Here is a 113,819-nt window from a genome sequence, read left to right on the forward strand (position 1 = left end):
TATGTTACTGCATAACAAATACATCTTAATAAATTCAATATAATTGAAAAATTGCCTTTTCAGTTGATTAGATTCATTAGTCACAGAGTGATATACTTCCAGGGTTTATTTCTCTTCTCCTGACCAAACTGCTGTAACTCAGTCAGGACTTTTAGCACTGCCCCAATTTTCTACAGGACTGACAGATCTATCTAAAACAGTAAATGAGTTTCAATTCAGATATTTTCAGGCCAACAGACTTCTGCCTTACTTGAAGGGAATGTTCTTGCATCTTTCCCATTTTGAAGAGTTGCTAGAAAATGGACCTCCATGTCATATTTGATTCTTAGCTTAAAACGGCAAACCATAATAGTGTTTCAGTTACAGTTATTTTAAAGGAATAGTTATGGGTAACAATAATTGTAGCATTCATAGTGGCAAAAAAGCACGAATGATCAAATAGAATGAAGAATTATATCAAAGTCAAAGGTTGTGTTTTTCAATATAAGATTATTTTACTGTAATAAAAAACATCTCAGGGGTATCAGTGTGAATTATACTGTATAGCCTATGCTGTCAGATCAAGCAATAAAACAGGATCCCTGAGGGCTGCTAACTCTGGTTGATCACAGAACCTCTAAACCTTTGAAATCTGTTTTTCACAGGCTGCTCATTCAGCTCGTGGAGTGAAAGGTGAACCCTGTGTTTTTCATGTTTACCACAAGAGCAGAAAATCCCTGTTCTTTGGCAACCACCAGATTATTGCAATCAAAGCTGTAAAATGCTCAGAATTACTAAAAGAAGTAAGTATATTGTGAGAAGCTGCAGACACTTTTTAAAATAACAAAAATTAGCTCAAGTTGAAAGGTTAAGGACTATTTACTCAGAGCATTAACTGAGCAACTGGAGTGCAGCAACCCCAACAATATTCATTCATGTGGAAACAGGACACTCCAAATATTCAGTTCTTTATTCATGAATGTATAGATATTCTTGTCTAATATTTTACTACTTAAAAGTACAAGTCAGTGACTCTGTGTTCCTGCTTTTTAAAATTCAAACCTTGAAATGTGACTTCTAAACATCTACATTGTTTTTGTGAAAGTAAAAAGTTACACATTACATCCAACCAAGTTGTCTCTAACAATTTAGAAAATCTAGAAAATGATGTTTTTCTCTATTTTCTATGCTAAATTGCTCAAGCTCAGTCACACTGGACACAGAGTACAGGTGAACAGAAATATTTACGACTTGTCGCAGATTCTCAGTTGGTTTTAGTTTAGGCCCTCGGCTTATGTTCAGTCCCTGTATTTTAGCAGAGAGTGTTATTTCTGTTATCGAACATATGAAGACGATTTGGAAGATTTTGATATATGGTTTGTTTGATTAGTCACAGCAGACGTGTTTATCATTGTCACGTCCGGCACTTTGCCGCCATCTAGTGCTTACAAATAGTCACTGTTAAGAAAAACTAAAGAGAATTTAATTTAAAGCTTAAAAACAATCTCATCCATCCATCCATCTATCTTTCTCCCATTTTATTTTATTTCCCCATGCTTGCACTAGATTTTTGGACAAGTCAACTCTCTTGAGCTCCGTGCCTTTGAAGCAACAGCTCTGTTCTTCTGTTCCTTTTCCATGTAGGTTTAAACATTTCGTGCCGGCAAATCATTGACAACTTTAAATGTAGTTTTTTTCACATGATGTCTTTAGCTCTTTAAAAAAACAAAGAAACAATCAAACAAACAAAGGCAAATTATTTTGTTTCTTATTCGGCAAAAAAGATGGAGCTTAATCTGATCTGCTTGAAAATTGATGACAAATTGATGAATCTTTGTTTGAGTTGTGAAAGAAGATCTTTGGTGATTTTTGTCCATGATTTTTTTTCTGAGGTGTGTCAGTTTATTGCTCAGATCCATCATGAAAGCTGGGGTGGAGACCTAAGAAGAGTATGAGCAATTTGAAAATTATTTTATTATCATGCAATAATTTTGCTTAATCAAACATATTTTTTACTTTGATGTCTGATGAGGATATAAAGACCCCACAGTTGTCAATTTGTGGCCCCTTAGCTGGTTCCTGGTCCTAACTTTGGGAACCAATGATCCATCTGTTATTCCATCTATATGTTACCTTATTGAAAGAAAGGCAAAGCATCAACCACTAGGTGGCACCAGATGCTGTGAAATGATCAAGAAGATGCAGGTTCTTTGCTCTGATGGTGACACATCTGCAGCAAAAACTTTAATAACGCTGCTGTAATATACGGTATCTAAATGTTGAATGTTGTTTACGGTTAATTACTGGGCTCAGATCTCTTTGTGGATGATGTGTGCATCTCATTTTCACATTCAAACACATTGCAGTAGACTGCTGAAAGTAAACAACTCTTACAAGGGATGAAGTGTTTGGGACTCCACTATACAGACCTATAGGTTATCCAATCATCAGTAAAGGACTGCACAAGTATAGCTTTTACGGAAGGCATGCAAGGAGAAAACCTTTAGTCTCTAAATAAAACTTGACTAACGTTTTCCAGAGAGAAAGCAGAGAAACACAATGATGTCTGGAGTAATGTTCTTTGGACAGATGAGTCTAAAATTAAATTATTATTAGACACCATAACATAGGACATGTTCAAAGACTGGTAGATAACTACAAGAAGCATCTCACTCAAGTTATTTCAGCCTAAGGATATAAAACTAGCCATTAGGGGAAAGGGTGTCCTAACTTTTTCCTTAGCTAGAAACCACATTCTTGTTTGTATCTTTTGATTAAAGTGTAAAACAAGGTTAATTAATCTTTTGTTTTTCGCCTGCAATTGAATCATTGTCTTTTTACACATTATTACATAAACATTTCTTTTGAAAGGACTGAATATTTAATGTACATCCATTTAGGGATTGTAGATGTCACTATATACATTAAAAAAGATAAAACTTAGAAGATTCTGTATAATGATAAATAAATGAAACTAAAAGCTCTCTGAATATATTTACTGTTTTGCCTTCACTGCACGTGTCTCTTCTGAGTAGCTGTAACTTTAACAGCTGATCCATTAAAGTACTCTACTCACCTGAATCATCTTCACCATTCGGTCACCTAGCCTTTAAGCTCCCCTTTCAACCTTGGGTTCTCCATCTGACACCTTGTTTTCCACAAGAAACACTCTGGACTAAAGTTGGCTTCTCTTTTGATTCTTTAATCTTGTCTCTTGGATCACCAACATTGGTGCCTACACTGGAATTATCTAAAATCCTGATAACTCCAAATAATCATTCTGTCTTTCTCCTGATGAGGTTACATTTTTATTTGCCTTAAAATCAGTCCATAAAGGACCTTTAACAGGCTACAACATCATGAGAAGTTGCCTCGGGCATTGTTTAGGTCCACCACAAGGCTGCAGAAAAACAGTACAGATAAAACTGATGTCCTCATCAGAAAGCAGCTGTGGGTGAGAACATGAAAAAACTCAGTTTGGATCAGGATGGATCATTTTTGAAGGATAAAATGCACCATATGCATGCTTTTATTTTGTTGATCTCTAACTGTGAATGTCTCCAGAATTTATATTATTTCAACTCTGCATTTGTTGGACTTAAGAGAGGGTTGAACTGTTATTGTGACAAAGACTTTACCCACATTTTAGTAGATTATTGCCCCTAAGTGATGTCTTTTCACTGAAGATCCGGTTAAATTGTTTTTTTTCCTTTGATCTGAAGGGAATCTACTCAACATTTCAGTGACAAAATGTTCAGTACCCCCACTGCCTACTTTTAGCACCTAGATATCTACAGCTTATTTTAAATGCATCACCTCTTACAGCCAAGCCTTGGTAGGTTAACGTTCTCCGACGAGGCCTTCACAGAACAGCTGTATCTATACTGAGATTAAGTTACACATAGGCAAACTCCATTTTCTATTTAGACGACTTATGATTTGCATTTGCACTGGATTTTATCTATGGGTGTCAGAGTAAAGGGAGCTGAACATAAACGCATGAAAACGCTGAAAGCTGTGTATCCTAAGTTTGCAGTTGCTTGAACTTGATAAGAGGTCACGTCTACAGAGTCATTGCTAAACAAATATGACCAATTTTGTGTTTTAAATAAACGTCTGGTCCATTTTCACTTCCTCTTTATGAGTCAGATTCTGGATCTCATCTCCATATTGTAGTCGCATTTCAGACCCCCTCCAGTTTGCCTGCAAGGGAGCAAACCCAAATAGCCAATTACTGCCCTGAGAGAAGAGCCAGGGAAGTCCACAGGGGTTGAAGCTGATGTAAAATTAAGCAGGGCAGTAGGGCTGAGTGTTTGGCGATATTTCTGGAGAGGAGAGGAGGAGAAGTGGAGGCGGTAGCTATGGTGGGGTGGGGGGGTTAGGGTTCCTCCGGTGGCGTGCATGAGTCACCATCCCCACGGCATCTGACATCACAGCGGTCTTATCAAAAGAGGAAAAGCAGCTTGCCTCAAATGTCCTTCACTGCTGATGGATTGGAGGAGGATGCTAAACAAATTATGCATCAGCTCTCCAAGCAGACTGGCAGCACGTAGACAAAGCAGAGCAGTGTTTCTGCTGATACAACGAGCCAGGTGAGTGTGTCTGTGTGTGTATGTCAGTGTATAATGGCAGGGTGACAGACAGTCAGAGTAATTGCAGATGCAGGGAGATGGACGGCTTTGGAGGCCGGTCGACGTCATACCCTGACCATGCTTCAGGCCACCCAATCATCTTCCTTTCTGTCTGTGTGTGTGTGTGTGTGTGTGTGTGTGCGTGTGTGTGTGTGTGTGTGTGTGTGTGTGTGTGTGTGTGTGTGTGTGTGTGTGCAATGCACTCAGTCAGTCTGTCGCTAAGAGGAGACCCAGCAGGCACGTAGGTCCAAACCATTTTCAAATCTGCAGAAAACAACATCAAAAACAAACAGAAAAGAGAAACAAAATAAATCTGGATGGAAAACTTGCAGAGGGAGACCTGTGAGCAACGCAGTCAGACAGAAAGGGGGTTTTCTAAAGAAGCTGCAGGACAGGAAGGAGAAACATGTTTGAGTAGATTACCGAACTGAGGCTTGGATATAAATAGAGACATTGTGATAAAATGTGCAAAAGTAGGTGTTTTCAGTAATCTGAGCCTTAATTTGTGTTTTGTACGTAAGAAGAAGTTCAACAGCTGCTCCGTGCAACGCATTTGAACTTCCAGAAATACATTTCCTGTTCAAGCAGCGGAGCCTGAGAGGACAGGTGGATTCTGTCTAAGACAAGCTGTTGTTATATTTATGAGGGAAGGCTTTTGACTATTTCAGGCATACATATACCACAGAAACAAGATGTTTCCATCTCTATTAGGAGCATTTGAGCCCAGTTGAAGTTTATTTGCTCCTAATAAACACATAATTAAGTGTCTGCTACAGCAGACAGGTAACCAAACGCACAGTCTATACAAAAGCATTAACATACAAACAAGTAGCAAACAGGGGCATGTAAATAAATAAAAAGAAAATACAGGACAATTACAATAAACAGGATATTCGAATACCGTATTTGTATGTATACATACAGTATACATTAAATCTAATTAAATGTTTTTGTTTTTTTAGGTCAGTTAGAATCACCAAAATTATTTTTGTTTTCTGAATGCCAGAATATTGAAAAAGGGAACTTTTTTAGAGTATGTTTTGCCTTTCTTTAATTTCAGAAGATTACATATATTCCCTGAGTCTTGCGTTTTAACCAGTGGGATTGGGGTCGAGTATAGTTTGCTGGAATCTAGGTCCATTCCTTCTGACACTTCAGTTCTTCCCACACATTGTGTAGGGGACTGAGATCAAGACTTTCTGGTTGTCACTCCATTGACTTTGTTGCTATTAAAGCCAGTTTGTAGCTAATTTGGTGGTATGATTAGGGTCACCATCCATTTGTAAGACCTATTTGTGCCAGTCTTTAACTTCCTGTCTGATGTTTCCACATAATGTTCTTTCCTAACAATGTTATTTATGCTGTGAAGGTCACAAGATCAACGTGGAACAAAACGCCCCCACATGATGCTGCCACCCCCGTATTTGTTCTCAGGTGTTGAAACCTTCCCCCTTTTCCCTCCAAATATAACAATTGTTTTTATGGCCAAATACTTCAATTTCAATTTAATCACACAACAGGACATGTCTTAAAATATGTAAGACTTTGTCCCTGAGTGAATTTATGAACTCTAGTCTGGCTTTTATTGTTACTGTCGGAGTTATGACTTCTTTCACTTTGCGTGGCCTTTTAGCTGATGTTGCTGGAGGACTGGTTTCACTGTGGAAAACAAAACTCTGACCAGTTTCAGCCAGCATCTTCACACGGTCTTTTGCTTTGGTTCTGGGGCTGTTTTGCACATTACATACCAAAACACATTCATCTCTTGGATGCAGAACCCATCTCCTTCCTGAACGGTTTGATGGCTGGACAGTTCCTTCATGTCTCAAGCAGTGCGTTTGAGATGTGCCTGAAAATCTACAGGTGTGCCTTCAACAGACTGAAATGGTGTCTTTCTATGCAGATATCTGGTTTAATTGCATACAAACAGACTCTTAGTGACACAGTGATAGAATAGAATAGAATAGAATAGAATAGAAATATCCTTTATTGTCCCACGCTGGGGAAATGCACGTGCACCAGCAGTAAAGTGAAAGCAAATGGAAGCATGCAGATACACACAAAGGCAAAAAAAAAAAAATGTTATAGCATAAGTAAAAAATGCTGTAATTATTAAAAATAGCCTGTTCAGATGAAATTACTTGTTTTCATTTTAAAGTATGCAACAACAGTGCTCTCTAGCCAGGAAGATTTCACCCCTCATTTTTCTACAGATAATGACACTGGTCAACGTTATTCATAAAACTCATAAAAATCTACTAATCATTAATACCTGAAAGTAGTATTTCCTTCACTCAGATTTATACACACACCCCCAATAATATCTGGTTAAATCTCAGTTGCACCTCAGCCACATCTTTTTGCTAACGTTTAATAAGCATCTAGCATGATTCTCTCTGGATATCTGACTGCTCTTCTTGGCAACACTGGAAGTGCTAGCTTAAATTGACTGGTTTCATTGCACATGCAGACCTGACTTTTAAAGATAAACCATAAAGGCTTGAGGTCTGGATGTGCATTTCATACATTGTCTTGCTGGAAGTTCCAGTCATTTTAAAGTTTCAAACATCTAGCTGCTGGTTTAAGGTGAAGATGGAAAATGTTGACTGGATCTGCTTACTTCAATTTTTCATCCACTTTTTAAACTTAGGAGCCTCACCTTTACTTCTTTCAGACCTACTTCTTGGTTTTGTGGCCAAATAGCTCAATGTCTGTCACCTCTGACCTTTGGACTGGCATTTGGATCTTCCATGTGGATAGCTGCAAAGTTCAGTGAAGTGGTGGGCTCCGACTTACTTTGTTCCTGAACAAACAAAAGCAATTCCCTTTTGTCTAAGAGGGACAATTTAGGTTGGTGTTTCGAAACTTGGCCAAAACTGCATATTTCGAGCACAACAAATATCCTGAACACACATTAAAACTGATTTAGGAAGTTTTACATTAAGCTTCCCCGGATGGCTGTCCTGAAGCGTAGAAATCAACACTATTGAAAATTTGTGGACAATGTTTGAAAGCAATTCTATACTAGAAAACTAACTCATTTAGATAATTTGTTTCTAATTCTGTCAAAAGGAATGGTCAAATATCCAGCCAGAAATATGCAGGAAGCTTGTTGATGTCTAAAAAAGGGTGTGGCTGGGATGCAACCTGGTAACTAACATTAGACCTAATATAAATAGCACTGTGCGTACATATTTCAGCCTGTATGTACACAATAAATTCATACTTGTCCATACAGTTTTGTTTTCACAAATCACTGAAGTGATATATAATAAAATTCTAAAATACAGGAACAACCCATGGCTGCATACAAACTTTAAAATATGACAAGTTTAAGTTTTGGATAAAAAGTCCTATTATGGGTTTTAGAAAACCAGCTAAATATTTTTAACCCAACCAGAGGACAGAAGCAGAAAGTGTTGGACTGAGTGTTTTCTGACATGTTGCTCAGACAGAGGTAGGCATCTTGTGCAGTCTAGACTTTGACTAATACTGAAAAGGAGTAAGTTTCGACTGAATAAGTTGATGTCGGCTTTGGTTGAACGTGATTGGATCATCAGTGAGATTCTGGTCCACCTTACATCTGCTAAATCAATACACTCTTCCTTCTTTCAAAAGTACCTAATTTTAATAGTAGAGTCTGTTTGGCATTCATTAAAAAAAAACTAAAAAACATAAAAATAAATTGTCTAGAATCAGCAAAAACAGAAGGTATGTTCACTTAGGAGAGTCTAGGAGTTAAAATCTTCAATGCTCCTTAACGTCTAGCTTGTAGATAATTCGAATTTCTCTTTTATTAAAAACTGTCCACTCACATCGACATCTTTTCCATTCAGACATTGAACACTTAATTAGACCACTGAGACAGAAAAGAATGATTAAAACAAACGAGTACAGAGGTGTCTGGTGCATTGAAAATGGTTCTAACTTGTTTAGAAATCTAAAGTTTCTCAGGACTTATCCAATGTCCTTTGAAAATCCAGCAGTAGTTTTGGGAATGGTCAATGGCAGACCAGTAAAAATGAGTAAAAAAAAGGCAAACCAACTCCATCTTTTGTTTTATTTATTTATTTGTTTGTTTGATTATTTCGTTTACAATTTAAAACGAACATTTACTCTTCCTCAACCTGATTCAGCTGTAGTTGATCCAAAACATTAGAAACACTCCAAAGAAGCATTACTGGAATAAAATGATCACCACCTTTTTTAAGCAGACATCACAGTTATGGGCCTGAAAGGTTTCCTGCTCTTTTCAGCTGCAAGGAGGACAGCTTAGAGCCTTGTTTTCTTTTTCCACTCAGACCCACGCATGTGCCGGATGTGATCTGGTGTTTATTAACAAATTGAACTGTCTTTTACCTCGAAGCCTCCTGACAGACCTCCATGTTTCCTGTGTTGTTCAGCTTCACTGATGGTTTCATAGATATGCAACTGAACGCAAGTTACTCATTTGACAAGTACACCAACTTACTGTTAATGTTTTGTTACAGATAAAAAGTATTTTTTTAAGATTTTATGTGACAGACCAACACAGAGTATAAATACAAGGTGGAACAACAATTATACATGGTTTAGTTTACAGATAACAATTTGAAAAAATTACAGCATTTGTGTTCAGCCTCCTGTAATTCAAACACACCAAAATAATATCCAGTTCATACCTTTGCCTTCAGAAACCCCCTAACTGGTAAATAAAGTCTGCCTGTGTCTACTTTCAACTTAGTGAAGGCTTCAGAGGTTAGTTAGAGAACATCATTGAACAAACAACATCATGAAGGCTAAGGAGAAAGCTGTGGAGACGTTTAAAGCAGTTAGATTATAAAACAAAATCCCAAGCTTTAAACTTCTCACTGAGCACCATTTAACCCATCAGCTGAAAATAAAAACTGTTTAACACAACTGCAAACCTACTAAGACATGGCAGTTTACCTGAACTGACAGGCTGTGCAGAAAGGCTGATGCTGATGCTGGAGGAGCTGCAGAGTTATACAGCTCAGGTGGGAAAATCTTTTGAGAGGACAGCTATTGATCGTGGACTCCCCTAAGATGGCTTTTATGGAAGTGTGGCAAGAAGAAGAAAGCCATAAGAAGTCCTGTTCCCAGGAGCCATGTAAGGAACATGGGGAAGATGCTCTGATCAGAAGGGAGTAAACTTGAAATATTTTCCCACAATGCAAAACAGTATGTCTGAAAAAAAAAAAAATTTCACGTCTTCCTGAACGCATCGTCCCCACTAGGAAACATGGAGGGGGCAGCATTGTGCTGTGGGGATGCTGTTCTTCTGCAATAGCAGAGGAGCAAATCAGAGTTGATAAAGATACATGGAGGTAAATACGGGTCAATTCTGGAGAGAAAAGGTTAGAGGCTGCAAGAGATCACACGATGCAGCAGGGAAACGACCTGAAGCAAACAGCCAGAGCTACATCAGAATGGTTTAGATCAAGACATATTCAACTTTAGGTTACATTTTCCAGATTTGTACTTGGGTACATTTGGAAAAAAATCCATCTTTTCCTCCCACCACTGTTTTACACACTGTTTCATGTGGGTCTAAAACACTAATAAAACCCACTGAAGACTGGGTTGTGACAGGATTAAACGAGAGCAAAGTTCAACTGGTAATAATACTTTTAAAAGGCACTGTAAGCCTGAGGATAGTTGCTTTTAGTACGACATTAGGTTCAGTTATAAAAACACAACATTTAAAAGATGCAGTTTTATATGTTTTTTGTTTTCAATCACGCTAGCCGCTGGGTAGAGCCAGCTGCATCTTCTTGGTAGTTTAATGCCAGGCTTTCAGTGCACAAAAATATATGAAAGCAAAGAGCAGGATGAGATGGGAACAATGTTGTGACTAATAACCAGTGGTTGATGGTTTCCTTGTTGTGACACACTTAGCTGGACGAGTGCCCTCCCTGTGTGGGCGAACCTCCCCCTGTTCTAAACTCCCCTCTGTCCTTCCAGTTTTTTCGCCGATGAATGTTGCAAAGTAGCACTTTGCCGAGTGAAGCGTCATTTTCACCGTCCTGCTGACAAACACTACCAAACACTCTTTGGCTGACTTGGTCATGGAGTCGCAGACAGGCTGCCCTAACTGGACACTCGAGGTTAGGTGGGAGTGTTTATGTAAGGGGTGGCATTTTACTTTGAATCATCATCTCTTCTTTCCTCCATCACCTGACCCGTTTTCCTCCTCCTCTCCGTTGTGTGGCGTGACATGCCTGCATCTGTAGCCTCTGGAGAGGTGACAGCTCTGGGAGGATGGTGGCTGGGATCCATCAACCTTGTGTGTGCAACCTCCCATCCAGAGACGCCTCGCTGGAAAACAGAAACACAATGAACCCTCCTGCTGTGGCTTCAATAAAATAAACCAAATTAATTTGCACCCAAACAGGGACAGATGATGGAGGAAAACTGCCTTTTCACTGTTTTTTTTTAATAAAATAACTTTCATGGGGATCAAGGAGATGAGCAGCAGTAAATTTGGGTATTAATGAGTATACTCACTAGTGAGTATTGTTGCTTTTATTAAAGCACTCTCCAGAAATATTTGCACCCACTGTAAGGCTCCCAATTACTTTCACTGTAAGAGTTTTAAAATAAATGATTTTTATGGAGAAATTGTTTTAACTACCAGTTGTTTTAAATGTTTTAATTATTGCTGTTGGTGTATATATGGGCAAGTTTAGGCAAATGGCTATTTTCATGTAGCCATTTTCTGACCTATGAAGATCAACACACGTCTGCCATGTTAAATCACATTCTTTTGTCTTTACCGTTTTGAAGAGTGGCTAAAAGAAACAGGTCCTGGTGTCATGCTATAGTCGAGGAGAAACAGAAAATTGTGGGTGCTAATTAACAGTTTCTACAATATTTGCCAAAGCTCAGAAATCAACAAGATTTCTTTAGGTTTTATTGTTCACTGTGAGACTATGATACTCCAATAAATTTCACATTAAAATTCCATTAACTTATTTAAAGGCATTTACAGCTTTTTGCCCAGGATCCAAAAATCAAGACCACAGAACATAGATTAAATTTTTAGTTTTTTTCCCTATCTGATGACCTCCTGCTTTTGTCACATCTGCAGAAATTTGTTTCTGATCCTTTTAATGAATTTGTTTATACTCAAGCATCTTAAGCACCTATCCATTCAACTTTAGCAGTGATTCCAGTGTTCATGAGTGGGTTTTGTGAAAGGGCGCAGCATGTAGAGAGTACCGAACCAGTTGGAGCAGCGTCCCTGATGTCTCAGAGGGTAATCATCCGCCCCAGTGTCTTTTGAGTCAGACTTTTAGGGCTCGGTAGGTGAAATGTGTAACCGCAAGCTTATTTGGACGGTGAGCAAGCGTTGTCTCACAGAAGTTATCTCATCCAATGAAACAGCCAGGGCCTAGATATTTTAGTTTAAAGCTTTATGGTAACCGATTATTAAAAAATATAGATTTAGGAACTGATTTGCAGGTGTATCCTGCTGCCCATGTAGTTTTGTTAATACTTGCAAGGGGTCATCATTTTAAAAACCCATGTGGAAACAATTTTAATAGATTTTGTGGATACTAAATTTTGGCCACAGGCACTACTTCTACATTATAGAAACAAGAATTGTTGATCATTCGTTAGAGTTTCTGAATGTTTGGTTGAATTTATATCTTATAAATCAAGACTAATATTGTGAACAGTAAAATGATCATTTGACTAATCTGAGTAGTTGACAGGACTGCTGTCTAACACCTGGTAATCCACAGGCTGATCCATTGTTGGTTTTGTGTGAGAGCAGATTTAGGAAGGCAGCTTTGTGTTTGTCAAGCGCTGAGTAAGTGCAGGGTGGTCTGATTACAACAGAAACGTGTTGGGGCGGGACCTCATCATGGAAAGTGTCAGAAGCCCAACATCCGCGGGCGTCCTACACCGCAGGCGGTGGAAGGTATTTAGGTTACACCTGGTGAGCAGACCTAAATGTGCCACACATTTGCATCACAGACTGGAAATGTCCGTGAGGCAGACAACCTGTCTACTTTTAAGGCTAGGCTTAAAACTTTCCTTTTTGATAAAGCAAATAGTTAGAGTAGCTTAGTTTATCCTGAGCTATCTTCCTTATTTTTTACCTCCATCTTCTTCCCTCCCTGTTGGATGGAGTAAGAGGTAGTCAGGTTTAGCCTAAACCGGCTCAGTTATGGTTGAGGTGCAAACACACCCTCCATTTCTGCTACCTGTATGACCCTTTCTCTTTTCCAATGGTTATAATCAGTCTGACAGAGAGAGGTATCCCAATCCTTGTGGTTTTTAGTACAACAATGACCATCAGTGCGACCCTATGTGGGGTGCCTTGTGACAACATTGTTGTAAATAAGCGTCGTTTAACTAAATAATCTGAACTGAAACTATCAGTGTAGTTATGCTGCTATAGGCTTAGGCTGCTGGAGGACATAATGACCACTTTCACCCTCTTCGCTAGCTTCTCACACCACTCTCCAATTTTGCATTATTTGCTGTTATTTCAGCTTTTAACTTTGTTCTCTCTCTTTTCTCTTCCTAGAAGCTACACCTGGCCTGGCTCTGTGTCTACCTGTGACACCTTTCTGGAGAGGGGAATCGTCCGAGCTTCTGCTGGCAACAACTTAATGCTCACCCTCTACAGATGATCCACTTGGCCCTGTCTTTCAGTGAAAAAAACTGCTTGCCGCAACATGCCAATTTTTACAGTCAGAACATCGATTATCGGCAGTAGTAACTTAGTCCGTGTTCCCTTGCACAGCAAATCACAGAAACATTAAGCAGGGTGTAACCTCTGTTGAAAAAAAAGAAGAAAACTAAAGTTATTGGCAGCAAAAACTGCAAATAGTACTAAAGATTTTGTTTTGATTTAATGACCTAAGTGACAGGAAACGTACAGAACTAACAGTGGGTAAACAACTCTGGTTCTGCAGCATCTTCATCTGGGGCGACGTAAGGGCAGCTGTCACGGAGGCCAGATGGAGGCTATTTCTCGGGAACAGAAACAAAGCAGGAGGTGTCTCACCAAGCTGGTCTCGTCTCCTGGTTGAGAAAGTGACTCATGACTGCAGACAGCTGGCTGGCACAGCTCCTCAGAAACCTGCCAGCTGATCCCATCAGGGCCCGCAGCCCCGCCTTGGTCGAGACTCCAGCTGTCTTCTCGCCTCTCCTGTAGCCACCGTCAAGCGAGGAAGGTGGCCTATCAAAGTTGGGACCCAGCTCAGCAGGAGAGCTCCAGGACAAAAGCTTTGTCTATTTGTAAAAACGTCTCCAATAAAGGAATCTCCACCAACCTACAGTGGAGTGCATTAAAAACCTAAATGTGTTTATGAGTCATTATTATCTGTTGTACAAGCTCCTAATAAGCCTAGATCGCAGCGAGGTTAATGCAACTTTTTATTTGTTCTACAGATCAGTCCATACAATTCTTTTTGGCTTAAAATGGCTTAAAATGTTCTGTTCTTCTTTACGTGTTCTGGAGAAAAAGGTGGAACAATTCTAACCTCTTTTGTGTATATTTGTTTAACAATTATCTGATCACTTTTTTAATATGATCAGTATTTGTTTGTTTCAACAAACTTTGAAGTATGAATTACTGATTTTTCAGAGCATGATAAAAGGCACCTACATATCAATCAGCCGGTCCAAGAAGAAGCGCTTTCTTTAATGACTGTGGCTGGTTGCGAAGGCCAATAACTTGTTCCAGTTGTAACAGTTTAAAATGTTTTGCAAGAACATTGCGCCACAATGACAAAGACGTTTCCATTCCCTGTCTGTGCTGTAAATGTGCGTTTCTTTCAAACCCAATTACTTTAATGATCCAAGCTCAAGCTGAGATAACAGAAATAAAATTAGGGGGTCATCTTTTCTTAGAGAAGATCCCTCCAGTGGTAATCACCCTACACAAGACAGGCACTCAACCTAGCCGTTATTATCCCTCAGGAGGTATACCCATTTTTTTGTTCACTATAAATGTTCACCATTTTGACAGGTCGTTTTATTCAGCTACGTTTCCATTATAAGCTTGCATTTTTTCCAAGCAACTTTTAGCTGAAATTGTGGCTAGTCTGGATAATTACAAATGCAAATAAACTCAACGTGAAGCAGGACAAACTCTTCTACAGTGAAGCAAAATAGTGAATTTCCCAAGTACCCAATGCTAATTAATGTTAAAGATTGCCTTTTAGAAATCAAACTTCAAACAATACATCTGATTCCCACTCCTCTTGTTTCCTCTTTTAAAGACTGACTTATGAGATAGATGACTTGAAAATTTGTTTATATATTGAGGGGAAAAGTCACAGACTTTAGGACTAGGTAGTAGCGTTGAGCACTAGCCACTTGGACTGGGCAACAAACCCCCAGAACTAGCACAGAGCACGAGCTACAACACGCTAGAAATAGCACTGAGTACTAAGCTAATCCCATCCTTCTGTTTTAACTCATTGCAATGGTTTCCCAAGTTTAAATGCAATACAGTTCTTTACCATAAATTATTGCAATGAGGAATCAATGGGAACCATCATTAGGATCAATCAATCAATTAATTAAACAATCATTCATTTGTTTCACCAATGAGCTGTCATTGATATACAGCCTCTCTTCTTCAGAGAAATTCTGGTCAAGATGGCGTCATAAATATGATCTAAAGTAGTTTTAAGTAAAAAAAAAAAAAACATAATCAGAAACATTAGAAGAGAAACAAAGCAATAACAGAAGGAAGTAGAAAATAAAAATTACATAAATATAAATATTTAAAACCATTTAAACTAAAATCCAGCAAAACACAAGGTTTCCTAAAATATAAAAAGAAGGGAATGTCACAAGGCTGAAGATATTTTAAGGCTTTTTCCAATGATGTTGAGCAATGAAGAAAAAGGCAGTTTTTTTTTAGCCGATTCTGTTTTCATTCTGAGGACATTTAATCAAATTTTTTGAATAGGTCTTTGTATCACAAATACTATTATAGTATGACCAAATCTTTAAAATATAGGTGGTTACAGTATCCAACAGACCCAAACACACAGCTTGGGCAGACTGACTGAAGTGGGGCAGCCATACAATCGGCGCCACTGGGCCCTCTGACCACCATCAGCAGGCAAGGCGGGTGAAATGTTGTGCCCAAGAACACAACGACTGAGACTGATGGGGTTCCAACTGGCAATCCACCTGTTATAGGATGAACGCCTACCACCTGAGCCACAGTCACCCATATAAAATGTTTTAAAAAGAAAGGATCCGAGTGAGATTGACATACACACAACGACAACTTTCCAATCGCACTGTTTGCAATTCCAACAGAATTGGTAGATAAGGTTACGTGGGAGGTAAAACGAGCTCCTTGAATAAAATTTACTGTATGAAGTTCATGCCTACTTGTGTAACAAAGGAAAATAATGAGACTGCAGAAATTCACCAGGTGTGGAAGTAGATTCCAGTTTTTACTCCTGGTGGATAAAGTATCTGTCCTCATCAGGTTTTATCACTACCTTTAATCAATATTTTTTTAAATATCAGCACAGTAGCTAATTGTGTGATGATAGAGATGAGGCTCGTGTGATGATAATGACTAACTCTCAGTTTTTTCTGCCCCTAATCTTCTAGGACTGGCTATAATACCAGAGCACAAGTGGTATCATTTCTACGTCAGAGGCAGCAGTAGCAGCAACACCCCTGCACCACAATTTACATTCGGGGAAGAAAACTCTGTGAATGAAATTCATGCTGAGGGAATCGTCTTCCAAAGATGTTTGCAAATTTGCACTGAATATATTAATGCAGTATATGGGATATTCAGAACTTCACAGAACTGTGGGTATGTCAAATTGTAAAGAAACATATATGTGTGTGTGTGTGTGTGTGTGTGTGTGTGTGTGTGTGTGTGCGTGTGTGTGTGTGTGTGTGTGTGTGTGTTATTGCTACTTCAAATGTGATGTCTTTCTTACATTTTCTGGGCCAGAACCATTCAGACATTTCTTTGTTGCTCCCTCCTTGCTTGTCTCTAATCATCCTGAAGCCATGCCTTCCTCCCTCAGACAACAACAACAACATGAGTAAAGCTGCCACCAGTCCAATTAGATGTGAGTCTGTGACAGATCTGGTTCGCTTGACAATCAGCGTCATTCACATCTTACCATATCACTCACTAATGAGAGCTCTCCAGGGTGACTGCCTCCATGATGGTTAAACTGTCACGTTTTTTATCCCACCCCTTCATGTCCTGATCTTCGCAGCTCATCTCTCGGCTGGCCTGATCCTTGTGATTCTCTGTGCCTTCCTGACTGTGGGCAACAGGAAATGAGGAGGGGTGAATCACACTGGGCACGTGCTCCTGCCATAGCCACATATCTTAATAAAGCCTTTGTGGCAAGGCTTAATGTATTTTCTAAGAAGTCCCTGCTACTTCATGTAAGGTGGAGAGCAGTGAAGAGTAACTTCTTCTCTTCAGTTCCCTTTGTGTCTCGTCTTTTGATATTAAATCAACTTGCGCACCATTTCAGAAATTGAATATGAGATAAACACTGAGTATAGAAAATTATTATATAATTTAGTTTAGCCTCCACATTTATTACCACTTCTGATGAAGATGTGTAAAAAGTCTAAAAGTCTAAAAGGTAACAGTTTAATTCAGTTTAGCATCAAATCTAAACATGTAATTTACAACACGAGCAGATCCAATTTATACACAGAGGTACAGAGAAATTCAATCCAATCATATAGACAGATTCAGATTTAATTGCATATATTTCATTTAAATTAATGCATCCCACATCCATTCTTAAAAGTAAAGTGCAGTTTATTATCGAACTAGTTCAGGCCCCTCTAAGAATTCCAGTAAAATAAATGTAACTGTACCATTTTTATGTTTTCTTGCTCAATTTTAAGCTCTTTAGAGCATGTAACTACCTTTAATTCATAATCATGACTTTCAGTTTCCATGTGATGTAAGCACGATGTGACAGAAGCCAATTTCTTTTAGCCATTCCTAAAAACAAAACTGAAAGACAAGAGAACATGCCATACATTAGTCGGTCTTGATAGGTCAGGAAATAGCCCTAGGAAAGTAGTTACTCACCTTAACTCGCACATATCTACAGTCAGGGCAATGTTTTTAAAGTTTAAAACAGCTGGAACTGTAAAAAACAATTATGTATGTATAAGTATGGTGGAGGACCTATGGTGCTGTGGTCCCATTTCTCTTCCAAAGTCCCCAGGGACCTTGTTGGAGTGCACCACAAATGCGGCTAAATGTCACTCGCAACTCTGTCCCTCCCTACTTAATATTGTGAGAGTAACATGAAGGATTATGTATGTCTGTTTGGGGAGCTGTAGCATGCTTGTCTGCTTGACATAGATTTTTGGGGCATCTCTGAGCGATAACCAGGCTAGATGCTGGAAGCGGAGGGTGCTGCTGAGAAAAATAGCTGGGAGAAACCTTTAATGTAAAAATGTAAAAAGGTAATGCCAGAGCATAGCTCTCCTATAGCATTGCATCTTTCTGTGCCATTGTAAAAGAAAGCACATACGCAATAGGATCAATACAAACATGGCTCAGAAGAAATGCAAAAATATGAAGACATGTAAAAGCACTGTGTGAACAGGAAATGCATGTTGAAAAGCTGTTAGCTTGATACCATCATGATTCTTCCTCCCTGATTCTCTGAACTAACTTCACCCTGGCTGCTCATAGGTAAAGCAAACAACCCCTAAATACGATGTATCCTTTCAACTCAATTTAAACCTGATTTTTTTTTTTATCTGGTTATTTTGGCTTTTCAAAAGTGAAGCTTAAAACAGCTTGGATCGTTCTGTTGAGCTGGCTCACACCTCTGTTGCCTCTGATTTGGTTTTCAAGCTGTTGCCAGATCAAATTTAATTACAGTGCATTGCAAAGGTATTCACACCCCTTTCATCTTTTAGATTTTGTCTGGTTACAACCTCAAACTTTAATGAATTTTGTTGGGATTTTATGTAATACACAAACACAAAGTAAGGTATGATTGCGAAGTGGAAAGATTGATTTTCAAAATGCTTGACAAAGAGAAATCAGAAACGTCTGGTGAGCACTTGCATTCAGCCCCTCTGACATACTACTTTGTAAGAATATTCTTTCACCAGTTTTACCCATCTAGAGACTGGAAATATTGCCCATTTGTCTTTGCAATATAGCTCAAACTCAGTCAGATTGGACAGAGAGCCTTGATAAACTCAACTGGATTTGCTCTGGACTTTGATTAGGCCTTTTCAACACATTTACATGATTTGGTCTAAACTATTCGACTGTAGCTGTGGCTTTATATTTTGGGTTGTTGTCCTGCAGGTATGTGAACTTCCTCTCCAGTCTTAAAGTTGTGGGGTTGTATTGAGCTCCATCATCCCACAAACTCTGAACGCCTTCTTGTCCCTGCTGAACAAAAAGATCTCCCTGGAATGGTGCTACTATAACCATGTTTCGTTAATAGATATTAGGCCAAAAACTCACATTTTGGGTTTGTCTGGACAGAGCACTTTACTCTTAATGCTTACTGTGTCCCCTTCAGGCAAACAGGAAACCAAACTTCTTGTGGCTTTTTCATTGCAACTCTTCCATGAAGGCCAGATTGTTTGAGTCCATGTCGGTGTAACAACCTGAAAACGGGATCCGAAATTTTAGCTGGACACAACACATGAAAGTTTAAAAGTTTACTGAGATCTGTAGACATAATTTGGCAGGAAGCCACCAGCGGCGAGACTGGTAACCTCTAAAGGCAGACAGATTAGGTTAGTGGCTGAGCAGAAAACTGTGGACAAGGTGAAGCTCAAAAAAGCCACTAACCTTTTCAGAATCTGTGAAAGAGTAAGAATGCTGATTTTTGGCTCCTCAGGACTGTGGGCTGGTGAAAGCGGGACAGCGGGATGACGTCACATAGGATCTGAGAGACTGTGAATGAGACTCCTTAACGTAACCCAGTAGGTTAGTGGAATCCAGTGGTCAAAAACAGGGTCGAAGCCGGGGAAGTGGTACCAGGCGACAGGATGAGGGGACTTGGCTTGAATTGGTAGACGAGGCACAGAAATGGGGTCAGACAAGGAAAGGCAGATACAGGCAGGAAGATCCAGGGGTTAGGCAGGAAGCGGCAGTCTGGAGGCAGGAAAAAGGTCGATGTCCAGAGATCAGAAGCCAGGGAGATATCCAACAAGGGCAGGGCAGAACAGGAAAATCCAGGAGGCAGAACCTAGATCGAAATCAGGCAGGCAGGGAAGGTACGCTGGACATTTACTCACACAAGGCTTGTGATAATGTGTTTGTCAGCCAGCACACAGCATATAAGGCCAGGACAACGGGTGGAGTGAGTGAGGCATGATTAGGGTGCTGGCAGGGGAGAAGCAGGTGAAAACAATGTTCTGGATTGCTTCTGCACACAGAAGATCAGAGGCAGACAGGGGCGGTGCAGACAAACAGACCCTAATCATAACAGTCTGATGTCAACATACTTCTTCAACCGGAGGTGTGGCTCTCTACAGCTTCTCCAGTTACCACAGGCCTCTTGGCTGTTTTTTCAATTTGTGCTCTGCTTGCCAGACCTGTTAAGTGTGGTTGCCTGACCTTTCTGCTGTGTTCCTTGGTCTTCATGAATTCATTTTGTTCACTAATGTTTGTTTATCCACAAAATTTATACTGAGATTAGATTATACACAAGGGGACCCTGCTAATTAGGTAACATCTGAAGCCAAGTGGTTGCTCAGGATTTCAACATGATGTATAGTTTGTCTCCCACTTTACAGTTATTTGCTGCTCTGTGTTGGTCTATCACAGAACATGCCAATGGGTTTTGTTTGTCTCTACTTTAGTTTTACATTGCTGAAAGGATTTGAGTTGGTGAGTTGTGTCAACCAAGGCAGGTTCTGATCTTGATGGGATAGTTTGACTAGGTCTCATCCTGTTAAATCAAATCAATTTGAGATTGAGGCCACTCAGCCCTTACCAGCATGCCTCCTTCATGTCCTGCATGAGAAGATCAAACAGAAAAAAGGAAAAGATGCAACCACAACTTTGTGCTACTGCATGAGTTTGCACGTACATGTGGACATGAGAGAGGTTTGACAAAAGAGTGAGTCTCAAAGTTAATTATATATATAAAAAGGCTCTCCTTTGTGTGTGCTGCTTATCTCTTCTCCTCGGCTTCATTTTATCTCTGTGTTAATACCCACAGGCATCTGTTTCCATCTGTCTCCCTGTTTCTTTGTTGTATGCTTTCATGCCCGGAGGATTGTGTCTCTGTCCTGATTGCTCTATGCCTGTAGACTTGCCCGTGTTTCCATGTGTGCTGACTTGTGAATGAAGTAAGATGTGACCTTGAAACAAATCAACTGTGCTACACAATCAAGTGGCATGACAGCAAGTATACAATGCAGATACATGAAAAAGTGACATATCTTAGTTAACTTTGGATTTTCTGAAACAGCAGCAGGCATAGAGAATAACAGCTCCCCGCCCTCCAGAGTAGTCTCTTTAAACAGATACAAACAAAGAGCTCATTCTCTGACGTTGACATTCAGCTCTGACATGGTTTGAGGCAATCCATCGCAGACAAAAATACACCTAGAATGAAAATAAAACAGGCAGAGCTCTGATAACTTGCTGCACTTGTCACAAACAAACCAATTGTCTGCAGGCAGGAGTACCATAATGATGTCAGCGGTGACTTTTCATCAAGCAAAGTGGGACAAATAAGGAAGGCTTGCTGGCTGCTGCTGAATGGTGAGTTGCTGCAGGGCTGCATCAGCTGTTCTGCATGTGTTCATCATGCTCACTTAAAACCACCAAGACCTGAGACACCCTGTGATCGTGAGAACAGTCGTGATTAAATCTCGCATCAGCAGTAAAATTCAGGAAACTGCGCTACCTCTTACCACCAGAATTCAATTAATCTTGGTTGAGTTTGGGATAATTAAAGTCTTGAATCTTTAACAAATTCATCCATATAAAAAACCGGCACAGGTTTATAAGGATCAGTTTTGTGTCTTTTGGAAATCCCATCAGTGGGACTCTTGGTAGTCAGATAAAGTGATAAAAAAGCTCTGTATGCTCAGAGGATTTCAAACCTCTGCTCTAATATATATTTTTGCCTTCAGTTTTCAGAAAAGTATCAACACTACTTTTAAATTTATAAATGTATTACAGTAACTAACGGGAACAATAAAAACAGGGGATCTCCCTGCCCCTGAGGAGGTGGCGGGTCCAGGGTTTTTCCAGATCAGGGCCTTGTTAGTGCCACAGTAGCATAAAGGTTGCCTAATAAATGTATAGTTTAAATGAGATCTCCAAAATCTATTGTAAAACATTAGCAGTCTGTAAAATGGTGAGCGCACTGCAAGTTGGGTATTCTTTATATTTGAGGTATGTTTAAAGTGCCTTAGGGTATCAACTCGGGTAGAGCCTACAGTCAGCAGCTTTAAGACATGAGGTTCATAACTTCTCAACTGTTGTCACGATCTAAAGGACTTATAACACATTATCTTAAGGTGTTATTTTGGTAGATTTTTGTGTTTACTTATATTCTGTTTAGTGATTATTTTACTCATCCATGGGTGTTCCTGAGCTGATCTTGTTCAGTTGTTTTCCCCTGTGTTCCTTTCCAGTGCGTACATCACAGGTGTTAAACTCCAGTTTAACACTCCAATTTTAGATGCGTCTCTGCTTCAGCACACCTGAAACAAATGATTGAGTCATTAGCAGGATTCTGTATAACCTGATGATGTGCTGAAGAGGCACTTTAGCCTTTTGGTTCAGGTATGTTAAACCAGGGACGCCTCTAAACGTTGCAGGACACCGGCCTTTGGGGACAGAGTTTGCAGTCCCTGAAAGCAGGGACAAAGTCTCTGTGTCCTCTCCAGCTATTCTCCCTCAGCTCACACTTCTTTTACAGCTGCAGTTGATTCAGTTAATTAGACTCACCTGTTCATTGTTCCACTAATCACCGCTCCAAGTATTTAGGCTCTACTCTATGATGCAGTTGATTCAGTTGCTTTTGGAAATCGTACCCTTGAAAGTGAAGAAATTATAAATAATTTCTTTTAATTTAATGTGAACATGCTTCTTCACTTTTTTACAGAACATATTTAATTTTGTGGCACCACACTTTTTTTATGTGCGATCCAAAGTGGCCCCCTGACCCCAACTTTAGGAACAACATCCTGTTGCCACAGTTTTATGGTAATAAAACAGTAATAAAACAGTTTTCCAAATATTTGGTGATGTTCTACAGTGAATGAGACAAGACAAAGTAATTAGCTTTCATTTAAAATCTTTCAGGCACTGAGAGCATGACTATAAAACAAGTCAGAGTTGCATGTATTCAGTGCGTATGACGGTTTTATCGTCAAAGAAGGACCGAAAATAGCACGGCCTCTGTTTTAGTTGTAAACCTGACTTAGATGGACACCATATGGTTGCATACACTGCTAACTCTGTATCCTCAAACACTGAACTTTGCAACACCTAAACAAAGATTTCCCCTTAGTGTTTTTTTCACATATAACTATCTATCTTATCTGAATTATAGAACAAATTGAATCAAAATATGCATTTTCATTTAATTATATTGTTAAATTTGTGCAAAAATGCAATCTCCAGATTGCTTTGAAGGTTTTTGTGTCTGGTTGTCAATTTTAGGACATGTTTCCTCTGCAGATGTTTCTGCAATGTTTTGTATGATAAGCATGAGGACGTCAGCTGGCCTGCTAGTTTGTGAGCTATCATGGAGAGGCCATCGAGCTTTCTCAAGTGCCAATTTGGACATACGTCATACAAAAACCTTTTGAAGTCTTGCTCAGTTTTTACATTGATGGAGAGGTGGAAAATGCGCCCACATAACCTAAAAAAAAAGCATGTTCTGTTTAAATCAGATACATCTCTGCAGAGTGGTCTCAACCACAGGTAGAGATGGCAGTATGATTAGTGGTGTATGATTCACCCTCTCCTACTAAAGAGCACTGTGTACATATATCTAAGTGTAACCTCTTTTTCCAGCTCACACCACGAACTTAACACAGCCTTATGTAATCACACACCTCCATACGTAAGCAAGCCGCTCAAAATAACACCCCGCCCTTCATCTCCCATTGAGGGACCTTCCTTAAAGGCCGCCTGGGGGCTCGTGGGAGGCTGAAAACCTGTGGCGGTGATGAACAAAGCTTCTACAAGGTGAAGCCCAGGATAACACAATTGTCTCCCCTGCAGGAGAAAAATGTATCCAGCCTTGAGTCATCCAGATCAGAGGGAGAAGACCTATCTCTCAGGGAGTTGGGTCAGAGTTTTGCTGTTGCTAAAGAAAGAACTAAACGGGAATGTCATCAGGTGTGGGTTTGTAACTGACACGCAATGAGTGTCTACTTTGTTCAAATGGTATTGCATGGAAACATTCAGAACTACGACTTATTGCCAACATCATGACATCTGGGAAAGGCTGGGAGGTGAACCTCCTCTTTAGTCTGAAGTGTAATGTAGCCTCTAATGTCCCTTTTTCACTGGCTCTATTTAGCACGGCTCCACTCCACTCGGCCCGCTTTGTGAGCGTTTCTATTACTGTTGCTTTCATACTGGAACCGACTGGGGCTGAGTAGGGCCTACATGTGAAGATAACAGACTGCTGTTCTCTGATTGGCCATGAGACTATATCAGCTTTCTGAATTACATGCAGGCAGCGCTATATTTAATACCATGAATCAACTGATCACGCATATAATCAGACGCACAAAACACACTGCAAACTAGTGGAGGAGGGAGCAGGCAGAAAGCAGCGGCCCGTAATCAGACTGCCTACATCGGATCAAACAGGAAGAAGACTCGGAGCATGATTATCCAACTTAAAACTAAGACAAAAACTTCCTCATGATGCCCAAAATTGTAACTTATTCAGGCAAACTCTGGAGCATTAGTCCATGAAGGCCAGTTTTGTGTAGTAGGTGATACAAAGTTCTCTTGTCAACAGATTCTCCCACCTGAGCTGTGGATCTCTGCAACTCCTCCAGAGTTACCTTGGGTCCTCTTGTCTGCTTCTGTGATTTATGCTGTCCTTGTCTAGCCTATCATTTTAGGTGGACAGCCATGTAGCAGTAGGTTGTGCCATACTCTTTCCATTTTCAGATGAAGGATTAAATAGTCCTGTATGAGAAGTTTGAAGCTTAGGATGCTGTGTTCTAAACCAACCCTGTTTTAAACTTCTCGACAACCTTCTCCCTAAGCTTGGGAGAAATTTGTGCTGTGTTTCTTGGACTTCCTAAGGCTGTTTGTTCACTAATGACCTCTGAGGGCTTCACAGAACAACTGCATTTACACTGAGAATTAGATCACAGTGAGGTGGTTGCTGTTGCTGTAGGTAACTTTTGAAAGAGATTAGTTGTACGACACTTTTTAGATTTTTATTTCTAAAACAGCTTGAAAACAATCATATGGGCAGTATATACAGCCATATTTAAGATAGGATATAATAAGATAAATATTTTCTGTCGCTTTTGCAAGGTACCACTAAACTGAAAGGTGCTGTTGACTCAGTATTAGACATGAGAAAGATTAAATTACAATAAAATAAAAATAAAACAGCATGTTTTAGGCCATATTGACTTTAGGGTAATTCTGTATCTCCTGCTAGTTGAAAAGGTAATGACCTGGTTGCAGTGAGTCCTGTGAAACGTCCTTTGCTTTGTTTCAGCATCACGAAGGTGTAGATTTGTTCCAGGGTGGGGATGGTCCGGCCAATAAATTAACAAATTAGAATATTATTGAAAACTTCACTTATTTCAGAAACTCAATTCACTACAGATTACTTACACACAGACATATGTTTTTATGATGGTTTTCCGCTTAAAGCTACTGAAAACAAGACATTTAAGATTAGAATAATACATCAGACCAATAAAAAACATTTCTTAATACAGACATTTGGATTAAATAAAAAAGTATGTTCATTACGTGCTTAAAGGTTATTATTTTCAAGAGGTACTTTTAACCAGACAACGAGCCTCATTGGAACACGTATTCTCATTTACTGAATATGTCTGTATGATGTGCCAGAGTTGTGACACTCATGCTGCAGCAATTTAATTTGGCAGTGAAATTGCCTTTGCCAATGAATCGCAACACAGAAAATTAACAATATTAAAGTATTAAGGACTATTAAGTAAACACGTCTGTGTTTTGATTCCTTTTGCTTAGTCTGGTGGAGTATGATCCCAGTACAAACAGGTGTGGACAGAAAAAAAACTCGCCCATAAGGCCCTGGTACTTCAATGAAGTGAGGAATGTGATTTTTATTATTTCCAACTCTTTCAAAAATGGATATTCTTAAAAGGTCATCTAAATTTTGCAATTCTGAAGCTTTTTGATAAAGTGAATCTGAATCTGGTTTCCAAGAAAATGTTTTCCTTCCACTGGCATATTTGTTATAAAGGTTTGGTGTGAAAATGTCACACATGTTGGGGACCTGTTACCTTGAAAATGGTAATAACCCTCCTCAGAACATGACACTGAAAACCAAGGATTAAACCTAGAAAAGAAAGCCACTCACTGTGCCTCAATGTAAAGGTCTTATTCTTTCTGCGTAAATGCTGAATGTGTCCAAGTTAACGCGAAGCCACTCTTACGCTGATGTGAAAAATAAATCCATGCATTTGACCGAGGGATTTACAAACCCAGGTACCTGCATTTATCATTAGCTTTTTGTATTACAGAAGACCAGCACTGCAGGATAATGAAATAAAGGTTAAAACTGCATAGAGGAATTCGCTGATGACTATATAACTGCATAATTTTCAGCACGGGCAGTTAAAAACTATAAAATTCGTAAGCGTAGTGGTGCACTGACAAGTTGTGCCAGCAATAATGTTTAGTGTGGAAGTTGTCACTGTTGGAAGACTTTTAATTAGAAGATCTGACGCGATTCTACTTGGAACCTGTGTTACTATAACATTTATTTACCCTGGGAGTTTGTTTGTGAGCATTTCCACTGTAGAACAGGGCCTGAGTGGTAACTGTACCGAGGTCTGGGTCAACGGCTGAGAGTCGGAGTGGTCATTCGGCAAGCGGCGGGGGTGACACCTGAGACAGGTTGCTAGTCCATCACAGGGCAACTCAGAGAAACACAGGACAAACAACCATGCACAATTTAGGTCTATTTGTCATAGTGTTACGTATGGCTCTGACCCACATGCAGAATCACGCTCAAGGGAAACGGGTAAAAATTTGAAAAAAGGTTTATTTAAGGAGAATGGATCAGTATGGTGTGCAGGAACAACTGTAAGGAAAAACCACAGGTAAGTGGCACAGTAAACGAAACCGGAACTTAAATGTGAAATGTCTCTTACTAGGAGGGAGTAGGCAATCCTTAGCGCTCGGGAGATCAGTTCCGCAATCTCCCAAGACACAGATCCGATGGTCCAGGCAGGGGGCACAATAGGTTCAGGTAGCTTCTCAGAGTCATCTGGTGCGAACTGCCGGGAAAGAGCATCAGGCTTGGAGTTTATACTCCCAGGTCTGAAAGAGATAATTAGATTAAACCGAGAAAAATAAAAAGACCAACAGGCTTGTCTTGGGTTGTCTTTTAGCTGTCTGTAAATAAGCCAAGTTCTTGTGGTCGGTCCAGACTAAAATAGGGTGAATGGGACTCTCTAACCACTGTCTCCACTCCTCTAAGGCTAGCTTAATAACAAGGAGTTCCCTGTCACCCACATCATAATTCCGTTCGGCTTGCTGGCTCTGTTCTGGGGACTCCTCTGGATTCTGGAGATCATTGTGGAAAGACGGATTCTTCATAAAATGAAGAATATTATGGAGAACCCTGAGCATCCTCTTCATGAGACTGTCCTACAACAACAGAGTGTCTTCAGTCAGAGGCTTCTTCAGATCTGCTGTAAGACGGAGCGCTACAGGAGATCCTTCCTGGCCACAGCCATCAGCATCTACAACGGCTCTTTGAAGAAACCTTCATAATATGAGCTGCAACAACATTTAATTTCCCTTTGGGATTAATAAAGTATTTTTGAATTTAATTGAATTGAATTGGCTCAGCGAAAAATACCCATAAGGGTGCAGTTTGTCGTCGTCAGAGGAACGTTGTGAGAGTACTGCTCCCACCCCAGTGTTGGAGGCATCGACCTCCAAAATGAACTGTCTGGAGGGATCTGGATGTCTTAAGATGGGTGCCTGGGCGAAATTCTCCTGAAGAACACGGAAGGCTTGATCCGCAGTGGAGTTCCAAAGGAAGTGCTCTTTAGTGAAAGTTAGTGCAGTTAAAGGTGCTGCTGTCTGGCTGTAGTTCCGGATGAAGCGGCAGTAGAAATTGGCAAAGCTGAGAAACCTCTGTAATTGTTTCCGTGAGTCCGGAACAGGCCACTCCAGCACAGCCTTAACCTTCTCTGGGTCTGCACGGAGCTGTCCACCCTCTAGAATAAAACCTAAGAAAGTTACAGAGGTCTGGTGAAATTCACATTTCTCTGCTTTCACGTATAGTTTGTTCTCTAAAAGTCTTTGTAACACCTGATGAACGTGATGCTGGTGAGTCTTCAGGTCCTTAGAATAAATCAAAATATTGTCTAGGTAGACAAACACAGAAATGTTCAAAAAATCCCTGAGGACGTCATTAACAAGTGCTTGGAAGACAGCAGGGGCATTGCAGAGGTCGAAGAGCATGACTAAGTATTCAAAATGTCCGAGTGGGGTCTTAAAAGCTGTCTTCCACTCATCCCCCTGGCGGATCCTAACTAGGTGGTAGGCATTCCTAAGGTCAAGTTTAGTGAAAACTGTGGCCTCGCGGACCGGTTCAAAAGCTGAAGAAAGTAAAGGAAGGGGATACTTGTTCTTAACCGTAATGTTATTAAGCCCCCTATAATCAATACAGGGCCTTAAAGAACCATCCTTCTTGTTGACGAAAAAGAAACCTGCACCTAGGAGGGATGAAGAAGGGCGCCAGGTAGCCAGGGACTCATTAATATATTTCTCCATAGTCTGCTGCTCGAGTGTAGAAATGGGATACATCCGGCTGGTGGGCAGGGAAACTCCTGGAAGTAAGTCAATGGCGCAATCATAGGGTCGGTGTGTAGGTAACGATAGCGCCTTAGCTTTGTTGAACACTTGTTTAAGATCATGGTATATCCAAGGTACCTGGGTAAGATCCGGAAAATCACTCTCCTCAACATCTGAGTCAAGGGGAACGGGAACGACTGCAGACTGAAGGCAGGTAGTGTGGCAACTGGTGGACCAGGACTCAACTCTGCCCTTAACCCAATCAAGGTGAGGATTGTGTTTACTAAGCCAAGGGAAACCCAGCACCATAGCGTGCGTAGCCACAGGAAAAACGTAGAAGTAAATTAATTCTCGATGATTGCCAGATAACAAGAGGGCTATAGGTTTAGTTTGGTGAGTAATATGAGACAATTCCTGACCGTTGAGGGCTGTCACAAGACGTGGGGCTGTTAAAGCCACAGTCTCAATCCCAGCTGCTTTAACTAGATCCAAGTCTATAAGATTCTGTTCACTTCCTGAATCAACCAGTGCAGAGAGATTGTGGACCTGTTTGTTAAGTAGTAACGTGGCTGGCAAACAAAATCTGAGGGATTCGGGTGAAACAGTCTGGTCCGCCGGTATGTCCCTATCTACCAACGGACCTGATCTTTTGGCCGAGGAGGACAAGTAGGACAATCGGCTACAAGATGCTCTATGGAGCCACATTAAAAACATTGCCTAGCCTGCCAGCGCCTCTTCCTTTCCTTGCTAGTGAGGCACGCCCTACCCACCTGCATGGGTTCAGTTTCTCTTGACAGTTCTTGGGAAGGGGGCTTGGGGTTAACAGTAGGCAAAAGCGTTCGCAGGATCCTAACATAACTGCATTAATTTCTGGGCTTCCTCCTCTCCCTTAACCGGCTATCTATTCTAATGGCTTTAGCAATGGAATCCTCCAATAACTCTGGCTCATCCACTAAAACAAGCTCATCCTTTAGAGTCTCATCTAGGTCATGAAAAAATACAGATTTAAGGGCCCGGCTGTCCCAGCCAGATTCTGCTGCAAGGATACGAAAATCTATAGCAAATTCTGTTAGCGGTCTACCCCGCTGCTTAATAGTCCATAACTTACAGCCTGAAGCCACATAATCAATACAGAAAGAAAAATGTCTCCTAAACTCCAATCACCGAGATGGAAAACGCCTGTCTCCACCACTGCTGAGCACTAGCGCCTACTAGGAGTCAAAAAACACAGACAAACACATACAACAGAAACTCCAGCCCTGACACTATTAACCTAACAGTCATGATTTTGGACTGTGGAGTAAGCTGGAGAACCAGAAGAGAACCCATGCATGGGAAGAACATGCATACACCATGCAGAAAGATCCAAAGTCAGCATTTGAACCCAGGACCTTCTTGCTGCAAGGCAAGAGTGCTACTGCTTCACTGTGCAACCAACATGACAACTCCATTAACTGCAAAAAAGTAAGATACATTTAACAAATAAGTTAACCATCGCTTATGACAGGAAGAATAAAAAAATATTTTGACTGCTGCTATTTATTATCAGACTCTGGTAAGTTAATATCAGCAGCCCAAAATGTCACAAAAACTGTGATTGCTACATCTCTATTCAAAAAAGTTACAGATGCAGAATGAGTTACGGTCCAATACAGCTGCAGGTTGCAATATTTGTGGAATTGGATTTGTGTAGAGATCTCACAAAGTGGTCTCTTGTATACTAATTACAGGTGTGAAGTGATGCACTTAGAGTTGTAATCTGATCATCACTGATGTCTGTAAATGTTAGGTATGAACAGGTCTACTGTCTAAAGTATAAAGAACTGAGTAAATTTCAGCCAAGCCATCCAAAAAATAATGAAACGGTTTGTCATTTATGAAAGAAACCCTTCTAAGATGGCATGAAATAACTGCTTACAAACAGAGTGATGTACAATGAACCGGTGCTTTTGTTAGTCTCCATGATGACAGCATATTATGGTAATCACAAGTGAACTTACTGAGAGACTGTCAGGTTTAAAAGAATATTTTGTATTACTAAAACAGCAGCCTGGGGCTTCAAAGCAATTCCTGAAAACAACTAATGAGGAAAAAGTGTTGACTTTCGGCAACATGATCATTTTGCAGAAACAGCTTATGCTGACACAGGGGTCAGCGACGTGACACATGGCAAATCATGTTTACAAAAACCTCAAATGGAAATGACTTACCAACAACGTATGTGCATGACCAATTTAAGAGGTGTGACCAGTTTTTTAATGCGCACAACTCTGCTGATGCATCAGGATAGCTGCAAGCTTGATTTAATCCATGTCACATGGCCTATCCATCAAACCTGAGAGGCTTAAACTAAAACAATAAATGTCATCTGACTGAAACTCATAGAATATATAATCCAGTTTGAACTATTTTGTTTTTATTTACACATATAATTATGTAATAAGAATAAAAGGTGTGACCAGACTGTGGTGTTATGTGTCTGAGCTAATAATCTGACAAAAAGTGGAATGATAAAGTGATGGTAAAAACATCACAATTACATCTGTGCAAGTAGTGACAGAGCTGAGTCACAAATCTCAGTTTCACCTCCGGCAGCAGTCCTTCATTCCTGCCTGACTGGCATGAAAGTAAATGCCTTGAGTGAAACTAAGCTAATAGTTTAGTTGCTAGGGTAACGTTAGCTGCTTTTAATTTTCTTCTGGATCAGAAAATGTCACGTCAAAAAATGTTGAGAAATTTTTAACATTTGCATTTTATGGAAATTTAAGTCCAGATTAATATCACTATGTTCCCACACCTTATATAAATGTTGCTTTAAGTAACTTCAAACTTAATGACACAACACAGTTAAGTTAAAGTCTGAAACAAACTAATCTTTGTATGGCATTATGAATTCAACTGAACAAAAAACCCTCTGGTTCTTAACAGCGGTTAAATTTCTAAACAACAACTGAGGTACTACACAGGCCCGTTGTTTAAATTATAAATATATTATATATATATATATATATATATATATATTATGTATAACTGTTCGATCTCATGCTTCATACAGAAGAAAATTATTGTTCATCGAATTGAAAGCTTGTCAGGGATGGTTAAAATGAGCCAAAACACGTTGACTAAAAAATATGTCACATTTTAAATGTTTTTGAATTGTTTAATGGTACCAAAATTTCTCAAATAACAATAAAAGACATCCATAGGCATCCAGTGATTAGACAGGTGGATCAGTAAACCTAGTTGCCTTTGTTTGCTTCTGTTTACTTTGGTTTTAGGTTCTGTGTTTTTGTTGATACTTATGTCTACTCATGTTTTATTTAGTGGTTACTTTACATATTAATGTGCTTCCCTGTGTTTATCCTGCTCAATTTTCCCATGTGCTTCACTGTAATGTTTACATGTGTCAGCCATTCCCCTTCACTGCCTTATTTCATTCCCTACGGCTGAAGCACATTCAGTTTATTACACTCACCTGTTATGTGCTCCAGTAATCATTGTCTCTTGTTCTTCTGTTGTTTGCCTTTGCTCCCAGTTGTAGATCTCTTTCATCACTCACTTATGGAAGTTCTTTTGTTTTTTTTAGTACTTTGTCAAAACTACCCTTTACATAAATCTGCCTGCCTCCTACCTGCGGTTGGGTCCTTCACCTTACCAAATGTGACAGGGAGAGAATGATATCAACAGTAATACAGAATATGGTAGGGCACATGGCATGTTATTTTCTGATGGCACAATCATGAAACTTTACTAATGCAGAAATAAAGAATGAGCTTATATATCTTGACGGAAACATCACTTGATATCACAACCTGTGGGTCAAGCCATCTGACGGACCTGTACAATTATTCAGTGATTGGAACAATAGACATATGGGTAATTTGAGGTTTTATTGCTCACCCACCAAATCAACTTCCAGTTTTGTCTTTGGTCTTTGGTATATTGTAGCAGAATCTGTCTTAATTTATTTGATTGTTAGTATGCCAAAAGAAACACGTGAAGTCATTCTAATCATAAAACTCCTGGGAACAACAGAAACTCTCTGAAGTTTGAAGGTATTCCTTTTGTATGAAATGACACCTTTCTCTTATGGTGAAATATGTGGTTAATTGATACCTTATGCATACTGTGGTTGTGAGATTCAAAACAGAACTGAGAAATGTATTTTAGCTTGAGAAAACCAGGTGCTTCCAGGTGTTTTCCACTGTGTGTTTCACTTTTAGCTTACGTTTCCTCAGCTATAACCTCTTGCTAAAATAGAAAGCACATGATTACACATATTTTAAGATTTCATCTTAGTATGTGGAGCTCACACCTGTGTTCAGCTGCAGCATGGCCACATCCTGTGTTATTGTCGGCCTCTCTTTAGTGCATATTCATTTTCTGACTGCAGTAAACGCAACATAAACAGTTTAACTCTTTCCCTGCTAAGATCCGAACCCAAAAAGCCAGCCTTAAAGTCAAGGGATTGCTAGTATATTTTGTGGTGAAGTAATGGTCAGTTGTAGTTCATTTACATATAGTAGACAGATCAGTGAATTTATACAAATGAGAGTAAATCCTCAGGGTGGGGAAACACAGAACCCCCAGTTTCAACAGATTTTAGCTATTTAAAACAACTCAAACAGAAATTATCTATATCCATGCGATACAACGCTATATTACCAGATATTAAACTCAGCTGAACAATGTCTGCTTCACTACATAAAGTTTCATTAGTTGATGCTGCCGACTGAATCTATCGACTTGATCAGCTTTGTCTCGTCAGCACTACACTAAGTCTACCAAGAGTGGACTTTGGGATTTTTGAGTCAGGCTATGCTGTGCAGAGGCATGAAGGGTTATACAATCCTTTGCTCATATTCCTCAAACTTTGTCTGGTTTTGCTACGTTATAACTTCAAACTGCTACGTTATAACTTCAAACTTTCATGAGAATTTCATGTGTTGGACCAACGCATTGCTGTGAAGTGAAAGGAAATGTTATGTAGTCTTAAAAAGTTTTTACAAGTAAAAATCTGAATTTGTGTTCATCCCTCCTAACTTTATAGAGCCACTTTTGCTGCTACTGAAGCTGCCATATTCTCTATTGGATTCAGGTCAGGACTTTGACTGGGCCACTGTAACACATTATTACGCTTTGAACTAAACCATCAAGTTGTAGCAGTGATAGTATGTTTAGGGTCGTTGTCCTGCTGAAAGGTGAACCTCTCCCCCAGGTGTCATTGTGTTGCTGCGTCCAACAAGTTTTCTTTCAGTGCTCTTTATTTAGTTAAAAACCTTCCCCCTTTCTGCTGCCTGTCTTTGTCTGCATGCTGTTTGTTCACTTATGTTCTCAAACAAACCTCTGAGGCCTTTACAAAATAGTTGTTTTGTACTGAGATTATGTTTCAGTTTATCATGTCAAATTAAAGAAGGCTGAACACACATGCAAGGCATGAATTCCCAACTATCATTTTTAAAAACCATGTATCATTTTTCTTACTCGTACTCGTCGTCTTCCTCTTTATCCGGGACCGGGTCGCAGGGGCAGCAGACTCAGTAGAGACGCCCAGACTTCCCTCTCCCCAGACACCTCCTCCAGCTGCTCCGGGGGGAGCCCAAGGCCCAGGCCAGCTGAGATACATAGTTCCTCCAGCGTGTCCTGGGCCTCCTCTCGGTGGGACGTGTCTGGAACACCTCCTGAGGAAGGTGTCCAGGAGGCATCCGGTATAGATGCCCGAGCCACCTCAACTGGCTCCTCTCGATGTGGAGGAACATCGGCTCTACTCCGAGTTTCTCGCCCTATCTCTAAGGGAGTGCCAAGCCGCCCTACAGAGGAAGCTCATTTCAGCCGCTTGTATCCGGAATCTCGTTTTTTCGGTCATGACCCAAAGTTCATGGCCATAGGTGAGGGTAGGAACGTAGACCAACCGGTAAACCGAGAGCTTCGCTTTTCGGCTCAGGTCTCTCTTCACCACAGCGGACTGGCACAGTGCCCCCATTACAGCGGCAGGAACTCCCCTCCAACCTGAAGAGGGCAAGCCACCCTTTTCCGGTTGAGAACCATGGCCTCGGACTTAAAGAAGCTGATCTTCAACCCAGCCGCTTCATACTCGGCTGCGAACCGCCCCAGTGCATGCTGTAGGTCTTGGCTAGAGGTCGCATCATTTTTCTTCTATTTCCCAATTATATATTATATTGTGCTGGTCTATCGTTACATAAAACCTTTATGAAATTCAATGAACAAATTCAGTGGTTATGAGAAATTTAGCTCTAGTTGCTGGGATGCTATTCCAGTGGACTGACATAGAGTTTATTCACCTGATCCAGCTGCCAGCTTCAACCAACACAATGTAACACAAATACTTTCACTTGAGCTGCTTTTAACTAACAAAATCAGCCAAAATGGGTTGGTTTATCTAACTAAATGTTAGTCCTCTAAGCATTGCTTCACTTCTAGAAACTCACCACAACATTATGTCCTTCTACAACAGGTAAGGTGGACTGATACTGATACTAACTTCGTAGAACCACCTTTCAAAACATCTGAGCTATCCCTTTAAACGCTCATCAGCATCTCCACAGATGGGTCCCCATGTCAGCTTTGTCATGATTACCCATTGACACCAGAGTCCCTGGTATCATGATTCTCAGTGATCACGCATAGTATAACAGCCAGGTGGGCTGCTTGCACACTCAGCATGCTGCACCTCCCGCCTGGTGGCTCCACATGATGCGAGCTGAGCCTTTGGCTCGGGGCTGTAACCTGCTGGGAGGAAGCAGAAGCCAGAGAAATGGAGGAACAGATTGGGGAAGATTACTCACTGTTTTCTGACTTTGAGGCAGGCCTGTTTGTGCGGGATGTTGGTGGATAAACAGGGGCAGAGGTTGCTGGGCCCAGAAACTGCTGTTTTCTTCCATCCAGGATCCAGACAACTTGAGTGAGAGTGTTCATCAAGAGATAAAACATGTAAATGAAAAGAAACATTGGGATTGTCATCTTGTGTACCCTTGTATTGTAAAGTACTGTTCCCATGTTCAGAGATACCGTGGTTATGACAACCATGTATACAAATCTCTGTTGCTTTCTATGCTGTCGAACTGCAGAAGAAGAACAGTCTAATTCCTATTGGACTGCTTTAGATTTTTCCGACATTAAGTCAGGCAATAATTGTCCAGGCATGGACAAGTACAACAAGTTCCGGAAACTTTACGCATGTAAAACAAAACTGTGGATTCAGCAGTAACTGAGTAGAGATTAAAAAGGTTATCCAAACATTCCTCTCGACAGTGTTTAGCATGCAGAAGGGAACAGTTTCCTGTTTGCCAATGTACTCTTCCTGTCCTCACTTCAAGTGACGCTCAGCTTCCTCTAAAACAGGAAACTTGCTTGTTTTTTGGTTTTTTTTTCTGGAGTTGTTTAACATTTTTTGGCTGGGAGGGGGGACATATTTTACACTGCCTTGCACGAATATAAAACACCATAAAAATTTTTTGCACTTTCACATCATAAGCGCAAACTTTAATTGCATTTCATTAAGACTAAACTTTGTGGTATTTTATTGTGAAATCGAGAGAAAATATGTTGTTTTTTAAAAAGTCCAATAAAATACATCAAACTTTGGTGTTGGAACAAGACAAATTGTTAAATACTTCATAGAGTATGAACATGTATGTCATTCTCTGGCATAGCTGCTCATTGTGAACAGTCGTCATTAACATGTTCCCTTTCAGCAGTGAAACCCAACATGCACTTCCAGTCTTTCAGTTAACGTGATCAGTCAGCAGTGTCTGAGCTGCAATCAGACTGTAAATCTAATCACTGTTTGTATCAACATGTTGGTCTCAGAGGCTTTCATTGGGATAGGTGATTTTCCTTGTTCTTATCACGGAGAAATCTCTGGTGACACTGAAAACAAACACCTGTCAGGGAGTTCACTTTTGTGAACGAGGCTGCTGAAAGAGCAGAACATCCCTCCACTGCTCACTCTGAGTTTCTCTGTAACTGCACCCACTTTTAGTTATTCTGTGGACAGTCACCATGAGGAATAATCTGGAGGGAAAGGAGTTTCCAGGGAAAGATTTTGCAACATTGAAAGAGTAAGCTAAAAGGTTCCTCTGAAAAGAATGGACAGTTTCTGAGCTGTTTAACCTAACCACGTTTAAGCAGGGTTCCCATTTGTTTCCTTGAGGAAGGAGTTGCATCTAAGGCTTATGTCATAAAGCAAATAAAACTGATTTATAAATGAGGAGTTTTGTTAGGCTTTCTCTCTTCATATAGAATTAATTCCCTTTGATGTGTGTGCAGGTTTGCTGACTTTTACGCATAAAGCAAAGGGATTAAAGATTAAACTCCTGAGACAATGCACAATAGTGGTCAGAAGAGCAAGGTGGGACAAACCTTTTGCAATATTTCCTGGCAAAACCAAGAACCTTCTTTTTGTTTTCACAAATAAAGTAAAAGTTTTTTCAAGTTTATGAATTGCAGTTTTAATTGTCTATGGTGGTCCTAAAGCAAAAAAGTATTGAAAATGGTGTTTTCAATAATAAATAACTAAATACTTCAACAACTATATCCAACTGAGAAACACTGTAGAAATGATGTTCACAAATGTTCTCTGTCTAACCTGACTGAGTTTGAGCTGTTTTGTATAAAAGAAAGGTTAAAAATGTCATTCTCTATATGTTCAAAGCTGAGACTTACAGCTGTAATTGCACTGAAAAGTGGTTCTATTGCGTCAGGGAGGCTGGATCAATTTGATTTTTATTTGTAAGAATTTTAAAACCATGTCACATTTTTCTTTCACTTTACAAATTAGCTCTGCTTTTTGTTGATCTGTTACACAAATGTCCAATAAAATAAGAAGAATTTTGTGGTTGTAGGGGGACAAAATGTGAAGTCCAAGGGGTGTGTACTTCTTGCTTTTTGGTTCCCTGAGAAAAAGATAATTGGTGTTTTCAAAAATACAAATAGATTGGCACGTAGAGGGATTTTGTTCATGTGGGGAAAATCAAACTGGTGTAACAGGAAGAAGTCAGGGTGATAGGAAAAGTGGTTTATTGTTTATTTTTGAATTCATTCACAGTGGAAAGAGCAGAGAGTCTGCAAATGGCCAACATGGTAAAATCTAGGGAAACTGAAAGTCAAGAAGAGAAGCTTCATTCTTTTATTTTTATTTTGTTTCCCTTAAGTTTTGGAAACTGAACCAGTTTTATAAAACAAAAGAAAATAATTCTGCCCTGTCATCCCTTTTGGCTGCAGTTATTAAAGATAAAACCTTCTGATTACAATACAGTTGTGCAAATATGGATTGTGTGGTTTCAGTACTTCACCAGCTGACTTCCTGTCCATCATTTTGGAGGACATATAGAATGGAGCAACAGTATTATAATGTTGTCAGAGGGAAAGCACAAAGGTTTTGTTTTTTTTATGCATAATGCAAATATTCAGTTCTACCGAAAGCTTTGAGGATAGCTTTTATTATTTTCTGACAGTGTCACAAACCAGGGTAAGAAAACCAAGGAATTATCTGTCAAGAACATCCCGGGAGGATTTATGTGATTCCCACACAGCACTATTTATTCTTGGATCATCTTCAATCAGGTTAGTCCATGTTGCTGTTTGATTTCCTAGAGGACCAGTTGTTTTTTAATGTTTTTAGGACATTATAAGGACATGGAAGATCAAACTATCATGTGGATTAGCCCAGTGATAATATATGATGGACATACGGCGGGTGTCTAAGGATTTGTAGTTAATATCTAATATTAAGATTAACCTGAGCTCACCTGATGCAGGTACATGTTTACAAAGTCTTAATTGCTTGAAAAAAATTGCCATAAGCACATAGATTTGCTGAAGGCATCTTTTTCTCACATCTTGTTGTGAACCCTTCTCTAAATAAATACTCATTATTAATAAGGTCAGTGTTAGGGCTGAAGGGTGTCAGATAAACGTTCAGTATGTCACAATATTGATTTGACTTGCAATAATAAACATAAGTATAAAGTCTTAATGTCTTACAACTTTGGGCTTATAGCAGCTACAAGGAAGAAATCATCACTTTTGACTGACGTCTGATGTTCTGGCATTTAAACAACTTTGTCATAGTTTCTTAATGACTTTGGCCACCTTACCACCCCTTTACCCCCTAAAACCATTATGCTCCTCTAAACAAGAGTCACTGAATCTATTACAGGCATAGAGAGCCTGAATGCACAGTACTCGATTAGCTAGCATTAACAGCAGTCCAGGTGGCTGTTCGCGATGTGCATATGGTGTAAAGCGATATTGCGAGAATGATAAATTTGCGACATATTGTGTAGCCTTAGCCTGTGGTCTAAATAAAAAACAAAAGTTTTTTTTGTTCAGGACATGTTTATTTGTAGAAAACAGAAATCTTAAATTTCATTTGTGAACTTTTTACTTTTCATTTTCATATAGCAATTATTTACCCAGGTAAGATAATTGGTAGCTAGTTATTATTTACAACCTTATACCATGGAAGAGGCAGTTCTACGTTGTAGTCTTTGAAAAGCCATCAGTGCACTATGTTGCCTACATTACCCTGTTTGTCAGATGACAGTAAATACATCAAGGTAACTAAATTTTGCAAATAGCACTGATCCTTAAGAATCTGATGCATTTCATCCTGCCAATAAGTTATATAAGTACTGGCAGGTTTCTCACAACCGCATGGATGGCTTATTTAAATGTAGGAAAAGGTAGGTAGCTATTTGCTAGATAGCACAGTTTGATATGCAAATTTTCCTTTGTTTTCAGCATTTATCTGGTGCTTAGACAGTATAATCCTTCAGTAAATCAGACTGAGAATAGTGTCAAGGTGTGAGACCAATCTGGCTAATGTGTACTGAGAAGTCATGACGACTGCATAATCAGGGGTCAGGATGTTCCTTTTTTGAAAGAAACTGTATTCCATTTAATGGACAGCATAACACCTTCTGATCAGTTTACACTTTAACCTAGACCTTAACTTAGAATCCTTGAAAAGCCCTCTCTAGACCATGGTGTTGTTGATATTTTCCCTAAAAAACATCCAAGGTTCCTGATATGTGTTTAGTACACACAAGAACAAGACTATTTGACTGAAAATGACAAATACGCAGTAAATATGCAGAGCTTTACCACAATAAACCTTTGGCCCTTGTGTGAGGCAGACATGGAAAGAAGTTGATGGAGCTCATTTACTACCATCTTTCTCATTAACTAAGCTGGATGTTCTCCAGTTAATTCATAGGGACCTCAAAGCGTTCTGAAGCCAGAAGAGAAAGAAAAGTTAACTCCAGTGAGGTCTAAATCTGCCACGGGATCTGCTTCCAGTGGGATGTGACCAAAACACCTCCAAATAGAGGCACCCAGAAGACATTTTGATATGATGAGGAACACCTACATTGCTGCAGATGAAGCCTCAATCCATCTATATCTTCAGCTCCATCATATCATCAATCCTTAACAACACACCAAGATATTTGGGCCCCTTAGCTTGAGGCAGAGGCTGAACACCCAGCCTGGAGGGAGGTGTCCACCTTTTTCTAGATGACAGTGCAGTGATAACTGGGCCTTTAACTAGGACAATGCTGCTGTTCACACCACGCGCCTAACAAAGCACTTCTTCCATGAGTAGAACATCCTTCTTTTGAACAGTTCTGTAAGATCAATTGATCTAAATCAGGTTTAAAGAAATGGACATCAGATCCAGACCGTTAATCTTTGTTAATCTTCCCATAAGTCCACTGGAGACACATCAATCATGTCTAAACAAATCTTTGAACTAATCACCAAGAACAAGGGAAGCTACTGAGTCATTTTTTAAAATAATATTTGTTCTGTTTTGTTTTCTTTATTTTTCTGGCCTGAGGATCTTAAACGTATGAGCGTATTTGGATTTTAAAAGCAGTTCTCTAAAATTTGCCTATTTTCTTTCTTTTCTAGGTTCTCATTCTTCTTCTTAAAGTTTGAAACTCCACTTAAAAAGGATCCAGCTTTTTCTCCAGGCTTAAGAATTTGATCAGGACTTTTATTCTTAAGGACATGCTAAAATACTGCCAGCTTTTTTTTAATCGCTGTGTTACCTCAACACTGATCCAAATCAGTTGGCCTTTCTTTAAAACTAGCTAAATCTTGTTTAAAGTAACTGCCTCTCATATCATCCTTGCTCCTAATTTAAATACTTAATGACAGTTACACAGGTAGGAGAACTAGAACAAAACAATATTTTAATTTCTGATAGTAGTGGAAAAATCAGTCTTGGTAAGCCGAGGTTTTGCAAAGAACAGAAATTGCAGATCAGCCACAAATCTCTGATTGGTGCATCTCTGCCTCGCACTGAAGATGATCCTCTAGTTGGACCATTCTTTTCTCTCCTGTACATGCCACTGCAGCATCACCCATACTTTATTCTGCTGCTACTTTCAACCAGATAAATAAACGTTAGAGCACACAAATTGGCTAAAAGAAGCCTCACCATAAACTCACAAGTCATAACCACTGAGGTCAGGAGAATCATTACTGTTCTGACAACGGAGGCTGCTAATAAGAGTATGAATGCAGGTGGGTGGTGACAATTGGTGACTCACCGGGTGATGCCTGACACCCGCAGCCAGATGAGTTGGATGTAAGCAGCATGAAAGCTCACTGTGTGTTTGCACTGAGAGAGGAAGTTTAAAAGTGCTGCCTGCTTGGGAGCTAGAAGATTTAGCAAATTAATTTCAGTAGTGTGACGTCAGGTGGCCCAAAGAAGGGGGAGCGCACAGCAGGTGAGGTTGACTTCAGGAGAATAATAGGCAGTAAGGGTGGTGGGGCACAGGTGGAGGCTCACTAGGGAGAAATGGCGGCTATTTGAGTTGACATTTATCAGGTTTGCAGTGAGGGGAAAGGGTGAAACCGAGTGCAGGTTGGGAGGATGAGTCAAAAGCAAAGGTAAATGCCATCAAATGGGATAAAATAAGCATTTAAAGCATCAGCTGTCACTGAGAACATGTGTTGGCAGGGTGGGGGTGGTCACTCTTCTGACTCATTCATTATGTTCATCCTGCTTCTGTATGTGGAGGCTCGTTTGTGCAATTACCGCCTTCACAAATTAGTCAACCTGAGAGTTGCATTAATTCCTTTAGGTGTGCAAGTGGGAATTTGTCAATACCTTTACTCCCTGCTTTAACTTTTTCTCTTGCAAAATACATCTGCATGTGGATATTCTGCAAGATGGATTCTGGAACATTTTGGGACAAAAGCAGATGATGTGACATTATTATAAAGGCACTGTGTTTTTCCACAAGGTAAATATGCCATGTGCCATTAATTAGATGGATGGATGGATGGATGGATGGATGGATGGATGGATGGATGGATGGATGGATGGATGGATGGATGGATGGATGGATGGATGGATGGATGGATGGATGGATTCAGTTAATTAAGTCTTAAACTTTAGTGTCATGTACATGTAATATTATTAGCCCTTAAAAATACAAACACTGTTTCTTTTATTCCTAATGAGTTGTAATAAAGTAACTAAAATGTAATCTATTAATAAATACATACACAAATTTAATGAATGCAATTTGTTTCACATTCTGCTCATCAACTTTGAGTGTAAACTCTTTAACAACAAAAGAGTTTTTTTTTTATTCAAATTGAAACACCATAAACAAAAAGCATTGTAATAAACTGGTATTTTACTGTGTTATGTATATTAGCAGTGTGCCAGGATTGGACACATAACTGTTACATAGGAATTTCAAACCAGTACCAGAAATGTAACTTGAATTATTTTATTCCCGATTTATTTGGTTATGACAAATCCACTGAATTCCATTTACATAATAAATGAACAAACTGTACATTACAACATACATTACTCATTATTACTGAACCGATTGTAGAACATTTCGTATGTCTGGGTCATTTAACAAGACTGTTTGTTAGCATTATGCAAACTGCAATTCTGCAAACATTAAGCAGAGAACAGAAATGACAAGCTTTCCATGAGTTTCATGGATCAATCCCAATTAAATAATATTGCCAGAAAATTATCTGTTGTCATCTAGAAGGAAACTGGACAGGTCATCCTCGGTTAATGTTCGAGGCTGGATGTTGTGCAGTGGATGTTGGATGCTGTTGTTCTTTCTCACATTGCAGAAGTGTGGTGTCGACCTTTATTTGGGTTGAGACATTGAGGCCTCAGGGTGTCATCAATTTGCTTTACCCACTTTTTACTCTGTGCATTGCACTGGATTATCCATTGAGCTGCCAGCTGGTGCCACAACAATCAAAATTATAGTCCATCTTTTTATAACCCTGTCAACAGTGCAAAAGTATTATTACTACATCAACTTTTTCAGATTTTGTCACTTTACAACCGCAAACTTTAATGTAGCTTACTGGGATTTTATGTCATACCAATACAAAGCAACACATGGAAGAAAATGATACATAGTTAAATATTTTTTTTTTTTTTACAAATAAATTTTGAATCCTTTTACAACAAAGTGTTTCAGGGAATTTTTGTACCAGCTATCCATTCACTTTTGCAAAACAACTCAGTCACATTGGATAGGCAGATTCTGAGAACAGCAAAGTTAGTTTCTTGCAACATAATTTTTCCAGCATTTAGTTGCACTAAATCTAAGAAACCTGTGAGTTACAAACAGTAAGTCCTAATGGCTTTTCCAAAATTAACATTTGATGGATGTCACTGCACATTCCCTTTTACATGGCAAATAGCTGAATAATCAGACCTGTCAGACTAGTCAGTATTCGTTAGTGAATTTGATTGTCAGCAGATCACAAACAATAGTTTTCCACCTAACTTCCTGCCTTGTTTTTTAGGAATTCCTCTCAGAGGGGAAATTGCCCCATTAACATCTCTCTCTCTCCCCCGCCCGGCTCCTCTCCCGGGAGACGTCTGCTCGTCTCGTCCCCTTTCATCAAGCCCAGAGTCATTTGATGACAACAGACTTTAACTGCGTCACTGATTGAATTCAGGTAAAGGCTCATTTCCAGGGCATTGATCGCTTCTCTAATGAACCAGCACCAAGGAGCCTTTTTCTATCAGGTCTCCAAACTTACCATTTATAGCGGCACAACTCAAGACAAACAAAGAAACGAGATAAACTGACTCAGAGCATAACTACTCCCATTCAGAGAAAGGGAGGAGGCGTACAGCGAAAGGCTCCATTAATGGCGACAGTAGATAAACCAGCCATTAGCTTGCGACAGTGACTTGACTTTTAGGAGACAGGAAATTACCTTTTGATCTTTTCTTTTGCAGTTTTTATGAGCTGCATTGATTTTTACTGCACAAGGGTAAACACGAGATGAATGAGTGGCTGGCAGAGCAGAAAGACAAATCATCACAACAGGCTGGCCACGGTTGCTTATGGAGTTACACTTAGATGCTGTTTGTAAACTAAATGAGTCACAATCATGCACCTTAATATACTTCTCATAAGACTTTTATGTGATGCCATAATAATGTGTGTCCGAGGAAAGGGGACGAAGGAAGACATAGACGGATAAGAAGGAGGGGAATTAACATGGACAGGATATTACAGGGAAAATGGAAGCAATGTTCCCAGTGATAATTAAAATAAAATTGTGCTTTTGCTGGGGCGTCAGCAAAGTTGGCCCCTTTTCACTGTTCGTTTTGCAAGGAGATTGTTATAATTTTCTTTTCATGATGTTGGTTCATCTTTGTTTATTTTCAATCAGAGGATTTCTCAGAGAGCATGCCCAGACTGTGCGTGGACAGCTTGGGTGTCAAGATAATAGTAAGACTTTTGGAACTGCGAGTTGTGACACTTGAGTGTGACGCATTTTAATGCTGAATTTAATGCTGGCAGCAAATGAGGCTGCAGATGGTTGTAAAAAAATAAAACATGTATGCCTCTTCTCTTTACTTTTTTGACAACACAGCAAAATCTTGGCAAGTTGGTAAGGCTTACCACAAACATTTCTGTAAAACCGTGAGTTGAGACCTTCAGTTAAGAATTGAGATGTACAGCAGCATGAAGAAATGTTTGTTCCCTTACAAAGTTCAATGTTTAACTTTTTGTCATGCTTAAATGTTCAGATCATCAAACAAGTTTGGCAACTCCCTATCAGACAATGAATAAAAAGACAATATGATTTTTAAGGGAAAAAAGCTGTTCAAACGAACATCACCCTATAAAAATGACTGTCTCCTAAACTACAAAACAAATTCCTGTTTTTTCACCTTTGGCAGCAACAACTGCAATCACGTAATCTTTTACATCAATTTGGAGAAATGTTGGCCTATTCTTCCTTTTAAACAAAAATTAGAGATTTTAGTTTAAAAGGCTTTCTTAGGGTTGTGACAAACCATCTCAATCAGATTTGAGTGCAGAATTTGACTAGGCTACTACAAAACCTCCATTTTTTTAAGGCATTCAGTTGATTTGCTGGTGTGCTTTGGATACTTTATTTGCTGTATAAACTAAGCTTGATCATAAGGGGAAAAAAACTAATTACCAGCCGTTCTCCTTTAGCAATTTCTGTAAGAGAGCAGAATTCATGGTTCGATTAATTGACTCTTAGTTTCATGGTCTTTTTCTGAAATAGTGTTAGTTTTTCACCAGATGTAACTGGATGCAAATCTTCCAAAAGGTTCCGCTTTTGTCTCATAAGTTCACAGAATACTATTGTAAAATCTTGGCGATCATCGATATGTCTTTGGGGATAGTGAATTGGACCTTTATGTTGTTCTTGGTTAGCTTTGGTTCTGGCCTTGGACCTCTCCCATGGATGCCATTCTCGCCCAGTCTCTGTCCGGGATTTTGGCATAGCTCTCAGGGAGTTTGTCATATAACAACATTCTCCCACCAATTACATCTGTCCTCCCTGTGTAGAAAGTAAATTGGATGTGTGAGGGTTTTCCCTAAAGATCTTTTGGGCCTTTTCTGTGTGAGTATGCAGTACCGGGCTTCATTTGAAGTTTAGCCTTTCACACATTGGTTTCTTTTCCTCATCCTCTTTTTCCTCTATGACACAAGTTTGAGTCATTCTACTATCTCAGTAACTGTATTGAACTGTCGTTCTGAGGAAAAGGTTGTCACAGCTCAGGGAAATGGCCGCGTGCCTTTGGGACAAACTTGGGGTTCATTGTCTTCCCTAAAGGCCTGTTAGTATGAGGAAGGGCCATGGGCCGAAAGATAAGCTTTGATAATAGGAATTCCTGCTCAAATGAGTCAACAGGGAGCCAAAGTCCTATTTAGGATGAACATTAAAAAACTGTTGTGAATGAAGAGGAGTCCGGGTCTTTTCACGTGGAAGCATTTGCCATACGCTAACGTTAGCTTGTTTGCCCTTTGTTTAAATGCGTGCTTAATTTTACATTGACTGTGAGCAGAACTTTTTAGTGTATATTTATTGTTTATATTTTACATGTTAAGTATGACTGGAAAGTCCTCCCAAAATGTGCTTTTGATACATGCAGGTTTTTGCTTTTGTGAAAAACAGGCACAGTTATATAGGCTAATGCTAGCTCCAGCTGATGCTGCTACCCTCAGAGATGTCCCACATGATGGCATAAACATTTCATTTAACATCACTGCATAGTCTCAAAATAAACCATGATTAATTTTCAACCTATTAATAAAGTTCAACCTAGGCTACCCATTTGATGTAACAAAATAGAGGTAAAAATGGGCAGCACTGGCTTCTTTGGGTAAAATAATGTTTAAAGATTCAAAAATAAGATTAAAAGAAAAACAACCCCTTACTGGAAAGATGGTAAAAGAGATAGTTATATTGAAATGCTTTTATTTCATTTCAGTTCACTTCAGTTCAGTTCTTTATAGTTTGCAGACCTAAAGCTGCTCCACCCACTATTCCTCTGATGCATTAACCTGTGCTTTAATGTAATTTCTGGTTCTTTGCTCACATCTGACAGAAAACGGATAGAATTAGAAAAGGAATTCCTTTACTCCTCTCAAAAGGAGAAAGGTCTTTGTTACAGCAGGTCTGGTCTCAGGTCCAGGACGGAAACCGATATTCTTTTCCTAGGCAATACTATCCATCTCATTCTGTGGGATTTCAAGGCAGATCCCAGGCCAGAAGGGTTAAATAGTCACTTTGTGGAGTTTTAAATCGCCCAATGGTCTCTTCCCTTTGGGACGTGCCTGGATAACCTCCTAAGGGATTCGTCTAGGAGGCATACTGATCAGATGCCCAAAGCACCTCGACTGACTTCTTTTGCCACAGAGGTGCTCCTTTTGCCACCACTCCCAGCTACAAGTGATGGATGGTAACCTGAGTGGATGGTTTTCATTTTTAAAGCTTTTGGCTAAAACCTTATCAGTTTTTGTTTTATGCAGCGTATACTGAAAATTGAAAGGGATTCCACAGCACTGTGACTGTGTCAGACTTTAAAAAAACACCACACTTAAATAATTTTTCTTTTTCTTTTTATAACCCTTGAGTCATTGTTTGCATCTTTCCATGCTGTTCTATTCATTGTTAAAGATTTTAAATATGAGCATTTAAAGGGTTTTTTGAGTAAACTACAACTGGCATGGCAACAGCTGTGTACAAAATAACAATACATAGTCACATTCTTCCACACCTACCTCTCTCATCCATGTCTTTATGGACCTTGCTTTGTGCAGCGGTGTGCACTTTTGTTGGTACAGGAAGGAGCTATCCCAAAACTGTTTCTTAAAGTTCAGGGCACAAAAGTGTCCAGAATTTCTTGGTATGCTGAGCATTAAAAGACCAAGTCCAACTCCTCAAAAAGAGTCTCACGCCATAATTCCCTCTGTGCCAGACTTTACGCTGGAAAAAAAATGTAGTCAGGCAAGTGCTGTTCTCCAGGAAACTGACAAATGCAGACTTGTCCATTGGATTGCCATCCAAGGAGGCATGATTCATCCCTCCATGGAGCACTTCTCCACTGATCTAGAGGCATGCATGCGCCACTGCATTTAACACTTTGCATTGCAGTCGATGATGTAAATCTTTGAAGACGCTCTCTATGCACTTTTCTTGACCTAATCCTAAGGCCTCATAATGTTTTCAGGCCTGTAGCTATTGACTTTGCACAAAATTGGTGACCTCTGCACACTATGAGTCTCAGCCTCTGCTAAACTGCCCTGTGACTTTATCGGGTTTACCACTTAGTTGAGTTGTGGTCATTCCCAATCAGTTCCACTTTGTTTTTATATCACTAACAGATGACTGGAATAAGCTGTTGCCAGCAAATATTCTGCCTGGACTATCACGGTATCATGCTGGAAATCACTGAGCTCCTAATAGCATCCCTTTATTTCAAACATGTTAGTAGAAGCCGTCTGCATGCTCAAAAGCTGAATTTTATACATCTGTGGTCATGGAAGTGGTTGGAACAACAGAAATCAATTAACTGGATGGGTGACCTTTCAAACTGGTGTTGTTAACACTTAACCCTACATCCCTGCATTGGATCTATTTCGAAACAATATTAACCTTCTCACCAACATTAAAATTCGACCAGACTACTCATTTAATGTTACAAAATATTGATAATAAGGAGCAGCAGCTACTTCTACGGTAACAATGACCTTGCTCATTCCATGCCTGAATCAACAAGACCTTCCTGCATTGCTAAAGAGTTATTATGCAAGTTTTAGCCTTTTTGTTTTATTTTAAGAGAACATGAGCAGATGCTGTTTTAAATCCATGCCACATAAACCTTGCAGTAACAAAATCATGAATATCTGGAGATGGTTATTTGTTCTGTAGCATGTGGCCAGTAGACATTTGGGAATTTTGTTCTTTCCTCTTACATGGTTTTTCCACTTATAGTACTACACCTTACTACCCCACCCACAGACAAGTCTTATCAAGAAGCAGTAGTTTCTTGTAATCAGTGCAGCGGGTTCATCTCGATAAAGCAGATCTCTGTGTCTCTGTCAGTTCTGTGGGAGGGATGAGGAAGAGTCTGAAAAAAGAGGGCAAAAACCTTTGTTCACTCAATCACAAGAAAAAAAAATCATACATCTTTGTATGCAAAGTATGCAGCCACTGCGAGAATGGAAAATAAACAATGTCACCCTCACCTCCCTCTGTCACCAACTGAGGGAAGGTGGATGGAGGCAGACATTGTGTGAGTCATCACCCTGGCCCCCTCCTCATATCCTAAGAGAGACTGTTAAAGAGGGATATAGAAAGAGGAAATGTCAGAGCTCATCTGACTGTCGGTGTACCTGTGAATCCCTCAGACAGCTTCACTGAACATTAGTGCAAACTAGAACAATATGAAATATCTGACTTAACACATATAAAATATGTCTCTCTGAATGCATTGTCAATGAAAAGTGATTTTTTTTTTTTTTACCAGCAATTGTTTCATTGACATAAAGATCAATCCTGAATTGGCTTTGACACTGAGCTAACTAGGATAACAAGTTTTCCATTTTTATTTAGCCTTTTTCTCAGGTGCTGAAAGGGAATTCATACTTAAACTGACCTTCATACCTGGAGATACACAAACATTTAGGAGGAAATGTGTGGCTATGTTCTGTGCAGATTTTGTTTTTCATAAAATCACACATTATTTTGCTGTGCACATTAGGAAAGTGTGTAAAGTTTTTGGAATCTGGATTTTTCACCATTTACAATGATGCTTGGAGCTGCACCATCATGCAGTTCTTAGCAATGTTTCCTTCTTTCTTGGAAGGAACACAATTTCTACTTCAGTACAATTTCTGAATACTCTACCTACCTTGAGTCACTTCACTAGACACAGAACAAGCACATTTTAACCACCAGACACAGACACACACCTGTGCAATTTATGTTACAGTGGCACTTCCTTTACGTCATTGTTCTAATGTAATTTTCTACTGATCCTGCTGTGCCATTTGGAGGTCAACTGAATATACAGTTAATGGTATATATTGTCACGGAAACTCATTTGCACTCCTTTAACATATGTATTTTACCTACTGTAAGTATTGGCTTCAGACGTGACTTATGAAAAACGCTCTACAAAATTAAATAAAATCTGAAGGTTTGTGTTGGGAAACATTTTTTTGGAAATATTATTTTCTTCTTCCCAAATTAATTTTTTTAAGATATTCCTTATTTTCACTCATTTTGACTTAATGATATTCTTGAGTGGTCGTGTGTTTCAAAGAGTACACATATTGTAGTTGCACAACATGTTTCGGTTTGAATCAAGTGTAATGAATTAGGATGAGAGTTATTGCGAGGAAAATTGAAGGACAAGACCCGGAATGCCAGACATTCGGGGAAATAAAGAAGCAAAGAGCCTCCAGAGTAAAACTGACCAGGATGAGTGCGCACACATTTCTAATGGAGGAAAAGTGAGGCACAGTTCTTGTTTGCAGATTTAAGAAAAAAAAACACAATCACAACACTACCTTAAACTGGCTTTGTTTTTTTCCTACTTGCACCAAGATGTTTTTTTAGCAACATACATAATCAGTTTTATCATCCTCTTCCTTATTTAAAAATGGATATAGGAAAAAAAAATTAAATACTTTTGGTTACTTGTCTTATCTCCTAAATATAAAGCATCTAAATTACCCACAATCCAACCTTGCTACCCTGGTGGTGACTCATGTAGCCTCGAGTTATCAGCCTCAAGCAGAGTGGAAGAGCAGATCCTGGATGTCTGTTCACTGCACACACAGAGATTTTGGTCACAGCCTAAACGTAATACTGTGTAATTTTCCTTTAAGCCAGTGTAGATGCAGACCCACTGCTGTCACCGCTGTCATTGTTATGACAGTAATGTTTATCCCTCACTTTCTATGACGTAGGCACTCCCCAGCCGACACCCGGTCCTACTACCTTGATATCTCTGACATCTTTCCATTCGCCGCCTCGGTGTTTCCGTCAGCTGGGTATACCAGTGTATGTATGTGTGTTTGTGTGATTAAAGTGAAGATACACAATCTCTAAGGTCCCAGTGAGTTTAATTCCAGGATTAAACTCACTGGGATTTGGCTTTACGTCCCCCACACAGGTGATGAGATGAGAGTTGAAGGGTGAGACTGTGGATGTTTGAATAACTTATACATTTTTCATTTGAAAAAGTACCTCTAATGAGGAAGGCGCAACTGAAAAGGCTTTTATGTCAAAATCTACCTTTCTTTTAGTTGCATTTTACGGTGCTTGTACCAGTTATTCTTACCACTGGATCTTCTTCATAATTTGTCTCTTTCCAACAAAAATCTTCCATTGATTTTGTTATAATTTCATATGACAAAGTAGTGCATAAAACTGAAGTGGAAAGGACAATAATACACAGGTGTTTAAATTTTTTACAACTACAGATCTGAAAAGTGTGGCATGCATGCTATATGATTAGGGTCGTCCTACTGGAAGGTGAACCTCTGCCTGGAGTGTTTTGTTGCAGCCTCTCAAAGATTTTCTTCTATGATTGCCCTGTATTTAACTCCATGAACCCATTAAGTCTGACAGGCTTCCCTGTCACTGTTGAAGAAAAGCATCTCCACAGCCTGATGCTGCCATCTCCATGTTGAACTATGGGGATGGTGTTTCCAGGGTGATGTTCATAGGTTTGTTTGCTGCTTCTCTGATTCTTAGCTTGGGTGGATGTCCCTTTTCAGATTTGTTTTGTTAAAAAAATGAAGAAAAAAAAAAGCATATATCATGCCATTTCTACTTCAGAATTATGCACTATCTGTGTTGGTCTATCACATAAAATCCTAGTAAAATACATTGATGTGTGAGGTTTTAACTTGTCAAAATGTTAAAAAGTTTAACAATAGGAAATGCTTTTACAGTGCACTGCAGCTTCTCTTTTCAGTCTGCATTCATTCATCTGCTGTATTTTTCCCAGACCAGTGCGTCTCTGCAGCTCTGAGGTCTGTAGGGTTTAATTAATCTCATTGACAGAAACAGTTCACTGCAGGCTTCTGCTGCATGTGAAAAAACAAAAAGATCAGATCAGAATGATTTTACTGCAAACTGTGTGTTTACTGTTTTATCCTGTCCTGAACCAGTCACTTTTCTCTTTTTTTCCCCTAAGGCAAACTTCAACATGATAATTAATATCTCCATATAATTTCCTTCATTGCTTTTCTTCAGTGAATTTTGCTTCACAGGGACATAGTCAATTGCTGGAATGTGTTTTCGCTTACAAGATTAAATGCCTCCTTGAACAACAAAGGCCTCCATTTAGCAAGAACCAGGAAATTGTCTGTATAAGCTGCAGACTGCACCATGCCAGTAAAGATCCAGGAAGTTGTACCAAAAATATTTTTAAATGACTTTCACTTATTCTTCACCACAACACCTCTCAGAAATAGTTCTAGAAATATATGATTTCTTATATTTTTATAGTATATGACCAAGACCATTTGGGAATTTGTGAATTCTGAAAGGTAAAAACACCTGAAATCCTGACCCCACCATTTGGTGTACAACCATAAGCAGGTTGGGTTTTGTTCCAGCTTTGATCAGTTGGCTCCCACAAAGCCATGAGCTAAGAGTGGTGTTTACTCCTTCTCCTCTGGATAACCACCAACTTTTAGATCTATCTTTGTTTTTATTTATCTTCTAACTTCCTCAGTCTCTTCTGTGCCCAGTTGTATTTAGTGGAAGTGCAGACAGTTAACAATATAATGACATGCACACTCTGGATGTGTTTATAGATGCTAAAAGGACAAGTGAGAGAAAGGTTTGGCAGAGCTATTGTTATATAGGAGGATGTGTTAGACTAACACAGAGGAGGCATATGAGGAACTGTTTTTCATGTTCCTGTAATCATGATGTTACTTTGATTAAATTGTACTCATGATGCATTTGTACTTAGATAATTCTCACTAGACTCGACTAATAAAGGTTGGTAAAATAAAAGGTGTTTCTAGTGTTAGGTATACTGCAGAAAAAGATTTCCCTAAAATAAAAGATAAATACTGAATTTTAGTGTGATGGCAATTAAAAGTTTAGTTGAAAAGTATTTATGTAGTTTTAAAGACAAACGCTAATACTGTGCAGTAGTGACAGTTAAAAAACATCCACACGTGGTCTGATTTATTTAAGCTAAAGTCAAAATTTCTGAGTTCTAAGCCAAGAAAAACCAATGAAAGACTTCCCCAGAGTTGAAATTTCAGCCTGGAAAGCAAAATGTTTATCTTCACCTATGGTCTCAAAATCAAACATGGCAGCCTTTTCACATAAAACAGTGGTTTATACTGTACATCACTAGGCATCTCATTAAATTAGTCTCTCACACACACTTACAAACCCACAAATGCAACAAAATATTTAACTTCTTGGCACATGGTTAGAAAATGGAGGAGGCATTTTTTCTCTCTCTTTTTGCAGCATGCACTGTGTCGTGAAAAAAATATTTGCTCCCTTACAGATGGCAGTTTTGGTCCACTCTTTTTTCCAGAATTGTTTAGCATCATACCATAGCAGCTCAGTTTGATTTAATCCCAGACTTTGACTAGGCCACTCCAAAATCTTCTTTTTTTTACCAGAAGTGGGCTTGCTGGTGGGCTTCGGAACAATGTCTTGCTGCATAACCCAATTGTGTTTGAGTTTAAAGTCACAAACTGATGGCTGGACATAAATTTAATTCAATCTAATCTAAGTAACATTTATTTTATAGAAATTGTTAGGGGTTCCAAAAAAGTGTACAATATGTGATTGTGAGTGAGTGAGTGAGTGAGTGAGTGAGTGAGAGTGATTGTAATTATTCACAGGACTTCAGTTTGATTGTTAACTAGGTTTGGAAATTTTAATTTCTTGTGTTAAATGCATCCAAGCGATTTGGCTCCCGTAGAATAATGCAGTCTGCTTACCTTGATCACCATCTGTCATGGCGGCGTTCACAGATCTGCATGCAGACTCGAGTTATTTTTGGAGATGTGATAAATTGTGGGCTCTAATATAAACCTCCTCTTCAGTTACCGGGTCACGCTATGATTCACGATGCAGCACAATGCGAAATGTGATTCTGCTTTACCTCGACGTACTGCATCCTGATCACCGGAACCTCAGCCTGCTTTGTGGGACATCTGGATGCAGTGTGACAACATGGATGAAAAAAAATGCATAAAGAGCAAGAGAGTTACATTTTCTTTCTGTCTCATTAGTCACATAGAGGCATGGAAATACGTTGGATGTTGCTGTCAATACCCAGAGCTCCCTTGCTTCTGCAGCATAAACACACCATGCATAATTTGTCACCACCTGTGCCCTCTGCTATTTTTACTATCACCTTACAGCCCAGGAGAGAGTTTTCCTCTTAATGCCAACAGAGAAAAATTGTGAATTACTTTTTTTTTCTGCCAAATTGCCTCTGTGTCTCTCCTCTATCAGTTCCCTGTCTTGCCCAATAGTTTGGTTGTCATGACATGATGATGAGCAGTGGGTGGAAACGATGAGTCAAACCTTTCGAAGCCTATGTGTGTGTGTGTGTGCTCAGCATGTGTCATAGAAGCTATCATATTATGACTTGAACAGAGGAATACCAAACATTCCTGAACGTTAGTGAATTTGGCAGCCATGGGCTCACTGGATGTGATCCGACTTGACTCCGTGCTTACTCACAGTCAATAAATCTTGCTGTTGATCGAGAGCATGTGAAAACATGTCATCGGCATTGCTGAGAAACCAGTTAGAGTGTTTGTTTCTTCACTAGTGACAGCGTGGATACAACATGCAGGTAATTAAGAGAGAGCAGTTAGTATTTAAGCTCACCATCATTTGTTTAGTTGAAATTATTTCTTTATAAATGTGCTTAGAGTCATTTATAACAAAAATTTGTTTTGAAAAATAGACCTCTTTAGCATAGGTTTTAAAAACTGTGCTATTAGGTAAAATCAGAAACATCCACATACAAATGTTAAATAGAAAAACTGTGAGAATCATAACGTTTTAACCTTTTTTAGGCCCTTAATGGGCTCTGAAAAGTTCATTACTTTTACAAAGCACTGTGCAAGGACCTAGACTGGTACTTTAACTTCTCTGGAAAATCCAACTGGGTCACCCACTCTACACAGACTGTTTGGATCCAAAAAGCAGGTCTAATGCTGTTTCCACAATTTCTAGGTCTTGAACCAGGCCCAGTCTACACTACTCGAGATATTTTAAACTATACCTTTTCCCTACATTTGTGAAAATGTTTGCGAATACACAGAATTTTGATATCCTGTTAAGAAGGCTTTAGTTCAGTTGACCACACAAAAAAAACATAGAACATGCTCCTTCTACTACATTATTTTGCACTATTTGTGTTGGTCTATCACATAAAATCCATTTTAATGTTTCAAATTGACAAAATGTTATAAAACTGAATACCATTTCCTCTTAGTCAGTAACCCTTTCAGAACAGACTTTATGTTTATTGGAAACACAGTCAGAACAAAGTGAAATGGATGTGGAAAACCCCATAAAAACATCTCTTCTGTTGTTGAGTTTTCTAACACAGCGGAGCCGCTGCGCCAATGTTTCTAATAAAGTCTCTTCACACAACAACCCAGGTTTTTAAAATGTCCACTTTTAATAATCTTTTTTTTTCTTACCAAAAACTGAGTTTTCATGGAAGTGAGAGGTGCAAGTGTATATATGCATATTTACATTCTTTTGTAGTTTTAATCTTGTTTTACTTTTATTGACAATACATGTTTTTTTTTTTTATATTGAGATAATATGTTGTGTGAAACGCTGCATCACTGGTGTGTATCATATTTGTGTTGGTGGGAATTTGTTTTTGTTCTTGAGCTTTCTTGTGCGGTCATAATGTGTTTTCTGAGGTGCTAAAAACATGTCACCGTTTCATTTTCTGTTGTGGTTTTCACAATATTGTCAGATCTCTCATATGTTTGTGGAGTTTAGGAATTCATATTTTTGCATTTTCAACCACGTACACTTTAGAAGTGGCTTCCAAAGTAAATCTCAATTGTATTTCTCAAAATCCTTGAGTTTAAATACAACTTGGTCTGCCATGACCTTTCCCTTTGATATAATGTAATGAATAAGTCATAAAAGGACAACAAAATATAAATATTTAAAATTACTAAACTACTCACAAAATACTATAAATAATAAATTATTGAGAAGACCACAAGATCATGATGAGCTGGAAATTTGTGTTTGAAGTGAAAAACTGCTGTATAATCCTCTGAAGACAATTTTACACAACCTTTTTATAGAAAAAGCAGTTTTCACGTCAACCAATAGTTAATGATTTATTTTCAACCACATGTTAGATACTTTTACGCATTAGATTTTTTTTTTTTTTGCAGCTAAAATAGGAATTATCATTTTTCCAGCACTCTCCCCTGAACCAATGCAAATCAGACCCTTTATTTACATGTTTTGGGTGACTTATTAATTCTATGAACCAGAATACTGCTCCGGTTTTAATTTTGAGCTGTTATTTGTAGTTTCTGCTCTACCTTGAGTGATTCTGGTGTCTAGGTGAAATTCAAATCTGTTGTACTCAGTGGTCTGCCGAGGTGAGTAATGTGGGTCTGTTTGGGAAACGGCATCATCCTCTGCAGCCTCGGTTCTCCAGCCAGGAAGCACCTGTGGAGCTGAGAGAGGAGGAAGGCTCAGCCGGGCCCTGTATCCCAGCAAAGGCGTCCTATTGTGTATGGATTCTTTTTATAAGTCACATGGAAGAATAAGGGGGCTTTCTCAACAGGAAGTGGCTCTACGAACTAATATACCGTGCAAATGCAGTCTGTCAGAAGGCTTTTACTGGGGAAAAAAAGGAGCCACAGAAGCATGAAAATGGAATCTGTAAAAAATTTATGTGTACAGGAAAGGAATAGCTTTTTTGATATTAGATAAAATTTGTGTTTAACAACAATAGTGATAAAACAAATTTTGAATAAATTATTTTTCCTGGAGCATGCAAGAACCAATAAAGTAGTAAAATCATTAGACTTAAGGTAAGCTGATTTGGAGTCTTTAAAGTCTAGAATTTAACCGAAACCAGAAGGTTCAGTGTGTTTATTTTGGATTTTCTGTGAAAGACTACCACAAGGTTGCACATACAGTATTTACAGTAAGTAAAGGAAAATTTGAACATTATTGAACTAACAGCACCATGAAGACCAAGGAACAGAGAGGTCACAGATAATGTTGTGGAGATATATAGAGCTGTGTTAGGTTATCAAACAATATCTCTTTGAACATCTCACATATATGCATTATCCAAAAAATAGAAAGAGTATGGCACAATGGAGGGGACACAACAAGCATGTGGATGAAGGTGCTTTGGTCAGATCACACTTTTTACCCTACGTGCAAAATGCTACATTAATTCTCTTGAACAAACATTTCTTAGTGTAAAACAAGGTGGTGGCAGCATCATGCTGTGGGGACACTTTTTTTCAGCAGGGACAGAGGAGTTGACCAGAGTGGATGGAAAGAATGCCCACTTCTTGGATAAAAAAAAAAAAAAGATTTTCCTTCCACCTTACAATAATGTATTACTTTGTGTGGGTCTTTTACATAAAATCCAAATAAAATACATGGAAGTTTGTTTTTCTAACATAGAAACATGTGGACAAGTTGAAGTGGCATGAATACGTCTGCAAACCATTGTACGTTTGCAAAACAAAATCTAAACTGCAGCAGCATTCTGTGAGGAGGCTGAATTTTGTAATAAGTCATTTTTTCCACTCTTAATTTTTGTTTCATCAAGGTTGTAAAATGATGGTGACAGCACAATGGTTCCCGTGCTTTAGAAGGTTGACTAAACTGCAAACATCAAAAGAATAGAAACAGATCTGTTATGCTAGTGGCCCAGTGACTGCAGCCCACATGTTACACACTTGAGTACTGCTGCAGACCCAGCCGAGTCCTTAAGGTGATCTGCAGGGCTTTGCCTGCCTGCTTCCCAAATGCATTAGCTGTACTATAGAGCAGTTAAAAGGCTGAAGCAATCCTGTCAGAGTGACACTGTGTGCATGGCCCCCCACCATTCATGTGTCAGATGACAGAAAAGGTGGTTATTATGTGAAGAAATGAAATAAAGGTTCCCTGTATGAGAAACATCTTGTAGATCTGGGTGCACTGTTATTGTTTACATCTGACAATGACAAGGCTTGTCCAATGAAACAAGGGCTCAGAAATGGATGGTGGCTTTCCCAGTGGATCAGTGATGTCACAAGCCCAGATTAGACCAGGCCGTGTGGCATGCTGCCTGCTGTCACCTCTAATCCTCCATCACTACACAGCCACCTTTCCATCCATCCGTCCATTTGTCCATCCATCCATCCATCCGTCCGTTCATCCATCCATCCATCCATCCATCCGTCCGTTCGTCCATCCATCCATCCATCCGTCCGTCCGTCCCTCCATCCATCCATCCATCCATCCATCCATCCAGTGTTCGGTCTTCTCACTTTTTTTAATGGAAAGCTTGTTTACCTAGGCTCAGTGCCAAAAGCACAGTCTTTCCTGTCTCCACAATTTAGTCATGATGTTTGATCTGGTTTTTTTTCCAGTATCTGTCCATCTGAATCGGTACAAAGAGCCGTATTTTCTGTGACTCCAGTTTTTCTCTCCTATTTCTCCCTTTTCCTGTTTTTTTGCGCTTGTTACTATTCATGTGCATTTATGCCCCTGGCAGATGATGTAACAGCTATTTGTTGAGTTCAATGCCCACAGAGTTTTTCAGAGGAATTATATGGGTTGTTCTTGTATGAATTATTAGGTCTGTTGTGAGCACTGGAAGGAAAAATTTGTAGTTTATGATAATATCTTGCTGGATCAAACTATCTAAACTGACAAACCTTGCAAATTATTTTGCAAGTTAACATAGGGTTAAAATATGTAATATGTAAAATGTCATTTTTTGTCCTATTATGAGACATGTAGTTTTAGGTTGGGTCTGCAAGAACAAACACCAAATTTATGAACCTGGGAAAAAAACTTTAAGCACAAAAAACTGTAAAAATGTAAATTAAAGTAAAGTAAAGAAACAGAATATTTACATGCACTCTAAAAAAGACATAAAAAATGTTTCTCTCTGTCTTACATTAAACCAGACTAAATCTTTTCTGTTTCAGGCCAATTAGGATTACTAAAAATATTTAATTTGCTAAGAGCCAGAAAGTAAATGAGAGTAAGGTTTCTGATTCAGAGATTTACATACGTCCTTTAGAATCTGATAGAGTTTAGAGACACATTATAGGCATTTCCTCCACCAGATTATCTCAGTAGTCTGCAGGAATTTTGGTCCATTCCTCCTGACGGAACTGGAGTAGCCTAACTAGAGTTGGGTTTGTAGGCTCCATTGCTCAATGTTTTAGTCATTTCCACATATATGCAGTATGCTTCAGTTTGTTGTCCATTTGTGCCCAAGCTTTAACTTCTTGGCTGATGTGTAAAGATGTTACTTAAATATTTTTTTAGGGATCTGCCATTTTGGGTTTTTTGTTAGTTTACTTCTTCTTTGTTAGGTGTTTTTCTCTGCACCAGTCACCCGTGCAGCAAAATATCCCCACAACATGATATTGCCACCCCCGTACTTCACAGTTGGGATGATGTTTTGAGGCTTACAAGCTTCCCTCTTTTTAGTTCAACTGTAATGATGGTAATTATGGCCAACACGTCAGTTTTACTTTCAGTAGACCTTTTGTACTTGGGTTAATTTGCGCACGTGGAGGTTGTGGCTCATTAGAAAAAGCAGTTGTCTTGCAATTGGAAAGTTGTGCTTGATTCCAGCTTCCTCCCCTGCCACACTTGGATTTACCCTTATGTTGCTCCAAGTTGCCTATTGATCTGGTATCCAAGGATGAACCACGCTTGTGGAGGTCCATAATTCTCTTCCTGAGGTCTCAATTGTTTCCTTTCAATTTTTCCATGATATCATAGAAAGAAGTAGCATGTTTGAGGTGTTACCTTAAACACGCTACGTTTTATGTGCGTTCCGTGTATTCAAATGTTGTGAACTAACCAATCAAAGGCTCACAAAGCAGTATCATCATCATCTGGGATTTTCCATATCTCTGAAGACTTAAAGAAAGTAAGATTTAAAGAAAGTAATAAAAAACGTTTTAACAATTCTTTGTCTCATTATTCTCACATATGGCAAACAGAAATTATTTTAGTAATCCTACCTGGCGTAAAACAGGAAATGTTTAGTCTTTTTTAATTTTAGACTAAGGAAAAAACTTGTATTTATATTTAACTGTATAATATATACTCCTCTCACCGGCTGATTGCAGGGACACACTCCAGCGATTGCCATATCCCCCTGAACAGGATTTAAAGGATTTTTTAAAGTATTATAAGTTCAGATCATATGCTGTTGATGTAATGTCTACAGTCTTTGTAGGCATTCATACTAAGACCCAAATGCTAACTAAACCCAAACACAGTCCTGAGCCGTGTGTCAGGATTGATTTCTTGTCATGTGCAGGCGGGCTGAGTGACGTTTAAACCCATTAATTAATTTGGGGGATTAAGCTTACAGGCTGAGGGGTGGTGGAGAGATGTCATGCTGGTTCAATGGGCTATACATGGGCCTGAACGGAAGTTAGAGGTTGCTTTTGTCAGCTACTTCGCCTGATCTCTTCCTAATTCTCAACTACATTCTTGACTAGCCCACATGGAGGATTATGCATAAACCCTGAACAGAAATATAAACTCCTGAGAATTTGCAGGACCAAAGTAGTTGCTACATTAGAACATTATTTCTCAGACAATGAGTGTGTTGTTTGTAGGCTGTATTTCTGCATTTTGAGGGGATTCCTGTTTTGTGATGTTTTGGCCTATTGCTGTTGTTTTAGGGTTAACATGTAAATCACTCGTTCTTGTTGCCTCATATTTATTGTACAGTGAGTCAAATCTGATCTAATGTCCAATTAAATTAAAAATTAAATAAAATATGAGTATATGCAATTCAACACTTCAATCTGTTTACAGTTGAGCCAAATACATAAAGTTTTAAATTTATTAAAAATTAATGGTGACTCTGATCGCCACAACTAACTTAACTGTGTTCCAATTGTAAGTCTGAGACAAATGAGATTTGCAGCTGCGCTCTATTTGCACTCAGAGGCTGGAATGTCCAAGTTCAGAGTAGTTCAAATTACCTGAAATCCCCACTGAATTTGGTATGCGACCTGGAAAGTCACAGCTTTCTCACTAAATATGCAAAATACATTGTTAGCCAAATCAAATGCAGATTACCCCTTCTAGGGTAAATGGAAAACACCATGCTTGTTGTCATGCTAAGTGACCAAGCCAACATTGTCATTTTTTTATTTTATTTATTCAAAAAGGAAGTAGCATGTTTATAATCAGAAGTCCTAAGGGTGATAGTCATTTCCTCTTCTTCATTTCCTACTTTTGCTGTTCTGGTTGTTTTACACAGTACCTTTATTGGTTGTGAAAAATTGTGAGTGTGATATAATTTCTTCTGAAGATATATATGATAAAAGGTCAATATAAATGAAATGTAATTAAATTAAACTATACATTGAACTGAATACAACTATCTACAAACATGACCACAATCGAAAAGGACATTATATAAAAATTGTTATAAAGTGGACACCCAGCGCACACCCTAAAACTAATATGTTGCCAGCTGAAAACTCTGCGGATCCTACATCTTGACTTGGTAATTTTAGCCCACTCTATCCTGCAAAAGTTCTTCAGAAACATTGCATTTTAAAGACATGACTTGTTGACAGCTCTTGTCAGGTTAACCCGCCATACTCTCTGTTCTAGGTACTGGCTCGGCCATACCAAAACGTTCATTTTCTTCTGGTGAAACCATTCTTTTGCTGATTTGGTTGTATGCTTGGACTAACTGTGATGCTGAAAAATTAACTCCCTCTTCATCTTCATACTCCAAGCAAATACTGTATCTGAAGGTTTTGGGTGAAAACTTACCAGTATTTGGAATTGATCATGCTCCCATTAATCTCGATCCAAACCCTAGTTCCATTGGAAGAAAAGAAATCCCAGATCACGATGCTGCCACTACCATGTTTCACTGCGGATGTTCTTTTGGTGATAATGCAGTGTTGATTTTATGACAAACATATGTTTTGAAAATGTTGGCAAAAAATTTGTGCTTGGTTTTATTCGACCATAGGACATTCTCCCAATGATTTCAGAATATTTTACACTGGCCTGGATGTTTTGCTTCTTTTTTCAGCGCCAATTCTTAGTCAGGACTTAAAAGACTACAAGAGATTTTTGTCACATGTAAAACATGACTAGCCCTTCTCAGAAATCCCTGCAGCTTTATCAGTGTTGCTAATCACTTTCAGTCTAGTGTTTTTATTTATTTTAGAGACACATCAAATTTATGCAATCCCAATATTATTCCATATTATCTCCAGTTACTAATGACTGTTTTTACGGTGCCGTCGTAAAAATATATTGCTGTGGATTTTTTTTGTACTCTTCTCCTGACTTAAACGTTTGTATAATGAGAAATGTTGATCCTTTGTAACCTCTCCATAAATAGTGGCTTTAGCTAAAGGATGCAAATGAGAAAATATAAGAAAAATTATATTAGGACAGTTAAACCTTATTCAGCTACATATGATTCACTCTAACTGATGTTAGGTTTTTTGGAGCAAAAACTGAATAAAGCTTTTGCACACTTTGTCACCAGTTTCTCATTTTAAAGATTTGTTTGTACAGGATGTGAGTCACATTAAGGGTAGAAAGAGTTTTTGAAAGGATTTATCACAATCACGTGTTTTACATCACCAAACTAGAAACAGTAGTGTGCATGCTTTTTAGATCCGAGGTACACACTAGAAAAGCATTACATTTATTAGCTTATTGACATGCTGTGTTTTTTGACAGCTCAATGGTGTGTTTTGAAAACATTAATTATATGGCAACATATGCTCGTTGAGTCATTGAAAGTATTCTTGCAGAAACCCACTGTGATGGCTTTATTTTTGTAATAGCTGAGACGTTAGCAGGCTCTCAGGCAGGCGATGATTTCTTTAGAAGTCGTGGTGAGCTTCAAACATGAAGTAGGAGCTGCAGATGAAAAGGCTGTCGGGGCTTCTTGCGAAGGGAGTGATTAATGGCTGGATCAGTGGTAGTTTCTGTACGGGGTTTCTTATTTACCAGGGCCGCGGGCGGAGTCACAGTGAAGTCATGGACGGGGGCGGGTTTTTTCCTGCGAAAATACCAGCGTCGATGTCCATATATGGTTCGCGACGTCACGCACCGGAGGTCCCATTCACATAAAACCGATTGGCCGGAATCCCCTTGGAGGAAATGTAGGCACAGACTCGCACGGGGCTCGTTGCTCGCCCGCTTTCAAATCCAGCTCAGTTCTTAGGCAATAACAACAACAACTCACCAGAATGAAGGTCTCCAGCATCGACTGCCGGCGTCTAAAAAAGATCATCAGGAAGGAATGCGGCAGCTGCCTTATCGTGGACTGTCGACCCTATTTCTCATTTACGAACTCCAGTATTAAAGGGTCCGTCAACGTCAATCTCAACTCTCTGGTGGTGCGGAGGTGCCGAGGAGGACCGGTCCCTCTGCAGTTTGTCATCCCGGACGAGAGAGCTCTGTTTCGGCTCAGGGAAGGAAGCATATCTGCGATCGTGGCTCTCGATGACCGGACGTCCCACTGGCAGAAACTGAAAAAGGACAGTGTAGCACAGATAGTAATAAACACCCTGTCGCATTTAGCGAGCGGGGCAAGCATTTGCTTCCTGAAAGGTAAGAATTTTTATAATTATAATTGTTATTATTGTTATTATTATTATTATTATTATACTAAAATAATAGGTAAACATTGACCAGATTGTTTTTGGCTGAGTTTTGTTTCTTAAAAATTGTTTAATGTATATAATAATTTCAAAAGCAATACCATGACATCCTTTTCACATTATGTAGTTTTATTTCATGCTCAATGATACAGTAACGAGAAAAGCTGGATATGAACAAAATGTATTATACAATATATGAGTTTGAATATATTTTAGTTGGATGCGTGTAGTCTGAAGAAATAAAAACGTGACACACCCATAAAAGGCTTTTTCACAGTGGTTGACCAAAATGTTGGCAACATCACCATCACTTTATCGAATCGATTTTGACTAACTGTCCTCCTCATACTATCCCGGGTCCTGAGAAGCTATTTTTCTCCCACGATTTGGAGAAATGAATGTCCTGCGTGCGTCAGTAGAGCGGATGAGTCAATGCTGGAGAGAAGCAGCTAAATCGGTGTTTCAGCGACTTTCGTTGATGTCGAACTAAGTTCCGTCTCTTCACTGGGACCGGATCTTCATTATAGTAGGGTTCATCTGAGATCGTGACAATGTATTGGGAAACGCATTCATCTCCGTCTATCAGGATACTGGCCTAAACGGATTACCGGTCCCCCTAGTGCGGGCTCCTGTAATTAATTACGTGTGTATAATCAGGTTATAAACGCTCAAATCCGGCGCTAAAACTGTTTCGTAAGCACTGCCATTTCACAAGACATGTGTGTGAATGTGTTAATAGGTTAGAGGTAATGTTATTATTCTGAGCTTCTTCTAAAAATGTGTAACCGTGACATGTATTTTTTCTGTCTATCTCTCAGGAGGATACGAAAACTTCCACTCTCAATACCCTGAACTTTGCACTGAGGTGAAAACCACTGACCATAGCGGAACTGAAACCGAGAAAAGAGTCAGCAGCCACAGCGAGAAGCTTTCTCACCGCAAACCAGATTATGATCAGGTATGGAAACACCCCTCCTCTCCTACACAGCTGCAATGCTTCAACACTGCAACTGTCAGGTTTTGTAAAGTGCGTGCACCCAAACCACGCTGGTATTGTGAGGTGTATATTTGACATCAAAGCCACACCATGATATTCTCTTACCTTCCCTGCTCCCCAGTTCTTTTTATATTTTCCAAAAAAGAAGAACAACCTCTCAGTGAGGCTTTTATCTGTGGCCTTTGATCTATCATGTCTACCATAAATAGAAAGTCTGAGAAAGCTTCAGATCTGAATGATCTGTTGTGTCTCTGACTGAATTGTAAGTCACTGCACCTAATGGGTCCTCCTTTCTCCAGTGCACTTGGTCTTCAAATAAACATACAGTTCTTCTGGCAGGGGCGCATAGGTGCTGTGACTTGGACAATAAGTGCATTTTCCCAGGGTTCAGGGTGGGTAAAAGCGAATGAATCAAGGCTGGCAGCTAACTGTTTTGTCTTCTCTGAGAGAGAGCTGTCTGTTCTTGCCCTTTTACACTTGACTTATTTTTCTGCTTTCTCTGCACTCCAGGGTAAACCTGTAGAGATCCTGCCTTTCCTCTACCTCGGCAGTGCCTACCATGCTTCTAGACAGGACTATCTCAGCGACCTTCACATCACAGCCTTGCTCAACGTGTCGCGCCGGGACATGCATCCGACCAAAGGCCGCTACGACTACAAGTGGATCCCGGTGGAGGATAGCCCCATGGCTGACATAAGCTCACACTTCCAGGAGGCTATAGAGTTTATAGGTGAGTAAGGAGCGCTGGATATTATGGTACACCGAAATTGGGACTTGAATGGTTTAATCCCTCAAGCCTGCAAGAATACTAAATGAAGCTGTTACATGGGTTTAATCCCATAATATTCAAGTTTTAAAAATACCCAAGCTGGGATACAAAAAGACTCCTATACAGAGACATGGCTATTTTTGAATAGCATCTTCACATAAGTCATCCTTTACCTCAGCCTGCTGCCATTCACAAATAGAAAGCTCTGAGAAACCTAATGGTAATCAGTTTATCATCATCACAAGCCTTCAATCCCTCACAAACATAACCCAGCCAGGCCACTGTCAGTCAGGATTTCCTCTCTTCCCTTATTCCCTTCCGATCTCCTTTCCTCCCCCTCCTTCTTAATGCAATGACAGCTCTCCAATGCCGTCATCTGCTCTGCAGCCAAATCACTCTGGTGCCGGGTGCGGTCAGTCAGTGTGAAAACTAGGTGAGCTGTAGCAAAGAGGTCAGAGTTTGGAGCCTGAAAGAGAACATAACGCTGCTATTTATGATAATTGGGTGGAGGTTAAATACTAGGTGACTAATGCACACTAAGAGACGTGTGTTTGTCTGTAGGAGATGAAAATTACTGATGGGCCTGAGGCCAGCAAAATGTGTTACAGAGGAAGGTAATGGGGCTGCTGTATAATGGCAACAGCAAAGATAACACACAATACGTTATTTATAGCCTGGCATAACCACAGACGGAGCATCCACAAGCAGTTAGCCGGACCTGTATTAGGTGGCAGCCATTGTCGCTAATATGCATTGTTTGGGGACGCAGTTTCTGTGTAAGCCTTGTCGTTACATGAGGCAGCAAAAGTGTTCTCGTGAGCAGGTTTAGCCTACATTCAAACACAGCTTCCAAAATTCATCAATCATTAGACATCCAGGCTGCACAAATAATCACAGCTGCTGGTCCTAAATTAAAATCAATCAGCAAATCAGAGGATGATAATGAATATTGCTGACCTCCTGAAGTATGTCCTGTTAATTCAAAACAAACCTTGGTCATCAAAACACCTACAGATCCCACCCAGCTTGATTCAGGTTGGTCTCGCTCTCTCTGCAGAATGGCTCTCTGGAACAGACAGAAGTGGCCCTCGTAGTTTCTGTGACACAGAGAGAGACGCGTAGGTGTCCACAGTGGCTAATGAAACTCATGTCTGCAACGTGGGTAGATCAGACTTACATGCAAGGCAGATGAAAATACAGATCAGTAGGTGTTTGGAGCATTTCTAAGAATTATTTAAAAGCATTTAAGGGGAGACATTTTGAAAGATAGGTGAAAGTAGATGTGTGTGGAGGTGGTAGAAGTGTAGGAGCACGGCATCTACGACACACATTTGTGAGGATGTAGGCTAAATGCAGCGCCCCCACAGGAGTGCAAGGGCAGGTGTGCTTTGTGACTAACACCAGCCTCAGAAGTCTGTCTGTTTCCCCCATGGATGCTGTTGCCTTTGTTTGTCTTTAATATGCTGCAATAGTTGCTATGTAGAGTGTTCACGCTGATTAGTGTGGAGGGGAAAGGGGATAATTACAGGGCTAAACTGTAATGTTTTGCGGTTGGTGAAATTGGACCGAAAACAATAAAGATTTCTTGCTTTCTTTCCCCTTCAGATCAAGTGAAGCAATCCGGAGGGAAGGTTCTGGTACACTGCGAAGCAGGCATCTCACGCTCGCCCACCATCTGCATGGCGTACATCATGAGAACCCAGAAACTGAGGCTCGATGAAGCCTTCGAGATCATCAAGCAGCGCCGGGCTGTCATTTCACCGAACTTCAGCTTCATGGGCCAGCTGCTGCAGTATGAGTCCGAGGTCCTGTCCAACACACCGGCCCTCGCTGCCACGCCCGAACCAGCCACTCCGTGCGTCACGGAGTCGGCCTCGTTTTTTGCCAATGACTTCTCCGCCACTTTCAGCACCAAAAGCTTTGAGCCACCCATGTTCACCTTCCCTACCTCTTGCCTGCAGTCCCCAGTACACCACCCGTTAAAATTGAGCCCAATAACTGCACTGCCTTAAAAAAGTGAACTGTGACTGCTTGGTAGTATTACTTGAAATTTTAAGAATCAATGCTCTCTGTGTGCCTGGTGTTGAAACTAGCAGAGCGGGTAGACGTGGAGATCAACAAGAGACGCAATGAAGAGTAAAAAAAGAACAGTGTTCCATTGAAGGGTTTTCCTGTCTTCTGAGCTGCAGTGATAAAACAACACAGCACAGTGATAAACTGCAATATACATGCCTTAGGTTAATATTGTGATTCATTTGCCTATTCACAATTATGGTTAGGCATTTAAACCTAATTTATTTAAAAACTATGGTCTGTTTTTTTTCAATAATGTGGGAAATGAAATGTGTTTAATAAATGTTTTCACCACTGAAACTTTGTCATGGTATCATTTTTGAAGTACATAAGGCAAGAAGTAAAGTGCAGTGATCAAATACAGGGGTTGGACAATGAAACTGAAACACCTGTCATTTTAGTGTGGGAGGTTTCATGGCTAAATTGGACCAGCCTGGTAGCCAGTCTTCATTGATTGCACATTGCACCAGTAAGAACAGAGTGTGAAGGTTCAATTAGCAGGGTAAGAGCACAGTTTTGCTCAAAATATTGAAATGCACACAACATTATGGGTGACATACCAGAGTTCAAAAGAGGACAAATTGTTGGTGCACGTCTTGCTGGCGCATCTGTGACCAAGACAGCAAGTCTTTGTGATGTATCAAGAGCCACGGTATCCAGAGTAATGTCAGCATACCACCAAGAAGGACGAACCACATCCAACAGGATTAACTGTGGACGCAAGAGCAAGCTGTCTGAAAGGGATGTTCGGGTGCTAACCCAGATTGTATCCAAAAAACATAAAACCACAGCTGCCCAAATCACGGCAGAATTAAATGTGCACCTCAACTCTCCTGTTTCCACCAGAACTGTCCGTCGGGAGCTCCACAGGGTCAATTTACACAGCCGGGCTGCTATAGCCAAACCTTTGGTCACTCATGCCAATGCCAAACATCGGTTTCAATGGGGCAAGGAGCGCAAATCTTGGGCTGTGGACAATGTGAAACATGTATTGTTCTCTGATGAGTCCACCTTTACATCCGGGAGAGTTACGGTGTGGAGAAGCCCCAAAGAAGCGTACCACCCAGACTGTTGCATGCCCAGAGTGAAGCATGGGGGTGGATCAGTGATGGTTTGGGCTGCCATATCATGGCATTCCCTTGGCCCAATACTTGTGCTAGATGGGCGCGTCACTGCCAAGGACTACCGAACCATTCTTGAGGACCATGTGCATCCAGTGGTTCAAACATTGTATCCTGAAGGTGGTGCCGTGTATCAGGATGACAATGCACCAATACACACAGCAAGACTGGTGAAAGATTGGTTTGATGAACATGAAAGTGAAGTTGAACATCTCCCATGGCCTGCACAGTCACCAGATCTAAATATTATTGAGCCACTTTGGGGTGTTTTGGAGGAGCGAGTAAGGAAAGGTTTTCCTCCACCAGTATCACGTAGTGACCTGGCCACTATCCTGCAAGAAGAATGGCTTAAAATCCCTCTGACCACTGTGCAGGACTTGTATATGTCATTCCCAAGACGAATTGACGCTGTATTGGCCGCAAAAGGAGGCCCTACACCATACTAATAAATTATTGTGATCTAAAACCAGGTGTTTCAGTTTCATTGTCCAACCCCTGTATATGCAACAGTGATTGTTACATTATATTATTATATAATGTTAAATTTCTATTATCTATATTGCGCTTCTTAGAAAAAACCGTGTAACAAGACTTGATGACATTTTAAACAGCCATTTATAGGACCACTTCACTTCTGACAAAATTAAAGTCTGGTTACACTAATAAATGTTTTTTAAGTGAGATATTTGGAAAACAGTAATACCGTGGAGGGACTTGATCTAAAAAGGCTGAAAACAACTTCTCTTAACTGCGTTTTAACATATCTTAACTTAACCTGCTGTAAGCAGCTGGTTTTGATAAACACAAACAGGACAGGAAGAACTGTAATGATTTTGTTTGGCGCCCAGTGGATAACAGGTGGATTGTACCAACTGTGCGAGGAAGGAGATGTAAATACGAATGACGCATTTTAAAGCTTGTTTAGCTGCAAAAATAAGATCTTCAAAATGTTGCTGTCGCAGTAGAACTTCAGATTATTTTAATTCTAAGATTTCTCTAAATACACGCCATTCTATCCGTTCTTTTTTGCGATACCGACCCTGTTTTCACTTAATGGTACGAGTCGTACTATCCCGCCCCCGCCGCCATTTTCCATGTTATTCTCTGTTAGCATGCATTCTTTCATTATTTTTCATATGTAACAGTTATTCTATTGTTCCTACTTTCTCGTGTTGTTTTGTTAAGTGTGTGGGGAGACACTATTCTCCACGTTTTATCCAGGAGACGCCCTGTTTAGACAGCCATGTATATTAAACAGGTAAGCTAAAAACCACCGGGCTTCTGCATGGTGGAGCCGAGCTAATGTCTAACAAGACTAGCTAAGCGGTATGCTAATGCTAGTAACCGTTGTCAAACGTTTGCACACCGTGTGCTAGTTGTTCTATAAAGCCGAACAAACTGACTGAAAATGCTGCCTAAGTTGAGTTCATATTCGTATAGTTAGGTAGGGGCACAGTCTGTGCTAATCGCGAATTTTTGCACGTCTCCCCCTTAAAAAGCTAAGCTAACGCTATCAGCCTAACTGCTATATGTGTATTTTCATACTTTTAATGCTCTGCTTTAATGCCAGTGGTAAGAAGCATATCTGCAATGCAACTGTAAGATTGACAGTATGCTGGTTTACTTAACCCTCGTGTATATTTCCATGCTTTCGTGTATATTTTCTATTGACGTAAAGCTGGTGACGTCCTGAATGAAAGCTACCGTTAGCCCCCGATGTCAAAAAGGCCCAGTCCCGCTTTTAGGATCTGTATTTGATGTTGAGATTCCCACATACAAGTTACACATATTGAGTCTAGCCTGCAAGAAGCATTCCCGTACTTCTCGGCCCTTTACGAAATGTATTCTACTAATTTCCTGTTGTCAGTGTTCTGCTAAAGGAGACGTTGTTTATGGTCTGTGTTCTGACTGGGCTATTTGGGTTCTGCAGGTCATCATCCAGGGGTTCAGAAGTTATAGGGATCAAACTGTTGTGGATCCCTTTAGTCCCAAGCACAATGTGATCGGTGAGTTTGTACTTGCATTCATTTCAGATTCAGATTTTGTTGCTGTATAGAAGCTTTTTCACAAATATAGCAGTTAAGAGAGGCACTGTATATCCAATTGTACTAAATGAATTCCAGTATCATTGTGTGCTAATGACGGTTTCATATTGGATAGGTTTTTATATATGAGCTGTAAATAGGTGTGTTAAAAACGATTTCAAAAGAGGTGCATGTCAAAGCAAATGTTTCCATCTAAAGGTGTTATAGGAGAACTTTAAAATTATTCCGAGATCATGTATGTAGGTTCAAATAACATAAAGAAACTGCTTAGTTTAAAAAGTCCTCAGATATTTCCATGAAATGTTCCCGAAGTGATGTTTAATGAATGTTCTGCCTTTGCAGTTGTTGTTTTTTCTATATAGTGCAATAAATACAATAAATTGATTTGTAAAAGTCCTTTTATTCAGCTAAAAGGTAACAAACACTATGGCTAAATTCCAAAATTGTGATTTTAAAAAACATTTCCTATTTATGATTTGACTTGAGATCTTGCACACGTTAATTCAACATGTGCTCATGTGTTAAATCTGACATTTTTGCCATATAGGTACTTAAAAACCTTAATTAACTAAGACTCTTTGGATGATTTCTTTTTTTTCTCCTTTATTATTCATCTTCGAATCAAACATTGCATTCAACGAAAGGCCATCTCTGTGTTGTTAGCAAGCAAAAAAACTTGAGTTATTTTGTAAGTAAAGTTTGTTTTATGCCATCAATAGGAATATTTGAAACTGCTACTCACAATAGCAAATATAAATGCAAGCAGCAAAACATCTTACAAGCGTTTGTCACACCAACAGCTGCAGACTTGCTGCTACAAATATACCTGATGCAGTGCTTCAAAATTTTGATATGAAACAATGGTATCAAGATGTTTTTACCAATATTTAGCTGTCTCAATAACAGCATAATATAATAAATAAAGATATAAGATTATTAACAAATTGTGAGGTTGTGATTATCCTACATCTCCCCTAATCTATATTTTTTTATTTCTGTCATTATGATGCTCCAACCACTCTCTGAGAGCTTTAGAATCTGTTTTACAAAATGTTTTGTCGACTCATATCCACCCACCTAGTGAAATGTATTAATTGCCTGCAGATCACGAATGCATAGCAACTAAAATATACAGGTCCTTCTCAAAATATTAGCATATTGTGATAAAGTTCATTATTTTCCATAATGTCATGATGAAAATTTAACATTCATATATTTTAGATTCATTGCACACTAACTGAAATATTTCAGGTCTTTTATTGTCTTAATACGGATGATTTTGGCATACAGCTCATGAAAACCCAAAATTCCTATCTCACAAAATTAGCATATCATTAAAAGGGTCTCTAAACGAGCTATGAACCTAATCATCTGAATCAACGAGTTAACTCTAAACACCTGCAAAAGATTCCTGAGGCCTTTAAAACTCCCAGCCTGGTTCATCACTCAAAACCCCAATCATGGGTAAGACTGCCGACCTGACTGCTGTCCAGAAGGCCACTATTGACTCCCTCAAGCAAGAGGGTAAGACACAGAAAGAAATTTCTGAACGAATAGGCTGTTCCCAGAGTGCTGTATCAAGGCACCTCAGTGGGAAGTCTGTGGGAAGGAAAAAGTGTGGCAGAAAACGCTGCACAACGAGAAGAGGTGACCGGACCCTGAGGAAGATTGTGGAGAAGGGCCGATTCCAGACCTTGGGGGACCTGCGGAAGCAGTGGACTGAGTCTGGAGTAGAAACATCCAGAGCCACCGTGCACAGGCGTGTGCAGGAAATGGGCTACAGGTGCTACATTCCCCAGGTCAAGCCACTTTTGAACCAGAAACAGCGGCAGAAGCGCCTGACCTGGGCTACAGAGAAGCAGCACTGGACTGTTGCTCAGTGGTCCAAAGTACTTTTTTCGGATGAAAGCAAATTCTGCATGTCATTCGGAAATCAAGGTGCCAGAGTCTGGAGGAAGACTGGGGAGAAGGAAATGCCAAAATGCCAGAAGTCCAGTGTCAAGTACCCACAGTCAGTGATGCCGTGGTGCCGTGTCAGCTGCTGGTGTTGGTCCACTGTGTTTTATCAAGGGCAGGGTCAATGCAGCTAGCTATCAGGAGATTTTGGAGCACTTCATGCTTCCAGCTGCTGAAAAGCTTTATGAAGATGAAGATTTCATTTTTTAGCACGACCTGCCACCTGCTCACAGTGCCACAACCACTGGTAAATGGTTTACTGACCATGGTATCACTGTGCTCAATTGGCCTGCCAACTCTCCTGACCTGAACCCCATAGAGAATCTGTGGGATATTGTGAAGAGAACGTTGAGAGACTCAAGATCCAACACTCTGGATGAGCTAAAGGCCGCTATCGAAGCATCCTGGGCCTCCATAAGACCTCAGCAGTGCCACAGGCTGATTGCCTCCATGCCATGCCGCATTGAAGCAGTCATTTCTGCAAAAGGATTCCCAACCAAGTATTGAGTGCATAACTACATGATTATTTGAAGGTTGACGTTTTTTGTATTAAAAACACTTTTCTTTTATTGGTCGGATGAAATATGCTAATTTTGAGAGATAGGAATTTTGGGTTTTCATGAGCTGTATGCCAAAATCATCCGTATTAAGACAATAAAAGACCTGAAATATTTCAGTTAGTGTGCAATGAATCTAAAATATATGAATGTTAAATTTTCATCATGACATTATGGAAAATAATGAACTTTATCACAATATGCTAATATTTTGAGAAGGACCTGTAATTAAAGCTGCAGATTCGAGATTAAAATATGCATTTTAAATGTTTTACTTGTGTAGATTAAGTTGTTTTCATTTCATCACTTGACCAATTTTCTCTGTTTCAGTTGGCAGAAATGGGTCTGGAAAAAGTAACTTTTTCTATGGTATGTAAGCCTTATTTACTTTGTTATATATCAGTTAAAAAGTCTCCAACATGTGTTTAACAATAGTGTAATAATTACAATGTTTAACTGTCTTTTGCAGCTATCCAGTTTGTGCTCAGTGATGAATTCAGCCACCTGCGACCTGAACAGCGCCTGGCCCTGCTTCATGTGAGTTCTGCCAACTTTCAGTCTCCTGAATTTGGCTTGGATTGCTATACTGGGAATTTAAGTCGATGTTATATGGAAACAGTGTGATGTAAAAAACCTTTTGAGATTTAATTATTGTCCTGATGATGTTTTTTCTTCTGTTACTGTAGGAAGGAACTGGTCCCCGTGTCATTTCTGCTTTTGTGGAGATCATTTTTGATAACTCTGATAACCGGCTGCCGGTATTAACATTTGCTCTTTCTTGTATTACTGTCATCTCTCTCTCTCAACTTCTGCATTTGGAGCTTTAACATATCAGTGTCTATTACAGTTCTTTAAAGTGCAGCAGAAATTGAAATTTGTTTCTTTAACAGAGTTTGAAACTGTAATCAGCCTTGTTGCACAATAGTGTTGTATAAACAGGAGAAATCAGCTAATATGTGGCTGTCATCATCACTAGTGAGAAATTTCTCTCCCTCCAGATCGACAAAGAGGAGGTCTCCCTTCGCCGTGTTATTGGTGCAAAGAAGGACCAGTACTTCTTGGACAAGAAGATGGTGACGTACGTATTACTGTGGTTTGTGTATCTGTAAAAAGTTCCACAGAAAATGTCAACTCTGCCGTCTTTTGTTACAGCAAGAATGACGTCATGAACCTTCTGGAGAGTGCCGGCTTCTCTCGCAGTAACCCATACTACATTGTCAAGCAGGGAAAGGTGAGAAAACAGTGGTATACTATATTGTGAATCACTGTGTCAATGCATGACTCTAAAAAGTTCCCCCCTGTTTGCCCATCTTATTTAAATTTAGTCTCAGCATACAGTGCCTTGCGAAAATACTCGCCCCCCTTGAACTTTTCAACCTCTTGCCACATTTCAGGCTTCAAACATAAAGATATAAAATTCAAATTTTTTGTGAAGAATCAACAACAAGTGGGACACAATCGTGAAGTGGAATGAAATTTATTGGATGCGTCAAACTTTTTTAACAAATAAAAAACTGAAAAGTGGGGCGTGCAATATTATTTGTCCCCTTTACTTTCAGTGCAGCAAACTCACTCCAGAAGTTCAGTGAGGATCTCTGAATGATCCAATGTTGTCCCAAATGACTGATGATGATAAATAGAATCCACCTGTGTGTAATCAAGTCTCCGTATAAATGCACCTGCTGTGTGATAGTCTCAGGGTTCTGTTCAAAGCGCAGAGAGCATCATGAAGACCAAGGAACACACCAGGCAGGTTCAAGATACTGTTGTGGAGAAGTTTAAAGCCGGATTTGGATACAAAAAGATTTCCCAAGCTTTAAACATCCCAAGGAGCACTGTGCAAGCAATCATATTGAAATGGAAGGAGTATCAGACCACTGCAAATCTACCAAGACCCGGCCGTCCCTCTAAACTTTCATCTTGAACAAGGAGAAGACTGATCAGAGATGCAGCCAAGAGGCCCATGATCACTCTGGATGAACTGCAGAGATCTACAGCTGAGGTGGGAGAGTCTGTCCATAGGACAACAATCAGTCGTACACTGCACAAATCTGGCCTTTATGGAAGAGTGGCAAGAAGAAAGCCATTTCTCAAAGATATTCATAAAAAGTCTCGTTTAAAGTTTGCCACAAACCACCTGGGAGACACACCAAACATGTGGAAGAAGGTGCTCTGGTCAGATGAAACCAAAATCGAACTGTTTGGCCACAATGCAAAACGATCTGTTTAGCGTAAAAGCAACACAGCTCATCACCCTGAACACACCATCCCCACTGCCAAACATGGTGGTGGCAGTATCATGGTTTGGGCCTGCTTTTCGTCAGCAGGGACAGGGAAGATGGTCAAAATTGATGGGAAGATGGATGGAGCCAAATACAGGACCATTCTGGAAGAAAACCTGTTGGAGTCTGCAAGAGACCTGAGACTGGGATGGAGATTTATCTTCCAACAAGACAATGATCCAAAACATAAAGCCAAATCTACAATGAAATGGTTCACAAATAAACGTATCCAGGTGTTGTAATGGCCAAGTCAAAGTCCAGACCTGAATCCAATTGAGAATCTGTGGAAAGAGCTGAAGACTGCTGTTCATGAACGCTCTCCATCCAACCTCACTGAGCTCGAGCTGTTTTGCAAGGAAGAATGAGCAAGAATTTCAGTCTCTCGATGTGCAAAACTGATAGAGACAAACCCCAAGCGACTTGCAGCTGTAATTGCAGCAAAGGGTGGCGCTACAAAGTATTAATGCAAGGGAGCTGAATAATATTGCACGCCCCACTTTTCAGTTTTTTATTTGTTAAACTAGTTTGACACATCCAATAAATTTCATTCCACTTCACGATTGTGTCCCACTTGTTGATTCTTCACAAAAAATTAGAATTTTATATCTTTATATTGGAAGCATGAAATGTGGCAAGAGGTTGAAAAGTTCAAGGGGGCCGAGTACTTTCGCAAGGCACTGTGTATAGAGATATGATAAAATACTAATTTATTTTTGGAACATGTCTAAAATGTATCCTAGATCACACACATACAAACATGCAGAGAAATGTACTGGCACCACTTTTAATTTGAGTAGAGTGGAGAAAATTACTATTTTTAAGACAATTGTCTTTTAGCTAAACCAGAAGTGCAGCAATTATTGGCACCCCTGCAGTTGATGCTTTGTGATCCCTTTACTCTTCCCTTACAATATTTCCAAAAGTTGGAGCTTAGAGAGGGAGCGATCTTTGCCCATTCCTTTTCTTCTAACCTAGCCCAACATCCTGACTGCTCTCCTTTTCTTCAGCTCACCCCACAAGTTTTCCATAGGATTTAGGTCTGGGGACTGAGGTGGGCAATGTAAGAAGGATGATTTTTGTGCCCAGTGAACCATTTCTGTGATGTCTTAGCCATTTGCTTTGGCTGTCTACCCTGCTTAAATACCCACAGACAACCCATCATTACTTTCCTGGAAGAAGGTGTCAGATATTTGTTGGTACCTGAAGGAGTTCATGATGCCCTTTGCTGTAACAGTTCTATTAGTGCTTTTATCAGTACTATAATTAACAGTGGGTGATAGATGATTATCCACATATTTATTCAGTTTCACACAAACCTTCCTGCGTTGTTTGTTGCCAAAAAGTTTAACCTCAGCCTCATTTGACCAAAGCACACAATGCCAGCTCAGCAAAACTCCACTTGTTTACGTTGTTGATTCCAGGACAGAAAAGGCTTTGCCTCGCAAACAACTGGAGATGGCATCTAATAGTTGTTGTACTTGGTCACTCCAAGATGCCCCTCTTTGCTGCAGTTCTTAACGTGCTTTTTAACCTCCCTTGCCTTCCTATGATTGAGTGTGGTGATACAATTGGCATGGGTCCTCTTACACCCTGGTGGCCAGTGGTTAAAAGTCATCTGTGTCACACAGTGTAAACAGAAAGTCATGTGTTACTAATTAGAAATTCTTGCTCAGTTAAAAAAATGCTTCAGTTACATTTATTTTAAAGGGATTTTAGAGGTGCCAACAGTTGTCGACAATGATTTTTGATAAAAGCAATTATTTCCTAACATCTGCCTTAAATTAATGGCTGGATTTCTCTAAATTCAGTGTGAAATTGTGCGATGAGTAGGAGTTTCCAACAGAGTTGTCCGTGTCTGCTTGAGCTAATGTCTTTGTGTCCTTTTTAGACTGCATGTTCTTATGAGATAAACTAACTATAGGTTATTCCACTTTCATTGCATCATTTTAATTCTTCATGCAGATCAACCAAATGGCCACAGCACCTGATTCTCAGCGCCTGAAACTTCTGCGAGAGGTGGCAGGAACACGGGTGTACGATGAACGGAAGGAGGAGAGTATTTCTCTCATGAAGGAGACGGGTAAAATCTTAAGCCATGAGATATAAAACATACCAAGTTTTGATACACTTGAACAGAAATATCAGATCACACTGAGTTTGGACCCAGAAGCAACATTTCTTTATATTTGGTATTATTTTTATGATTCATGTTGCCTCGGTTGCAACAACAGTGCTTATCAGTGAACATCATGTACTATTAAGCTAAGGTTATTGTGAACTCATCGTGCATTTAGTGGATATTTTGACACTTTTTTTGCACAACATCCCGTTTTGTGTATTTTCCCAGAGGGGAAACGAGAGAAGATCAATGAACTGTTGAAGTACATCGAGGAGCGTCTGCACACCCTGGAAGATGAGAAGGAGGAGCTGGCTCAGTACCAGAAGTGGGACAAGATGAGGAGAGCTCTGGAGTACACTATTTACAACCAGGAGCTTAACGAAACTCGTGCCAAACTAGATGAGGTAATGTATTTCCCCTGCTTTGAAATACTGTCGTTAGGTCATTTGTAAATTAGACAAATACTTGTTTAAATGGATGAGTCCAACAGTAAAAGAGCGAGCAGCCTTCTCTTGCCTTTGTTATTGTGTCTGTTTCTTGAATTTTGTGTTTTGTTTTTGGTCTTCTCCAGCTGTCCAGTAAGAGAGAGACCTGTGGAGACAAATCCAGACAGCTGCGTGATGCTCAGCAAGATGCCCGGGACAAAGTGGAGGTAAAGTCTTCATGAAGGCTGGTGCTGAAAAACAAGCTGTAATATTTCTATAATCCTTGTGTTTCCTTATCCAACATGTTTAAATGTGCTTTAAATAACATTTTTCATTGATATCTCAGAGTCTTATTATATAGAGGATTTCCTAAAACCACAGCTGCTTTTGCATTAAGTGTTTCATTGTTTTTTGTTTTTAACGTTTGGTAGATTGATCATAAACAAATGTAGGATATCTGTAATATAGTGTTGTTGTTGTTTTTTCAACATGTGTAAAAATAAAGTGCAAATTTATATATGCTTGAGCCTTTATTCTGCAACTTTTCTCTGTGCTTTTTGTGTATTTATTGGCAGCAGTTTCCAAACAGTGAGATAAATTATTTTTAGATGAATAAATGTAACGCTTCCTACAGTAATGTTGTCTTGTAGTGTGAAGTTAACGAGTTGAAATTCTCCTGAAATGAACCCACAGTCTGTTTTTCTGTTTCCTGTTTGTAGGAGACTGAGCGCGTTGTGCGCGAGCTGAAGTCCAAGGTCTCTGCTATGAGGGAGGAGAAAGAGCAACTGTCGGCCGAGCGCCAGGAGCAGATCAAGCAGAGGACCAAGCTCGAGTTGAAGGCCAAGGACCTGCAGGATGAGCTGGCAGGCAACAGTGAACAGAGGGTACGGAAGCCTCTAATCTGCGTCATATTGAACACGTGATGGTGCACCAACACCCCTCATCCATCAGCATCACTATGGGAAAAGAGTCTTCGCTCCTTTAACCCACTTTGGTCCAAACGGTTATTAACGGGAAAGTCAACTACTTACTTATATGAATTTTTATGTAACCATTGTTTTGTTCTTCCATCCATTCTTCTCTTTTCTGGATTGTACAGGCTCCGTTTTCTCATGCATATGTTTATACCTGAACTTCCTTCCCTCCTTCCTCTCTGATCTCCTCCATCTCTCTCCAAAGCCTTTCAAGGCCCAAACCATGCACTTTATTATTTTTCTCGCAGGTTATCTTATGTGCTAATATCAGTGCTTAGTGACTGTTGAAAGACCATTAATAATGTTGATGGAAGTAGAAAACGTCTCCACCAATGATGAAATAAAATGATTGTCTATTTTCCAAACGTTATAAAGGAAAAACAAAACGTGAGCATTCCTTTTGGGATGAGTTGAAAAGCCAAATGAGTAAATCAGCAGAGTCACCTTTAGGTCCGCTATACATCCCTTTTGGCATGAACTTTTGTATGCACAGTTGGCATAGATCACTCTCCATATGGCCTTGTGCAGAGTGGTTGTGTAGTGTGAAGATGAGGATGATAGTCATATAAAAAGGGTTTGTTGGCTTAGTTTTTGAATTGTGAGCTTCATGCTGGCTGGTGGTTGTTTGATTGAAACCATCTGGCTACTACGGGCACAACAATTGTCTAAAGTCGGGCAAAAATAAAAATCCTTACTGTCTTTTGTCCTTGTTTGATCATCCTTTAATATGTTGACTAAATGAGCAAAAACTGGAGTGCTTTACCTTATTGTCTACCAGCAAGGCCAGTCAGTCATCTATGCAAAGGCACCTTACTAAAAGAAGTTTGAAGGGAGTTTGACTTGCTTGAAATGCTCTGTTCTGTCAGAAACGCTTGCTGAAGGAGCGTCAGAAGCTGCTGGAGAAGATTGAGGAGAAACAAAAGGAGCTCCAGGAGACTGAACCCAAATTCAACATGGTGAAGGAAAAGGAGGAGCGGGGCATCTCTAGGTAGGGATGACTCATAACTACGCAGCTGATGACCAGGCATAGCTCGATGAGTCAGTCAGCACATACCGAAAGCATTTTGATTCTAGTATTCTTCTCCAAAGTCTTTAAGTACAAAAAAAATTTGAAAAAACAAAATTTCTGCCAAAATTAAATCACAGCAATACCCACTGAGGTAAAATGATATTTAGTTTGTGACAGATATACCTTATTGTTTAAATTAAATACTAAAACGTACTTCATTTGTCTTTTTTTTTTTTTTTTCCCAGACTGGCCCAAGCCACCCAAGAGAGGACTGACTTGTATGCGAAGCAGGGCCGTGGCAGTCAGTTTACCTCCAAGGAGGAGAGGGACAAGTGGATCAAGAAGGAGTTGAAGTCCTTGGACCAGGCCATTAATGACAAAAAGAGGCAGATTGCAGCCATCCACAAAGACCTGGAGGACACTGAAATGAATAAGGAGAAGAACCTCGAGCAGTACAGTGTATGTATGTTTAAGCTGAATTTGTCATTGTAACCGTCTTCTTAAGGACAGCTTGTTTCTGTGGTGTTTCATAATCACTTCACATGTCCGTAAGAGCTAAACCTTTAAATCTCTTTATATCATAGGCTTTCTCTTTCGTTTGAGCTCTTAAAAAGATTTAATTTATGTCTTTTAGAAACTTGATCAAGATTTAAATGAGGTGAAGACCCGTGTGGAGGAGCTGGACAAAAAGTACTATGAAGTGAAGAACAAGAAAGATGAACTCCAAAGTGAAAGAAAGTAAGAAACCTCAATTTTTCTGTCTTGTTTTGCCTCTTACTTGTATCATACAAAATTATTTTTCCTGATGTGTCACAAAATTTATATCGTAGCACCTCTCTCTTTCTTCAATTTGGCCCAGCTCCGCTCCACTCGGCCCGCTTTGCGAGCGTTTCCATTACTGTTCTTTCTGTCCCAGTACCTACATTTTTTGTACCTACTCCTGAGCTATTTACAAATTATAACCTATGCCTGAAGGGTGTATTTAATAACATCCTAAACCAGATGATCTCACATGAAATCAGCTGTTCAGACACACAAACATTTCCCACAAAACGACACCACTATGAAACACCTGCAGGAGGAAGGAGAACAACTTGTCCTTGTCGTATCTGAGCTCAAGAAGCTGTAGCAGCCAATACAGTCTGTTTAGTCTTTTAGTAAAACAATTTAAGTTGTCTCTAGTAAAGAAATGAACCAGTTTCTTTGGGGTCGATGCTATTATTTTATTTAGCTGCTGTTGAGTTTTCTCACAAGGGTCTTTATGTGATTTCCTTTAAATTGTTATGCCTGCATCTTATAGAACATTGAAATTTCCCCCCATTAAGCCAGTAGGTTTTATTCATAATTGCTTTTCTATACCTGCTTGGCAGTCTTCACAGTTTGCTAAAACAGCAGATTTAATTATGCTGCAGAATTTGATACCTTAGGTCCTACTGAGTGACGTTAAAGATCTAATATTATATCTGTAATGCAGATTTAGCCTGGTGAGCCCTGCTTCTTGTAAGAGACCATAACACAACTGTTGTTTAAGCCATTTCCACCACTAAATATAAATATCAAAATAATGGTTTTAAAAATATATATTAAATACTAAAATATCTGTCAAATTTTCTCTGTAAAGCAAACTTAACTTTGATCTGTTGCTTTTGTCCAGAGAGTGAATAAGAAAAGTAATGGACCTTTTATTAGAAGCAGCAATAAATTGTTTTGTCTTTAAAATTTAATAAATTAATTTACAAACAGGTAAAGTTGAAGCTGTATATTCCCGATACTTTTTGTTGTACAAATATTTCAGAATGAAAACATATTTTTTATTTTTTCCATGAATGTAACAAACACTTGTTTTAAAGCCGTAGCGTTTTTTTTTTTTTTTCCTCCTCACTGAATGCTTTACCTCTGAGTATCACTGCCGCAGTTGGACCTGGATCTTTCTGGTGACATAAGTTTCTGGTGCGCCTGTCTGTGTCTGTCCAGCTACCTGTGGCGTGAGGAGAACGCAGAGCAACAGGCCCTGGCAGCCAAGCGAGAGGACCTAGAGAAGAAGCAGCAGCTCCTCCGAGCGGCTACAGGCAAGGTCTGTGTCGCTCTGCATGACTTTGTGATTATTGACTTGTGTAATAGAAGACCACGACAGCCAATACATCCATCTGTGGACGAGGAAATCAGAAAGTCGTATCACATGGCTGGAAAAGTTGACAAATTTATGACGACGTGCTAATCTTTGTACTTGACCACTTATACCTGCAGATGATCTATTTTTGTAGTGTAAAATTGTCACGCTGTAAATCTGTAAGTTCCACATGGTTCTCTGTCCACATATTCACAAACTCTGCTAGGGAGGAAACTGGCGAGTGTTGGTGATTTCTAAGTAAAGTGCTTTGGTCTCCAAGTGAGCCCACCTGAATGCTGCGAAGAATTCACTTTTGTGACTCACCCGCTTGTCAGAATAGGTATATCAAATGAAATCATTCATCTGCCTCAACACTCGCACCTCATGATGGCTTGCTAAATTTACGAATGACTCACTCGTCTCTGCCTCATTCAGTCATTTCTTCTGGGCATAAACATCAATCAAATATTACCTCTGAATAATATCTGCTGAGATGAAAGGAGGCTGCTTGGAGCTTCATGGACAAATGTCATGCATTTATGTACCTTTGTCTCATCGGTCCCGGTTGATTCAGTCTGTTTCCTGTGTTTGATGGACTCACCCTTATCTATTCTCTGCTCTAGCCTGTTAGATTTGCAGTCTTTTAGTCTTACGTTGTATTGAAGTGACATTTTCTTATCTGTGTTTGTCCTGGCCTCACTTACATTGGCTCTTTAGTATGTTTTTATGTTATTTTAAAGTAAATGCAGAGATTGTTGGTGCATTTCTGCTGTTATAAACTTTGTTTGCTTTGTCAGCATTTTACTTTCTTTAAGGATATTTATTTCAAGTCTGATTTTCTTTTTAAACATATACAGAATTACTACACTGTTCTAGAGTATGATTTTATTTTTATTTTTTGTAATTTTCCTGGTCGGGATAAATAGGGAAAAAAGAAACGTAGCGAAACATGTGAGCGTTACCAGACTTTTGCCTTCACTGCATTATTAAAATAACATGGTCATGGTTTTACCAAGAAGTCATTGTAAAGTGTGCAGGGTTTGTTTGGTCTGAAACGTGGGAAAGGATCTGGGAGCGGAGTAACAAATCTAGAAATACGAGTCTGGGAAAGTCTTGATTTTGAAATGGAAATTTTGAGACCTTTCATGTGCTTTCCCCCCTTTCTCCTGTAGGCCATTCTGAATGGTATCGACAGCATAAACAAAGTTCTGGAGCATTTCAGGAGGAAGGGGATCAACCAGCATGTCATCAACGGTTACCATGGCATTGTCATGAACAATTTTGAGTGTGAACCAGCTTTTTACACCTGCGTGGAAGTGACAGCAGGGACTAGGTGAGAAATGTTTCTTGCACACATGAAAATCACCTTTAAATTAGTTCAATAACATCATCAACAAATGGACTACAGAAGTAGCTTTTGCTTGATGTGTTTGTCGCTTGCCCAATAAACTCCATCCTTTGTTAGTTAACATTGTTAGTGTGGCTTAACGTTTAACGGAACAAACCTAAACCATATTAGGTAGCAGAAAGGCAACAATGCCAACCTGGACCACTTCTGTTTTTGTTGTTATGGTGCCTCTTGGCAATAAATCTTTATTTCCCTTTAAATAGTGCCACATTTGTAAGAAAAAAGGCATTTATGGGTTGAGCAGCAGAGTGGAGCATTTGTGTTGCTCCCATGAGAAACATGCCACCGTTTGAAGGGAAATGAACAGATTTCACATGGAGGACCATTCCTGCCATAATTAAGAATCTATACAGAAATAAATAAATGCTCAATAAATAAATAAGCAGATGATTAAATACACAAAAATGCTGTAAAAAAAATAAATATAGGCAGCAGTTAAATTATTCAATGAAACAAATTTATATATCTAATTTAATTCACTTCTTTATTTATTCACCTTTGTAATAATTACCTTATTTATTATCTATTGCAATTTTCAACTTTATTTAGTGATGACTTATTTTTAAATGTATTTATTTATGTATATGTTTTAATATTATCTGTCTGTTTTATTTTTCCTTTGTATTTTTTTAACTTTTTTACTCTTCTGCCTATTGGCTGGTTAGCTTTAGCCTCCATAGCTCGAATCTGCATGGCTTTTCACCACCAAAAAGTATTTAGCAATGGCGAACTCGGCAGGGTTTAAATTCCTCCAGTCTATCAGCGCTGTGTGGTGGGGGACGGGATGCGGCGCGGGTGTTCGGAGGAGGACTGTATGCTTGGCTCGCTGTATGGAGCTCCAGAGCTCTTAAGGGAAACTGCTAACACACTGGAGGAATTAGTATGTTTAGCCAAGAAGCATTTTTGCAACAAAGCAATAATCCATTAGACACACCTTTTTTATGCTAGGTTTATAAAAATCAAATGAGCTCTTGGTTGTATGTAAACCTCCTGCGGTCTGGGCTTTATAAAGGTAACTTTGTTCTGGGAAATAAACAAGTTCTGTTATAGCTCGGAGAGTATAAGGAGGTAAAACATTGTCTTAATGACCCCAAGATTAGACACCTCAGATTAAAATGATTCCAGTTTCTGTCTGGATCATAATGGGAAATATTGCTCACTGAAAAGGTTTTAATCTTTCAGAAATGTTGCATGTTCTGTAACTGGGAATCTGTTTGTGTTATTTTTCTTTGACCTAATTTCATTTTTAGAATACTAAAGACAACAGGAAACGTGTTGAGTTGTTTTTAAGATATAATCCTCTGAATAAAAATTGTAATCTCATTTAGCTCCAAACATTTAAAGGCATTTTAATAACAGTTGGTGCTTTGCTTCCTCCATCCTTCAGGCAATGTGTGTCCATTGTTAATTTCTGTCTTTTAAAATATAGCAGATTAAATAAAATATACACACAATATGATTAGCATTAAAAGTGTACTGTGTCATAATCCCTAGAAACATGTAAGAAGGATCATCTGAATGTTTGTGGCTCATTTTTAAACAGGCTTCTTATATATATTTTATCTTTTTGATGGAAACATTTAATGTATCCAGTAGTTTTAGTAAAATGATCAACTTGTCTTCCAGACTGTTTTACCACATTGTGGAAACTGATGAAGTGAGCACAAAAATCCTGATGGAGTTCAACAAAATGAACTTACCCGGGGAAGTGACGTTCCTTCCACTTAGCAAGTTGGACGTCAGGGACACCGCCTACCCAGAAACAAATGTGAGAGACTTGCATTATTTCCATCTGTTCATTTATTGACCCAGATCTTCGCTCTGAATGCGAGGTTCAACCACTTTTAGTTATGTTCCTGTAACTTGTCTTTGTCTTAAGGATGCCATCCCTATGATCAGTAAGCTGCGCTACAGTCCAAACTTTGACAAGGCCTTTAAGCACGTGTTTGGAAAGACACTGATTTGTCGTAGCATGGAGGTTTCCACCCAGCTGGCTCGAGCTTTCACCATGGATTGTATAACCCTGGAGGGTATGCCAACCTTCAGTTTACGGTTTTGTAATGCTAAGGTTCTGTATCACATGTTACTTAATGTGGAACATGTTGCATAAAGGTGCTATTGTGCAATTTTCTACTCTATTGTCCCCTATGGAATGATTGACCCAGAGGATAATATTGTGGTAGCCCTACATTATCGTGATCTGTAACCTGTTGGCTTTTTTTCTAGGGGACCAGGTAAGCCACAGAGGAGCTCTGACAGGAGGCTACTATGACACAAGAAAGTCTCGCCTGGAGCTACAGAAAGACATGAGGAAGGCTGAAGAGGAGCTGGCTGAGCTGGAGGCCAAGCTCAATGAGAACCTGCGAAGGAACATCGAACATATCCTTTTCATTAAAATCTGAGAATGTACACCAGGGAGATTTAATGGGGGTTTTTCTGAGAAAGATGCAAAACAGCATAAAAGTTAACATCAAAAGTTTCCATTGGCAACTTTACTACAGACTGTTTTTTACAGGATTACTAAAAGGGAAATTTGTTTGAGAAGTTCAACATCTCCTCGGTTCCCACAGTTGGGCATGGACTGGATGAGTTTACTGGAAAATGAGTCACACATCTCCAGCCAAACCATCACATGGACAAGCAGATAGCACACACTGATTTATTGATTAATGTAAAATGAGTCACACTGGAATCCCACAAAAAGAGAGAGGATATGAGATCAACCACGATGTTTGTTTTTAAAAAGTCTAAACCGAGCTGAGAGGGAAGTCATCTGACTTTTAAAACCATAGATACAGTACATTGTGCAATATGCCAGACAAAGTCAGTTCCTGTCTTATTTGTGCCAGTGTAAGCAGATTCAAAAAATGTTCATTTCCCCACATGAAATCCAGACATGGCATGTTTTTATCTTTACTGGAGAATCCTTCTCAGTGATTTATTAAAGAGTAATAAAATACTCTGTCCAGCTCCACCATTTACCAATAGAAAGGGTAATTATTACCACTATAATATATTTTCAGCACATACTTTCCTATATAGGATTAACTGTTAAAAAATGTTTTATAAGCCCAGATTGCTACATCTTTCCCAATGACTCTAATTTCTTTCCACTGTAGTGAAGCAAGAACAGAGCAGCTGCAACGACGCACACTCCCCTGCTGTGCTTTTGTTCCTAGCAGGTTCTTTTACTCTTTAGTTTCAGTATACTTTCATAACAACACACACAGTAAATCTGTGCTTGTTGGGTGGTGGGTGCCAGGTAGAAGAACCTGTTATGAGCAGTAATGTCATTCATTTTGGTCTTTCTTTTTTCACGGTGAACCTGAAAACAGCATATTTACTTTAATCTGATTGAGTTCAAAACTATACATACAGGCTCAAATGTATACATCCTAGAATTTCCACATAGCAAGTTGTTACTTTGACCGCATGCTTTTTTTAATCCATCAACACAGTTGACATTTAACCCTTCTACTCATCAGAAGTGGAGGAGGTCATTTACATTTTTTGGTTTTCTGACTTTTAAGCCAATAATTGTTCAGAAGGGGTTAAGCTTAGCCAGTTTCAGTGATTCTGAAACAAGTTTCAAGCTGTGTTTGGGACCTGTTGCAACATCCAGCTGTGTAGAGCCATCTGTCATTATTCCATCCCTGTTGTCTAATACATCAGCTCCACTGGTTGCAGACCCTCAGCATGATGCCACTGTGCTTGACTAATGATGCAGTGTTATTAGGTTTAACAGCCTCATCCAAACAGGGTTCTTGTCTTTGAGGCCAAATAGCTCAGTTTGTCTTGTTTCACCATGACGCTCTCTCTATGGAAAACGTTTGGCTCGTCCGTGTGAGCAGCTGATTATTTCAGTCAGTCATTTTCTACCGCTTATTCCATAGTGGGTCACGGGGAAGCTGGTGCCTATCTCCAGCAGTCGGAGAGGCGGGGTACACCCTGGACAGGTTGCCAGTCCATCACAGGGCAACACACAAACAACCATGCACACACTCATTCATACACCTAAGGGCAATTTAGAGTGACCAATTAACCTAACAGGCATGTCTTTGGACTGTGGGAGGAAGCCGGGGTACCTGGTGAGAACCCAGGCATGCACGGGGAGAACATGCAAACTCCATGCAGAAAGACCCCCGGCCGGGAATCGAACCCAGGACCTTCTCGCTGCAAGGCAACAGTGCTACCAACTGCACCACCGCTGATTATTTCAGTTGAGCTTAAAGGTGTCTGTGTTTACCATAGGGTAGAAGCACAATTTGGCATGGGACATTTAACTAGATTTTATTAGGGATTTATGCATATACATATGTATTGAGAATTTTGACCCTGTGTGGTGTAAAGAAAATTTACAATAAATTAAAACTTAAAGGGAAAAAAACCCATTAAAGTTATAATTTGTACATTTAGTCGACCCTGGGTAAAGAATGGTTCAAACCAATCATAAACAGCTAAATGTTTGACATTCATACTGATGAGTGTGTGTACATTTCCGACTGGCACTGCATGCTCAGTTTGATTAACTGCAAGAACTGTTAGTGGAGAAATGGAGGCTCAAAGTATGTTGGAAATAAGAACGTGTTACAAATACAAAATAAATCCTAACTGACATGTAAATATTTTACTTCCCGTGTACAAAAGCCTTATTAATAATCAGGAAGCCTGTTGGGGAAACTGGGAACACAGAGGCTCTTTTATAGGGTGATCTCATGTGGCTGAGGCCATATTTTGGATGTGGATTAAATCCATTGTGGTGTTGTAGCCGCCTCGGAAACCGCAGGAGGAGGGTTTAAGCAGGTCATTAAGGATTAGTGTATATTGGGTCATATCTGCCAAAACCATGACTCCAGGACAGCGCATGAAGGCATACCAGGTAGATCGGAGGGGATTTCTACATCCATGTGCAGTATGGTCGATTATAGTAACTTTCTCTGCTGACGCAATTTAAAATGTGTGATGTGTTAAAGTCTGACATAGAGACAGTAATGTCTATAGCAGGAAGAATCTGCTATTGATTTTAAGGTATGTGTCAGTAAGCAGGAGAAGCAGGTTCTTGTCCTTCATCCCTCCAATGAGTCAGAGAGCAGATCAATTATTTAAAAGCCTCTAGTTGTCCACTCTCCTCCTCTGCCCTGTAGAGGAGAATGAGATGATGCACCTCTTCTCTGTTTTCATTAAACCGGGCGTCCCATTAGAGGGAGATGCTTTGAAGCACATTTTGCTGCAGCCTGGTTAAGGGAACCTGATAATCACTTTTATTCACTCATGAGCTTCATGGTCCTAAACCGTAAATGTTTAAATCTGCTTTAGTTTTCTGCTGCGAAGCACCTCGTCTTTTTCCTTCTATCTGGTGTTAATCGGCAGATTCATTGGCCTAAGTGTTCATCGAGTGCTGTTAAACCACAATGGTCCAGAGGATCAATAAACCTGTCTGTTAATTTCGCCTAATGAGGATGGTGTGCTGCTCCTTCTAATCTTGGCTATTTAGCAGCAGTATGAAGAGAACAGTAATGATGGGTTCATTTTTCACCACATATGAACAGTGAACGTGCTGCTCAAGGTGGAGCCATCGCAGTTAAATTGGTCATAGTATTAAGAAAAATGAGCTTTAATTCTGTTTTATCACTGAACATTAGTTGTATGTTTTTATAACATGTTGCACTGATTATTGCTTGAAGGAAAAGTAGTTCCTTGACTGATAAAGTGCATAGAAGCAGAAATAAATGAAATGGTTTGTTTTTATCATGATTACTACTAATTTGACAAATGTGTCCTGAAACATACTGATAACTATGTAGCTGTAGCAATTAATAAGTATGTTAAAAGGCCACACGACCTGGTTGTATTTCTCCTTAATGGCTGCTCCACGTATCAACAACGAGATCGACCAGCTGATGAACCAGATGCAGCAGATCGAGACACAGCAGAGGAAGTTTAAGGCCTCCAGGGATAGTATTCTGTCAGAGATGAAGATGCTGAAGGAGAAGAGGCAGCAGTCTGAGAAGACCTTCATGCCCAAGGTTGTACATCTTCATTAACAATTGTTTACCATTGACCAGGCAATTAAACGAATTATTCCAGGTTGCTACAGAAAAGTCAGGAACATTTAGCGGTTTCCATGTTTGGGAAAAGTATTGAAAAATGTAATTCGACTATGGAAAACCATGGGCTTTTAGAGGCTTCTCCGCAGTTAATTTTCCAGACTATAAAAATCTGAGTAATTAAATATCTAATAGATTAATATAAACTGACAACAGCTGTAACTGCTGGGATTCATTTTGATGTGATGTATTTCTTCTTTTCCCTTCAAGATCATAACTTCATCTTTAAAATTAACATGGTGACATGGTACAGAAATCTATTCCTACACCAAGTGTCACTGTTTGGTGTTGCTCTCCTGTCACAGGAGAATAATCCATAACAATCATGCATCGGTCCATGATGTTTTCAGCTTAAATCAGCTGCCAGCATCACTGTTATCAGTTCTAAGTTGCAATAAATGAATTGCCGTTATGTCAAGATCTCCAGATTTAGCATCCTGAGATGCTGGGATTGAGGAAAAACTACATGCTGAAAATCGTCTTATCTGTAGATCACAAAACAATAAAACTGTTGTTGCTTCAAAAATCAGCTTGAGATCTTCTTTCCTCTAGATAGGATAATTATACAAGCTTACGGTCTTCTCCGCATCTAACAAGAAAATTAAATTGTCAAACACATGCGCTCCTTATCCAAGACAATGAGGCAAACAAGAGCTTGGGTGATTGTAGCTCAGGTGACAAAATTGGTTTTATGCACAGTGTTAATTACTGTTTGATACTAAACCCTAAATAATGTTAAAAAAAAATTAAAGCACGTTAAACGTTTGTACTTCCATGTGACAAATGGGTTGAAAATCGACTGAGATTTAAGTTTCTAAGTCAGGTGTTTTGAAATGAGTAAGAATGCGGAAAAGCACCTGCTGTGAGCAGGTTTGTTGATTGTCCCTCTTGTTTTTCTTCAGCAACGTAGTCTCCAAAGTTTGGAGGCCAGCCTCCATGCCATGGAGTCAACCAGGGAGTCGCTGAAGGCCGAGCTTGGCACTGATCTGCTCTCTCAGCTCAGCCTGGAGGACCAGAGACGCGTTGATGACCTCAACGACGAGATCCGTCAGTTACAGCAGGTCAGGAGAAGCATGATCTATAACTGTACAAAGAAGCTCTGAGACACACTTTGAATGATCTGCCAGTGGCCACCTGAAAATACATGCAGAACCGTCTGCTGTGTCCGGCTCCTGTGGATTGAATTACTTTTCTTCTGGAAACCCCTAGTTCTTTAGAACTACACTGCTCAAAGAAATAAAGGGAACACTTAAACAACACAATATAACTCCAAGTAAATCAAACTTCTGTGAAATCAAACTGTCCACTTAGGAAGCAACACTGATTGACAATCAATTTCACATGTTGTTGTTCAAATGAAATAGACAACAGGGAGAAATCTTTGGCATTTAGCAAGACACTCAATAAAGGAGAGGTTCTGCAGGTGGGGACCACAGACCACTTCTCAGTACCGATGCTTTCTGGCTGATGTTTTGGTCACTTTTGAATGTTGGTGGTGCTTTCACACTTGTGGTAGAATGAGACGGACTCTACAACCCACACAAGTGGCTCAGGTAGTGCAGCTCATCCAGGATGGCACATCAATGTGAGCTGTGGCAAGAAGGTTTGCTGTGTCTGTCAGCGTAGTGTCCAGAGCCTGGAGGCGCTACCAGGAGACAGGCCAGTACACCAGGAAACATGGAGGAGGCTCTAGGAGGGCAACAACCCAGCAGCAGGACCGCTACCTCCGCCTTTGTGCAAGGAGGAACAGGAGGAGCACTGCCAGAGCCCTGCAAAATGACCTCCAGCAGGCCACAAATGTGCATGTGTCTGCACAAACGGTTAGAAACCGACTCCATGAGGATGGTATGAGGGTCCATCGTCCACAAATGGGGGTTGTGCTCACAGCCCAACACCGTGCAGGACGCTTGGCATTTGCCAGAGAACACCAGGATTGGCAAATTCGCCACTGGCGCCCTGGGCTCTTCACAGATGAAAACGGGTTCACACTCAGCACATGTGACAGACGTGACAGAGTCTGGAGACACCGTGGAGAGTGATCTGCTGCCTGCAACATCCTTCAGCATGACTGGTTTGGCAGTGGGTCAGTAATGGTGTGGGGTGGCATTTCTTTGGAGGGCTGCACGGCCCTCCATGTGCTCGCCAGAGGTAGCCTGACTGCCATTAGGTACCAAGATGAGATCCTCAGACCTCTTGTGAGACCATATTCTGGCGCGGTTGGCCCTGGGTTCCTCCTAATGCAGGACAATGCTAGACCTCATGTGGCTGGAGTGTGTCAGCAGTTCCTGCAAGATGAAGACATTGAAGCTATGGACTGGCCCGCCCGTTCCCCAGACCTGAATCTGATTGAGCACATCTGGGACATCATGTCTCGTTCCATCCACCAACGTCACGTTGCACCACAGACTGTCCAGGAGTTGGCGGATGCTTTAGTCCAGGTCTGGGAGGAGATCCCTCAGGAGACCATCCACCGTCTCATCAGGAGCCCAGGCGTTGTAGGGAGGTCATACAGACACGTGGAGGCCACACACAATACTGAGCCTCATTTTGACTTGTTTTAAGGACATTACATCAAAGTTGGATCAGCCTCTAGTGTGTTTTTCCACTTTAATTTTGTGCGTGACTCCAAATCCAGGCCTCCATTGGTTAATAAATTTGATTTCCATTGATGATTTTTGTGGGATTTTGTTGTCAGCACATTCAACTTTGTACAGAACAAAGTATTCAATGAGAATATTTCATTCATTCAGATCTAGGATGTGTTATTTGACTGTTCCCTTTATTTTTTGAGCAGTGTTCATTTGGTCTCAGCATGTGGTATTACTGTAGAAGCTGATGAAAATTGTGTAACATTTCAAAATATAATATAGAATTAAAAAAAAAAAGAAAAGTGAAACCCATCAGGTGGGGGTTCCCACTCCATCTTGAGAAGTACAGAATTTGATTTAATCCTTTTTCTAGTCTGCAGCGGGTTTCATTTAACCGTAGTGTAACCACAGCAGCAGTCACCTACTCTGGGCAGACCTCATGCACTTCTGCTTTTTCACAATGCAGTCTGCTCACACACTCTGCTCATCAAAACTGTGAAAAATACCACACGCATGTGATTGATAAGAAAATAAAACCAAACATACTCTAAAGCATTTGTCTTAACAGTACTGCTGGGACTCGATCCGTGATGGAAATGGGTCTCCTTTATCTTTTCAAAATAAAGCTTACTGATATTTTCAAAATAAAAGCATCAACATTCCTTAGTTACTGTTTGCATTTTAAGCCTATAATAGAAGTTCTTACACTTAAGAGGCAGTCTTACAGCTCTTCAAGGTTCTACCCTCGGTCCTGATGCACACTGGGACTATCTCAGCCACAGAACCTTTGGCTCTGGTCCGAGAGGCCCCGTCTAAATTTCTTCAGAGGTTTTCTAGTGGGCTGGTGCCCATAGATCTACAGGGTAGTACCAGTCCGGGTCCTGGTCCTGGTAGTTGGGGGCGTCTAATCTAGACCCTCTTAGATCAGCGCTTTGAACTAGATTTGGGGTTCCTTATGCAATGTAGGAAAAATAAAAAACAAAGCGATGACCCTCAGAATTAGTCCACACATCATAAAGCATCACTGATCTCAAACCAGGATTTAAAGAGCTGGCATTTAATGTTGGATAATCGAGTCTATATTTGTCTTGGGATTAACAGCTTTTAGCTGAGGTAGGAGAAAAAGCAGGGAAATAGCCCTTTAACACACTGTCAAATTGGAAGCCAAATTTAGCCTTGTGCATTTTCATGATTTGCAGAACATCCAGATATTAAAACTAACCAGGCAAATATTTCTACTTAAACTTTGTTATAAAAACTGCAGGAAAATTCAGAAATTCGAGTCTGGAAAAGGAACCCTGACCAATGTGTTGAACCTTACAGTTGTTTCCATACAACTTTTACTAGTTTGTTACCTAACAATGTCCTAATGTCTCACCCACAGACTTTAATTTGATCATTTAAAAAGATGCAAATTAAATTCAAGTGTTCACTGACTTGTAGTTAATGGTTTTGTGTCTTTATTAGAACACTTCTGACCCTGGAACCAAAAAGCCCATTTAAAATGTCATTGTTGAAGAGAAAATGGAGAGTGCCTCTACAGACGGGTGTGGTTCAGAATAAACATCTGCTACCTCCATTGTATTGTTTTTCCCCCATTGTCCTGAAGCTGCTGCTGTTGCTGCATTACGGTGATCTGAGTGAGGCTGCAGCTGTGTGCGGGATGCTGCTGTGATCCTTTTCCAACTCACTGCCTGCTGCTCATGGCTCTCACCTCTCTGACCTCCTTTCCTGTTATCAGTGCACAGCAACTCCACCTTTTTAATATGAACCTTTTCATGATGAGTTGCAATGTTTGTGGTTGCCAAATTATATTACCCTGTTATATAAAACACCGTTTTGTATAGAGGAGCTATTTCCTACCTGGACCCGATTTAATGCTTACAGGGATACCATACAGGAGAATGGTTCCCTATGATGCATAAAGGCACGAAAGACTGTAACATTATTTGCTTTGAACGGACCTGCGGCCCATATGACTAATGGTTGTGCTTTGATCCCTTTGTTCTCTCACAGGACAACAGGCAGCTGTTAAATGAGAGGATCAAGCTGGAGGGAATCATGACCAGAGTGGAAACATATCTCAATGAGAACTTACGTAAACGTCTCGATCAAGTCGAGCAGGTAACCAGGTTTTTGAAAAAAGAAAGTACTTTCCTTTTAGTTTTAGCAAGATAAATATAATTAATAGCAAGAAAGTCTTTATATATATTTAAATTTAGCCTGCTGTAAATAGCATTTCTTGAATGATTTTAAGGCATCCAAAGTAGAGGAGTCCTATATAAATATGTTTCCTTGTTTCTTTTTTTAAAATAATACAGGAGCTGAATGAGCTGCGTGAGACCGAGGGCGGCACGGTGCTCACAGCAACGACGTCTGAACTGGACGGCATCAACAAACGAGTAAAAGAGACTTTGGCTCGATCAGATGGTAGGTGTGATCATAATGAAGGTGTTTATTGGGGTTCTGTGGGTCTTTCTAATTACTTCTGTTCGGGGTATCTAGTTGGTCGGTATTGAAAAAACTATTATTTAACACAATTAGTCATTGAGTTTGGAAACACAAATACTTTTAATCATTTTTAGAACCAAAACTGACAAGACACAAGTTTTATCTTTTTGTTTTTAACTTCTCAAATGTACATATTTTCTCATAGAAAAGGTGACAAATCTGATTAAAGTATTTTTCCCCCAGATTTATTTATCTACAGTGCCTTGAAAAATCATTCACACCTCTTGAAATTTACAACTACAGCCTTAAATGTATTTAATAAAGATTTTCTGTGATAGACAAACACAAAGTAGCACATGACACCATGTAGGGGACATAGGAGACATGTAGAAGAGGCTGCCCTCTTCAGGTGAGACTGAAAATGTAACTTTTTGGCCTACATGCAAAGAGATATGCCACGGAAAACTAACCATGCACATCAACCTGAACACATCATCCTTATAGTAAAACATGGTGGTGGCAGCATCCTCCTGTGGGATTGCTGTTTTTTTTTTCTTTCAGTTGAGACAGGAAAGCTGGGATAGTTAGACCAAACGACCAATTGTACATCCAAAGAAACAATGAAATGTTTCACATTCAAGTATATTCATTAGTTGGAATGGCCTAATCCGGTTGTAATACATTAAACTAAAAATGTTCATAAGGTATAAATACTTTCTCACACAAGTATAAGAGTTAACTTACGTTACCTGTCTTGAGATCCAGTGTGAAAGAGTACAAATTTTCCAATCAAGGTACCACTTCTCTAAATAAAGCGTCACCCTGTTTTATGTTCCTACCTCCTCCAGATCTGGATGGTCTCGTTGACAAGACCGAAGCAGAGATCAAGGAGCACATAAAGAGCATGGAGCGGTGGAAGAACATCGAGAAGGAGCAGAATGACGCCATCAACCATGACACCAAGGAGCTGGAGAAAATGACCAACAGGCAGGGCATGCTGCTGAAGAAGAAGGAGGAGTGCATGAAGAAAATCAGAGAACTGGGCTCCTTGCCTCAGGAGGCCTTTGAGAAGTACCAGACCCTGACCCTCAAACAGGTACACACACATACCAGAACATTGCCTTGGTAATTTTTCTCTTTCAGTTTGACGTTTTTTTTCCTGTAGTGTTTTGTCAACTCAGACCTCAATCAGCCATCTTGTATTTTGTTCTGCTATGTATTATAGCAGAACAAAGTACAGTGCCTACCTAAATGTATAATCTAGTACTCAGAAGTCAAGTTTTTTAAAATAGATAATTGCTCCTACATCACGTTGTTGCTGGATTTCCTAAGAGCTGTTTAAAAATCACCTTGTTGCTCCAAAAACACTAGTTTATGTCATTCAACTTGTTCTCTTTAGTATTTTTTACAGATTCATTGAAATAATTGTTTTTGGTTAAACGATGCTGGTAGCAAAGGTAAACATGAAACGGTTTTCTGTGATGCATGGACACGCCACTGGTTCATCCCGACTTGAGGAGGATTGATTTTTGTCTAAATGACTCATACATGAGAGTTGATTGACTGAACAAATGAATTTCTACATCTTGTAAAAGGTCGGCACTGCAAAGTGAAATAGAAAAACTTACAGTGCAGCATATATTTTTATTTAACCTCTTTTACTCCTGATCTCTAAATAAAATCCAGTGCAACTGATTGCTGTCAGAAGTTCGAAATCTCTGCATACATTCAATATAAATAATAAAATATGAAGCTTCAGAGGTTTCTTTTAGAGAACAAACTTCATGAATATCAAGGAGCAGAGCCGATAGGTCAGAACAATATCGCTTTGTAGGTCTCATAGAGAACTGCTCAGTCCATCACATGCAAATGGTGTAACGGTACATCTGCCAAAATATGGACTTGCAACTAAGCTGACAGCTTAGGAAAGGGGAGCATTAGTTAAGAAAACCTCCTAAGAGGCCCATAGTAACTCTAGAGGAGCTGCAGAGATTCATAACTGTGGGACAACTATTAGTCGTACACTCCACAAATCTGGCCTGTATTGAGATTTTGCTAGAAAAAAACATGGTTGATAGAAAGATTTTAGAAGTCTTGCTTGCAGTTTGACACAAACATTTTAGGAGACACGGCACACATGTGGAAGAAGATTTTTCTGCTCGGACCAAAAAACAGAACTTGGAAAAAGCTGAATGCAAACGCATGTCCCACAGTTGTTTTTAGCTGCATTTTTCTGCTACATGAAGCCAAAGGAGCTACAACTCCCTCTAACTCTCTTTCTGTAGATCAGTGCTTCTGTAGTTTTTGTGCGTCTGCTCTGTCTTCTCAAACCCCCTTTTAGTCGCAGCAGACAGCGGCTTACACTGAACCAGGTTCTGGTTCTGCTGGAGGTTTCTTCCTGCTAAAGGGGGCGTTCTGCTCCCCACAGTCGCCACCTGCATGCTCAGTATGAAGGATTAATAAACTGATCTTGACTGAAGTGTTTTATAACTAGGATCAACTTGGGACGGCAGCCCTGTGTTGCTCTATGCTCCACACAGCCACAGTAAACTCTGAGATCTCAAGTGGAGCTGATTTGAACCCATAACTTTTCAGACCTTGGTTCACATTGATAGGTGCCATGATTATGTGTCACATACAATCCCAACAACATAAATTACGATTTGTGGCTGAAGAAGAAAAAAAAAGACTTCTCCACCTGAAAATTGGGTGAAAAAAATGATTAAAGCATTGAAGTGCAAACCTATTGTTGAAATGAGCTCCAGAGTGACATTAGCCAGTTTCATTCACGATACATACAATAATATTTAACAGTAATTAACTGGGTGTACTAAAATACTTCTTGTGCATTCCCAAGTCTGATGTGGGAATGTACACACACACACACATACACACACACCGCTAGAGTCGTGTTTCTTTAGGAATAAAGCTGAGGACCATCACCTTCCACCCACCCACTCAGCAGTGACTCAGACTCAAGTGTTAGCTGTCTAATTTTTGCTCTCAGCCGGCTGCCTTTGGGAGCAAAGACTGTTTGATGAGTGGACCTGGCTGCATCTTTCATAAGTGTCTGAGTGTCAGCTCTGTCCTGTCTGTCTGAGTGTGTCTTTAGCCCCCACCTTCTCTCAGCAAAGCCGAGAATAGCTTCACACTTTCTCATAAACACTCCATCTAGTTAATGTAGCTCCTCAGGAAGCCAAGTTGGGGGCAGGATGGTACCGCTGATTGCACAAGTGGAGGAGAGGGTTGAGCGCTAATAGCAGCTTGCTCATGTTGCTTTGGCCATTAGTGATTTAAGATTATGAATTTATTGCAGAGAGCTTAAAATAGTTTTGTGCCGCGACATCCGCAGATATGAAAATAAAAGCTGGCAATATACAGCTAATGAATAAATGAAATAAATAAATCATTATTACCCTGCAAAGCTGCACCGTTTAGAGACTGCCAGCCTGCCATCACCTGCTGGCAATGATAACATGATGTAATGTACCGTTTTCTGGTTGAACAGCTGTTCAGGAAGCTGGAGCAGTGCAACACGGAGCTGAAGAAGTACAGCCATGTCAACAAGAAGGCCCTGGATCAGTTTGTCAACTTCTCCGAGCAGAAGGAGAAATTAATCAAGCGTCAGGACGAGCTCGACCGCGGCTACAAATCCATCATGGAGCTGATGAATGTGTTGGAGCTGCGCAAGTACGAGGCCATCCAGCTCACCTTTAAGCAGGTACAAGTTGATCCCATTCACAGATGAGCTACACTCCTAAGCTACGAAAGCTGCTCAGCAGACACAAATGTTCTGATACATTTATTTATTCTGGCTAAACAGAGTCGAAGCGCAATAACGTCAAAGCCTGATGTCACTCGCCATCCTATCTTCCTTTCAGGTGTCGAAGAACTTCAGTGAGGTTTTCCAGAAACTTGTTCCAGGAGGCAAAGCTACACTGGTGATGAAGAAGGGCGACGCTGAAGGCAGCCAGTCCCAGGATGAGGGAGAGGGGGGAGCAGACAGCGAGAGGGGTTCTGGCTCCCAGAGCAGCGTTCCCTCAGTGGACCAGTTCACAGGAGTCGGCATCAGAGTAAGGACGCCCTGATTCATCCTGGTTCACTCAGCAAATCATTCCTGGTGGGGAGCATAAACAGTGTGGACTAAGAGTGAGGAAGAATATTTGTAATTCAAGACTTAAAGTAGTTTGACAGTTGATCCATCTGTCACATTAGTCCATCCATTCGTCCTTCACATCAGCCTATTGTCCGTCAGTCCATCAAATGTCCATTTGTCCAACCAACCAGTCATTTGTAGTTTTTTTGCTCTATTTAAGGCCGGACCACTGCAGAAATATCAGAGGACCCCTCAGGAATTCACACATGCATTTTGTCTTCACATTTTTCTTGGATATATTAGAGTTTTCCTCTGAGACTATATGTAGTTTTGTTCTGTTGGGGAAAAAAAGTATCCCTCATCACCGCATCCATTCCCTGAAAGCAAAGCCACGGTGAAATTAGTCACACAAGGGGTACATTTTTACGCTAAATTTAAACCGATCCGTATGAAAGCTGTCGTAACGGTTCCCATTCTCTGCCTGAGCCCACAGAACAGATTAATGTGCATTAACAGTGAAAACATTAGGTAAGATTCATGGATTCGTGTGTCTGCCTCGCAGGTGTCGTTCACAGGAAAGCAGGGGGAGATGAGGGAGATGCAGCAACTGTCAGGAGGTCAGAAGTCCTTGGTCGCTCTGGCTCTGATTTTTGCCATCCAGAAGTGTGACCCGGCTCCTTTCTACCTGTTTGATGAGATCGACCAGGCCCTGGATGCCCAGCACAGGAAGGCTGTCTCAGGTAAATGGCACACCATCTGTAAATGTGTGTCTAAAAGAGTACAGGTGGTGTTCAAGACAAAATTATTGGAATCAGATCCCCCTTTAGGTGTAACTAGTTATTAATAACAATCTCCATTCCATACTAGAACAAATATTCCCTCTAGGTGTAATGAAATGATTTTCTTTTTTAGTTTTAAGTGGACCTAAACAGACATTCAGTCCTCCACTGCATCACTGTCACATGCCCAAACAAATACCACATGGTCAACCCCCTCCCCGTCAGAAACACATATAGAAATTCTATAGAAATCTTTGAGCAACTGAGCAGGAAGTCCAACCCTTTTCAGTTTCCTGGGGAAGAAGAGTCTTTGTTGGGCCTTCCTCGTCAGAAAAGAGGTGCTCAGTGACCACATGCTCCACTATCTCCCCTTGAATGGTAATAGGTGCGTGCACTGTCTTCCTGGACCTCCTATAATCCACTATGACCTCCTTGGCCTTACTGGTGTTGAGCACCAGGTTGTTCAATGAACACCACTGGGACAGGTGCTGGATCTCCTCTCTGTAGAAGGTATCATCATTGTTCGTTATCAGACCCACTACAGTGGTATCATCAGCAAACTTCAGGACCCTGTTAGAGGAGTGGATGGCTGCGCAGTCGTGGGTGAACAGTGTGAAGAGAGCTGGACTAAGCACACAACCCTGTGGTGTGCCTGTATTGAAGACCAGAGTAGATGATGTCCGGTTCCCTATTCTCACCACCTGAGGTCGGTCGGTGAGAAAGTCCCAGATCCAAAGACACATTGATGATGAAAGTCCCAGGTCATGTAGCTTCACTATCAGCTTCTCCGGGATGATGTTATTAAATGCTGAACTGAAGTCGACGAATAGCATCCTAACATAAGTGTCAGGATACTGCAGGTGTGTCAGGGCTGTATGTAGTGCAATGGAGACAGCATCCTTTGTGGACTTGTCTAGGCCAGCAGGAAGGTTATCCTTGATTGCTTCAGGATGATCCTCTCAAAGCATTTCATTATGACTGGGGTTAGTGCGACTGGGCGGTAATCATTCAAGTCAGTCACAGCAGATCTCTTTGTTACAGGCACGATGATGGAGGACTCGAGGCAGACAGGGACAGTGGAAAACTGCAGGGACAAATTGAAAATGTCTAAAAAGACCCCTGCCAGCTGATCAGCACCTGACCTCAGAGTCCTTCCTGACACCTTGTCCGGTCCTGCGGCTTTGTTGGGGTTAATTTACTTCAGAGAAGAAGTCACCTGGTTGAGCTGTAGAATTAGAGGCTGATATTGCTCCTCTAGTTTAAAGGTGCATTATTTTCTCTGCTGCTAAGGATGTCAAATCTAGAGAAAAAACTGTTGAATGTATTAGGAAGAGAGGGATCATCACTGATATGCTGCCTGGTGCTCTTGTAGTCTGCCATAGTTTGGGGTCCTCTCCACATGTTCCGTGGGTCGTTGGTATTGAACTGTTCCTCAACGCGTCTCCTGTACCTCTGCTTTGCCAGTCGTATTCCTTTTTTCAGCTCTTTTCGGGCATGTAAACCAGCCTGTCAGATGACCTGCAGCATCACGGGCTTTCAGCAGGGTCCGTACAGTTCCATCCATCCACGGCTTCTGATTAGGAAAAACCTTGATGGTTTTAGTGGGTAGGATAACATCAGTGCAGAACTGCACATAAGGCAGAACAGCTGATGTGTAGCCCTCAAGATCTGATCCGTCTTTGAAAACCTCCCATTGAGTAAAGCTCGAAGCAGTCCCGGAGCGATGAGGCAGCCTCCTCAGTCCAGACCTGAACAGTTTTGATAATGGGCTTTGATCTGCAGATCAGGGGTCTGTAGACAGGGATGTGTTCAGCAGGGATGTGGTCAGACAGGCCCAGAGGTGGACCAGCAGCAGCCTTGTATGCCCCTTTGATGTTACAATAGACCTGATCCAGGATATTTTTATCTCTCATTGGAAAATTTGGGGAGATCAGTCTTGAGTTCTGCATGATTAAAATCTCCACCCACTATCACAACTGCCTTGGTGAGCGTTCATCTGTCTGCTTATCAGGCAGTAGAGCTCCTCCAGAGCCATCTTAGTATTAGCTTTTGGTGGAATATAGACAGCAACGATCAGAATGGAGCAGAACTCTCTTATCAGCTTGAAGGGTCTGCACCTAACCACCAAATATTCCAGGTCAGGTGAGCAAAATGTTCCAATGGTTTTAGTGGCTGTGCACCAGGAGTTGTGTACATACAGGGTCAGACCTCCACCTTTACTCTTGGCTGAGGCTGCAGTTCTCTCTGCCCGGAACAAAATGCGCTCCTCAGGCTCCATTGCAGCACCGGGGATGTTGTTACCCTGCCATGTTTCGGTGACAATCATAACACAGCTGTTTCTCCTTCGGGAGGCGATTTGTACATGAATCTCATCTAGTTTGTTGGCGAGAGACCTGACGTTAGCGATGAAAAGGCCGAGCAGAGCCGGTCTGTGTGGTTTGGCTCGTAACCTAGCGCGTATGCCGCTCCGTTTGCCCGTTTTCGTTTGCGTTATTTTGTCCATCTCTCAGGCCATAGAGGTGTAACGGTAAAAACCTCCTCTAACCGTCGTAGCTCTGGTGGGATAAAATCCCACTTTAGAAATACAAATTGGGAAGTCTGATCCTTAATTTTCAGTAGTTCTTCCCTGCTGTAGTGTTTTAGTGCTTCAGCTGTCTGACAAGATAACAAAAAACAGACCAAAAACATAAAAAAAAATAAGAAAATAACCGAGAGCGCTGAGCCGCTGCGTGTTTACGCGCCGCCATCTTCATCTTTTAATGCTGTGGTTAAAGATTATTTAAAAGCAACTTTGTTTAAAACTCCCAACACTCCACCATTGGCAGTCCTGTCATGGCAAACATTGTTTATGGGCAAGGATAGTTCTGTTTATCGTTAGCTGAACAATATTTATATGTTATAAGTAGAATAGTGATTTCTGATGATAATGAGAAAATCTACTTGGGCTTTTTGGCTTTTATTTTTTCCCCTTTTGGTTCCATGAGATCATTAATATTAGTATTTATGGAAATATGATTGAATGCAGTGTTTTTTTGCTGTTTAGTGGTTCAGTTGCTCTACTCAATGTTCCTGGTTTGCCGAACTAGTTTATTTGTAAACAGGCCAGTTTTTCCACTTTTTTGAGCAGGCTGTGACTTTAATTTAAAAAATAAACTTTCATCCTATTTATCATTATTTATGATGGAATTTAGAGTCCATATTCCCATCCCACCATTACCACTGGTAACCGTTTCCTCCCTGATCACCACAGTGTTTTTTTAGTTACCATATTGAGTTTTAACTGTCAAGCTGTTTAAAAATGGAAATGTGAAGCATTAGAGCTGCTCGTTTTATCAACCTGCAATCAGAATCACATGATTAAGTTGGTCTGTTTGGTAGGATAATATATTTCAGGTGTCACACAGGCCCCCACATGTACTACGTAGTGTTTGGTCATTTGGACGAACATTTGTTCTGCTTTTTACGTCACAAAATATTTGTTTCTGCAACTAAAACAGAACTTGATGTTCGTCTCTTTGTGCATTATTAGCCAGCTGCTTTCCATATACAGCATCTGGTATAAATACAGGTATATTTATAATTCAAACAACTGTTGTGGTACATATCTGTTTCAGACATGATCGTGGAGCTGGCCGGGCACGCTCAGTTCATCACCACCACCTTCAGGCCAGAGCTGCTCGAGTCTGCAGACAAGTTCTATGGCGTCAAATTCAGGAACAAGGTGAGGCTCTCCTCTCAACTCTGTTTTTCTACTGGGAGACATTTGTTTTTCAAGCAGGTTGTTTGTAGTTCTCTCAAATACCCGATATATCCCTTAATTTAAGCACGTTGATGAGCCAAATAGGCTAAGGAACGAGGTGGAGCAGACAGTGGAAACAAAACAAAAGTTATATATGTAACTACGGTCCTATGAATCCCGGATGACCGCCAGAGATTCTGTTCAAGTGAGACCTAAATGACCAGCAAGCATTAATAATGTCCATGGTTGAATTTAAGACTTTGTTGCCTCTATTTTTCACTTCAGCAGCAGCTTTAAGGTCCAAATGTTTTATTTCCTCTTTTGTTTTTAGGTTTTTTGTTTATGCAATTCATAGTCAGAACTTTCTCCCTAAAAGCTTTTCTAGACTATGATGATACAAAATAAATTTTACAGGGTTTCTGAAGGGTCTTAAATTTAATAATCTTAATTTTAGGCCTTAAAAAGCTTGAGATTCCACACTTGGTCCAAAATTAAAAACCGTTACATCTAATTTTTTGCATTTGTTGTTTCTATCTATTTTTTTACTTTTATTATAACCATATGTATGCTCATGAAACCTGACTTATTTTGGCAATTATAATTTAAACGCTGCTATAATATCATCCACTGCTTGCTTTTCATGGCAAAGTGTTTTTATGTAACTAGCTGGCTAAAACCCACTGTCAGTAACGTAAGGTTTAGTGTTTATTGTTATAAGGGTGTAGAGTACTGAAGTCACATCCAGATTAAAAAAAAACAACTGAAGTTGACCAAGTTATATTTATATTTGCCTATTTCATTCATTTGTTCTTGAATTAGGAGTAAAGGTCCTAAAAAGGCCTGAAAACCAGTTTAAAAAAAACAAAACCTTTTCTATACATTTAGACTGAAACAGACCCTATGAAGCTGCTTTCATCCAGGCTGAAGCTGCGTTACTAGTTTTATTTCTTTTCCTCTTTACTTTAATCGTTTTTCCATAAAAGTGCAAATAGTTCAGCAGTAATGAAGACCCGATGGTGTTAATTTTTCTCCAGTCACAAGGTTTTTCATTTGACCTGTTTGCTAAACAGGCTCTTCAGCTTTTAATGTTTCATAAGCTGAATTATTGCTGCCTAGTCGGTGTGGCATTGATCGGTTGTTATGTGTCTGTATGTCTTTGTGTTTTAAGGTGAGTCACATCGATGTGATCACGGCAGAGCAGGCCAAAGACTTTGTGGAGGACGACACCACCCATGGTTAATGCGCTCTTCGTCTTCATCCTCCTCGTCCATTCCTCCTCTGCCTCCAGAGAGCGCTGCTGAAAGCCTCCAACGCTGAGGGTCACAGACGATAATAATCCACCATGTCTGCGGACCAGTTTTCATTCTTGGCTCTGTTGAAGATAAAACTCACACTTGGAGTTTAGGTGTATTTGAAATGCATAAACTGCTTAGTTTCCATAAAAATATCCACCAGAGGGGGAAATTATGCTGTCATGGAAAAAAGTTAAAAACAAATATTGAGTAGGGGACATTTAAATTAGTCATATTCCTGAACCCTGATTCACACTGGATCTACAACGTCCTAAAGTTTAGTTACTCTTGGAAAAAGGACTTCAAGAGAGCACTTCACAAGTTTGTGTTGCTGTGATACATTTTCAAACATTTAAGCTAGAGTTGGGTCAACTTTGTGATGCAGATAGGGGGCAGAAAACCCGGGGATCTGACCAGAAAACAGCTCCTCCTTTGTACATATGAAGCCCTTTTTGATACGACTTGGGTTACGATTGGTAAAACATTGCTTTTTAATGTTTGTAAGAAGTGTTCGGAGACAATGGAGCAGGAGTTCGGTTTGCTTTTGTTGTCAGCCTTGAAAGAACTGCATTCAAATACATTCATATTTTCTAAAGTTCCTGTAACTTACACTGCTTGTACTCTTGAAACAATGATTGTTAAAGTGTTTAAAGATTGTTGTACGTTCCCCTGGTTGTTACTGTACTGTGTAACTTCTTGTTTTAGGTCATTGTAATAAATGAAAGTTTATATTCCTCAACATCTAAGTATCCTGTCTGGACTCGAGTTGGATTCCTGAGTCGGTGTCTAAGCAGAGATGGATAAACTAGCCTGTTAATACGCACTAAGTCCAAGTTTTCATTCATATTTAGTTTGGAATCAAACTTCTCATTAGTTGTCATTTTCTCCCAATTTGCCCCTTTTTTATGTAATTGGAAAAACTTGGCTTATAAAATGAATAAAAGGTTTTAAAATGGACTTGCCAAGCTCATTGTAGTATGTGTTTTACTGGAAGGCCACTAGGTGGTGCTGCAGTTAATACTTGACGTCTTCAGACAGCAGCTAAACAATGTTTCCACCGCATCGAGATGGAGAAAAAGGGACCTGATTTGAGTCAAAAGATCTTTTAGTTCATCTATTTAAGAGAAAATATTTTTAAATATCATGTTTATGTATTTTATGAAAGAATCTCAAGAAAAAGGATCTAAAAGGAAGTTGTTTTTTTTTCAATTTTAAAAAGTGAAATTTGTACACAGATTCATTACAAACTGATATTTTAAGGATTTATCTTTAATCGTGAGCCGTAATTCAGTTTCTCAGAAAATGTGAACGTTGCATCAGATCAGTAAAACATTTTTTAATACAAAAATGTCTTCCTACTGAGAAATATGTACCGTACAGGTCCTTCTCAAAATATTAGCATATTGTGATAAAGTTCATTATTTTCCATAATGTCATGATGAAAATTTAACATTCATATATTTTAGATTCATTGCACACTAACTGAAATATTTCAGGTCTTTTATTGTCTTAATATGGATGATTTTGGCATACAGCTCATAAAAACCCAAAATTCCTATCTCACAAAATTAGCATATTTCATCCGACCAATAAAAGAAAAGTGTTTTTAATACAAAAAACGTCAACCTTCAAATAATCATGTACAGTTATGCACTCAATACTTGGTCGGGAATCCTTTGGCAGAAATGACTGCTTCAATGCGGCGTGGCATGGAGGCAATCAGCCTGTGGCACTGCTGAGGTCTTATGGAGGCCCAGGATGCTTCGATAGCGGCCTTTAGCTCATCCAGAGTGTTGGGTCTTGAGTCTCTCAACGTTCTCTTCACAATATCCCACAGATTCTCTATGGGGTTCAGGTCAGGAGAGTTGGCAGGCCAATTGAGCACAGTGATACCATGGTCAGTAAACCATTTACCAGTGGTTTTGGCACTGTGAGCAGGTGCCAGGTCGTGCTGAAAAACGAAATCTTCATCTCCATAAAGCTTTTCAGCAGATGGAAGCATGAAGTGCTCCAAAATCTCCTGATAGCTAGCTGCATTGACCCTGCCCTTGATAAAACACTGGACCAACACCAGCAGCTGACACGGCACCCCAGACCATCACTGACTGTGGGTACTTGACACTGGACTTCTGGCATTTTGGCATTTCCTTCTCCCCAGTCTTCCTCCAGACTCTGGCACCTTGATTTCCGAATGACATGCAGAATTTGCTTTCATCTGAAAAAAGTACTTTGGACCACTGAGCAACAGTCCAGTGCTGCTTCTCTGTAGCCCAGGTCAGGCGCTTCTGCCGCTGTTTCTGGTTCAAAAGTGGCTTGACCTGGGGAATGCGGCACCTGTAGCCCATTTCCTGCACACGCCTGTGCACGATGGCTCTGGATGTTTCTACTCCAGACTCAGTCCACTGCTTCCGCAGGTCCCCCAAGGTCTGGAATCGGCCCTTCTCCACAATCTTCCTCAGGGTCCGGTCACCTCTTCTCGTTGTGCAGCGTTTTCTGCCACACTTTTTCCTTCCCACAGACTTCCCACTGAGGTGCCTTGATACAGCACTCGGGGAACAGCCTATTCGTTCAGAAATGTCTTTCTGTGTCTTACCCTCTTGCTTGAAGGTGTCAATAGTGGCCTTCTGGACAGCAGTCAGGTCGGCAGTCTTACCCATGATTGGGGTTTTGAGTGATGAACCAGGCTGGGAGTTTTAAAGGCCTGAGGAATCTTTTGCAGGTGTTTAGAGTTAACTCGTTGATTCAGATGATTAGGTTCATAGCTCGTTTAGAGACCCTTTTAATGATATGCTAATTTTGTGAGATAGGAATTTTGGGTTTTCATGAGCTGTATGCCAAAATCATCCGTATTAAGACAATAAAAGACCTGAAATATTTCAGTTAGTGTGCAATGAATCTAAAATATATGAATGTTAAATTTTCATCATGACATTATGGAAAATAATGAACTTTATCACAATATGCTAATATTTTGAGAAGGACCTGTATGTTCACACAGTACTTGGTTGGGGCTCCTTGTGCATGAACCATCCAATCAATGCATGTGGGGCTGCTGGGAACCATCTCCTTCACAAAGGTGAAGCCTACATTTACACTGGCTGACAGGAAGTTTGTTTGAGTTTTGCCAACTTTCTGAAGTCAAGTTTCATGGAGTGCACACGAGGACAGCCTCATGACGTCACCTGGAGGGAACCAGTCACCTCATTGCCGCAGACCACTGGGCTAAAGGCGAAGGTAGAAATGGACCGAACCTTTAATAACCATCTTGTCTTGCATATTGTTTAAACTGTATTAGTAGCCAGATGCATGTAGTGTATGTAACATAACTTTAGTAGTAAATTGTATTGTAAATACACTGTTTAGGTAAAACTCTTAGTTTGATTATTGGTATTGTCTGTTTCTATTTAAGCAACGAAGTTGCAACAGAAACGCTAATATAAACTAAGATTATAAATATAAAAACAATACTAATAGGAATATACAATATTCCTAATATACAGTAAAACACAAATAAATGCAAGAAAACAGCGAGTGCACTTTTTTAAACTCAATGAAATGGTGGTTAGACAGGAGTACTGGATATTGCACAAAATAAATATTGCATCTAATACCCAGATAGCAAAGAGTGCCATGGTGTTGCAAATGTAATCGTGTATGTAGAATATGGGATATCGCCCTGATGTGATGCAGATTAGTCTGTTAGTCCTGCCTTTTTTACCTACCTGATGGTAGCAGGTTGACAGTCTCTGGGATGGGAAGGATCTGCACAGATATCTTGTGCTCTGCTCAGACAGTGGCAGTTGGCAATGTCCACCAGGGAGGGCAGAGGGCAACAGATGATCCTCTCAGCAGTCCTGGTTACCCTCTTGTTGTCTGCAGCCGAGCAGGCAGAAAACCACCCGGTGGCACAGAACATCAACACTGACTCAGTGGTGGACCGGTAAAAAGACACCAGCAGTTTCTCCTCCGAGCAGTTCATCTGCAACCCCAAGCAGTAGGTGGAGTCTGCTGGGCCTTTTCGTGCTGATGTGTTTGTTGACCTGTTCAGATTCTCTCAGGGCGCCAGTTTTTCCTGGTGCCAAACTTGCTGATGTTTTTATACCATACCAGACCTCGTTTAGAGTGTTTCTCTGAAGGTGAGCAGGCAACAAAAGAGGCTTTTAGAATGCTAAAGAGGCATTAAGAAGACAGGACTTGGTTACAGATAATACATTTACAGTCCTATGATTAAAGTGGAAAAGGGCATTTCTCCCTTCTGTTAGCTGACTGGGGAAGTTGTAGCCGTTACCTTTTATTTTTTAGAAATAGGAAAATGGTGACAGGTTTTGAGTGTTTGATTTCTTGATTTTTTTCTGTATTCTTTCTACACCCTTTTTCAGTACAGCTTTAAAATCAATTTCTTTACTAATTAAACATTCTATATTATACAGAGTAACTTTGACTATTTCTCTTTTCATAATCTCTGGATCATCTAGAGTCCTGGGTCCTCTCTTTTGCTCTTTTCTATGCAGTTCACCTCACAGGATCTTTCTAGGATTTAGGTCTGAGGACATAGCCAGGAAAATATGTTGATTTTGTGTCTGAATTATTTCTGTTTGGGCATATATTTGGGACCATTATTCTGCCAGAAGGACCCAATGAAGACCACTTTTCTGCTAGGGTCCAGCATATTTTTACAATTCTTTTTTTTTTTTTTTTTTTTTTTTTGCAGCACTAGAGGCGTTTATTTTTCATTTTTCAATAGTAGGTAGAGAGGAAAGAGTGAGGGGAGGGGACATTTGGCAAAGGTTGGCGGGTCCTGGACTCGAACCCGGGACTCAAGGTGCTGACTCAGCGATGCTCCAAGACGGTGCTGCTGAGACAGTGGAGGACAGAATGGGTCCAGTTTCTGAGATGTAAAGTGATGTTTGCTGCATCATTGCTAATATGGGCTAACGTTCAAAGCATTAGCAAACTTTCAGAAAGTTGAAGTTACATGTAGATTTATATTATATTAAGTAAAGCACATGATCAAAGGTATGAAGCTGCGATAAACGCTATGATCAATGCTCGCAATTCCAACTCCTGACTCGCTACGGGGGCGTGTATCTGAGTGAGATGGTTTTACACCCAAACACGGGGGCTGTGACGTTAGGGTGTCATTTGAACCAATAGGAAGATTCAACGGCAGTAGCCACTGTTCAACCCAAAGAGGGCAGCACTAAGACAGTTTTAGGATACAAATAGCAGAATTAAACAAGTTTACATCACAATTTCAAAAATTGCACAGTAACATAAAGATAGTTCCCTTAAGGCTCAATTTATACAGTTTATCTGCAAAAAAAAAAAAACTGATTTGGGGTTAAGTTCCACTTTAAAGTATTGGGTTGTGATGATGTCAAGCAAACCTGGTCCCTATCTGCCAGACTTACCACCAGGACTCTGCTGACATGTGATTGGCCTCTGGCACACATTTTGCAGCCCTTGCTGTGATGTTATATTTTGATATTTAGGTCCATGATCCTGCTGAATCAAAGTGTGCCAGTGGAGATCCTGTCATTCTGGTATAACATCACCTTGCACTGGCAGCTTCTCTGAAAGGTCACGATCTCCAGAGACGGTCTCAAAGAACGCTGCTGTGATACCACAGGCCTCCAGACCATCTCGGCCAGTGGAACCTGCCAGAAACTATGATGCGGTTGGCTTAACCCTTGAGAGCAGAGTGCATGAAGGTTTGATTTACATGAGCTTTACCACATCATGGCACCCTTTTTTGATGGAAGCTGCATGTTAGTTTTTAAAATAATTTTTATCATTAAACTTCTAGATTAGGTTTTAATTTTTTCATTCTTTTCAGGAAAATACCTCTGTACTATTTCCTAAATGTGCCGCGCAAACAAAGATAATAATGTGGGAGAGAAAAAGGAAGCTTTTATGTGAAACATCCACTTTGCACCTTGTCACTGTTTAAAACCAACCTCATTTTTCCAACCACATCTAATTCACACTCCACATGTGAAAGAAATCATGAACACTCTCTTACCGTTGTCTCACCTGCTAGCTGATACCACACTTCTCATATGTCACTCCCATACATATTATTCTTGTTTTTAATCCTTTTTTTTTTAACTTTCTGCTCTTTTAAAACCTCTCCAATGAAAATCGACCAAATTTAATGCCATAATTAAATAACAAACAGAAACGAAGGCCTAACATTGCATTTGCCCAAATGAGTGGTCCTTTCAAGAGGTAATACCTTGTGAATATTCTACCTGCGTAGTTGATGTATTTTCCAACAAAATGAAGCAATACCTGAAAGTGGGGCCAACAGCAAAGCAGATTTCATTATATCAAAACATTTCCAGTCTTAATAGAGTCATGGCAGTCCATACAAATATATTTTTATCAATCTCAACAGCAGTGCCCATTAAAAACAACATTTGCTGGTTTAATTTTAGTACAGTTTGCATAATGACTAATGAACAAACCAAAGGAATGATGTGAATAAGCCGCTGGTAAAATGTTACAGCCTTCATAATAAAGAGAAGTTGATTTGAGTTCAAACCTAACAGCCAGATCAAGTTACAACGGCTATAGTGGATTTATAACATCTTACATCATCTCTTATCCTCTTTATTCCTAGCAGTGGTGGTGGAGGATTAATTATGTTCCTGTATGATAGTGTCAGGAGAAGCAATGTGGGTTGATTTAGTATGTACTGAGCTGTATTTTTGAAGTAATTGGTTAGCATCTTAGCTAATTGTCTTAATTTTTGTCTTTTACCATAATCACACATGTACCGACATGTCCTTTCAAAACTTGGATGTTTCAGAACATGCTTGCCTGCTGTTTGTGGCTACATCTTTAATCAGGCGAAGCTCGACCTACGGCTTCAGGTGGTGCATGTTATAGATGGATTATTCATGTGACCCCATCAGTGTTCAACAGATGAATAATTAAGATAAATATGGCGGAAGAATCAAAATTTGAAGCCAAACCCCTGCAGGTGTGTGTGTGTGTTTGTGTGTGTGTGCGTGTGAACTTGTAAACTAAAGCCCAGCGAGGAAGAAGATTCTAGCCCTGCAGCTCAGGCTACGACGACCACCAAAGAAGAAATGTTGGCTTATGAAAAGTCTTTTACAGCATAGATCAGGTATTTTTTTCAGTTTCCCCTCCAATCTTTGTAAGGTGGAGGGACTGTTGCGACTCTGCATTTGCTCTGCAAGAGATTTTCATGTAAAAATGCTGGTCCGGAAGCTGCCAACAGAAATTACACAATGTATCACGTCATAGGAATAAGGTGGATTGGTAGATTGCGACCTACCAAGAAACTTTATTGCAAATACCTGTAACAGTAAACATTAAAGTGTAATGAGTACTCTAATTTTATAAAAGGCTAAATGTTTTGGGATTTAACTCACACACTTCACATTCATCATCTTTTCAACCATTTTTGAAACCTGTACTTCTGAAATAAATAAATGTTTTGAAATCTCTGCTGTGTGGAGTCCTATGTCTGTCTATTACCCTCTGCTGGAGAATCAAAGTATTACAGGTGTCCAGGTCTCGCTGCACAACTCAGGACAATACCATTAAAGACATGAACACGGTTTGCTAAATAAGTTACGAAGCAGTTACTTTTGTTACAGATAATAGATTTTGAGCTTTGTAACTTAAGAGACTTTTTACAAAATCCCAAAAATGTCATGATTGGTAGTGGAGTTGGACCCAAACGCAGACAGGAAAACGACAGCCTCATGTAGATGTTAATGGTTTAGAAAAGAAAGGATGAGAGAACTGGCAGAATAACTTGCAGGAAACAACAAAGCAACTGAAGCACAGGGAGACCAGAGAGGAGGAAATGGGAAATGAAGAACAGAAGAATCTGGCAAAAAGTCGAGCAAGGCGGCAGGCTTTTAAACTCCTGGGAGGGTGGATGAGTGACAGGACAGCCAGGTGTGATCTATCAGGAGAATGCAGTGCATCTTTTTCCACAAGGACAAAAGAAGGCTCTTTCAAATAGAGCTTATTAGGCTAGGATCACCCAGCAAGCAAATGTGGCCCAATTCTGATATTTTCACCTATAATCAGATTTGTGCCACTTCCATATGCCTTACTAAATTGGATACGTATCCAATGGTTATCAAATCATCGGCAGTCAGAGCAGTCATGTCGTATTTCATCTGACTTTCACATTATTGACGTGTCTCCGACTGCACATCCACACAGACTTCTCTACAGAGGTCACAGTCGCTCTTCCATTTTAAGACTTGAGCTCTCTTTTTTTTTAAACTTTTCTTGATCTTGCTATGGTGTGGTCATAATACTGTCAGCTCTCATTGCTCAACAACCTAATAATAAACAGTGCGCTGCTGTGTGACCTCTACATTCTCCTTCTGTGCATGCCGTTCGCTTTGGGGTCGTGAACCGTTCAGACTAAAGTCTGATGGCGGTCGCATTTAATTAGTAGTTGGAACGACCACACAAAAACATTTCAGCAAAAAAAAAAGAAAGGAATTGAGCATCAAAACCTGCTGTGTGAACGTAGCCTTAGATTGGCTAAAACACACATCGGATCAGAAAAGTTTATTGAATGCACGGAAAATGAGAGACTTTGTTAAAGCTCCAACACATCAGTAGAAGTTACTTTAATTGCAGGAACTTGCAGAAATCATCTGGAACATCATTGACAGCTGTGCAGGATATTTAATTGGGACGTTGAGGAATTAACAAATCCAGAACCAGTTCTCATGTTTGCAGTGAGTGTGAGGTCATTCTGTGGCCACAGGCTGGAGGAAATGACTGAGACAGAGCTCTGAGCTTTACCAGTATAACCACAGATCATCAGCTGGATCTGTGCAAGAAAACTGAATTCACTTGAACTTCATTAGTTGGACCGAGACGAAAGTGTTGCCAGAATTGTGGCAGCAGCTTGTTGACATTGAAAGAAAAGATTAAATGAAACATTTTTAACCTTTTCCCATCATTTTTGAGCTTTGCAGATCTTCAGACAGAGCTCTGGATGTGTCTGATGGTGGACATGAATTTGAGGAATGATCCTTGGCTGTAAACTCCCCGTTGGAGGAACTAGGGCTGTTACATCATCATCACTCACACTTTCAACTTGCCGTATCAATAATAACCAGAACATTTTTATTTTCATATCTGAATGTTAAGCTCAGTAATGAAAAGATAAGGCCAAACCATAATCAGGCTGCTCATCTTGAACAAGGCATAAAACTGTCAATTTTTATGCACCAACATGTTAATTTGTTGTCTAACAGGTGCTTATTAACGACCTTGGGGAGGAGGAGGAGGAGGAGGAGGAGAAGAGAAGAGGAGGGGGAGGTGTGTGAAAGCTCTGGCTCTGTTCATGTTCTTCATGGTCGTCCATCTGCCTTGCAGGCCTCAAACACTCACCGATTACATTTTTATTCCCCACCAGAATACCCCCAAAAACTATACATCTGTTTCAAGTGTCTGCCAGCCGATCGGTCAGTCTGTCCTTCGTCTGTCTGTTTCTCCACAACACAGAGACGTGACTATTAATATTTAAACATATAAACATGCAGCAGATCCAAAAGCTGATTTGGGTGTTGTTCTGCTGAGAGCTG

At 40.0% G+C, this 113,819-nt stretch overlaps 2 protein-coding genes and 1 long non-coding RNA gene across 3 annotated transcripts; 2 read left to right on the forward strand and 1 right to left on the reverse strand.

Moving 5' to 3' along the window:
* Positions 1–26,823: 26,823 nt before the first annotated feature.
* On the reverse strand, positions 26,824–47,417 carry LOC124868959. Its single transcript, XR_007038436.1, has 4 exons — positions 47,196–47,417; positions 35,415–35,525; positions 26,952–27,120; positions 26,824–26,881 (listed from the first exon to the last, which is right to left on the reverse strand). It is a non-coding gene; the product is annotated as an uncharacterized LOC124868959 (long non-coding RNA).
* A 15,383-nt stretch (positions 47,418–62,800) lies between these two features.
* On the forward strand, positions 62,801–67,468 carry dusp5 (dual specificity phosphatase 5). Its single transcript, XM_047364262.1, has 4 exons — positions 62,801–63,279; positions 64,148–64,287; positions 64,837–65,056; positions 66,701–67,468. Exons 1-4 carry the CDS (start codon positions 62,916–62,918, stop codon positions 67,105–67,107), a joined length of 1,131 nt encoding a protein of 376 aa, XP_047220218.1. The 5' UTR covers positions 62,801–62,915; the 3' UTR covers positions 67,108–67,468.
* Positions 67,469–69,358: 1,890 nt separating this feature from the next.
* smc3 (structural maintenance of chromosomes 3) lies at positions 69,359–105,183 on the forward strand. Its single transcript, XM_047365883.1, has 29 exons — positions 69,359–69,547; positions 70,220–70,295; positions 73,178–73,216; positions 73,317–73,384; positions 73,534–73,605; positions 73,846–73,925; positions 74,000–74,078; positions 77,092–77,209; positions 77,477–77,652; positions 77,820–77,900; positions 78,393–78,557; positions 79,514–79,635; positions 79,902–80,115; positions 80,291–80,394; positions 81,631–81,730; positions 82,939–83,099; positions 84,801–84,942; positions 85,054–85,204; positions 85,401–85,553; positions 89,049–89,200; positions 90,184–90,342; positions 93,886–93,993; positions 94,191–94,299; positions 95,169–95,416; positions 97,829–98,041; positions 98,202–98,393; positions 98,979–99,156; positions 102,810–102,916; positions 104,103–105,183. Exons 1-29 carry the CDS (start codon positions 69,533–69,535, stop codon positions 104,172–104,174), a joined length of 3,654 nt encoding a protein of 1,217 aa, XP_047221839.1. The 5' UTR covers positions 69,359–69,532; the 3' UTR covers positions 104,175–105,183.
* The last annotated feature ends 8,636 nt before the right edge of the window (positions 105,184–113,819 follow it).

The sequence above is a fragment of the Girardinichthys multiradiatus genome, chromosome 5, assembly GCF_021462225.1.
Source record: "Girardinichthys multiradiatus isolate DD_20200921_A chromosome 5, DD_fGirMul_XY1, whole genome shotgun sequence".
Classification (NCBI taxonomy): domain Eukaryota; kingdom Metazoa; phylum Chordata; class Actinopteri; order Cyprinodontiformes; family Goodeidae; genus Girardinichthys; species Girardinichthys multiradiatus.

Coding starts and splice junctions, on each gene's coding strand:
- smc3 (XM_047365883.1), top strand. Junction 73,926..73,999: donor TTGGACAAGAAGATGGTGAC/GTACGTATTACT, acceptor CTTTTGTTACAG/CAAGAATGACGTCATGAACC. Junction 78,558..79,513: donor CAGGCAACAGTGAACAGAGG/GTACGGAAGCCT, acceptor CTGTTCTGTCAG/AAACGCTTGCTGAAGGAGCG.
- dusp5 (XM_047364262.1), top strand. CDS start 62,916: ATGAAGGTCTCCAGCATCGACTGCCGGCGTCTAAAAAAGATCATCAGG. Junction 63,280..64,147: donor AAGCATTTGCTTCCTGAAAG/GTAAGAATTTTT, acceptor TCTATCTCTCAG/GAGGATACGAAAACTTCCAC. Junction 64,288..64,836: donor GCAAACCAGATTATGATCAG/GTATGGAAACAC, acceptor TCTGCACTCCAG/GGTAAACCTGTAGAGATCCT.